This window comes from Trifolium pratense, linkage group LG3, assembly GCF_020283565.1.
Source record: "Trifolium pratense cultivar HEN17-A07 linkage group LG3, ARS_RC_1.1, whole genome shotgun sequence".
In the NCBI taxonomy this organism is placed as follows: Eukaryota; Viridiplantae; Streptophyta; class Magnoliopsida; order Fabales; family Fabaceae; genus Trifolium; species Trifolium pratense.
In genome coordinates this window covers 25,838,709-25,962,177 of record NC_060061.1, presented here as the reverse complement: position 1 = coordinate 25,962,177, position 123,469 = coordinate 25,838,709, and the positions used below count along the sequence as shown (strand labels likewise).

The following is a 123,469-nucleotide window of genomic DNA, read 5'->3' as shown; positions in this document are numbered from 1 at the left end:
TTCTTTTGATCCTAACATGTGTAGTGAACTCATGGTAGATGAGGTAAACAACTTTGGGGAGTTGAAAATGGGAATATGTAGATGTTTGATCAATGATTTGCATGTTTATGCAACTTTGCTTATTTTGCAAGAAATTGGCATGATTTTGATTATTTGAGGTATTTGGATGTTTGGAAGGGATGATTAATGTTCCTTGATACCATATATGTTTGGAATGGCTGTTTATATGAATTTATAACATGTTTGGATGAATTTTTGAGTTGATTCAATGTTAAACCGCCTTAGAAAACTCAAGAACAGATATTTCTGGTGTAGTTCGCTACGGATTCGCTCAGCGAATAAGTTCGCTACGGATTCGCTACGGATTCGCTTAGCGAATAAGTTCGCTACGGGTTCGCTATCTGTTCGCCATGTACCTGCAACCCTCTGATGTAGTTCGCTACCTGTTCGCTACAGCGAACGTGTTCGCTACGGGTTCGCTACGTGTTCGCTACGTGTTCGCTACGGGTTCGCTACGGATTCGCTCAGCGAACAGCACTGTGACAGCAACTTTTTGATAATTGTTTTAAGTACAATTAGGCACTTGTAACATGGTTTAAGGGTATCCTTACATGTTTGTTGATACATGTTGATGTTGTTAATGCTTATTGTTAATCATTATATGATTCGCACGCGTATGCAATGACTTGTAGTTCAAGTGACTATGTTTATGTTTTAGCATTAATTTGCAATGTTAAGGAAATGATGTGTGTTTTATGACATAAGTGTAAATGAAACTTATGTGTATAAAAATGGTTATGCAGATAATTATCATGTGAATAATTATGATTTGAGTGATAGGATATTGTGTTATCCTAATGTGTTAGATGTTGGAATTGTGTTTCCGCATCAGTGAATGAATAGCTTCGAGCTAGATAGCGTCATGTATTTGATGTGTTTAAAAGTAATCATGCATTCATGAATAATTGTGTTATGGGAATCATGTGAATTCCAATAATTGATGAAAATAGATTATGTTTATGAAAAGTGGCCGAAGATGGGATTATGTTATCCGAGATCTGGAGCCCATATCCAAACATGATATAAAACTGTGAGACTCCTCTTTATGAGTGAGATGGTTGATGATAACCGAGATCCGACATGATTTAAAACTGTATTGATGATGATCCTGCATGATCTAAAACTGACACCATCCAGCAACGATGTAAAACTGATGTAGAGTCCGTGCATGACTATAATCTGAACAGTCCGTGCATGACTATAATCTGAACAGTCCGTCATGACTGAAATCTGAACAACGTGGAAATGGTACCACATGCATTAGTCGTGTCTAGGGATGACATGACATTGGATAATTGGCATTAGATGCATTAGGGTAAATGCACATGTATTTGATAATTGTTATGTGACATTATCTGATCGGATTGTAATGTGTTTTCCGTATGTGTTAAGCTTTGGTATTTACTAATTGTTTAATACTGTGATTGTTGCCATGTCTTGGTATATGAGTAGAGTCCGTCATGACTATAAAATGAACAAATGTAGAGTCCGTCATGACTATAAAATGAACAAGTGTAGAGTCCGTCATGACTATAAAATGTACACTTTGGTAGTGTCCGAGAAGACGTGAAACTATATGATTGGTGTGTTTGTAAATGAATGATTAATTGGTAGTCGTATTTGACGATGTATGTGCGTGAGTTAGAAATGTATGATAGCGTGTGAAGTGTGTAGTATACTACTCACACTTATATTTATGTTTATGTTTTCTAACTCTCTGCTTTGTGTTAATTGCTGGACCTTTGGGGGTCCAGGTTGACAGGTAATGTGTTAGCCTCGTCCGAGTGCAATGGTGAAGCTCTGCTCTGATTGAGACACGGGAAAAAGGGGTTTTTATATGTATACGCATGTAGTCCTCTTAGTATACTCTGTTGGTCTTAAGCTTTCATTTGAAAAGTATCCGTTTTGTATAACTAATAACGCATCGTTCGATGCGAGGTTTTGTTTTTAGTTCATTCGAATATTTTACTAGATAAATGTATTAGTATTATCTTTGAATGAAGTTTGTGATATTCAAACCAGCGCTTTATAAATCAGATTTTCAATTTTTCCGCTGCGTATTTTCGAAAAAGATTTTATAAAGGCAGAGTTAATTAAATAACGGGTTTGGGTGTTACAAAGTGGTATCAGAGCAGTTGTCTTCGGACTGTGAGGTTGTGTGTCAATCAGAGCCGGTCTGTGCAGTCAGATCGAGTGAGCGTGTGTGCCAGTTGTGTCTGTCTTTTCTTGTTGTGTGTACTTGATGCGATTGATACTTATCATTGTTATAAGTTATCAAGTCAAGTAGTGGTTGAGTATTTTTATGCTTAAGTTTTAAAAATTTGTGTGGTTTGAACTTTTGGTTTGTAGATGCTTATTGCTAACAGTTGATGATCCAGCATGATGTAAAACTGCATGTGATGAAGATTTTGTTGAAAATATAAGATTATTTTCTTTTGAGTAAGTGAAAATGAATTTTTCACTAGAGTGAGAAAGGAGTAGGATGTAAGTAGATCCTAATGTGTGTTGTTATATGTTTGTTTATAACATGTGGTAGATTGATTACTAGTACTTAGTGTGGTTCTTTAATTGAACTATGTGAATGTATTCTCATGATGGGAACTTGTTTGAGAACATGCTATGTTTTATACATGTTTGAGTAGATGTTGTAAGTATGCGGACAAACGAAATGTAATGCATGTACTTGACTCGATGTCTTGTGTACATGGATGTTTCATTGTCTTACATATAGTTTAGTTATAAATATATGTATAGACATGTGGTAGTAATTATGTATGCTAGCTGTTACGTAGGTTGTTACGTTAGCATAGACGGGAATAGTGTGTTTATGTATTTTGCAGTGGTGTGTATGTCAAGAGGACTGCACCGGGGTTTTGAGTAGATGCTTAGATATCTTACCTTATGTTTACCCTTTGCATACGACATGCATGTGAATGCTGTCGGTATTAGATTTCTCTTGAGAGGAATATATTTGGAATCGATAGGACGGTTAGGTGCTTACACCGGATGTTCTAGTGGAAGTGTAAAGGTGGGTTTGAGATAAGTGGGGGAGAAGATTTTGTCTCTCCAAAATGTTTCGAACGCGAGAAGTAAGGACGAATAGAGATGTTCTTGAAGTGGATTGTTTAAAATTGAGTAGCATTGTTCGAAGTGGAGTTCTTATTTGGAGAATACTTTGGAGGAAGTATCAGATGATCATTTCGGAGTGAGTCGGAATGAAGTTGTTTAGCCGTAGGGAGAATGTGGCCATTGGGGGACGATGGAGCAGATTGAAATGTTAAGTGAAAACCGTTGCTGGGAAACGGGAAGACGTGTGCGTCAAGGGTAAGAAAACCTAGTGATGATCATACGACGAGTATGCGAATGGTGGATACCTTGAGGGTTAAGTTAAATGGGAGATTGATGTCAAGGATGGAAGGTGTGGTTAGGGAACCGAAAACCCGATTACAATAAGTGGGACTGGTGGTGTTTCTAGCGGAACTCGTAGCAAGAATGTTCCATTGTTTGGTTGTCTTTCACTTGATGGTTCATCCTCAAAGAGGAGGAAGAGTGATAAAGATGGAAGCTTTGTTGATGAAAAGTTTTCAGAGGAATCTGATGAGAGTTGTGTTGGAATCAACAAGACGGAGATCATGGTTGTTTGGAAATCAACTCTTGATAGTAGCTGAGATTTAAATACAGAATTACTAGGTGATCACGAAGAGCCTAGGAAGGATTTATAAAGGTTGAGTATGTTTGAACCGAGTGGTCATTTCTTGGAAAGATTTGAGAAACTAAGTGCGAAGTGTTACCTTTGGATGTTTGGGGATAAGAAAGTTAGCCTTTGGAAACGTGTCAAGCACGAGTATTAGAGAGACGTAAGAAAGTGACTTATGTCAAGTAAGAATTTGCGGAAAGGACTATCTCACACATAAGTGATTGTTGTATTTGGAAAATGTGTATTAAGAATTTGGAAGCAATGCTCAAAGTAAGTGTCAAATGATGTTTTGTAGCAATTGGAAAAAGTTAACTATGAAATGGAAAAGTCGGTGGAGATTAGAGATGTCGGACACATCGTATCTATGGGAATAGTATAGTAATACCATGTGGGAAGGAAATAAATGATTATGGATATTTTCGTCGTGAACGGTGGGATGATAGTGAGTCGACGAGTGACTTAAGGTAATATTTTGGATAAGAATATTTCGACAGGAAATGATATCGGGAAGGTCATGTTAAGGAAGTCAGAAATTGGATAAGAGATTATTTGGAAAATAAAACAGTTATGATGGGGTTCGACGCAATGATTTGGGAGTTACGAAGGAAAAGAATTTGACGGTTGGAGATAATATATTTTTGGAATGTGTTAAGAACTTTGAGAGGTCGGACAACAAATGAGCGTAGAAGTTGTGCTACCGAATGAATGGTTGGAGTGAGATTCGACGCAGTCAAGAACTTATGGAGTTTGAAAAGTTGTGAAGTATGCAACGGAAGGGTCTTTCGGAGTATTTTGGGTTAAGTGGTTTTGTTTTGGAGTGGTGCTGCGAGTACCGTAAGATGTTAAGAGAAAGCTTTAAGTAGTTTGATGAGAATGGTTTATGCCATCATCACGATTGTTGACTATCTATCGACAAATCAAGGGATTAGCTGTCCTTGATCTATTGTTGATGAGTAGACGAAATTGTGTCGATTGGGATTGACTGATTTTGTCAAACTTGGTTTGGTTTGGAGTTTGTATGTTTTGTTGGTACGAATCCGGAAGAAGTGTGAATTTGAATCGGAGTTTGTGTAAGAGACCGTATCGGTTAAGGTATTATGACTAGAAAACCCGTTGGTTAGAATGCAAGTTGGGAATTAGCAAGTCGGATGAGGGAGTTTATCCGGAGTTGTGTTTTAGTCGGGTAATTTTCGAGGGCGAAAATCTTTTAAGGGGGGTAGAGTTGTAACGACCCAAAATTTAGTATTCGTTATTTAATTATTTTATTACGCGAGGGCGTGATTTATAATTAAATTATTAAGCGGCGAATAATCATTTAGCGAGAACGTAAGTTAATGAGCGAGAAGTTATGTTGTTTGGGCCTTTGGGCGTGGAATAGGCATTGGGCCTAAGCCAAGTGGGCTTTGATCCATGAGAATAGAGAGAGAGCTATAAGTAGCCAAGTCAACCATGAATAGTCTCATAAGTTGCAATCCATGAGAAGTTGAAGAGCTTAGCTAGGGCAAGGAGCTCATGAGGGAGAGGGAGAGCTCGTGGGAGAGAAAGAGAAGAGCAAGCTTGTGGATTCGTCGAGCTAAGGTACGAGAGTTAGATTACATATTCGTGAGTGATTCGGAAGAGGGGAGGATGTCGATTCCTCCATTCCCAAACTCTTTCCACTCTATTTTCTTGTGGGTTTTGTGGGTGATTTTCTTAATGGAAAATGGATTCTTTTGATCCTAACATGTGTAGTGAACTCATGGTAGATGAGGTAAACAACTTTGGGGAGTTGAAAATGGGAATATGTAGATGTTTGATCAATGATTTGCATGTTTATGCAACTTTGCTTATTTTGCAAGAAATTGGCATGATTTTGATTATTTGAGGTATTTGGATGTTTGGAAGGGATGATTAATGTTCCTTGATACCATATATGTTTGGAATGGCTGTTTATATGAATTTATAACATGTTTGGATGAATTTTTGAGTTGATTCAATGTTAAACCGCCTTAGAAAACTCAAGAACAGATATTTCTGGTGTAGTTCGCTACGGATTCGCTCAGCGAATAAGTTCGCTACGGATTCGCTACGGATTCGCTTAGCGAATAAGTTCGCTACGGGTTCGCTATCTGTTCGCCATGTACCTGCAACCCTCTGATGTAGTTCGCTACCTGTTCGCTACAGCGAACGTGTTCGCTACGGGTTCGCTACGTGTTCGCTACGTGTTCGCTACGGGTTCGCTACGGATTCGCTCAGCGAACAGCACTGTGACAGCAACTTTTTGATAATTGTTTTAAGTACAATTAGGCACTTGTAACATGGTTTAAGGGTATCCTTACATGTTTGTTGATACATGTTGATGTTGTTAATGCTTATTGTTAATCATTATATGATTCGCACGCGTATGCAATGACTTGTAGTTCAAGTGACTATGTTTATGTTTTAGCATTAATTTGCAATGTTAAGGAAATGATGTGTGTTTTATGACATAAGTGTAAATGAAACTTATGTGTATAAAAATGGTTATGCAGATAATTATCATGTGAATAATTATGATTTGAGTGATAGGATATTGTGTTATCCTAATGTGTTAGATGTTGGAATTGTGTTTCCGCATCAGTGAATGAATAGCTTCGAGCTAGATAGCGTCATGTATTTGATGTGTTTAAAAGTAATCATGCATTCATGAATAATTGTGTTATGGGAATCATGTGAATTCCAATAATTGATGAAAATAGATTATGTTTATGAAAAGTGGCCGAAGATGGGATTATGTTATCCGAGATCTGGAGCCCATATCCAAACATGATATAAAACTGTGAGACTCCTCTTTATGAGTGAGATGGTTGATGATAACCGAGATCCGACATGATTTAAAACTGTATTGATGATGATCCTGCATGATCTAAAACTGACACCATCCAGCAACGATGTAAAACTGATGTAGAGTCCGTGCATGACTATAATCTGAACAGTCCGTGCATGACTATAATCTGAACAGTCCGTCATGACTGAAATCTGAACAACGTGGAAATGGTACCACATGCATTAGTCGTGTCTAGGGATGACATGACATTGGATAATTGGCATTAGATGCATTAGGGTAAATGCACATGTATTTGATAATTGTTATGTGACATTATCTGATCGGATTGTAATGTGTTTTCCGTATGTGTTAAGCTTTGGTATTTACTAATTGTTTAATACTGTGATTGTTGCCATGTCTTGGTATATGAGTAGAGTCCGTCATGACTATAAAATGAACAAATGTAGAGTCCGTCATGACTATAAAATGAACAAGTGTAGAGTCCGTCATGACTATAAAATGTACACTTTGGTAGTGTCCGAGAAGACGTGAAACTATATGATTGGTGTGTTTGTAAATGAATGATTAATTGGTAGTCGTATTTGACGATGTATGTGCGTGAGTTAGAAATGTATGATAGCGTGTGAAGTGTGTAGTATACTACTCACACTTATATTTATGTTTATGTTTTCTAACTCTCTGCTTTGTGTTAATTGCTGGACCTTTGGGGGTCCAGGTTGACAGGTAATGTGTTAGCCTCGTCCGAGTGCAATGGTGAAGCTCTGCTCTGATTGAGACACGGGAAAAAGGGGTTTTTATATGTATACGCATGTAGTCCTCTTAGTATACTCTGTTGGTCTTAAGCTTTCATTTGAAAAGTATCCGTTTTGTATAACTAATAACGCATCGTTCGATGCGAGGTTTTGTTTTTAGTTCATTCGAATATTTTACTAGATAAATGTATTAGTATTATCTTTGAATGAAGTTTGTGATATTCAAACCAGCGCTTTATAAATCAGATTTTCAATTTTTCCGCTGCGTATTTTCGAAAAAGATTTTATAAAGGCAGAGTTAATTAAATAACGGGTTTGGGTGTTACAGACGTTGGCTTCTCTCTACTACTAGTATTAGTAAGTTTATAAGTTTATGCAGGTGGCTAATGCTATGATGGATTAGTTTTATAAATAGTTTCCTGTGGATCAATCCTTAAAATTATTAAAAATTCTAACGATTAATATTTTTTGAAAATAAAAATTACGACTCTTCTCATTTTTACGACTAAAAAAATGATATTATTAATGTTAATTCGATACGAGTTATTTTAACCAAATATATGTCAATTAAATTATTATTTTAATTATGAAAATCAAAATAACCAATAAATCATATTGGTCCACCACCATGAGTACTTGATGGAGTGGTTATATTAAAATTTGTGTTAGAGAGGTAAACCTCACCAACCAAAACCAAATTTATTGATGAAAACTTCCTTCATAATTAAATATAAGAAAATGTTGATTATCCGATGGAAAGTAATTAGTTTCCATTGTCTAGATTTGCAAGAAATGCATGGAATATAATGAGCCCATTTCATAAAAGAAAAACTTGAGCGGAAAAACTAATGAAACAAAACAAAAACGATACAATATAATATAATTATAAACTCAGTTTGGTTGGTTGACGGGGTGTAACACCCGAACCCATTATTTAAGTAATTCTACCTTTATTAAATCTTTTTCAAAATACGCAACGGAAAATTACAATTTAATTTATAGAATATTAGTTCTAGGTATTACACTCCTCTTTACAAAATAATGCTAACATGATGATTACTTAATAAAAACTCGTTTTATACAATATAAATTCCTTTATAAAAGATACATTTTTCCAATCTAAATACATGAGTCATGAATGACTCTATATACTATATACAACCCTCTTTCCCGTGTCACAATCAGAGCAGAGCTTCACCAAAGACTCGAACAACGAAACACACATATCCTATAAAATCTGGACCCCCAACGGTGCAGCACATAACACATAAAAGAGAGTTAGAAGTCATACTCAAATAATATACAAGTGTAAGTAAACGATACTTAAGCACTTCATCACAAATCATGCATAATCTAACTCATGCATATACTTCATTAATTAATCACATCTAATTAGGAGTTATAACCTAATTGTACTCATACTTCATTTATAAGCATAAATCATTATCTTCATTTAATTATAAACTACACAAGGTTATAATCAAATATCAATCATAATTCACAAGATATTGAAGCCAATTACATTTAAAATCATCGGACAATCAACACACATAGACAATTATCACAAATTCCAAACATATGTGTCACATATCAAATATCAAATAATGTACACATATCCTAATGCAATCTAATGCCACAATCTTCATGCTATGCCCCCTAGACATATCTAATGCATGTGGTACCATCTTCTTTCTTAGAGTATCTCACCTCTAATATCCTTCTTTATCGGATAAATATAATCCGATATCCTTCTTTATTGGAATATCCAATATCACATATATTCATGAATGCATATATGTATTTCATGAATTCACTCACAATCATTTTAATTAGCATTAAGCTCTTCTTTTACTAGTGTGGAACACTATCCAACATTACTTCTTTATTAAGATAACACTATACCTTAATATCCTTCTTTATTAGAATAACATAATTCTAATATCCTTCTTTATTAAGTTGATTAACACCTTAATATACTTCTTTGACATTTAAACAAACATCATCAACACAATCAACAACAATTATATTCCAAAACAAGATACACGCACATAATCCAATTGCATACATCATCACAAAAGCATAAGATTAAGTGATATTCCCAACACATATTCATGACCATCACAATCATATTTATTCTCTAAGATTACTCAATTAATCTCATATACTATGTTCATTATCCATATTATAAGCATATATGTCTATTACAACAATTAACATACATAATATAACATGTTAGAACGCTCAAAGCCATTCAAATTTCAAAACAGCAAAGTGTTGTGCTGTCACGGTGGCTTAGCGAGTCGTAGCGAACCTGTTCACTAAGCGAAGGCCTGGCGAACCGTAGCGAACCACAGCAGTGGGACACTGGCTCCTGGCGAGCCGTAGCGAACGGTTCCTGTCAGGAATGCTCAAAACTCACGTTTTTCACTCCAAATCACCCAAAAATCCCATTTTTCATGTTAAAAACCCCAAATGAGTTTGTATTCAAGTGCAACAAACATATCTAAACACAAAAGGACGGTTTATTTCACCGATCTACAACATATACATCGAAAAAGTAAAGATTTACCACTTTTACTCAAAACTCTCAAGAACACAAAGTTCTTGAGTTCAAACATCTATAAATTCCGTTTTTACCCATTAAATTCGTTCATACATCATGATAAGAGCATATTAAACATGTTATGAACCTTAGATTCGATTTCCATTAAGAAAACTCATCTAAACTAAAAAGAAAATGGGGTGGAGAAAGTTCGGGTAAGGAGAAATCGACATTATCCCCTTTCTCGTATCACCCACAAATATGAAATCTACTCTCTTACCTGGATTCGAAGAAAAACTCGAAGATTGCTCTTGAATCCCTTCACTTTCTCTATGCCCTAGCTCCTCTTCTCTTCCTTCTCTCTAACCTCTCACAAGAACATGAAAAATGAAATGTTCCCTCTCCCTCTTAGGCCATATGGCGCCCCTCACAAGTCCACAAGGCCCATTGGGCCTCAAGCCTAATAACTTGATCCAACACGCGTTAACTCACTACTCGCTTAATAACTAAAGCATTCGATAAATAACTAAAGTTATTAACTTACTTAAAAGCCACGTCACCAAATAAATAAACACTCACATAGTGAATAATAAATTTGGGTCGTTACAACTCTCCCTCACTTAAAAGATTTTCGCCCTCGAAAATTACACGACTAAAACAACTCCGGATAACTCCTTTATCCGACTTCTCAACAAAACGCCCAAAACGCTACACATTTCTAAGTTTGACAAAAGTAGTTTATTCCATCTAACACAATTTTTGTCTATTATCAACAAGAGATCAAGGACGGCCAGTTCCTCAATTTATCGATAGATAGTCAACAATCATGATATCGGCATAAACCATTCTTAGCAAACCGCTAAAACATCCACTTCGCACGAATCATCTATAGACTCACATTCTACGGTACGCATAATGCTACCCACAACAAGTACAACTAATCGAACACACTCCGAAAGATACTCCCGTGGAATACTCCACAACTCCACAAATCCTAAAAGTCTATGATTCCCTCATGAATCACTTAACCGTGTTACATCACTTATACATGTCGGGTCTTATTCCACACATATGACTCGATAATTCAATTCCAACAATCACTTGATGACCAACATTCTCAAATCTTCCTCGACACATCCTAGAAACTATCGTTTCTAACCATCAAATTCCTTTTCTCACACATCTTCAATCATTGAGTCGAATCTCAATACGACTATTATGTTCCCAAGTAATCTCTTAACCAACATTTGCATTCCTTAACGCAAACATTTTCCAATACCACTCCTCCTTAATCCTTTAGTAATTCACTACTTCAAAATTAGGCCACTGCCTAGAATTAGTTCTCCAAACAATGATAACTTCCATCTCGTTGATTCCAAACGACATCTTCAATTCGCCCACAATCCATCTATCGATGTTCCCCATCATCTTGCATTGCAACAAACATTCTCTTCTTCATTTATTCACTCATCGACATCTTATTCACCTCCGACCACAACCAATCAGCATCTCTCTATGGACAGCTATCTTTAAACTCCTCCTTAGTACATTCGATACCAAAATCAAACTCTTGAATGAAATCTACAAAGCTCCAAATATTCGCCATACGATCTAATTCTATCCATCAAATTCTAATCGACTCTTGTCTTAGTATTCTTACTAATGACTCCTTGTCTACTCTCAACATGACATATCTAGAAAATTTCCAAAAATTCTCGTCCAAAATACATCTTAAGTTTATTCCTCGAATTACTATCGTTCCGTCGTCCACGATAAGACCATACTACACCAACTACCACAATGCATTTAACAACACTAGTCTCTACCGACTCTTCCATTCCATGAATCCAAATTTCTTAGCAAATACTTACTCACTCTTATCTTTTGGATAATACAACAAGTTCTCCAACACTTACATTAGGCATCGCCTTCAACTCCTCACTATATGTGCTCAAACACAACATCTACTCACATGTGCGGTAATCTTTTTCACAAACTCTCGCCTAGCACAAGTCACTTCCAACATGACCTCATATTACTCATTCTCAGCATGTTCTCCAACGACTAACTTTCTTATTTCAAATCATTCTAAGACGTTACTACTCACTTAGCTTCATCTCAACCTCAAAGACTCTACGTTCTCGTTCAACATGTGACACCAATTGTCTGGTCATTATCCAAATCCAATTACTCTTTCTTCGACAAGCCTCTCACAAAATCCTTCGAATCGTTATCCTACTTCCATCTTCGAATAAACTCGATTATTCATACAATCCTTACTTCCAATGATTTAACAATCATACTCATCCTATCACAATGCCTCTTAATTCCATTCTAATCTCATTTGAGAATTCACTTCTTTTTCCTTGATTAATTAACACTAAGGGTTTACTAATCTTCACGTCTATTTCTCTAAGCTTCTCAAACCTCTTCTAGAAATCACCTCGCACACTAGGCTTAAAACTCCGAATTGTTCAACCAATTCAACCTACTACCATATGCACGACTTACGTAAAACTTCTTACTCAAACATCCGCTACAACATCCGATCCACTTGGATGACAACTTACTTCAAAATCATCACCTCTCAAGAATCCTAATCACTTCCTCTTCCTCCTATTCGACTCCTTCCGATCAAACATGTACTTCAACCTTGGTCCACAAAAATGACGCCTTCATACTTTTAGTGCAACACACGATCTCCAACCGTTTTGAATACTCTTCATCTCACTTAACCAATATCACTAACGCCCCTACGACGAAACACTTGGTCTGACAATTTCCCTTATAGTAGTTTCTCACAACTTGTTGCTCCCATTCATTCCACTTCGAGCAACGTCACCACTTCCTGAATATTTCGCTTCAAGAACATCTATACTCATCACATTCTTCTCACGTTCGAAACATCTCGGAGGGATATAACCTTCTCCCCCACTTATCTCAAACCCACCTACACTCTTCCACTAGAACTTCTGGTGTTCATACCTAACGGTTCTATCGTCTCTAAACATATTCTTCCCAAAAGAAGAAACTAGTATCGACATCGTTTACACGCATGTCGTATACATGGGCAAAACCCAACCCACGATACCTAAACACTTACACAAAATCATGCAAGCATCCAAGTAACCTATACTTCCCTCACTTTTAAAAGTTAGGAAATCAAAACAACACAAGAAAAATGAACATTGCATAGCAATAATTCATATTCACATTTATTCTAGTCCTAACAAATACAAGAAGCCAAGAATCTCACATCCAATTAACTTAGGACAAGACATCAACAAAATAAAATTTTTGTCTGGCTCCCCCGCTTAGCAAAAGCTAGCGAGCTCCCGACGAGACAAGTCAAAAATTCCTCAGGATTTAGTGAGACTTAGCGAGATTCAGCGAGGTTCATCCTTCGCCTAGCGAGCACATCCAAAATATGGGTGCTCTGCTACAGTTTTGAACTTATGCTCACTAAAATCTCGTTTGCTCGACTCACCGATCCACAAAATTCAAAACTTCAAGCATATAACATCATTATAGACTTGAAAGTACAATTAAAATCATGCATCAACAATCACAACATAGAATTACGAGATCTTCATATTTTTACTCATAAAACGTATAGCATTTCAAGTTCCTAATAATCATCTAGCACATGTTATAAACAAACATATAACAACACACACTAGGATTCACTAACATCCTACTCTTCTCACTATCTTGAAAATTTAATTTTTTTTCTTCACTTATTCAAAAGAAAATAACTCTATATTTTCACCAAAATCTTCATCATCAAGAAATATCATTAGTTTTTCTTTTAAAATTATTTCAAATCATCATCACCACATGCAGTTTTATATCAAGCCGGATCGTCACATGCAGTTTTATATCATGCCGGATCGACAACAATTAACAATAAGCATCAATCAACCAAGTTTAAACTACAAAAAGGTTAAACTCTAAGCATATACAACTATTATAAACATAGAAGTATAGCACTCATACAATTACTCAACAAAATAATGGATCAATTAATCCATTTCGCACCACTCATAGTTCTTGAAGGAACAACATAAGTGATTTCACAAAACAAACACAACAAAATTGTTAGACAAACACGACTGACACACAACACTCACTTGGTCTGACTGCACAGACCTGCTCTGATCGACACATAACCCACACAGCCCGAAGACAACGGGGCTCTGATACCAATTGTAACACCCGAACCCATTATTTAAGTAATTCTACCTTTATTAAATCTTTTTCAAAATACGCAACGGAAAATTACAATTTAATTTATAGAATATTAGTTTTAGGTATTACACTCCTCTTTACAAAATAATGCTAACATGATTACCTAATAAAAACTCGTTTTATACAATATAAATTCCTTTATAAAAGATACATTTTTCCAATCTAAATACATGAGTCATGAATGACTCTATATACTATATACAACCTTCTTTCTCGTGTCACAATCAGAGCAGAGCTTCACCAAAGACTCGAACAACGAAACACACATATCCTGTAAAATCTGGACCCCCAACGGTCCAACACATAACACATAAAAGAGAGTTAGAAGTCATACTCAAATAATATACAAGTGTAAGTAAACGATACTTAAACACTTCATCACAAATCATGCATAATCTAACTCATGCATATAGTTCATTAATCACATCTAATTAGGAGTTATAACCTAATTGTACTCATACTTCATTTATAAGCATACATCATTATCTTCATTTAATTATAAACTACACAAGGTTATAATCAAATATCAATCATAATTCACAAGATATTGAAGCCAATTACATTTAAAATCATCGGACAATTATCACAAATTCCAAACATATGTGTCACATATCAAATATCAAATAATGTACACATATCCTAATGCAATCTAATGCCACAATCTTCATGCTATGTCCCCTAGACATATCTAATGCATGTGATATCATCTTCTTTGTTAGAGTATCTCACCTCTAATATCCTTCTTTATCGGATAAATATAATCCGATATCCTTCTTTATTGGAATATCCAATATCACATATATTCATGAATGCATGTATGTATTTCATGAATTCACTCACAATCATTTTAATTAGCATTAAGCTCTTCTTTTACTAATGTGGAACACTATCCAACATTACTTCTTTATTAAGATAACACTATACCTTAATATCCTTCTTTATTAGAATAACATAATTCTAATATCCTTCTTTATTAAGTTGATTAACACCTTAATATACTTCTTTGACATTTAAACAAACATCATCAACACAATCAACAACAATTATATTCCAAAACAAGATACACACACATAATCCAATTGCATACATCATCACAAAAGCATAAGATTAAGTCATATTCCCAACACATATTCATGACCATCACAATCATATTTATTCTCTAAGATTACTCAATTAATCTCATACAATATGTTCATTATCCATATTATAAGCATATATGTCTATTACAACAATTAACATACATAATAGGGTAAATGATCATTTACCCCCCCGCAAAATAAGCAAATTTTCGTTTACCCCCCTATGCAGATTTTTTTTCTGTTTACCCCCCTGCAAAAAATAGATTCACTCATTTTGCCCCCTGTGTGTACAGCAGGACATGTGATTGTGCAAATTTGCTGACGTGGCTTGTACACGTGGAAAAAAACATTTATATTTATTTTTAAATTCCATGTCAGATAATATTTTTTTCAAAAACAAAAACTTTTCCTACAAAATTAATAAAACGAATTTTTTTTCCAAAATTAAAAGAAAATCCTACAAATAAATTTTTTTTCCCTACAAAATTTTTAAAAATTCCTACAAATAGTTTTTTTTCGTACAAAATTATTATTTTTTTCCTAAAATAAAAAAACAAATTTTCATATTTTTCTCCCAAATAAAGTTTATTTTCAAAATAAAGATTTTAAAAATTTATTTTCAAATCTTTTTGGTTTAAAAAAAACAGAATCTTCGCCGGTTTGCTTCCACCGTCGTGATCATATTCGTCATCGTCTTCTTCAATCACCGGAATTGTCTTCTGCTTCTTCTATTTTTCTAGTTCTAGGGAAAATGATTTTGGTATAAGAGGAAAACTCGAATAAAACTTCTTTTTCTATTTTTTTTAATTCAAAGAGATTAACAAAAAAATAATGTTTTGTTTTTAAAAAATAAAGATCATCTTTTTTTAATTCAAAAAGATTTGAAAATAAATCTTTAAAATTTTTATTTTGAAAATAAACTTTATTTTGGAGTAAATATTTATTTTGGGAGCAAAATAAGAAAATTCATTTTTTTTGTTGGAAATTTTTTAAAATTCTTTGCAGGAAAAAAAAAATATTTTTTTTGCAGGAAATTTTTTAAAAAATTTATTTGTAGGATTTTTTTGGGAAAAAAAAAAGAAAATCCATTTTTTTTATTTTGTAGGAATGTTTTTATTAAAAAAAATATATTATCTGACGTGGAAATTAAAAAATAAATATTAATTATTTTTTCCACGTGTACAAGCCATGTCAGCAGATTTGCACATTCACATGTCATGTTGTACACACGGGGGGCAAAATGAGTGAATCTATTTTTTGTAGGGGGGGTAAACAGAAAAAAAAATCTGCATAGGGGGGTAAACGAAAATTTGCTTATTTTGCAGGGGGTAAATGATCATTTACCCTACATAATATAACATGTTAGAACCCTCAAAGCCATTCAAATTTCAAAACAGCAAAGTGTTGTGCTGTCACGGTGGCTTAGCGAGCCGTAGCGAACCTGTTCGCTGAGCGAAGGCCTGGCGAGCCGTAGCGAACCACACCAGTGGGACACTGGCTCCTGGCGAGCCGTAGCGAACGGTTCTTGTCAGGAATGCTCAAAACTCACGTTTTTCACTCCAAATCACCCAAAAATCCCATTTTTCATGTTATAAACCCCAAATGAGTTTGTATTCAAGTGCAACAAACATATCTAAACACAAAAGGACGGTTTATTTCACCGATCTACAACATATACATCGAAAAAGTAAAGATTTACCACTTTTACTCAAAACTCTCAAGAACACAAAGTTCTTGAGTTCAAACATCTATAAATTCCGTTTTTACCCATTAAATTCGTTCATACATCATGATAAGAGCATATTAAACATGTTATGAACCTTAGATTCGATTTCCATTAAGAAAACTCATCTAAACTAAAACGAAAATGGGGTGGAGAAAGTTCGGGTAAGGAGAAATCGACATTATCCCCTTTCTCGTATCACCCACAAATATGAAATATACTCTCTTACCTGGATTCGAAGAAAAACTCGAAGATTGCTCTTGAATCCCTTCACTTTCTCTATGCCCTAGCTCCTCTTCTCTTCCTTCTCTCTAACCTCTCACAAGAACATGAAAAATGAAATGTTCCCTCTCCCTCTTAGGCCATATGGCGCCCCCTCACAAGTCCACAAGGCCCATTGGGCCTCAAGCCCAATAACTTGATCCAACACGCGTTAACTCACTACTCGCTTAATAACTAAAGCATTCGATAAATAACTAAAGTTATTAACTTACTTAAAAGCCACGTCACCAAATAAATAAACATTCACATAGTGAATAATAAATTTGGGTCGTTACAGGGGGTGTTGGTTTGGACCCTTGGAGTATGCTCCTCTCAAGGTCTCAGGTTCGATTCCCACCGGTGTCAATTTCGGTGAGCTAAGTCCGTACAGAGCAAAAAAAAAAAAACTCTGGCTTTAAATGGGATCCCCGCAAGTGGGCGGTGGAATTGGTTCCCTTGAATTAGTCGCTCCTAAGGTTAGATACCAAGTTTAAAAACAAAACGACACAATATATTTGGTAAATGAAGAAATCGAAAGCATAGGCACATAATTGACCCAATAATTTTAAATATTTGAGATATTATGAAAATAACCTTTCACATGTAATAAAAGGGTCGGCCTTGACGGAATGCAAGATGTCCTACTTGGTCGGGCCTCCATTTTTTATGGGCCTAAAAAATATAATTTATATGGTATAGTAGGTCTCTTAAAAAACAAGATGATTCAAACTATTAAATAAAAAGTCCTAATATTTTTTAATCTATTTTTGTTGGTCCAATCTAAAATGGTTAGGTTCATGTTTTAGAATAAAATAAAATGAATAAAAAAAAGTTTTCCTTGTCTCAAAACACAAACAAAACACGTGTAACTTTTCTTTCTTCCTTTCATCGCTAGAAAGAAGACTTTTTTTTTTATTAATGAGTCCACCTTTAATATTTGAGGCCGAGCCTCTAAATTGTCGGGACCGCCCCTGAATAAAATCATAAATATAAACTTAAATGCGTCTTTTTATTTTGGTTACCATGATGATATTACTAAGATGACTAATCTCTATCGGGAAACTTGTGAGGATACACAAGGTGGATCGTTCTCTCATCCCAACTGAATTTTCTCAATACGCATGAGAATAAAGTCGAACCCCAGACCGCATGCTTAAAGGGACCAAGACCGTTACCACTTGAACTAATTCATTGTGAGTAACTTAAATGCGTCCTTAATTAGTTAATTTAATCTTCAAATAGTTTTTTTTTGACACACTTAAAATAATTTTTTTACTGTTTATTAATTTGGTCTATACAATTAATAGAAAAAAGACATCTGAGGTTAGTAATTTTAATAAAATCATACTATAACAAAATTAATGACAATACATTGCAAAGAGAAGTCATATATGTAAAAAAATCAAAATTGAACCAACTTGCTTGACGCAGTACTAAACTAAGCCATATTTCATTAAATCAAACACAAGATATGAAAGGTATAGATCAACATTAGTAACTCATATCCTTAAGTTCTGAAACCAAGTTCAACCAAAACGTGATTAGTATTATCAACATATATTTTACTCAATGATGTATCACACAAATTAGAAGTTAACAAACTCTTTTTCTTTAAAACTTTCTATGATCTCTTTGAGGCTCACTTCTAAGGGAATAAACTCAATTCCCAATGTCTTTGCCTTTTCTTTGGAAATCTGAAATGTTTGCATAAAAGGCTTATCGTCCGCGCACCTGATAACATAGTTCACAAATTGGATTTAAGCATATATAATCCAGCCACATTTCTAACAAAAATCTTCTTTTCAGATTTATTGAATGAATCATATATTTAGTCTATATTTTAAGTTAAATACATCAATTATTCAATAATTTAAAAATGTATTAATTTATTAACTAAATAACCAAACTTACTTGTTTGGAATTTGTAGTGTAGGGTACATATTACGCAAAATGTTACTAAGTTGAGAGAAATGCATGACTGTTTCAGCCAAACAATATCTTCCACTAGCTGAAGCATCCTCATATGCTTTAATATGGGCATTTGCAACATCCTTCACATTAATCCATCCAAAAGTAGCATTCTTAAATGTTTCTGAACCTGTATCAATGGAATGAACCAATAAAATTTAAATTCAAATCAAATATGTTTGGTTCTTTTTACTCTAAAAGTAAACCTCAGCCAAAAACATTGCAATATATATACAGGGGATCGGGTTTGAACTCCGGTCATCCCACTTATCCACTTTAAGGGTAAAATTTTTATTCACTAGGCTACTTGACAAAAGAAAAAAACAAATTTGATGAAAATTTATTTTAAATTTTTCAACTAAATGGAAAAATTAAGTTTTATCTGCAATTTGAAGTTACCATTTATTAAGTCCAAAATTAAGGAGGAACTTCCATTAAGCTCTGGTTGCAAGAGAGGCCCTATTGTCACTGCTGGATTCATAACAACGTAGTCAATGTTGTTTTCTGTTAGAAATTTTGTAGCAACTTCCTCAGCTGAAGTCTTTGCATATTGTAACCACATCTAGAATATATAACAAAATTTTAGAAAGAGTAAGCAATGAGTATGTATGATATTTATGTGACATTTTCTGTCTGTCTAGTCAACCATTGGAAACATAAAAAACGTAGGGGACTAAAACATAATAAAAAAAATATAAGGACTTTTTTAAAAACTTGCCGAAATGTAAGGATTAAAAACATATTTAACCTTTTTAGAAATACACACTCAAATAAAGTTGTGGGAAATTATAGGCAAAACATTGACTTTTTTATGTAGGTTGAACGAAAATTTGATGGATTGACAATTGATTTTGATATCAGGTTGTTTGATAAGAGATGACACTTCTTCTCGTATACTCTAATTGCTTAAAGCAGAAGTCTTAAGCCTCCCATATGTTTATCGAACAACTGAGCTTGGAACAATTAAGATGAAATTCAAGTTCGACATGTTAGATTGTAATATCATAACTAGAAGTTTAGTTTGTTAGATTGAATAAAGTTGGTTACAACTAACTAAGTGAGTTGTTTACAACCAAGTTAGTTAGTTTGTTACTTGCTTTCAAAGCAAGTGTGCTTTTAGATTGTATAAATAAGGATCATGTGTACCACTTGTAATACAACTTTTACATGGCCTAGTAGTGGAAGAATAAAAATTTTCTTTTCTCTTCATTAGCAATCTCGAGTATTCTTCTTCTTCTTCATTCGAAGTTCACTCATCTATTTTAAAGCACAGTTGCTCGAAACAGAGTTCATGCTCATAAACTTGCCTTGAGCCTATGCAAATTGTGTCGTGTGTGTGTTTGATGCTTCTTTATGCGCCAACATGACATTGTGAATGAAGAATAATTTAATCAAATGACTAATATGAATATGAATCTATTATTTTATATTTTAGAATTTCAGAAGTATTATTTTATCTTCTTATTTTTACAACTCTTGAATAGAGTTTTTTCCGAGAAAAAAACTCATGTAGTGGCTTATATTCCGGACCGAAAAAAGTATATAGAAGTCATGTGACACATCGCATAGTACCTTTTTTCCCCATAAGAAATCTTGATTTGAAAACCATGTCTCATCAACTACAACTTCAGGGGTTTTAGGTCTTCCATTATATATAGCTGATGCAATTGAAGAAGTGAAAACAACTCGTTTCACATATGGTGATTTTGCACATGACTTAACAACATTAAGAGCTCCCTTCACTGTAGGATCAATTAACTCTGTCTGAAATAAGGAAAAACAAAACATTCAAAAGTCAATAAATAGGAAAGTGCACCCTTATGATAATGTCTAATAATCACATTCTCATCAAATTGCACATGTATGTTTCTCCTTAATCATAATTTGACTTGTCATTTGACCACACAAATCATCAATAAGACATGACAATAAATTTTATACAAGGAATACCTAACTAAACTCTGAAATATCGGAGTATTCACTTTAATTTTAATTTTACAATGTGTAGTGAGAATTCAATTTTCATTCGTGAAGGATTTTAGATAAACTATATATTGTTGGATAGAGCCGCTATCAATTAATTAAGCTAATTGTCTAACAAAATTCCAATTGTCTAACATAGTGTTAAGAGTCCTGCATCTTGTGACATGGTTTTAAAACTAAAATTCGGAAAATTTATAATGACTAAAAACGTTTCTTTTTTAAGAAGTTAAATTAGTCCACTCAAATTGGCACCAGAGATATAAAGAGCCGAACTTGAGACTTTAAGGAGGAGCACACTCACAAGTCACAAAACCAATATCAGCAGACCAACCCAAGATAATGAGTAAAAACTTATTTAATACTATAAACTTTTAATGCAACAATAAATTCAATGTAATGATTTATTTTCGCTAAAATGTTGTTGAGCAGCGTAAGATATCAATGTAATGAACCAACCTGAGGATCGTCGACATCGAAAACAGCCGGTGAAGCAGTATGAAAGACACCATGACACCCTTGAATAACAGAGTCAAAGGAACCCTCTTCTAGTAAATCTGCTTTGAAGAGTTGCAAATTTTCCTTTGCACCATCAAGCTTGAGCAAGTGATCAACCTTATTGGGATTATCTATAGATATGAAAATTCAAATTAATAACAAAAACTTGAGACAAAGAGAAATTAAGACAGACATGTACTACTGACTTAGATCACGAACTGTTGCTCTAACAGTGTAACCACGTTGGAGAAGAAACTTGACAAGCCATGAAGCAATATAGCCAGAAGCACCAGTTACACAAACAACCTTTCCTTCACCACTATTCATTATTCTCTCAATTTCTTTCTTTCTTTCTTATCAATAGGATAGGATTCATTCTCATAGAAGACTTTATATTTAAATTTAAATAAACTCAAGTGCACAAAATGGGATTATGGGACCCCATATATTGACATAATAATGTAGAATGTTGAATTTTTTGAGCCATGGTAAAGAAATAAAGCGCCGGTCAAAGTAAGGAATTGGATTAGTTTTGGTCATCTTTCTTTTCTTTTTTTTTTTGGAAAAGAAAAATTTATTAAGAACTAAGAAGTGAATTGGGCATAAGGTGTGCTAAATTCGCTACACATAACAAGGGATCGTTTGGCCCAACTTTTTTTTAAAGCTTATGCAATTTTTATATACTCCCTCCATACCAAAATATATGTCATTTTGGGGAAAAAAATTGTATACAATATATGTCGCTTTATATTACCGATGAAACATTTTATATACCCTTAATTATTTATGACTCTATTGTTGGAATTAATTTAATAATCATATAAATCATGTTCAACAATAAAGATTAAATCCATAATCTTACTTTAGTGCGGAAGCCTAATGAACATGAACATGTATATAAAACAGGATCTACGACATGTTGATTTATCATTAGATGTATTAACCGTAGAGTCTCTCGGTAGTAACCTGAAACATAAAAGAGAGAGGCGGACGACGAGCATCCGTTGGCTTGTGGTTCTTCCTCAACCAGGACTCCTTATGCCTTTAGGACTCTTCAGATGGGGAGAAGAGTCGATATGCGGTGTGTCCGACATAATGGGGACCATAGCCTATATATAGTGTGATGGCCAATTAGGGTTCCCATTATTCCGAAATGGGTCATCCTGACATCAACTCATATTGAGCCCATATCCAATTAATTAATTAATTCTAAATAGAAATCTAATTAGCCTTTTACTTTATTTGATCACTTAATCAATTAAGGCTCCTAATTGATAAATAGCTAATATAATTATATATAAAGATATTTGCCCACATAATATTATTGGAATATTATAAAATATTCCAACATCTATCTTCTTTCAATTCTTCAATTTATTTTTTTCATATCATAAATAAAGGACAATTTTGTAAATCAACTCATAATCTCTCTTTTCCATACAACATTAATTGTTTTTCTTAATATGTGTAAAAGTGTCAAAGCAACATATATTGTGGTATGGAGGGAGTATTATTATTATAAGTTTGTCAAGTTAGTTTATGATAAAATAGCTTATAAAATTATAATTTTCACTAGTGTGAATTTATAAAATAGCATAAAACCTAATTTATATTGCATAAGCTGTTTGCATAAGATCTAAAAAAATCTGGGCCAAACGAGCCCCAAGTCTGATGCAGAGAAAGCACCAATAAGAGCACGGCTTTGGATCCTATCCAATTTTCCCTCATGTTTTCTTTCATTTTTCTTAATTCAAGGGTTGATTTTCCCTCTTTTTATTCTTTGTAATTTACCAACCTTTAGATTAAGAAAAATGAGAGAAAACATGAGGAAAAATTGGAGAGATCCAAATCTATAAGAGCACCGTCCTCCCTTTGAGCAATGAACTGAAACTGAACCAACACTAAGCCTATACTATGCAACTATGATACTCCCTCCGTCCCAAATTGAGTGATCCAGTTGACTGTTGGATACTATTCACACATTTTTGTTTGATCATATTTTTTTTGCTAATATATGAAAATAAACATTAACATATTAGATGTTATTAGATTTGTCTCGATAAATATTTTCAAAATATCAACTTTTTATAATTTTTATTATCATATCATTAAAGATATTAATCGTCAAAGTTATGCATCAGCATGCGTGAAGAAGTGAACTGTGTCACTCACATGGAGGGAGTACAAACAAGCATTAAACCAGGTAATAGAAATAGCAATACGCATGTTGACTGCCGTTGTAAGAGAAGCTAAGGCAAGTCAATGAAATTAGAGAAGCCCTATCAGCAGAACTTAGAACCCGATTCTACTGGAGAACTAATCTAAAAATCCACATATGATCTCAGCGCAGCAGATAACTATATTAGCAGCAAACAAAACAAATCTTCATTACGATTAACAACTTATTTTCCTAAACGAAGTATCACAAATTAGAAGTTAACAAACTTTTTTTCTTTGAAACTTTCTATGATCTCTTTGAGGCTCACTTCCAGTGGAATAAATTCAATTCCTAATTTCTTTGCCTTTTCTTTCGAAACTTGAAATGTTTGCATCAAAGGTTTATCGTCTGCACACCTGATCACATAGTTCATACCGAAAATATTAGTTATCAAATTTAGAAGTTGTAGAAGAAATCCTAAAGTAATTTTGCATATTATAAGGACTAATTTGAGGATATAATTAAACTGTAAGTGAAGAATAATTTTTAAAAAAATTGTAATTAATTGATTAATCAAACTTACTTATCTGGAATTTGTAATGTCGGGTACATGTGCCTCAAAATTTTTGAAAGATCGGAGAAATGTATCACTCTTTCACACAAACAATATCTTCCGCTAGCCGAAGCATCCTCGTATGCCTGAATATGAGCGTTTGCAACATTTTTCACATTGATCCATCCAAAAGCAGCATTCATAAATGTTTCTGAACCTGCCTCAAACATTTGAGTCAAAAAGTTTAAAGTGGAGTTAAATTATCTTTGAATTTTATATTACCATAGTTAGAAATCCCAGTTTGTAACTGTAATTGAGGTTAGAAAATTAAAGTTTTAGAGGTTTCTTCAACAACATCGCAACTACAATTGCGGCTACAAGTTGTAGATGATATATTATTGTTTGTTGAAGAAAAAAGCGTCACCAACAAATAGAAGTATACCATTTATTAAGTCAAGAAGTAAAGTGGAAGTTTCATTAATTTCAGGTTGCAAGAGAGGCCCTATCGACACTGCTGGATTCATAACAACATAGTCAATGTTGTTTTCTGTTAGAAATTTTGTGGCAGCTTCCTCAGCTGAAGTCTTTGCAAATTGATACCACATCTGAAATATATATATATATATATTAGTATAAATCAAATGTTCTACTTGCATTATCTTCAAGTTGATGGAAAATGGGCACATCACATAGTATAGTACCTTATTTTCTCTTAAGAAATCTGAATTTGAAAACCATGTCTCATCAACTACAACTTCTGGAGTTCGAGGTTTTCCATTATATAAAGACGCGGCAATGGAAGAAGTTAAAACAACTCGTTTCACGGATGGTGATTTCGCACATGACTTAAGAACATTAAGAGTTCCTTTCACGGCAGGATCAATTAATTGTGTCTGAAATAAGGAAAACACAACATTCAAAAGTCAATAAACACAAAGCAGGCCTATTTTGCATATTGACAAACATATTTTTATCATGATGCAAATAAGGATCTTATCAAATTGAACATATAAGATATTTGCTTCTCTTTAATCATAATTTGACTTGTGTAACATATATATTGTTAGAAATGTGTTGAGATATATCAAGTGTGAATTAAGAGTATCCTCTTTTGGTCCAACGATGGTATCAGAGCCCAGTTGGAGGAGCAATAAGTGAGTGGTGATGGATTATGGACGAGACTCACATGTGTGCGGAGATGTTGATAATCATATAAGTGAGATGATCCATATATAAACTCAATGCCTTAAGGTTTCGGGTAAAAGTGTGATGTTAAAAGTCACTAGTGTGGTTATTCATAGCTCAGTGAGGCCCCCCTCTTTACCCAACAAAGCATATATGTTTAATTTGATGAGATGCCTATTTGACATACTAGAATACTATCTCAAAAGCTATAACTAATTTTAACAATGTCCTTCCTAAGGAAATAAAGTTTTACATTAATAATGTCATTTTCGGTCGTTGTTACTCAAAGAAGCTCAGATGCATGAAACGATAAATTCGATACAACATATATACAAAAATTCATAAAACTCAAAATATGATACAACCAAAATTCGTTAACAAAATAATCCATGTATATATAATAATAATACTTAACGAGAAAGTGACCTGAGGGTCGTCGAAAACGAAATGAACAGGTGAAGCAGTGTGAAAGACACCATGACATCCTTGAATAACAGAGTCAAATGAACCTTCTTCTAGTAAATCTGCCTTAAAGAATTGCAATCTTTCCTTTGCACCATCAAGTTTAAGCAAGTGATCAACCTTATTAGGATTACCTATAATATAAATAAAATAAATCACTAATACTAATTAACAAAATTAAATGACAACCAAATAAACTAAAAATTTAACCAAGAAGTAATTAATTATTAAGTGGCAGTTATTACTACTAACTTGGATCACGAACAGTGGCTCTAACAGTGTAACCACGTTGAAGGAGAAATTTGACAAGCCATGAAGCAATATAACCGGAAGCACCAGTTACACACACTACTTTGCCTTCACCGTTCTTCATCCTCTAAATTTCCTTTTCTTACAAATGATTGAATAGATAGATGGTTAATACTTAAGGCACATATACATCAGGGCGGACCCAAACACAAATAATTGGTGGGGGCTAAAAAAGTTATGCCTCATTGAAAAAGAAAAAAATTAATCATGATAATTCAGCTAAACAATAAATAATATATGAGATTATTGCTAATACAATATGTATGTATATAAAAAAGAACAGCAACAAATCTAAAAATTTCTATTCAAAAAAATCAACCAACAAAATTATATTGAAAAAATCACAAAATTTCTATTAAAAAAAGAAAAGAAAGGAAAGTACTATAACTATTAATCACTGTTGTTTGATGTTTCATGAGATCCTACTTTAAACCACAGTATATAGAACCCAAAATTATCCTAATTTATAGTTTATCTATATAACTTAAAATAATATTTCCCGCATAATGTAAGACTTGAAGTCATGGATAATAAATTATGACTTGTATGCACTATGCCTCACCAACCAACCTATCTCACCAACCAACCTATCTCATTGCATTGCTTCTTATCCATTTGTTGGGACCTGGATTCCCTACAGTAAATTTTTAACACAGTTTCCTGCTGTAGTTAATTTGGACCATTCATTTATAATCGGACGGTACACATTTTAAACACAGTTTTCTAAATTAAACAATCTGAACCGTCAATTCAGATCGGATGGTGCAGATCTGTTACAGCAAGGTGCTGTTACAACATCAATTCCGTTTCCCATTTGTTGTTGTACATTTTAGATTCTGTATGTACTCATAGCGATTACTATTCCACAATAATCGTGCATTTGAAAATTTTACATAAATTAAAAAAAAAATGATAATTTGACACATAGGTTTTCCTTTAAAACCAATTTTTTTATTAAAAAATTAAATTAATATTATATTAAAAATTAAAATAAGTTGGTCATTTTAAGACAATTTTTTTATTTTACAAATAGGTTTTCATTTTAAGATAAAGAGAGTATTTAATTATTTTAAAGCAAACAAAAAAAAACCATAATTTCACTTATGAAGTATACCCAACAAAGATTGACTCTTAATAAGTTTATTTTTTATTTTTGTTAACTCTCTGATTCCTAGAAAAAAGGGTCCTAGTAATCGGAAATTTACTCTTTTTTTTGGTTAACTCTCCGATTTCTTTGGTTAAGAATATTAGTAGGTTGATTGAGCTTGAATATTGGAAAGTTATAAATTATGATATCCCATTCATATAGAGAAGAGAATAAATGTGCAGATGCTTTCGCTAATATGGGTCGCTCTTAGGTTATACTTAGAGGTGGGAACAGGCCAGGCCGGCCTACATGGCCTTAAGGCCTAGCCTACATAGGCTCAGGTCAGGCCAGCCTATTTCTTTAAATAGAGCAGGCCAATGCTTTTTTATAAGCCTATTTAAGTTAACATGAATAATATTTTTATTACAATTATTATTTATATATTAAAATTTATACTTTGATTAAATTATAAATCTATTAACTTTTTAAGTAATTTAAGTTTATTAATCTACATTAGTTTTTAACATATATAAATGTATTATTATAAACTAGAATTGAAATATGATGACATATATAGTCAAATTCTCTAAAATATCAAATGGAACATTATTTTATTAGTTCATAAGTATATTTCAAAATAAATATAATTATTTATTTAAATATGTTCATATGAAATAGGCTTTTAAACAGGCTAACAGGCCACATCAGACTTTCAAAAGGCCAGGCTCAGGCCTAGAATTTAAGCCTATGATAGGCCACATGCCAGGCTCAGACCTTCGATTTTTTGACAGGCCAGGCTCAGGCTTGGCAAAGCCTAGCTCGGCCTAGCCTATTCCCACCTCTAGTTATACTCCCTTTATCCCAATTTTTTGGTCTTTTTAGCTTTTTAGTTTTGTCCCAAAATTTTGGTCTTCTTAAGAAATCAAGGCACAATTAATGATACTTTACCATTTATACCTTACAAAAACTAAAACATTCATCAAATGAATTTTCTCTTTTTTAATAAAGTAAGGGTAAAAATGATTTAACTTATCAATCTTTATTATTTCTTAATCCAATCCACGTGCAAAACTTTAAAAGGACTAAAGTTTTGAGACGAAGTACTATTAACTTCTTTGAAAATTGTCCGAGCCAAATTCGGTTCCTTAATTAATTTTCGTTTCTCTTTAAGTCTTTTATTATGCCCCTATTAGCAATGCATGATGGCCCTTTTGGTTAATTTTAATTTGTAATCTTAACCGTATAAAGTAGATCAATATCGTAGCTGATCCATCATAGACTTCACTAATTGTTTTAATTTTAATTGATTGATTTTGTTCGTTAGAAAACGAATCATTGGATCATATTTGTCTAAATTATCTTATTGTGAACTATCACAACCTAACTTTATTCAACTTTTCTTCATCTTGCTCCTTCCATCCTTCTCCATCTTCTTCACTGTCTTTATCAACTTGATGAAGAAACCCAGAAAAAATACAAAAACATCACTATTTTAGATTTTGGATCTAAGATTGGGGTTGTTGTTATGATGTCAAATACATGGATTTTTCTTCTCTGTCAAGATTGATTCCGGTTTGCAAGATTGTTTTCATCTATGGTAGTAGGGATCAAGATCAACACAAATATTTATTTATGTAGATATAAATTGATCTTTGACTTGTCAAAAAAAAAAATTATATTTTATTGGATAAAAGGAAAAGTAGGATAAAAAAGAGGGGAGACGGGAGACCAAGCTAAAATCCTCGGCAAAAAATACAAAAAACCAAACTATTAATCATATCTGAAATAAGAAAAACATAACCTATTCTTAGTTAGATATATTGTTGCTGGAAACTAATTAACCGAAAGCGTGTAATAATTGAATTAAGGAATTATCCACAAATATTGCGCAGTTCTCCAAAATACAGCCAGTTCTTCTCAATGATATACATGTCGGGACTAATAAGGTTGGTAACTCAGACACACTAATTAAAACTTAATTGTGAAGGCTATGTGAAAAGAAACAATCATGAGCCAAGTGAGTATTCTACACATTCGATCTGTTTTTTCTCTTGCTCAATCTCAGTTAAATATATCACACACATAGGATAGCTATGTTAATATAGTGATTCTTTTGTTAAAATACCGTTACATAATAATGAGTATAAATAAATAAAGGTAATGATAACAATTAATTAATTGAGAAATTTAAGGGTGATGATGCTATAAAATTAGTGCACGTTAAGTGACTAGGTAAGCCAATTTACCACATTTTCTTTAAGTTTTAAAATTTTCTAAAATAAAATCAATTAAAAATAAGTAGAGAAATAATTGTGAAACACATTATAATCCAAACTTTTGAAATATACTCAAAAATATCCAACAAGATCTTCCCTAATTTCTATAGGAGTAGATGTCCGTGAAGTCTTGCAAGAATATTAGAAAACTTGTCTACACAATGACAATGATATCTTCTGCATATAAGGCATTAGCAAACAAAGGGGCATATAAGGCAAGAATGACCCCAAATTTTTAGCAAAACAATCAATCATCTCACCTCTACGATTTCTAAAAAGATGAGTGCTAGCAACACATTCTTTAACAAACACACTCTAACACACTCTCTTCTATTGGTTAAAATTTATACGGGTTCCATAAAAGTTATATGGGTCCATATTTTTTTATGAGACCCGTGCGAATTTCAACCAATAAAAGAGAGCGTGTTGAAGTATGTTTGTTAAAGAGTGCGTTGCTAGCATTATTCTTCTAAAAATACCAGAACATATAGCATTACCTGAGTTGCCAAGTGAAGTCCCATCAATATTACATTTATACCTACCAAACAAAGTGGATGCCACAAAACTTCAATGACCCAAGAAGCCCCTTTGATATTTTATATTTTATAATATATTTATTTTATTCTAAATTAAAATAAATTATAACGGGTAAAAATGAGTTATAGATAAAATAATGAGGGTAAAAATGCAGCACTTAACATGTGCACTTGCCTGTTTGGTTCGAGGCAGATGAATGTGAGGGGAGGAGACATGTGATCAGAGGCGTCTATGAGTTTTTGGAGGCTAGCGGCCCTTTAATAATTTTTTTTTAAATCATACTCGATCTAAATCGTAAATAACATTAAAAAAAAATCCGTTGTTATAATTAACATAAAAAAGATTTATAGTCTAATAATAACAACAAAATACATTTTAACAACTTAAAAACGTTTCATTTTTTTATTATATAAATTATGAGCATCTAGATATCCGGGGAAGAAACGACATCCCAACTATGTTGACACCTTGCAACATCCTCGTCGTCTACCCGAAGCTCATATTATTAAAATAAGAAAATAAAAACGTTTCATTCTTCTAGCATTTTTTTTAAGCAAATTTATCAATCAAGTAAGTCTTTATATTGTATGCCCTCCAATAAATGATTCTCAATTGCTATCAATATTAAGTCATTAAATCTTTCTATTTCTATTGGGTCTCACACTATTTGACCTTACAATTTGCGGTGATATAATTAATTTTTACACCCTCTAATTTACTAATACTACTACACATATTTTTTATTTTGAGGCCGTTATTTTTAAGAGGCCCATGACATGGCCCATGTAGCACAAGGTATTTGGCCGCCCCTGCATGTGATGTTAAACCATTCTTATCAGTTATCAACCTAAAATTAATTTACACTAACTATACATGTCGATTAAAATCAATCTTAATTAATCTCATTCTACTCTCATATATTTTTCTCATTCCTAACGTATATTTTCAAGATCCACGCCATCTTATTAAAAAGAAAATCCACCGACCAAAAATCCAAAATTATCTTCCTTTCAAAATAAAATCCACAACCACAAACGGGGCTCGTTTATTAAATCCAATAAATTTTGTTGGAATATTTTTTGATTGCGAAATCTTGTTGGAATATAAAAAATAAAAAACTATTACCTACTTGAGAGTATATCTTAAAATATATTTTATAAATTATAAAATATATTCCTAAGAGATAATTTCAGATGCTTGGATATAATATAAAATATTAAATATATTTTTATATTCTAATTAATATATATATATATATATATATATCAAAATTATGTATTGATATAAACAGTGACGAAACTAGGGGGTGGCTGGGGTGAGCCACGACCACCCCCAAAAAATTGAGAAATTTTGTGTACTATATATATATATATATATATGAGTCAGGATCCGTTGACACCAACTAGTTTGACACCAAATGTTACACCTCTCAATAACGTTTTAACCGATATAAATTTTATAAAATCCACCGTTGGATTGAAAGTTTACATCATATAGATCATTTGTGTAAAATTTCAGACAAATCCAAAATCATTTGATATGCTATTGAGACACATAAAGATTAACGGCATTTAAAAAAATACAAAAACCGTTAATTTTGATGTATCTCAATAACATATCAAATGATTTTGGATTTATTTGAAATTTTACACAAATGATCTATATGATGTAAACTTTCAATCCAACGGTGGATTTTATAAAATTTATATCGGTTAAAACGTTATTGAGAGGTGTAACATTTGGTGTCAAACTAGTTGGTGTCAACGGATCCTGACTCTATATATATATATATATATATATATATATATATATATATATATATATATATATATGTTCGCGCACAATTTTAGCCAAAAAGCACGCGTAGTCCGGTGGTTTTGTCTGATAATGAATCAAGTTAATATGGTGAGCAGCAAGAGTTACTCTTGCTAGCCTTTTTTTTTCTGATTTTTTGTGCTTTTTTTGTTTTAGATATATTTTCTTTTTGTTACAATTTTTTAGATATCTATAAATGTAAACAATGGACAGTTTCTATTTTTTCTTTTCAAAAAGCAACAGAACTATTTTCAAATAAAAATAATTATTTTCTTTTAAGTATATGTGTAATATGGTGAAATATATAATTTTTTAGTGATCAACTTTATTCAAGTTTCTTAAAAAAAATTATGCAAGGTCTAATTTAAAGTAAACAACGATAATTTCAAGTCACTTGACATACATAAAATATTATTTAGGCTATACAATTTATTTATCTCTTATGATCAAATTTGTGTTTTTTATTACTTAATTTTTTGTATGAAATATAATTTTTTATTTAATTTATGTATTATAAATTTTTTAGCAGGCCCCCCGGATTTTAATTCCGGGTTCCGCCGCTGAGTATAAATAAATATATCTATATTTAGCATGCGGAGAGAAAGGAGTACTTGCAGATCTTAACTTCAAGTATGTTGTTGTGGTCCAGGCCTTCATGGTACATCACAGTCCAAGGCACCATAATTCATGGTCCATCATAGTCCAAGGTACATAATGATGCTTGAGACACACACCACCACCAGTTCCAACTTTTACTAATTTGTCCTTAGTGGGGTTTGACGAGGTCTTAGTAATTGAATTAACTTAAAAAATAAAAATTTACTTAAATTATTTATAATAGAATTTTCCAATTTTGTGTATTTAATAGTAGTACTTAATAAACACAATTTCTCTAACCTGATACCTCTTAAGAAATTTTAAACATGTCTCACCAATAACTCTCCATCAATAATTCTACATCTTTATGATATTTTTTTTTTAATAGTTTTACATTTTTATAAATAAGTCACACAAAAATATGTTTTAATGAGAAGAGATGTGCTTAAATAAGAAGGTACTCAAATATGTTTTACCTCCAATAATAATACTTAATAAGTACTCCCTCCGTCCCAAAATATAAGGGAAAATTGGTCAACCAAAATTGATGTATTTAGTCCAAATTCTTAACCAAATACTCCCTCCGTCCCAAAATATAAGGGAAAATTGGTCAACTAAAGTTAATGTATCTAGTCCAAATTTTTAACCAAATACATCAACTTTCTTTGACCAATTTTCCCTTATATTTTGGGACAGAGTAGTACATCAACTTTCTTTGACCAATTTTCCCTTATAATTTGGGACGGAGGGAGTATCACTTCTTATTGAAATAGATGTTATAATTGAAAATGGTCTTGTATGTAAGATTTGAGGCAGGATTACTTATATGATGATAATAATAATAATCTCTAAAATAAAAAAAAAAATCGTGTATTATATATATTAAGAAAATGTGTGAGAAAAATATATTTGTTTGAAATATATGTTTTTTTTTTTTGAAGAAACTAAAATGAGATAAATTACCACATCAGCCTCCTCAGCACAAGATGTGCCAAGGTAGGCTACAAAAGGTTACAAAAAGTCATAGAAAAAGAATAAAAAACAATCATACAAATCTCAAACAAATCATAGGACTAGACCACCAGCTATGGTAGTTATAAGCTAACGTAACATTCGTCGACTTTAACCACCTAAAAGAGAAAAGCTTGATCTTGTCCAACAAAATATGGGGTGTATCTGCTTATCCTGTGATTAAGAAAATGTGTGAGAAAAATATATTTGTTTGAAATATATGTACTAGTATTAGTTTTATATATGTGTATATTCCTATAATTTTGTTTTGAAAAAATATGTATCCGCATAATTATTAATATCATAAGAGAAAAAATATATTATATTTACGTTTTTTAAATGGTACTTTAAATAGACTTATTTTTGTTTTATAAAATAAATAGACTTACTTTTTTTTTACAATGAAAAAAAAAATACACTTACTTTAGTAAAGATATTATAATACACATGATATATTTTGAAAAGGGTCTTAACTCTTTTTTCTTTTTTTTTGTGAAGCAGCAAGGGTCTTATCTTATATGAAGAAACATAGGAATTTTTTTTTTATGAGAGATTAAGGAAAGATGATATATTTTGTCAAAAAAAGAAAAAGGAAAGATGATATTTGAGGAAGAAAAAAAGTTGATTTAAATTTAAACTAAATATATTTTAACTTTTACTTATACTTTATACTTAATATAAGAAGGGGATATTTATTTGTCAAGGAAAAAAAAAGAAGGGAATATTTATGTTCAACCATGGCCCATGACCTAATTTCATAAACAAAAAATGGTCCATGACCTAATTTCATAAAAAAACAATAATGGTCCATGACCTAATTCCAACTTAATTTATCAATATTTTTGCTAAAATGACATTTTTAGAAAGAAAAATAAATAAATATGTATAATTTTGTTTTTGATACACGAGGCTAAAGGAGAGAACAAAAGAAAGAAAAGGAAAATAATTAAAGAAGCTACAATATTAAGAAGAAGGTTTTCGGCCGTGTTAGCTGCGCAGGAGTTTGCCGAAATCCCCGAAGGCAGAGAAACTTGCACCAAAAGATCTATCGAAAGAAACACCAAGGTTAACCATGAAAATTGCAAGATTTTGAAACTTATCATTACAAAATGTTTATAAGAAACGAAAATGTTAGGCTCTGTTTGGATTGATGGTACAAAACGGAATGGAGCGGAATGAAATATAATGGAATGGAGTGGAACGGAGCGGAATGGAACACAAACTCCGTTCCATTGTTTGGATATTAAATAGTGGAATGGAACAAAATTACAACTCCATCGTTTGGAAAGTAAACGGAATGAAATAAATTTTAACATTTTTATTTCAATTTTACCCTTATTTTAAAACATTAAATTATTGACGATAACTTCAATTCACTCAAACTAAACCAACTAAAAAGACTCAAATACTAAAAACATATTGTATAATAACTTTTGAATTTTGATAAATAGGGAACCATAACTTTTCATCATGTTAAGGGTGGACCAAAATTACGACATCACAACATAAAAAATCAGCACCCAATATATACTTCCAGAGTCAAAACAAAACTCCTAAACCAACATCGCAAAATAATAATAATACAGGCCAACCTTATATATATAATACTAAATAAAACTCTAAACTAGGGAAGCGAATTAAAAGCACAAACTGCAACGAAGAAGAAACAGTGAAGAGAAGCACACGCAATATTAATAAAAGAGTTGGGACAAAATTGTAATTGTAATATAATGTGTTCCATTCCATTGGATACACCACAAATTGGGGGGAATTGAAAATTGAAGGAATGGGTGGTATCGGATGGAATGAGTTCCATCTTACTCCATTCCATTCCATTCATTTTTTACAAAACCAAACAATGGAATCTAACACTATTTCATTCCACTCCATTTTATTCTACCAGTTTCCATTAATCCAAACATATAACCTTAGAGAGTCCTCCAAGACAATGATTAAAGAAACAAAAATGCATATAACCTTGAAAGTGCATGCATTTAATGCTTTGGAATTTTTTTTAAAAAAATTTCTACTTAAAATTTTTACTTTGATTTTCATTTTTATTTCTTTAACCTTAATCCGAGAACACTGTTAGCATAATCTTCCTTGAGAGGGTGGGGGCTTAGGGGACGATAATTGGTGTTATTTTTATTCTTTTTAAGTGATTCTTTTAGTGGAATTTATATATAAGAATTATTATGTATCAAATAAACATTGAGTCTTGAACAACTACATTAGTACTGAGTTGGACAACGGTCACATCTTAAACCCAAAATCTTAAGACATTAGGTTTATGGACCATCTTACTTATAAAATATTCAATATCTACTTTTTCATTCGATGTGAGACTAAACTCACACTTCAAATATCAGCATATTACTACAATTCATATATAATAAAGAGCTTAGTAATATCAACATATTACTAAAATTAACGGTTTGCGTTTTTTTTTATATGTCGTTAATCTTTATGTGTCGCAATAGCATATCAAATTATTTTGGATTTGTCTGAAATTTTACACAAATGATCTATATGATATAAACTTTCAATCCAACGGTAGATTTTATAAAATTTATATCGGTTAAAACATTATTGAGAGATATAACATTTGGTGTCAAACTAGTTTGTGTCATTTGATCCTGACCCTATATATAGAGTTAAATATGTTTTGTCTCCATGAGCTTAACTCAGTCATATATTATTCATGAGTCGAAGTTCGAACCCTGGACACTCCACTTATTCATCTTTAAGGTAAAATATCTAACCACTAGACTACTAGAAGGAGAAAAAAAAAGAGTTAAGTATGTTTTTGATCTCTATAAAATAGTAACATTTTAAATTTAGTCTTTATTTAATTTTAATTAAATTTTTAATCCCTAAAAAATTATTGTTCTGGTAAAACTCAAAGGGGGTTGTATTATTGATTAAATGGTGTGATTACACTTGGTTTAATCCCAACAACCCTGGGAATTTTATAAGTCAGATGATGATCCTCCTTTACAAATGAAAATGTGGAACTATTTATAGACCGCTAAGTCTTCTTCTCCAAGCTAAGGTTCCTAGAAATTCGGTCTTCAGCACCTCCTTCGGTGACTCAGCGTAAAAGTAGGGATGAAAACCTTGGTTTCCAAGCTATGGCGGTTAGAGGAAGTTGATTTCTTCCTTCTCAAGTTAGCTGTTCACGCAAGGAGAAGAGAAGATATTTAAAATAACACCAAATCCATCTTTTGGGCGTTGACACGTGACTATTGGTCACGCCTTTGGCCTCGTATCGCCTAATGGGGCATTTGGGGTTTTCTGGATTTGGGCTTAATGTTCTTTCTTATATTAATTGGGCTTGTTGTACTTGTCTCTAAGCCCACTGCCCAGTCCACAGCCCCCCAAGCACGAAATCCGTAGGAGTGAAGTGCTTGAATATGATTCAAATTTTCCCTCTAAAATTTTTTTTGGCGCGAGATAAATCTTGTCACGTCCTTACCCATTTTCTAGTGCACGTCGTTCTATTTACACACCATATCTGTTAACCGTCTCTCCACTTCCTGCAGCCACGATGGGATTTTTCCTCTATAAAATGAAGCATTCGATGATAGGATCAACTCATCACATTCTCATCTGCTTGCTTAAAAGTTTTCTTTTTGCAGTATGTCTCCTAAAAATCCTCCCTTTGAATGTGGTCAATCCCCTGCTTCCCCCGTCATTAAGCGGCTCCGGCGTATGTTGACCCTAAGTACGGAGGACTTAATGGACGATTTTGGTGAGTTCTCGGAATTCGTCAAAGAGCTGAATGATTATTGCTGGAGGTTGACCAAGGAGGAGAAGCGTTTTCTTGACAGTGTGTTGCGTCTGGAGAAAGAGTTGAAGGATAGTGCATCCTTTGTGATTGCTGTGGAAAACGTCAAGGAATGTCATACCGAAGTTACTGAAGCTGTTGATAGCCAGATAGAAATCACGAAGGAGACCATGGGTGTGCAGGAGGAAATCTTAGGAATATGCTTTAATGAGGAGCGGAGAGTGGACGACCGTTTGGCGATGCTGAACAAGGAAATGAAGCCTCTTGTGAAGAGAAAGAGGGCTCTTCAAGGCGAAATTAGGGATGATGTTGCTAAGTTAATTTCCAGGCGTCATTCTTTGGTGGACCTTTTGGACAAGCAAGGCGAGCTGAAAGAGGATTTGAAGCCTATTGAAGAAAACATGGTGAAGGCGAAGAGGGTGAAACAGGCATTGGAGGAAATGCATCGTATCGCCGTCGCTGATGCTGATGGATTAGGAAGTTCTACCATACCATGAAGTCTTTACTTGCTCGCCTTTCCATTTATGTCTTTTTTCCTATGTTTGTAATTTGCTTCTGCATTTTGGGATCTTCGTTATTTTCCTTTCGTATCTTTGTTTCCGTTGTATTTCCTTTACAAAAATTTGAATTCTAAGCAATTTCCTTTCCTTATGTGCTGTTCCTTATTTCTTTTAGTATCGCCTCCCTTTGCAGTCTTCAATAACTAAGATGGGTCAAATTTTGACTCCTTGGAAACATAAGGGTGACACTTCTCGAGACAGTCAAAATATGGTGGTTGCGACCGTCCAAGCATTAATTACTATCGTTAATGACAATGTTAAGGTTAAAAATTGACTATAAATATCACCTGCTTAGCACTCGTATTTTTACCAACTCATTTTGAATCCTTACGATGGAAAATAACAACGCGAAAATACCTGCTGCTGAGAAGGCTCAAACTCAGCGAAGGAAGAAAAGGGTAGAGGTCTCTACCTCCAATTCCACTCGCTCCCGAAGATCTAAAGAGGTTAAAGAAGTGGAGGTTATCATTCTTTCTTCGGATACCTCCGATTCTGATAGCACAGACAGGGACTATGCTTCGTTCTTGGAGACCTATATCCCTCCTGAGCTTCGTTCTTCTTCATCGAGTGAGGAAGAGGGATCCCGAGCTACTGCAGAGTCCAAGATGACTTTTCCTGAGCCTGCGCAGAAGGATTCGGAGTCTGATTGACAGGATTTAGGACTAGTCCTTTCTTTGTAACTTTGGTTTCCCATCGTTGTATTCTTATTTTTCGCCATTAATAAAGATTCCCTTTTCCTGTTTAGAACTGAATGTTTTATTTTTATGTTTTGCTTTTGCCTTGGCCTTGAATTCTTCCTTTTGGGCGCTGCCCCAGCTATTCTTGTTGCGCCTTAAGAGGTGACTCTTATTTATTCTTAAAAGGCGATTCTAATCTCGCCTCCAGGCGTTATTGTTGCTTATCTGACGATAAATCTTCTACAATTTACTCTCGAGATACGCGCTTTTTGACACGTATGTGATCCGACGACGCGTATGGTATTACTCGTTCGAACTTTACAACTTCAATTTAACTGCTGGGACTGAAGTCTTATAAATAGGACTCTTATTCCCTCCTTATCCTTTACTTCTTCTGCCCAATTTTTCTACTCCCGTTACACTCCAGTTGCGCTCTCTTCTTCATCCTTTTGATAGATCTTCTCAACGGTCTCCGTTTTAAGACGACTCCAACTCCTTGCTTCGAGGTCTTCATCCGTTTCATAAGGTATTTCATTTCATACCTTTCTTCTTTTCGTTAATTAGGTCTGTCCTGAGTAGGAACCCTAATTTTTCTAATTAGGTTTAGAAAAATGGTTATCTTGAGGGAGTTAGATGAGAATGAGGGGAGAGTTCCTATTTCTTCTCCTAGTTATCTCGAATGGGCGCAACAAGTTCGCGCCCACTATACTAGGGCTAACGGCGCTCTTAATAGCCGAGGGTTTTACTCGGAATTATGGGGTTTTGATGTTGGAAGTAGTAGTGATAGTGATAGCAGTAGTGATAGTGGTAATGACAGTGATTGCGTCATAATCTCCCCTTCCTCTTTCACAGGAAAGCGGAATAACCCTTGCCGAGATCTGGTCGTTGCTGACTATACTCCAGTCACCATGGAAGTTTCTTCAAAGTATACTAGTGTGGAAATGGTGAGGAGCTTTAGGAAAGCCGTCAAACTCTCTGACCCTCGTCATGAAGATTCTATTATAACCGAGCCTGTCAGAGAAGATGAGTTCGTATTTTCCAAGAATGATACCCCGCCAGATTATTTCTATCTTTATACTGGCGTGATCCAGCCCCTCAATATTTGGCTGCCTTTTACTTCTTTTGAGGCGGAGATGTTGAAGGTTCTTAACGTCGCCCCCACCCAACTCCATCCTAATAGTTGGGCCTTTATAAAAGCCTTTGAGGTAATGTGTTTAGGTTTTAACCTGGATCCCTCTGTTGGTGTTTTCTTCTCCTTTTATCAGATAAAAAACTTAAAGCCCCGCTCTTTAGTTTCTATTAGTAGTCAACCTAACCGTCGTCTCCTCAGTTTGTATGCTTCTAATTTTAAGAACTTTAAAGACTCCTTCCTTCGGGTTCGCTGTGGCGATCAGCTCCCGGATTTGATGTATGATGAAGTGGAAGATCCTTTATTTCCCTTCTACTGGACCGATAACCCTAGGCTTATCAAGGGAGCCGTCTTTGAGGCCTTGAGTGATTTTGAACAAGATACTGTCAACTTCCTTGATTCCTATGCTCTCATGGATACCGCTGACATTCTTAAGTGTGAGGGTAATAGTGAAGCCTTGGAAGAGTATTTGCGTAAGTAATAAATTTGTATTCTTCTTCCTTTGTTTAATGTTTATCTCGCCTTATTGCTAACTTGTGTTTCTTTATCTCCTTGTTTTTGTAGAGAGAATGAGAACTATCTCGAATGAGGAGAGACTGGCGTTTTTGGCTAAAGCTCGCCAGCAGAAAGCCAATCCCGTCGTTGCTGTGAGCGACCCGTTGAAGCAGCTACAAGTGGAGGAAGCTGCTACAAAAGAAGAGCGAAGTAAGAAGAAGCATGATGGGCGGATCCGTGTCGAGATCCCGGGGAAAACAGCTTCTGGAGCAAAGGAAACCGAGGGTGTCGCTCCTCCTCCTCCCAAAAAGCAGAGGGTTGAGAGTACCACTCAAACTGCCAAGGACGCCACCAAAGGCAAAGGCGTGGCTTCCAGTTCTTCTCAGCCTCCCTCTCAAGACGCCGATACCGGTGCTTCCCTTACTTGGAGCTCTTTTGATCCCTTTGAGTTCATTGAAAGGGGGGTGACTATGGTTGGCGATATGACTCGCTTCACTAACACTTCTACTGAGGACTTGAGGAAAAAGGCTTTGGAGTACGAGGTTAAGGGCACTCTTCTCAACTATTTGCTGACCAATCGCCAAGAACAAGAGGTCCAAGAGGCGAAGCAAAAGGTGAAGACCGTTGATGATAATCTTGCTGATATTGACAAGAGGTATACTGAGACCAAGACCAAGCTGGAGGAGGACATTAGGAAGTTGAAAGAAAACCAGGAGGGCGAAGCGGAGAGGTTGAGGAAGGATTATGAGGAGAAATTGGCGAAGGTTAAAGAAGGTTATGTCGCCTCCGAGGCCAAGCTCAAGGAGAATGCCGCTGCTCAAGATGAGAAGATTTCTAAACTCTCCAAAGAAAGGGATGCGGCGGTATTTTCTGTAGGGACCTTGGGCGAGGAAAAGGCCAGGTTGGAGAGTGATGTCACAGAGCTTCAACTCTATGCCGCCGGCCAATATGATGAAGGCTTTTCTTTTGCCATTGAGCAGGTCAAGCTTCTTTTCCCCGATCTCGATGCTAAGCGCCTAGGCGAAGCTGATGCGATGAATCAGATTGTTGATGGGAAACTCGTCCCTTATGTTCCTCCTCAGTGAATGCTTTGCTCTTTGTTGTAATGGATTTAATCTTGCCCTTCTGTGGCTTTTGTAACTATTTTGTATGCCCTTTTGTGGCCTGAACATCTTGCCCTTTATTGGGTCTTTTATTAATTTCTTCATTTGCCTGATTTTCTTTCTTCATGCTTTTGCGGATGATTTTGATATTATGTTATGAGGTAACGCCTTCTATCATTCTTGCCTTGGAAACTCTCGCCCTTACACCTGCGATGTCTTAGGCACTTTAAAATTGATTATGAATCGTTTGAGAATAACTTTATACTTGTTGCCTTTTTGGCGATTGTAGCTGGTATGGCGATATGTCGCCTTGTTTCGCTGCATGACGAGCGATTTGGTTGTGTCCTTCTTGCTTTTAGAATCTTATGACTTGACGTTATGGTGAATCGTCCTGTTTTGACTTTGTGTGGTGTTGATAATCCTGCCTTTCTTCGCTGTATATTTTCTGTTTTTGACGCCCCCTACGGGTGACGCCAGGGCCTTTCAACCTTGATTTATTTTCTGTTTTTGACGCCCCCTACGGGTGACGCCAGGGCCTTTCAACCTTGTTTTATTTTCTGTTTTTGACGTCCCCTACGGGTGACGCCAGGGCCTTTCAACCTTGTTTTATTTTCTGTTTTTGACGTCCCCTACGGGTGACGCCAGGGCCTTTCAACCTTGTTTTATTTTCTGTTTTTGACGTCCCCTACGGGTGACGCCAAGGCCTTTCAACCTTGTTTTATTTTCTGTTTTTGACGTCCCCTACGGGTGACGCCAGGGCCTTTTAACCTTGATTTAATTTCTGTTTCTGACGCCCCCTACGGGTGACGCCAAGGCCTCTCAACCCTGATTTAATTTCTGTTTCTGACGCCCCCTACGGGTGACGCCAAGGCCTCTCAACCCTGATTTAATTTCTGTTTCTGACGCCCCCTACGGGTGACGCCAAGGCCTCTCAACCCTGATTTAATTTCTGTTTCTGACGCCCCCTACGGGTGACGCCAAGGCCTCTCAACCCTGATTTTTCTTTTTTATTCAGAGCCCGTAACTTAATCAGGTTGACCTTGATTGACGTAAATATTTTGACTGTGAAAGAAAGCATGTGTAATAAAAACTACTAAAATTTTGAAATTCAATGAGCCTCGATAAAAACCCCAGTTTGCACAGGGGAAAAGAGTGTCTCACTATTTTTATTTATTAATGAAAATGGTTCTTATACATCATTAAAATAGTGCTGAAAAGGAATGAATTTACTTATTCTTCCACCCGTGGCGTGATGCTCCGTAACTAACTGTAGTAGAACTTCAAGTTTGCTATGTTCCACGTCCTGGGGAGGATCCTTCCTTCCATAGTTTCTAAACGATATGCTCCTCCTTCAAAGGCTTCTTGCACGCGAAAAGGGCCTTCCAAGTTTGCCGCAAACTTCCCTCCTTTATCCTTTCCCATGGGTCTTTTCAACACTAGATCGCCTTCTTAAAATCTTCTTTGTCTGACTTTTGTGTTATAACGCCTAGCGGCTCTTTGCTTTATGGCGAATTCTCTGAAATGTGCTCTCTCCCTTCTTTCCTCGATCATGTCTAGATTCTCTTCCAAAGCTCTATTGTTCTCTTCTTGCGTTATGGTTTCTCTGCGCCAACTGGGAGGATTTTGTTGGAGTAAGCCCTAAAAGCCAATCTATTTTCATAGTATTTGCTTTAGGAGTTTGAATATAAATATGGCATTTCTTTATTATATTTGTAAGGTTGCAAAATAATGAAGTCCCTAGAATAGAAAGTCCGTTTAATAATTAAGTGTGACTTAATCATGAGATAATATTAAACATAAGGACACTATTCTTAAAGTATCCGTAGTCGAGCTTTAAGGTAAAGGGGATAACCTTAAAGCATAAAGACTATTATGAAGATAGACTGATGATCACATCTCATGGATCATGGGATAAGGAGTTATCAAGTCTTGACGTAGGTATAAATATTAGGAGTAATATTTATACTGGATTGACCCGCTATGAGAGTACTACATGCAAAGTTATGCAAAGTGTCATAAGTTACTCTCATGGTGATAATGGTGTAAACCGCCCTTAGACCTGAAACCACTTTGTACCCTAGATGTGGAGTCAAGTACTTTGTTGCTGATCTAACGTTGTCCGTAACAGGATAACCATAAAGGCAGTTGATGGGTACTTCACAAAGCATGCTGAGGGACAGTAGTGACCTAGATGGAATTTGCCAATCCTGCATAACAGGATAAATGTCATGGGCCCAATATTGAACTGGACAAAGATGACACCAAGTATGTTTTGTGTTCAATATAGACATAAAGGGCAAAGGGGTAATTATACACACTGATATTATCACAAGAGGTTATGTTTAGATCACATGTTAATTTCTCGTAACTTGAGTAGCAGTGATGTGTTGCTAGATACCGCTCACTGTTTATTGTAATAAATAGTGATTTATTATAATTGTCAATGTTACGGAAACCTACAGGGTCACACACATAAGAACAATCTAGTGAGATTGGAACACCGTAAGGTACGGTGCACCTTGGAGAAATAAGGAAATATGATAAGGGTATTATGGTAATTAAAATGAGCATTACATCATATGGTATGATGTAGCAAGAAGGGGGTGCAAATATGTACTAGACATATTTACATGAGAATGGCGCCCACTATAGCCCATTTAGTTAAAAGGGCTTTAGTGTAATTTTGCCATGGCAAGTGGTTCTATAAATAGAACCCTTGTGGTAAAGAGAAAGAGTTACACACTTTTGTTACTCATTCTCATGAGCCTTTGTTCTCTCCTCTCTTGAGAAACCCTAATCACCTTTCTAGAGTTTTTGTGAAAAACCCTAATCCTTATTTTGTGCCTCCTTTCTCCTAACCCTTCAAACCATTGGAGCTAGCACTCCATTGAAGGTTGTTGTTCGTGTGGACTGGCTAGAGGCGTTATACCTTTAACGCTTGTGATCAAATTCGTTGGTGACTTGGTGGTGACCTTGTTCGTGACGGTTCGAGGTTCTTGTTCGTGACCTTGTTCGTGATTCGAAGTGTTCGATAGCCGTTCGTGATTTAAAGGGAGTTTTCGAACCAAAAGGTAAAACTCTAAACACAATTCATGACCATTCGTAAGGATCACAAAAGGAAAATTTTAAAATTCCGCTGCTTTTATCGTATCAATTTTCCTTCAGTGGTATCAGAGCCACTTACGAAACCATGAATTGATGTTTGTTTAAATTCATGAATTCAGTTTTAATATGATTAAAACAGTTAATAAAAGATTAAAATCGAGTAATTAAAATTTGACGGTTGTTTGTGTATAAATTGGATGATTAACATTGAAACGGCTCCGGAATCCGACACTTGTATGGTGGAGCATGCGATATGTTGATTGTCCTAAGGTTACACGAACAAGAACGGTCAATACTTACATGTGATGTAAGTTTTGTGTATGAATTGGGTAATTAACATTGAAACGGCTTCGGAGTCCGACACTTGTATGGTGAAGCATGCGATATGTTAATTGTCCTAAGGTTACACAATCAAGAACGGCCATAAACTTATATATGATATAAGTAACCGTAATGCAAAATGGTGTATGTGATATACCGTTAGTAATTTCGTTAAAATTATTATGAAAGTTATTCAATTAAAGCGAGCCGTGTTCATTTGTTTCGGAATCCGACATTTGTATGGTGAAACAATGACATGTTGATCAATTGGATTGAATTTGGTCATAAGGAATTTTGACGGCATGAAAGGGTTGCACAAATGTTGTGTCATTAAAATTAGGATTTGCAAAACGTATCAAGTGTTGATGCGAAAAGTAGATGATAAATATATTTAATTTTGAAATCGTTTCAAAATTCTAGAAATATCTTTTAAAATTGTTTTAAAAGATAATATCATCAATTTTGGAAATATTTTATTCAAAAGGGTTTTGATTAAATAATTTTCCATATTTGACAAATATATTTAATTATGAAATCGTTTCAAATCTCTAGAAATATCTTTTAAAATTGTTTTAAAAGATAATATTACCAATTTTGGAAATATTTTATTCAAAAAGGTTTTGATTAAATAATTTTCCATATTTGGAGAATTGTCAAAAGATTTAATTCTACTTTAAAATAATGTTATTTATTTTAGCAAATTTTGATTCGAAATATTTAATTGTGAATTAAATATTTGAATCAAACTTACCTGATTTGATCAATCGCCGGATTTAATTAATTATGAGACTTTAATAATAATAAAGTTTGTTTGTTATTATTATATTTGATGATCGGTTATGGCCTTAGTTTATTTATTTTATTGCATTTGGTTTTTAAATACGGCCTGCGTGTCGTGCCTTATCTCTATTCTCTATATTCTCTTCTCATCCACTCCCTCGTATGTAAAACGAGTATTCTTTTATATTATTATGTAATATTATGAAGAAGAAGAACAATGGAGGTCAACCTTGGAGATCATGCCTGGAGAAGTATAGATCGTTTTAGGTTAGATTAGGTTCTCTCATTGGCTTGGGAGAACAAATGCGCTATGGGCCATAACTGTTTCATTTTATTATATTATGTATGTTGATGCATGTTATGTATGGAGTGACGTCATTGTATGTAAGCCGTGGTAAGGTGAGATCAAATTAATTATAAAAGCCCTCAAAGGAATTAATATTAAGTTTTATTGCTTTCCAACGAATAGCGCCCTTCAAGATCAATATCGATCAATGTAGGTTTTGCCAACGCGAAGTGCATTGTCAATATTGATAAGTTGCGGTGAGGTAATTTATTTATCCGATCGCTATTTAATGGGTCTAACTTAACTAAAGAAAATATAATAAGATTATATGACTTTAGAAGCAAGTATTGGGTTATTCCATATGATGGATTAGAATAAGTGTTATTCACCCAATAGAAAGGATATGAGAGTTGTATGAGATACAATTGGGAAGGAGTTTCCTACCTAAATAACTAAGTTTTGTGTAATCAGCCCAACGCTGACTTAAAACGAAGTGAAATATGGATCTCATTCTCACTAGAAAATCTTCCAACGGGATTTTCCGAATCAAATGTCGAGGGTCATTTGTTTTGAGTAAAATAGTGAGGGAGCGTATTTAATTAAAGACCAAATTAAATATGATTTAGTCATAATATCTTACATATCTTTGTAATTAGAATTTCGAAATACAATACATATTAAGTTGTCCTTATGAAGGACAAGATTTTCAGAAAGAAGTTTCTGTATTGGTACAAATTGAGAATTGTTCTCAAATGCGAGAAAACTATAAGTCTTGAACTATAAACTGTGAACAACCTACCATAACTAGATTGAAAAAGGGATACTTGTTAGAAGCATCAAGTTGACGTCTAGATATAGAATATATAATAAATGATGTGATCATTTAATCTCAAGTAAGATCCTTTTGAAGGAACTTTAGAGTATGATAAATTTCTCAATGGATCAAAAAGTTGGTCATAGGATCAATCTAACAAATTATAATGGAATAGATATAGACAAAATTGTTTTGAATATCTACCGGAATTTGTTGAGTTGAATGAGAATTAATTTGCACTATCAAAGATTTGAGATATAATATAAATAAGATTTATATTCCTCTTATATTGAATAGTACAAAATGGTTGTCAAAGTAGAACGGCTATGGTTAGACCATTAAATAAAAATGACGTAAATAGTTCTTGGAAGAGTCAAACCAAAAGTATGAAGTGAGACTTCAATAATGCACATATTGTTATAGAAAGTCAAAATTTCTATTTCTACATCAAAAGTATATGATACAAGATGTTGAATCTCAATTTTTCGAAAATAGAGATGCTTAAAGAATTAGAACATTGGCTATAATTTTAAGTCAACCCATATCTAGAATGAAAATTGTTTCATTGATAATGAGAGCTTATGCAATGACTTAAAATCGAGTTTGAAATGGAACAAAATAATTGTTATTGAATTCCATCTAGTAATAGAAGTAGCAATTGTATATCTTGTATTGACAATATATGAATTGTAGCCTTAAATGATAAGACAAGTAATGGTCCTATCATTTAAGCAAAGTTTTCTATACTATTACTCCAAGTCAAGTAATGGACTAGGGTTCCATGGTCTTGATAGGGTTATCTATAACAATCGTGATAAGAGCCAAATATGATTTGGACCTTAAATATATCAAGAGCATTGTTGTTTAGTACAAATATTCGATGTGTCAATAAAATAACGCATGACCTATTTGAACAATATACATGAGATGTATGTCGACCACTAAACATATTTTGTATATTGAGTTTATTTTACTTCATTAACATTGATGATTAAAATCATTAGATGTTGGTAGGTGTATGACACCAATTAGAAATCTTTGAATTTGTCAAAGAAATTCAACAATGAAGAAAATAGAACTCGACAAAAGTATTTAAGTTATATGAATGAGTCATATCAGTAAATACTTAATTAAAAGACTATAATAACTATTTTATCACATCATGTTTGACATGATTTAAGGATAGTTTAATTATATATTGACTCTTTCTATAAATCTCTTTACTTATAATTAATCTTCACCCACAATTAGTTCCCTTTTAAAATGATCATAAAGACACCATATGCGATATGGAGGTAAGAGTACCAAGTTTGTCTTTATGAGAATTTTGGATTAAAATTTATTAGATAAATCTAATTCCAAATGAATGAATGATAAGTGGAAATATCCTAAAGAAAGGGATATTGGTCCTATATCACTCTTAAGGACAAAAGGTTGTTTTGTTGCTAGGTTTGAAACATTCCTCTTGTGGGAGTGTGTCTCTAAAAGAGACAGTGGGAGTGATATAGAACTTGAATAAATTCAAGTACCACAAAACATATTTATTTAAAAGGGAATGCAAACCGGTTCCTCAAGGTTGTTGAAGAACCATTGTTTTAAAGTTGCACAAATCCAAGATAAGTCTAACATATCACATATGGCAACAAGGTATGGTTTTATCATGACTCAGCAATGTGATATGATTCTCATGGAAGATGAGTCTTTGACTTTCTAAAAGGTCGTAAGACGATCTAGATTATGAGAAGTGGCTAAATGCCATGAAATCTCATACAGAATCCATATACACTAACATTATGTAGATAATGGTTATGTCTTCAAGATGAGTAAGACTCATACGATGAAAGTGAGTATTCTTTTTGAACACTGATATGGATGGTATTAAGAATACCTTATAATATTTGATTGCTTCTGCTAAATGTTGTACTACATGTTTTGGTAGATGGATAACAAAGTTGCATTCCTTAATTGGAATGACCTCATATATATGCGTTGGACATATACGTAAGGGTTTTGTTGATCCAAATGATGCTAGAAAGGTATATAACTTGTAGCTATCTAATTTTGATTAGATAGAGTTCTCAGAAAATTAAATTATTGTTTGTTCCTTTTATGAAGTTTTATGAAAACAAATTAACAAGGACAAACCTATCTAACTTTGATTAGATCGAATAAATTTGAATATTTGTTCCTTTTGAAAGTTTTGTGGAAAACAAATGAAGGACAAATATAAATCTTGTGCATACAAAGTTTTAGTGGGAGTGATAATATCTGATATCATATTAATCATCAAGACATTTTTCTTATACATGTGAGACATGACTAGGAAAATAACTCTTGATGAAACACTTAGGCAAGAATTCCTAAAGAGTTAGGAATAACCTAGGTACCAAAATTGAAATTAGTGTTTGACACTAACTTACCTTCAAGAATATCCCTAAGGACCTTAAAGGAACTAAGGCCTATTTCTTGAAATAGATAGGTATGGGAAGGATCATTATAAGGAAGTTATAATGAAGGAAGTTTCCATACCAATGTATTGTATATCATGGCTGAATACAAGCATTGAAAGCTATAAGATAAGCTTCGTAATATGTTTGTTTCAGTGAAATAAGTTGAGTATTTAAGATTGGATCGTTTGGCTCATGATTGAGCTAAAGATATGTTTCCGGTGTTACAAGTCACATTAATCACATTAGTGATGGTAATAGTTTAATCTTGCAAGAACACTTGAAAATAGATCTCACCGACGATTCATGAATATACTTAGACACTTATATATTTCGATAGAGATCGAAATAGAACGTTGGAAGATACGTAAGATACCAACATAGGAAATAGTTCCTTATCCACTAACAAAGCCTCTTGCGCAGTTGAAGCGTGATGGGCATACTAAGTCTATAGGTATTAAGAGAAACCTAGATTGGCTTTAGTGCTAGTGGGAGATTGTTGGAGTAAGCCCTAAAAGCCAATCTATTTTCATAGTATTTGCTTTAGGAGTTTGAATATAAATATGGCATTTCTTTATTATATTTGTAAGGTTGCAAAATAATGAAGTCCCTAGAATAGAAAGTCCGTTTAATAATTAAGTGTGACTTAATCATGAGATAATATTAAACATAAGGACACTATTCTTAAAGTATCCGTAGTCGAGCTTTAAGGTAAAGGGGATAACCTTAAAGCATAAAGACTATTATGAAGATAGACTGATGATCACATCTCATGGATCATGGGATAAGGAGTTATCAAGTCTTGACGTAGGTATAAATATTAGGAGTAATATTTATACTGGATTGACCCGCTATGAGAGTACTACATGCAAAGTTATGCAAAGTGTCATAAGTTACTCTCATGGTGATAATGGTGTAAACCGCCCTTAGACCTGAAACCACTTTGTACCCTAGATGTGGAGTCAAGTACTTTGTTGCTGATCTAACGTTGTCCGTAACAGGATAACCATAAAGGCAGTTGATGGGTACTTCACAAAGCATGCTGAGGGACAGTAGTGACCTAGATGGAATTTGTCAATCCTGCATAACAGGATAAATGTCATGGGCCCAATATTGAACTGGACAAAGATGACACCAAGTATGTTTTGTGTTCAATATAGACATAAAGGGCAAAGGGGTAATTATACACACTGATATTATCACAAGAGGTTATGTTTAGATCACATGTTAATTTCTCGTAACTTGAGTAGCAGTGATGTGTTGCTAGATACCGCTCACTGTTTATTGTAATAAATAGTGATTTATTATAATTGTCAATGTTACGGAAACCTACAGGGTCACACACATAAGAACAATCTAGTGAGATTGGAACACCGTAAGGTACGGTGCACCTTGGAGAAATAAGGAAATATGATAAGGGTATTATGGTAATTAAAATGAGCATTACATCATATGGTATGATGTAGCAAGAAGGGGGTGCAAATATGTACTAGACATATTTACATGAGAATGGCGCCCACTATAGCCCATTTAGTTAAAAGGGCTTTAGTGTAATTTTGCCATGGCAAGTGGTTCTATAAATAGAACCCTTGTGGTAAAGAGAAAGAGTTACACACTTTTGTTACTCATTCTCATGAGCCTTTGTTCTCTCCTCTCTTGAGAAACCCTAATCACCTTTCTAGAGTTTTTGTGAAAAACCCTAATCCTTATTTTGTGCCTCCTTTCTCCTAACCCTTCAAACCATTGGAGCTAGCACTCCATTGAAGGTTGTTGTTCGTGTGGACTGGCTAGAGGCGTTATACCTTTAACGCTTGTGATCAAATTCGTTGGTGACTTGGTGGTGACCTTGTTCGTGACGGTTCGAGGTTCTTGTTCGTGACCTTGTTCGTGATTCGAAGTGTTCGATAGCCGTTCGTGATTTAAAGGGAGTTTTCGAACCAAAAGGTAAAACTCTAAACACAATTCATGACCATTCGTAAGGATCACAAAAGGAAAATTTTAAAATTCCGCTGCTTTTATCGTATCAATTTTCCTTCAGATTTATCTCCACCGGGATCATTGCGTCTGAACCATAGACCATTGTGAATGGCGCTTCTCCTGTTGATGATTGGGGGGTAGTGTGATACGACCAAAGAATGGGCGAGATGTGGGCTACCCATGCCTCGCCTTTGCTAGCTAGCCTCCTTTTCAATGCCCTTAATATAACCTTATTCGCTGATTCCGCCTGTCCATTAGCTTGTGGGTGTTCCACCGATATGAAGGTATTTTTTATTCCCTTGCTTCGACAGAACTCCACGACTCTTTCACTGGCGAACTGAGTGCCGTTATCGGATACAATATATTTGGGCAAACCGAACCTGCAAATGATTTTCTTCCAATAAAATTTTTTGACCTGTTCCGCCGAAATGCTAGATACTGGCTCCGCTTCAATCCATTTTGTAAAATAATCGACGGCGACGATGATCCATCGCGCTTGTTTGTAGCCAACTGGAAATGGACCAACAATATCCACCCCTCACATGAAAAAAGGCCATGGGGATAATACTGACTTCAATGGCTCCCCTGGTACGTGATGCAAATTGGCGTGTCTTTGGCATTTATCACAGTTTCTTACATACATGGCGGTATCGTCATGTATATCCGGCCAGTAAAAACCTGCTCTTAATATTTTTCCTGCTAAAGCCCTTAAACCGATATGGCTGCCACACGAACCCTCATGTACTTCGGACATGATGTGTTTTGCTTCTTCATTACTAACGCATAGAAGGAGGGGGGACGCAAATCCCCTTTTGTATAGCCTATCTCCTACCATAGAATACCATGCCGCCATCTTTTTCAATTTGAACGCCTTTTCCCTTTCTTTTGGGAGTTCATCCTTTTGGAGGTATCGGATAATGGGCGATCTCCAATCTTCTTCCTCTATCACCATCATCAAATCTTCTCCGCCGATGCTGGGAGTTTTGATCGTTTCTTGGATAACGGTTCTATGGCTCCCTGGTTTTTTTGTGCTCGCCAGTTTTGATAGTAGATCTGCTCTCATGTTTTGTTCGCGGGGAACATAAACTAATTCGAACGAGTCAAAGTGTTTAGCTAGACTTTGCACTCCCTCCACGTATTTGATTAACTGTGGCTCTTTCGTTTGAAACTTTCCTGACACTTGGTTGGTTACCAGTTGGGAATCACTCATGGCTTTCAACTCCTTCACTTCCATGTCTTTTGCTAACTTCATTCCCGCTATCAAAGCTTCGTATTCAGCCTGGTTGTTGCTGGCTTTGAAGGCGAAACGTAATGATTGTTCTATCATAACGCCATCTGGTCCTTCCAACACTACTCCGGCTCCACTTCCCCGTACGTTGGAGGCTCCGTCTATTGAGAGGGTCCAAGGCGAAGCTTTCTCAGTTGTTGGCGGGGTAGACATTTCTAATACAAAGTCAGCCAGTCTTTGCGACTTGATGGCCCCTCTGGGTGAGAACGTGATATCAAATTCTGACAATTCAACGGACCATGCTACCATCCTCCCTGCTAAGTCTGGCTTTCTGAGGACGTTCTTGATAGGGTAATCAGTTCTAACCACTACCTTGTGGCTTTGAAAATATTGTCTTAATTTCCTAGCTGTGACAACCACCGCAAGAGATAACCTCTCTATCCTCTGATATCTTGTTTCCGCTCCTCTAAGGGTTCTACTTACGAAGTATATAGGCTTTTCTTCGCCCCCTATTTCCTGAACCAGAGCTGAACTTAAGGCCCTATCCGAAACTGCAAGATAAAGGTAAAGGGTATTGCCTGGTAATGGGCGCGTCAAGATGGGCGGAGACGCTAAGAATTCCTTCAGTTGTCTGAAAGCTTCTTCACATTCGGGCGTCCAGGAGAATCTTTCATTTTTCCTAAGAGATGCGAAGAAGTGGAAACCTTTTTCGCCCGCGCATGATAAGAATCTGGATAATGCCGCTATTCTGCCTGTCAATGTTTGGACCTCTTTCACGGATGTAGGGCTTCTCATGTCTATGATGGCTTGACATTTTTCCGGATTGGCTTCTATTCCTCTGCTGGTGAGCATGAAACCTAGGAATTTTCCTGCTTGCACCCCGAAGGAACATTTCGCAGGGTTTAACCTCATGTTGTACTTTCTTACTGATCCCAGGATGTCCAAAAGATCTTCGTCATGGCGATTTTCTTTGGAAGTTTTTACTACCATGTCGTCAATGTACACTTCTAGGTTCTTTCCTATTTGCTCAGAGGAGACCCTGTCCATCAACCTTTGGTATGTTGCTCCCGCATTCTTCAACCCAAAAGGCATGACGTTGTAAAAATAATTGCAGGTATTTGACATAAAGGCTGTATGGTAGGCGTCGGTGGGGTTCATCTTTATTTGATTATACCCGGAGTAGGCGTCCATGAAGCTCAACATCTTGCATCCTGAAGCGCGATCAATCAACCTGTCTATGTTGGGCAAAGGATATGGGTCTTTAGGACATGCCTTGTTTAGATCTGTGAAATCCACGCACATTCTCCACTTTCCGTTGGCTTTTTTTACCATGACGACATTTGCCAACCACGAGGGATATTTTATTTCTTCAATGAATCCAGCCTCCTTTAGTTTCTCTACTTCCTCCGCTATTGCAGCTCGCCTTTCCTCCCCAACCTTTCTTTTTCTTTGGGAGACTGGTTTTGTGCTGGGCGATATTGATAGTTTATGTGTTATTACCCCTTCATCTATCCCTGGCATGTCTGAGGGTTTCCAGGCAAATAGATCAGCGTTATCTTTCAGGATTTTGATGATTCTTCTTCTCTCCTGGTCGGGTAACGCCGTTCCTAGACTGGTTGTCTGGTGCGGGTGATCGCCGATTTGGACTTGCTCCAGGTCCTCTATAGGGCTCACCCTTCTATCTTGAAATTCTTCCCTTGGATCCATGTCTGAATTTTCAATGATGTTTATGCCACCCGGAACGGTGGCTCGTCCTCTTCCGGATACTCCGCTTGCATTGGAGGTTCGATGTCTTATCTTTAGGCTGGACTCGTAGCATTTTTTGGCGAGGATCTGGTCGCCTCTAACTGTTCCTACTTCTCCATTATCGAGAGGGTATTTAATTGCCAGGTGCAGAGTGGACATGGCTGCCCCCAATGTGTTGAAAGCAGGTCTTCCTATGATAATATTGTAGGAGGTGAACGGAGTTTTGACTACCAAATATCGCACTTTGATGGTCTTGGCGTTACTTCCCTCTCCGAAGGTAGTGAGTAATGAGGCGTAGCCCATTACGTCTACCTGTTCTCCGGAAAACCCAACTAGAGCTCCCGCATATGGCTGCAACTGCTCCTCCGCTAATTGCATGGCCTTGAAAGCTTCCCAGTACATAATATCTGCTGAACTTCCTGAGTCAATCAGTACTCTCTTTACGTCGCAGTTCAGGATTTGGACTTGTATTACTAAAGGGTCATCGTCATGGGGCGCTACCTCCAGTCCATCCCTTGCAGTGAATGCCAAATCCGGAACGTCGAGTGGTTGGGGTTGTCTCACGAGATATATCTCTGAGATGGCTCGGCGCACATATCTTTTCCTTGCTAAGCTTGACTCACCTCCTCCTGAGAATCCCCCCGCTATTGTATTCACAGAGATCCTCTCCTTTGGAGGCTCTTTACTTGGCCCCGGAGTATCTCGTGGCTCTTGTCTGGGGATTTTTGGCACGACGACCCGGCCTTGCGCTGCATCGTCGATGAACCTCCGGAGGTGTCCGCTTTTAATCAGTTCTTCGATCAAATCTCTTAGGCGGGAGCACTTTTCCGTAGAATGACCTCTGCACCTATGGTAGGCGCACCAGGCGTTGTCGTTGAGCCCCAAGGGGATATTGTTGGCTCTTTTTGGGGGGAGGTTTGCCAAACCACTGGCCAGAATTTCGTTTAACACGTACACTTTTGAAGCATTTAATGGCGTAAACTCTTCATCGGCGGGGTGATTCCTGAACTCTTTCCTTGGCGGTTGATGGTAGGGCTTACCATGGTGCCTTTGCCATGTGTTTCCTTGATGACTTCCCGTTTTTTGTCGCGGGTGTTCTGGCGCTCTAGTAGCACGGCCCACATATTCCCTCTCCTTGGCGTCTCTTTGCCTTTTCTCGGCGTTACTTTCTTCGCCCTTTATGTAACACTCCGCTCTCTTGTTTACCTCCTGCATTGATGAGGCTGGTTTTTGGGCTAAGGATTCGTTGAAATGTCCTGCTTTTAGCCCATTGTGGAAGGCCGCCACGAACATCTCCTGGTTTGGATTTGAGACCTTGATGGTGGCCTCGCTAAATCTGGCTAGAAAACTACGCAACGATTCGCCGTGGTTTTGGCGAATGGAGAAAAGGCTAGTTGATGTGACTTTCACGTGTTTCGATCCGGCGAACTGGTGAATGAATTTTTTATGAAAATCAGCATAACTTTCTATTGAATTCCTTGGAAGGTTCATGTACCAACGTAAGGCCACATCCTTGAAGGTACCGGCTAGTAATTTACATTTCAGATGCTCCGGAGCATTGATTATGGCAGTTTGTGTTCCAATTGCCATCAGATGCTCTCGAGGGTCAGTTTTTCCGTCAAAGGTAGGAAGGTGAGGAACCTTGATTGCTTCCAAGACTTGGGTATCCCATAAGTGCTGTGCCAGAGGCTGTACATCCATGACGCCCTCTCCTTCCTCCTCTTCTGAAATCATTTTCGCTTTCTCTTTCTCATGAGTTCTTTCGGCTTCGATGGCCGCAATCTGGGTCTGTAAGCGCCGTATTTCTACGACGGCGGCTTGCAAGGTATTAACGCTAGAATTATCGTTATTTCCGTGTTCTCCTGCCATGTGGAAATGTTTGATTTTTCGTCTAGTTTGGTGTGGTAGGCTGGGATCAAATGATTTTACCGCAGCCCCACGGTGGGCGCCAAAATGTTCTGGTAAAACTCAAAGGGGGTTGTATTATTGATTAAATGGTGTGATTACACTTGGTTTAATCCCAACAACCCTGGGAATTTTATAAGTCAGATGATGATCCTCCTTTACAAATGAAAATGTGGAACTATTTATAGACCGCTAAGTCTTTTTCTCCAAGCTAAGGTTCCTAGAAATTCGGTCTTCAGCACCTCCTTCGGTGACTCAGCGTAAAAGTAGGGATGAAAACCTTGGTTTCCAAGCTATGGCGGTTAGAGGAAGTTGATTTCTTCCTTCTCAAGTTAGCTGTTCACGCAAGGAGAAGAGAAGATATTTAAAATAACACCAAATCCATCTTTTGGGCGTTGACACGTGACTATTGGTCACGCCTTTGGCCTCGTATCGCCTAATGGGGCATTTGGGGTTTTCTGGATTTGGGCTTAATGTTCTTTCTTATATTAATTGGGCTTGTTGTACTTGTCTCTAAGCCCACTGCCCAGTCCAATTATCATGCAGTCAATTTTGATCTCTACCATTAAGAAAACTTGTATTTTTGAATGATTATTTCGTAGGTATGTTTTAAAAAAAGTTCTAGAAAAAAAAAGAACACAAAATATTTGATTTCTTGATCATAATTTTCATTACTTTTATTTTAAAAAGTCATATTCAAATACATATCATGTCAAAAAATGATAAATAAAAGAGAAGTACAATTATTTAGTGTTGTAAATTTCCACTTGCATAAATTTAATGTTAAATATAGTGAAGAGAATACTAAACTTTTAATATTCCCTTTTTCTCTAATTTTTTATTTTTTTTATTTTTTTTCCAAAATTTAGTTTTTTTAATAAACCAAAGTACGGTTAATGATATTTTACCCTTTGTTTCCTTGTAAAAACTAAAAACATCTATTAAATGAATTTTTTTTAATAAAAAGTAAGAGTAAAAATAACATAAGATTTCAATATTTATTATTTCTTAATCTATGTGTGAAATTTTAAAATGGCCAAAGATTTAAGACAGATAAAATGGGCAGAAAAAGGTGTCTGACCCATCTCCCACCTGTCTCGAAACACACTCTCTAAACCACCCACTCCCTGCCTCACCTCCACCATCCCGAATGCGCGCCAACTCCCTCCACCAAGTCGACCCACGCGCTCCACCCTCACACAACCTCCCTCTCTCAACCCCATATCGTCCTGCCAACACTCGGAACCACAAACCCTCTCTATCCACTAGCATCCTCCAACACCACTTGCCCAACAAGGCCAAGTTAAACTCCCTCAGCTGCCTAACCCCCAAACCCCCATACTCCTTACGCAAGCAAATAGTATTCCAATTAATCCAAGACACTTTCCTAATATCCTCACTTCCCCCCCCCCAAAAAAAATTTAATCAAAATAGATTCAATAGAAGAGATAATACCTGAGGGAGCTTTAAAGAAAGAAAGAGCGTAAACAGGCAAAGAGGTCAACACAGATTTAAGCAAAACTAAACGACCACCAATAGAGAGGAATCGACTTCTCCAACCAGATAATCGATTCTTTAAGCGATCCAGAACCGGTTCCCAAAAACATAAACAGAATTGATTTATGTTTAGATACATTAACGTAAAAATAAAGGGTATTTATAAAAAATATCAATTATTTTTCCATTTTTTTTTTTTGACAAAATTCTTTTTCCAAATTTAAAAAACTACAATTTAATAAACTGCATAATAAATAATTTAAAAAGTGATATAAGCAAGGTTACATGAGTAAAAAAATAAACAACTAATAAGTATGGTTTTATAGAAATAGGTGAAAATATTTTATACCTGGAGCACCAAGCAAGCGTCTCTGTTTGTGCAAAATGTCATCAATCAAAAGATGTGAAGTACTTGTCCAAACTATTTTTGGCCTGATCAGCTGATCTGACACCAATAATGTTGCAAACATTATCCTTAAAAAAGTCACTAAACTCTAGTGGCTTGTCTCTTTTATTGCCTCTATATAATCCTTATCATCATCCAGCAAACCCCTTGCAAAACAGGCTTCCTTAAAACTATCATATTTGAAATTATCCACTGTTTTTAATTCATCAAAAGAAGTAGGACCTTTGACGTAGTTTAACAACGTCCTCAAATAAAACCTTTCACCCGCACTAGGTGGTGCAAAGTGAACTCTTCCAATTGAAAAACCTCTTTGTCTTGGAGCCCATTGATACAAATTTTCTTTCCACACGAACTTAGTTGGGAATTGACTATATGTTAAATTTTTTGCCTCTGAAAATTTCTTCTTTGCATCCATCCATGCCAAAAATTTTGATGTGCGACTCTTTGGTTTGTTTAGAACGTCTTCAATACGCTCGTTATCTTCAAATAAAACAGTGTACTCATCTTCAAGATGATAATTAAGCTGCTCAACCGTAGGCTCTCTACAGTGTATATCAAAAGAAAATATCCTCTAAGTAGTTTCACATGCCAACATATATCTACAGTCATAATACATCTTTATTTCATCAAAACATTGTGACTTGTCGCTTCCATTACCAGATGTATAGAATTTGCTGTAACTAGGGGTGCTCAAATCCAAACCAATCCAAATAAAAACCGAAAACAGATCCAAAAAAACCGAAAACCGCAAAAAACCGAAGTTTTTTGGATGTGTTTGGATGTTCTTTTGTGAAAACCGCTGGATCGGATTTCAGATTGATTTCTTAAAACCGATCCAAACCAAACCAAACCGCATACATATATTTTAATATTTATTTATCTTTTTATTAGTATAAATATATATATTGCATTAACCTTTTTTTTTCATTTTAAATTTTGTTAATTAATTTAATCTATTTTAAATTTTGTTAATACTATATGTTAGTTAAATTTAATCTTTTTTTTTTTTACTTTTTATATGTTTCGAATATAATTGGTAATTGTCATTCCAAAATATTAATTTTCAATATATTATATGTTATATTTTACATCAAACTTAATATTTATTTTGTCAAAAATGTCAAACTATTATTTTGTAGCGTTTTTTATAATATTTATATTTATTAAAAAAAAATTACAATTTATAATTTGGATATCCAAAAACCGATCCAAATTAAACCGCATAATATTGGATCGGATTGGATCGGATTTTTTTTATTTGTCATCCAAAACCGAACCAAACCGCAAATGAATTTATTTTTGGATCGGATGAGTTTTTGCCTCAAAACCGATCCAAACCGAACCGCGAGCACCCCTAGCTGTAACACGATCAATGTGACTTGTCACTAAATGCAAAATTGTGCCGTGTGTGAAAATCCAAATATCAATACTCGGCATCATAATTTTAATAGAAATAACATATATAATATAAAATTAAATATAAATAATTAAGAATTTTGGTGTAAAAAACAATCTATTAAAAAATTTGGAACTATACTAACTTCGGTTACGTAAAACTCAACGCAGTAGGTCCGATATCTAATTTGCAATTCATTAACCAACTTCTCCCGATCAGATAAATGATTAGGATTCAAATGACCTGTTTATATATATATATATATATATATATATATATATATATATATATATATATATATATATATATATAAAGTTAGCATAAAGTTTTAAAACAATATATCGATTTCAGGAATAAAGATAAATAAATCACAAAACAGAATGAAAGTTTATACACACCTCCGAGTAAATTAAGTCGAATTGTGGTGAAGTTGTTAACATGAGACATTGAAATGTAAAAGATGTTTTTTTTTTAAATAGATTTCAATATTGATGAAGGTGTTATAGTATGAGAATATATATATAACTTTCCAAATCACACGTGATAATAACTTTCCAAATCTCACATGATAATTATTCTCTAAATTTATGATCCGGTAGAAAAAAAACCATTGATCAGGAAAGATATAAAAAAATTTCGTGATGAATAATATAGTCAACAATAATTTTGATATGATATACTTTTAAAATTGATGGTGCTTATCAATTATTGTACATAATTTTAATTACAATTGGTATACTTGTTATAGTGGTTGGAAATATTGCCTTGCACCGAAGAGTTGCGGGTTCAAATTCTAGTCAAGACAAAATTGTATTATTTTTTAATAAAAATTGCAAGATAAAATGAAGGAAAAATAAATTAGGATTTAAGGTTTGCTTGTGTATACAAGCTTATAATATAAAATATAAGAGATAAGAAATTGCATTCACGCATTATTTTCTTCATGCATCACATAAGACAAACGGCATTCCTTCTATATAATTCGTTCGTGCATTACACGTATTTTGGCATGATCCAAAATTAGCTAAAAATCAAGTGCAAGAGTTCATTTCATTCTTGGACTAAGAGTTTATTTCTTAATTGCTGGTAACTATCTTTATCACATTAAATGTTGTTATTTTTTTCACTAAAAATTTTCACTTTTTGATTTTTAACTAATAATGCAATATTATGTCATGTGACGTATTTTGGCATGATCCAAAATTAGCTAAAAATCAAGTGCAAGAGTTCATTTCAATTTTGGACTAAGAGTTTATTTCTTAATTGCTGGTAAATATCTTTACGACATTAAATGTTACTGTATTTTTTTCACCAAAATTTTCATTTTTTGATTTTTAACTAATAATGCAATATTATGTCATTACCAGAGTTCGAATCCGTCAATTAAGAAATATATAAAACAATGCTAAAGAAGAAAAATAAATATAATTACAACATAAAAATATAATGTGAAAACTTTAAAACCGAAAGAAAAAAAAAACCACAACAGTTGTCTAAGCCGACAACTAGAGAATTATCACTATATATGAAATTTTCTACAACACATAGACTTCTTTCACTCTCACATCAATGCCTCAATACAACCATACTCTCCCAAAACAAATATTTAAACTAAATCAGATATAAGCTTAAAGTGTTACTGATTGTGCATCTAAAAAATAAAGAACTTAGGTCCATTATATAACTTTGGTTTCCCCCTTGTTTTACCACTCTAAGTGATGTGAGACTTCTCCAATAACTAATTTCTTAACCTTCTTCTTTAGTTAAGAAACTAGGCGATGTGACTTGATAATCAATATATCCCAACACCGTCACCCTCCACATATAATAGTCTTATCATTTCGTCTATTTAAAAAAAAAAAAAATTAATCTCATTAACATATCTCAATTGATCGACATCATATTATAGATGTCTACATTTAAACTCCAAATTCTCTACTTATTAACCTAACTTTATGAAAAATCTATATTATATACTTTTATCATCTCTAATCTCCTTAATGGCTTAATCTCTTTTGGACCCATCTGCAAGGAGCTTTAATATATCTTTGATAATTTCTCCAGAAAATATATAGTTAATGGTTCTAGTTTCTCGCATGGCTTCAGTAGTTGCTCCGTTACTTCTTCATAACACCCCCAACCAACATTCTAGCCTCCCATATCTCTCCCATTCCCAACCTTTGTTTTCAAGATCCACTCATCATAAATCCAAACTTATCTTCCTTTCAAAAAATACTAATACTTCGCCGGTATTATTCCTCAAACGCTCTTCTTCTTCATCCAGATCGTCCACGCTGGACGATTTAGAAGAAGAAGAAGAAGAAGAAGAAGAAGAAGAAGACACTGAAGAAGATGAAGAAGGAGAATCGCAACCACCACCCTTGAGCGAAGTATGGAGGGAAATCCAAGGCAAGAACAACTGGGAAGGTCTATTAGATCCAATGGACTCCAACCTACGCAAAGAAATCATTCGATATGGTGAACTCGCTCAAGCGTGCTACGATTCATTCGACTTCGATCCACACTCGAAATATTGTGGAACATGCAAGTATCATCCTACACATTTCTTTGAGAAACTGGACATGCCAGATTGTAGTGGATACACCATAAGTAGGTACCTCTATGCAACATCAGATATCAATCTTCCTAACTTCTTTCAGAAATCAAAGATCTCAGATGTGTGGAGTACACATGCTAATTGGATGGGTTACATAGCTGTTGCCACTGATGAACAAGAGATCAAACGTTTAGGACGCCGTGACATAGGTAAATTAAAGTCCCCTATATACTCTTATTTTTATTTGACAAAAACATACTATTAATAAAATAAAAATTAAAAAGCTATTTTAGTTCATTTTTAGTTTTTTTTTTATCAAAGAAATTTGGATCCGTATAAAGTGACAAAATTAAGAGTTGTGATTTTTATTTTGAAAGATAAGGGTTGTTATCATAACAATCTATGTTTTGTTATGATGTACTTATTATATTTATTTTTTATTTATTAACTATAACAATTGATATTAATAATTTAATAAATCATTCACTTTAAAAGAGTTGGATTCATATTTAAACTTTTTTTTTTTAAATCTATCGTCACTATTTTAAGATGGCATCATAAAAGCTCCATAAATTTTTTCTTTTGCTAATTTTTTTTTTCTTCTTGCTTTTGATAAGAAGAAGAAGCTCCCTTATTTTACCACTTATATGATTTTATGATTATGATTATTACAAAAGAAAGGAAAACAGAATTCATCAAAAGCATATGTCATCATTACTTTTAAAGGACAAAAGAATTTATCAAAAGCTTATGTCATCATAACTTTTAAAGGACAGAAGAATTTATCAAAAGATTATGTCATCAAAATAGAATTTTTTTATATAATAAATATTTAAATCATAGTGAAAAATAAATAATTTTATGAAAAGTATAAAATTTAAAAGTACTTAAAATTTGTACCAAAAACTTAAAATTAATGACAACCGAAAGGAACAGAGAAAGCAACAAATTTAGTTTATATTAATTATAGGGTTTTTTTTTGGTAGGGATTATAGGTTTTTTTCAAAACAACCCTTTTATAATTTGTGAATATTTACCCATCAACCAATGAAAACAAGTTTCGTGTATATGAAATAAAACTTAGTTACAACTTAATTGTGAACGTCACATGCAAATCTACTTAAGTTGTTTGTTCTAATTGGTTGTTGGGTAATTGGAAGCAAAAAATCCTTTAAAAAAAATTACATTATTTAAAATTATTCACATTTTTCATCTTCAAAGATTAATTTTGTATTGTATTAAAATATATAAACGTACAAAAACAATATAATTTTTCACTTATTTAATTAAAATTGTTTTTGTAAAAAAAGGTTAAATATGTATTTGGTTTCTAAAAAATGATGACATTATAAGTTTAGTACTTACTTAATTTTTATTATATTTTTAGTACTGGAAAATTATTAAGCACTATGTTTTGGTCCCTATTGTTAAGTTAACTTGTATTGTTGAATGATTTTTTCGCAAGTATGTTTGGAACATCATAAAAAGTTTCAATAGAAAAATAAGCCCAAAATTTGATTTGTAGGTCATGATTTTCGTTATTTTTATATTTAACTTTTGTCATTTTGAAAATTCATATTTTAATATATATATATATATATATATATATATATATATATATATATATATATATATATATATATATATATATATATATATATATATATATATATATATATATATATCATGTTAAAAAATTCTAAATTTTAGTAAATAAACATTATATGATATTTTAAATAGCCTAAGAAAAATCATAAAAAATTTAATAGTTTAACGATCGATAATTAAACAAATTTAATTTTAATAGAAACTAAAACTATGAAAACTTAGAAGATCCACGTTTTATACGGAGAAAAACATATTTTAAAAAAAAATTAATATAAAATAATTTTGTATGTAGTTATTGCATGGAGGGGCACAGTGACATACATAGAATGGATATACGACCTAAAAGACATCCTACATGAAGCAAACTTCAAGAACGACCCAACAATCAAAGTAGAATCAGGATTCCATGAATTATACACAAAAAAAGAAGATTCATGCAATTATTGTTCCTTCTCAGCTCGTGAACAAATACTCTCCGAAATAAAACGCCTTATCGAATACTATGAAGAGGAAGAACTTAGCATCACAATCACCGGACACAGCCTCGGCGCAGCCTTAGCCATACTCAGCGCATATGACATAGCCGAATTAAAACTAAATGTCGTTAAAGATGGCGACGAAACAACTACTATCCCCATAACGGTTTACTCGTTTGCGGGGCCTAGGGTTGGGAATTTGAAATTTAAAGAAAGGTGTGAGGAGCTTGATGTTAAAGTTTTGAGAATAATAAATGTTCATGACATGGTTCCAACTGTGCCAGGGTTTATAACAAATGAGAAATTTCAATTTCAAAAGTATATCGAAGATGCATTATCTTTTCCTTGGAGTTATGCACATGTTGGAAGTGAAATTAAATTGGATCATAGAGAAAGTCCTTTTTTGAAGCAAAATGGTGACATGGGTTGTGCACATAATTTAGAGGTATTATTGCATTTAATGGATGGGTATCATGGTAAAGGGAAAAAATTTAATTTGGTATCAAAAAGAGATATTGCACTTGTGAACAAGAGCTGTAATTTGCTACGGAGTGAGTATGGTGTACCACCATATTGGAGACAAGATGAGAATAAAGGAATGATTAGATCCAATGATGGAAAGTGGGTTGTGCCTGAACGGCCAAGATTGGAAGCTCATCCACCACATACAGCACATCATCTTCAGTTAGTGCTACAAAATCACATTCTTGTTAATGGTAGCTTTAAATCAGGGACCACGTGATTTTATATATGTAGGGGAAATTAAGGAAAAAAGATATAGAAGGAAGAAAATATAATGTGTGATGATTAATTTGATAAGAATATATAAGATGACAAAAGATGAATGGATGTATGCATGTATGTGTTGTTTTTTAGGGTTGTGTATTAATTAGATTGTGAAGTTTCTTTTAGCAAAATACTAGTAGTAAAGAGGTGAATTAAGATAACTATACTATAATAATAAAATAAAACAAACATATTCCGTAAATACAGTTTAAGTCGGTAGAGATAGTAATCCGTAGAAATTTGAGTTCGAAATCAAAATTCTTTATTTGTCTCTGTATGTTATATGAGTTTAATAACTAAATTACTTAAAAGCGATAAAAATGAAACAAAGATAATATTTTAAAAATTGATTTGAGCAGTTTAATAGCTGAATTGGAAGAGAAAGTTTTAGGTGGTCACAAAGATTTGGTCACTTGAATTTTTTTTTTTTCATGCTCTGGTTCTTAGGAGGATGGGGCCTTAGTAGTCCAGAGTTCGGGGCAAGTTTTGGCATCAAATGGTTCTAGTCTCCTCCCAAATACAGTTGCGGGGATCAACCGTGGTCCTCCCTACCAAGTTCAGCGTCAATCACACCACTAAACCAACTAACATTTTGTTGATTTGGTCACTTGATTTCGTCACATGCATATACGTAGTTGATAAAAGGTAGAAAAAGAAAATACAGTAATTAATTAATACTCCCACCATTCCTTTTTATTTGCCGTCTTGGAAAAAAAATGTTTCAATTATTTATCATTTTGATAATTTAAAGTTATATTTTGTCTATTATAGCATCTTTTCTTTTTTTTGAAGATTACTAGTTTAAAGACTCGTGCATTCGCATGGGTCATTGACTTTTATTCGATATTTGAGTTTGTCTATTAATGTCGAAAATTTATTTCAAATTAAATATTTAAAATTTATTATACATTTGTCAAAAAAAAATTGTTATACAATATACTTCATCCGTTTCAAATTACTTTTGATAATTTATGTTATATTTTGTCTATTATACCCTCCTTATTTTAAATCTTTTTTTTACTAAACTTCTTTGTATAATTTGTTTATTTTTTTGTTTTGCTTTTTTAGTGTGCGCAAAAAAATAAATATTGGTGAATTAAAATAAGGGTATAATAGGAAAATAAGGTGTAAAAATACAATTTCTTAATTTCTTGTTTTTTTTCTAAAAAGTCAAGTAATTTGAAACAGATGGAGTAATATTTTTAAAATATAAGTTGAATTTGTGTTAATTATTTCTTATGAACTTATTTATTCAATTTTTAATGTTTTAGTGACAAATAATGGTCCCGTGTATATTTTTAATAAAAAATTAGAAATTTTATTAGGAATATTTAGGGTAATTTAGTAAGTTTGATACTAATTAACTTTATTATATTATTATTAATTATTGTTTTGTTTTCTTCCTATAAAAATGTATAGATTGTTATGTTTTTGTTCCTATCTATAATTTTTTTTTCCTATTTTAAAGCATATCATCTTTCTATGTTTTTTTTTTGTTTATTTTAATGAAATTACAATGAAGGATATAAAACTTTAAACGTGATTAAAAGTATTAAGGATAAATTAGGAACTTTGGTGGTAACCGATTTTAATATATTATAATAGATTATATCATCTTTTCAATAAAACTAATTAATGCTATATATTTAGAAAACTAAATATTTAAAAAAAAAATTGGTACATAACATATTAAATTTATTTTTTTTTCTACATAATATATTAAATTTATTGGGAAAAAAAGTGTGTGCAAAAAAAATGAATTTATTGGTGGATTAAAAATTAGGGTATAATAGGAAGATACGATGTAAAAATACACTTGTTTATTTTGGTCTTTTTTTCTTTATAAAACGACAAATAAAAAGGAACGGAGGGACGAGGGAGTATATATTTTTAAAACAATTAAATGAGTATATATTTTTATAGTGACTAAATTGAACAACCAAATGCAACTACGATTTAGACGGGACTGGAACCACTAACTTCGAATCAGATTAAATTGATGGTGAAAGGAAAAAAAAAAAAAAAAAAGTGACCAAATACATATAATTATATAAGTATTTTTTGGTTACAAAAAATATAAGTGTTTTTTCAATTGGGAACAAGTTCCAATATTTATTTTGCAGCAAGTTCGTAATATTATCATATTTTTTATATCACGAATCGCACAAATTGAACTAACCTAACCACATTGATTTAGTTTGTATGACTTTTTAAAAATCAATCGAATCAAACCGAACCACATATATTTTTATCTCATAATTCAAATTATTTTTATGCTCACAACCGAACCAACTCACACCACGAAGACGCTTGCTAGACTGTTATAAAAAAACCTCCCAATGAACACGTTTTATTTTAGGTACACAATTTAAAGTTATAGCATAGCTAGCACATGCTCACATGAGTCCAACAACAAAAATGAAGTCGATGCTCACGGTCACATGTGATCTTGGTTGTGCCAGTTGTATCGCGATGTACTATTTCCACGGTGTTTATTATTATAAGAAAATATTTACTATTTTTTAATTCATAAAATATTTAATATATTATTTATTTTAGGCTTAAATATGTATATGGTCCCTGCAGTTTCATTGTCTTTTGGTATTAGTCCCTATACTTTTTTTTGTTGGATTTGAGTCCCTGCAATTTCAAACAAGTTTGCTTTAGGTCCCTGGTGTTACTCAAACGTTACTAAAATGGATGGAATTAACGGAGTGCCATGTGGCCCAATCAATATACGCCACGTGGCCAATCAAAGTCTTACCTTTTCTTTTTACTGGAAAATCTCCCTTTTTTGTTTCTTAGTATTATTACTTTATTAATTTGATTTAATATTAATATTTTATTAATAAAAGTAATAATTATTAAAATAAATGAAAAGGAAACAGAAATTGCATAATATTCTTCTTCGTGAAACCACATCTATTCCTTAGCAAAACATCAATTTGTGTTCTTATTTATCTTGTTATTCCACAACACCACCCAATTTCATCTTCTCCAATCTCCATCAATCCCCACAACAGCCCGACCTTCATTGTTAGCTTCAAATGCTTCAATATAAAAGAAAGAGTTACGTTGTTGTGACTCCATTGTTCTTCATTGTTGTTACCTTAATCGCCCTTTTGGTTTTATTCTCCTCATTCAGTCAACAAGCGTTATCCATGTTTTGTGCTCATACAACTTGTTATTGCACACTAAAGACTGAGATTTATAATTGATATATGCAGTGGCAAAACTTGGTGCTTCTTGAGTTGATTGTGTTTGGTAAGTTATGGTTTCACGATGAAGATGGAAGCCCTTCTTTTATGCAATTTATCTTTCTTTTTCATTTTTTTGTCAAAAAAATGTTTCTTTTTCATGGTTATTTATTTTTATTAATAAAACATTAATATTAAATTAAATCAAATTGGCAAAAAAGTAAAAATAAAAATGAGACTTTGACCCACGTGGCTTATATTGGTTGGGCCACGTGGCACTCCTTTAATTTCAACCATTTTTGTAACGTCTGAATAACACCGGGGACTAAAAACAAACTGTTTAGAAACTACAAGGACTTAGACCCAACCAAAAACAATGCAGGGACTAATACCAAAAGACAATGAAACTGCAAGGACTAGTTACATATTTAAGCCTTTATTTTATATTATTTTTACTTCTATTGATTTTATAGGACAAATACATTTAAGGGCCCGTTTGGTGCACAGGATAAGAGACAGGATAGGATAACTGTATCATATCATGTCGCAATCCAGTGTTTGGTGATACAACAGGATATGATAAGTTAATCCTGAAGCTTATCCTATCCTGTCTCTCTAGTTATAATTCTTATCCTGAATTTGAGCTGGGTTACCAGCAGGATAGGATAAGAAGAAAAAAATAATTACTGATTTATTTTATAAAATATATTTTAAAATACATAAAATAAAATTAATAAAATATAAATAATAAAATAATTAATTTTTAAATATATATGTGATTTTCTCACATGGGTGATTTTGTAATTTATATATTCTAAAAAATCAAAATTTTACTAAAATTACAATATTTTAAAGTAAAATGATTATTAAAAAATTGACAAATAGGGATATTAATTTAAATTTTATAAAAAATTAAATATAATTCTTTTGTAATAGTAGTTTTATTATTTACGTATGAGATATATCATATATTTATTTGTCTTATCTAACATGTATATATTATTGAGTTATTTATTTGATCATGATTCATATAAAAAATTAAACTTGATTATTTTCTCGTGATTTTTATTTTAAATTATATAAAGTTATTTGATTACTTATTTATATTTTTATTTATAAAATTCAAATTATTACAAAATAATTTTAAAAAAATAACAATTGTTTTACAAGAGTAATTTTGTCAATTAAATATGTTATATATCTTATCATATTATTATGAGCAAGTATGTATTAAAAACAAAATATAATAGTTATCATGTTTGTTATCCTGTGTGCACCAAACATAGGATATGATAACTGAGTATAACTGTTATCCTGCTGTTATCATATCCTATCCTTATCCTGTTTTATATCCTATCCTGTCACTATGCTATCCTGCGCACCAAACTATTTTATAGGACAAATGCATTTAAGGGTCCGTTTGGTGCACAGGATAAGAGACAGGATAGGATAGATGTATCATATCCTGTTTCAGTCCAGTGTTTGGTGACACAACAGGATATGATAAGTTAATCATGTAGCTTATCCTATCCTGTCTCTCTAGTTAAAAATTTTATCCTGAATTTGAACTGGGTTACCAGCAGGATAGGATAATTTTTTTTTTTTACTGATTTATTCTATAAAATATATTTTAAAATAAAAAAAATGAAAATTAATAAAATATAAATAATAAAATAATTTGATAGTAAATTAATAATAAAATAATTAATTTTTAAATATACATGTGATTTTCTCACAAGGGTAATTTTGTAATTTACATAATATAAAAAAATCAAAATTATACTAAAATTACAATATTTTAAAGTAAACTAATTATTAAAAAATCGTAAAATATGGATATTAATTTAAATTTTATAAGAAATTAAATATAATTATTTTGCTTGGGCCCTTGGAGTATACTCCTCTCAAGGTCTCAGGTTCGATTCTCATTGGTGCCAATTTCGGTGGGCTAAGTCCATACAGAGCAAAAAAACTCTGGCTTTAAATGGGGCCCCCGCAAGTGGGCGGTGGGATTGGTCCCCTTGGATTAGTCGGTCCTAAGGCCGGATACCAAGTTTTCAAAAAAAAAAATAAAAAAAAACTTAAAGAATTTTTGAATGTATTTTGTCGATTTTTATTCCGGAAGAAAACGGCTCTTCTGAAGGTGTCATTATTTGCTTGGAGGTTATTATATATATAATAGGCTTCCAACAAAAAACAATTTGGTTCATCGCGAAATGGTTCGTTTGGATTCGTTATTATGTGTCGGAGGATGTGAAAACTCTAATCACCTATATTTTCGATGTGCTTTCTTTGAATTTTTGTGGTACAAAATTCTCAATTGATTAGACGTTTATGATCTGTTATCAAATTTAACTATTGATCATGCGTTACAATTTTGTAATATTTATGCTTTCAGTAAAGAAGTCCAAATAAGTCTCCAGGTTGTTTCGTTGACTTGTTTTTGGAGTATATAAAAGAAAAGAAATAATAGAATTTTTGCGCTAAAAAAAAACATCAATGGAGTTGTTGTTTGATAATGCAAAATTATTGGCGTGGTGTGGTTGAAGAGTAGGAAGAAAGATTTCATATATTTGATTTGAACTTGTAGCGATATAATCCATTGTCTTGGTTGGAGCTAAGATTTGGATAAAGAGATTTGGTATTATATTATTTTATTTTGTAACTTGTTGTACATCTTTTTAGTTAGACACTACCTTGTACGTAACTTTATTTAATAATATTTTGTTGGCTTCTTAAAAAAAAAAAATTAACTAACTCAAAATAATTTTTTTTAAGCCAGACAAAAGACACTTTTTGATACCACAATGACTAATTAAATAGACATTTACGGATTTCTTTGCAATTTCAATATTTTAAATGATTATTAAGATAATGTGACATTCAAAATTTAAAAAATTTGTTTATAATCGAGTCTGTTATCAGGTTTCTAATCGAGTCATCCACTATTTATATCTGCGCTCTGCAAGTCCAACAGTGATGAGTGTGACAGGGTGTGTTAAGAAGTCTCACATTGGTTGCGAGCTGACCTGAATATATGTTTATAAAGTATAGGCAATATTCAATCGCCTTATGTTATATGTAAATCGGTTTTATAGGGTTACGTTAGACTCAACTCTAAATTTTAATAGCATCCTCTCCAAAAAAATTTGAATGGCAATATATATTATAAATAAATAAAACTAAAATAGTTTTCAATATACAACAACTTAGCACCAGAAGTACTCTAGTGAATTACAATAAGAATACAAGAAACCTAAAACAAAAGTGTGGGGGGGAGAACATATGGACTCCTCAGCACCCAAGATCACAACTAGCAAAGACAAAACCCCCAACAAACCACCAGCTCCAGGACCATGACGGAACTAGAAGGGATAAAAACTACTGAGAACAAACCAACAAGGATCTCAAGAATTTAGACATAACACACCTACACTATTCTATCAGGACCAACACAAGACACGTTGCACCTCCTATTCATAGAAGAAGCAGGGGCTACTAGGGTTTTTACCTAGAAACTATTTTCAAGACAATAGTTTCACCCTATTCACTAGATTCTTAGTTGTCAAAGACCCTCAAACAAAGATCACATCGTTTTGGAGGTTCAATTCGGCCACACAACAACATACCAAACTAGAGTCAGACCAAGTCTTACCCGCCTCCCAACTCCTAATAAAACTCTCAAATAAACCAACAATAATTGAAGTGATTAAATTTTTCTTGATTTGTCTTGCTATCTTTCCTTTAATAGTATTATTCTTTCAGCCTAAAAACTCTTACATTAGATCTAGCCGTCTATTGTAATTTAATCTAACAACCTGAAATAGTTAAATTAAACAAATCATATTATCCTCCATTGATGCGCATAAGAACACATTGTGGATATAAAAAATTATATTACCTGCTCTAGGGTGCTCCTCCTATTATGGATGTAAATTTTAAGTGAGTAAAAAAAAATTGAATGTTAAAGGTTATGAGTCATGCTAAACAGCAATCCGGAACAATAATTAAAAAAATAAAAATGGAAATAACAGAAAATGTTTTAAGTTGAAAATAATCTTTTTTAAAAAAAATTTCAAGGTTATGAATACACTATTTTCCAGATTATTATAATTTTTTGTTTCTATAAAGCAAAATATATTTTTATATTATTTTTTATAATAATATTATTTGTTTTTATATTAATGGTGCCTATATTTTTATATTATTTTTTTAGACAAAATAAATATAGAAAATATACGACCACAAGAATAATACTCCTTCATAATGGTGTTTGTTTATAATCTATAAATATAAATCCTAGATAGTTATCCTATTCGTTCTCTAAACTCTAATCCACTTAAACCATTGAAATTTCTTCATTTAGCCATGTCATCCACTTACAATGTCACATCATTTCTTCTTACATTATTGTCATATTGATCAACTTTTCATATACCTACATTTATATGTATAATGATGCATTAATATATATAAAAAAACTGGCCAATTATATTAAAAAACAATTGCCCGATTATATGTTTATATAAGAAAAAAAAACGTATGGACTAAATGGAAGCAAATAGTCACTATAATGATTGAATATATCTAATCAAAAGGAAATAAAATAGTCATTAAATCATCATATTTTGCTAAACAATTGTTTAAACAATTGTCACTAAATCATCATATTTTGTTTAAATTCTATAATATATTGTTTTTTTTATTCTGATTGAGAATCCTATTGTCATGATGTCATACTAAATGTGAACGATAATGAAAAAAAAAGTTTTTTGTTGAAGGATCTGAGGATGTGACTTCTTGATCAATATTAGGTGATCAACTAGCTATTGGTTTATTCATTTTTCATTTGGGACGTCGAAGACGGTAAATCATTTATACACTATCTGTTAAAAACTTGAACTCTCTCTTAATTATATACACACTTTTTGTTAATTCTAATAATTATATTTACATAATTATTAGTTTGATTATTATTATTATTATTTTAATAATATTTATTGTTTTAATTTTTTCACGTTATAATATAAAATAACGCATGACATTTGTGCATCGCACGGGTAAGAGTTAGTTATTTATTTAAAGGCAAATGCTAAATAGTATCCCGAGGCACTCTTTAAGCACTTAAATAGTAAGTTTTTTTATAGAATTTTTAAACTTTGATGCCCTTGATGTGGAAAGTTGGTATAAAGCCATAAATAAATGATAAAACACGAGTGGTGTTCACTGTTCCAAGTAAGCGGAACCAATAACATGCAGCACATTTTATTCATTTTTTTATTTTTATTTTTATGATGGAGTTTTATTTTAAGTAACCTGTCTTATCAACTAAGAGTAACTTGGACCACCACTTTGAAGCACTCATCTGCTATCATCATCACTATGACACTTATTTTATGATAATTTTTTGGTTATTTGAAGAGACACTTATAATTCCAAATTCGCCCCAAATTCAATCGAAAAAATAAGTAAATTTTAGATAAAATTATTTCTCTTAAAAATTGAATTAAAATTCTTCTAAACAATTTATTTATAAGTAGAACAAATGGGTCTGCCGCATGTGTAGGATTAATTTTCACGGCAGTTATATATGAAAAATAGGGACTGTTTTGGTGTTTCATTTGGAGTTAATTGTCTTAATTATTGTTATGGAGGGTAATAGCAAGGGCTGGAAGTATCTTTGGTTGGAGAGTGATTCACTAACGGCGTTCCATATTTTCTGAAAATATTGATTTAGTACCATGGGATTTACGGAATCGTTGGTCAAATTACTTGAGCTTGGGATTATACTTACAATGGTCACACATTTATCGTGAGGGTAATGCTAGTGCGGATAAATTTTCTACTACCGAGTATGCTTATGCAAATTTGAGGTGGTGGAATTCTTTGCCTCCCATTCTCCGAGATGTTTTTTTAAGTGATAAGTTGGGACATCCTCAATATCGTACTACTAGACACTAGTGCAAAAATAAGAATATAATTTGATATATTACACTTCTTTTATTAAAAACCGGTGTAAAAGAGTTATGTCGTAATATTATACACCTTTATTTAAAGAAAATAGGTGTAATAGAAAAATACTAGTCAACATATCACATATCTTTTATTAAAAACGGGTGTAAAAAAGTTATGTTATAATATTATACACTGTTTGTAAAGAAAACCGGTGTAATAGCAAAATGTGAGAAAAACTAGATTTATTCAATATTCATAATAAAAAAACCTTACCAAGAAAAAATATCCATAAAAAAAATAATAATTTATATGCACGTCGGTGTAAAGTTATTTTGCACATGCGTCCAATAATATACCGACACGTCATGTATGGTAATTAAAAACACATGATGTGTCACATTCATTAAATGATTTGGCAACGCGTCATTTGATGTTTGTGTAAAACAAAATTACACCGACGATGCACAACAATTAAACTAAAAAAAAAAACTAGATTTATTTAATAATAACTTGTTACAAAAGAAATTTAATAATAATCATTACATTCCTTAAAAATAGAAACAAATTTCTTGTATTTTGAACATAAAAAACAAACTTCTTAATTTTCTTTGAAAAAAAAAAATAAACAAACTCAATTTAAGTGGATTACCACTTTATCTAAGATAAAAAAAAAAAACTCTAAACTTCATAAACACGCGCTCTCTCTTTACAAACTTTATTTATCTCGCACAACCCTCTCTTCCACTGTCGATTGTGTCCCTCCACCTCACCCCCATTGGCGCCGCCGACTCTCTCCATTCGTTGTCATCCATCTATGACCTCTTATCTCTTTGTTTGTTGCTCTAATATAAAGGTAAGCATCTATTTTAATCTCTTCATCTTTGTATCACACAAATAGAATAGTTTTTTTTTTTTTTTTAACGGAAGAGTTCTTCTACTTTGAACCCTAGGGTTTCTCTTTTTAGCATTATTCCTGGTCAACGATTTGGTCAATAAGGGAATCTATGAGGTGAATAAGGTAATTAATAAAACAATTGTGTTGAGTTTTTTTTTTAAAAAAAAAATTCTTTCATTGAAGGATTTTGTGTTGTCTTTAAGATTTTTTCATTCCCGATGATTTTTTTGTGATCGAGAAAACATAATCAATGAAACTTGTATCTATAGTGATTATAAACTATTTGATAAAAGTAGTGAACGAAAATTGTATCTATAATTTGCAAATTTCATGTGAAGTTTTACTTGGCTTTGACTTTATTTACAAACTAGATAACTCACAATTGATAAGAGTTCGTAGATGTTGAAAATTTTCACAGACAATATTTATTGGTTAGTTTAACTCCAATATTTTTGCTCATATTTTCAGTTATCTTAATATTAGTGTAATTTTTTTCGTAAGTTCTTTCTTTATTTAGTTCAGCATTATCTTTCAAATAGTTGTTTGAATTTATGATGTAATTAAACTCATTTTGGTTTCAGGAAAGACATTCAGTAAGTTTTAAAAGAAGATTATTAGAACTCTGCCTATTTTTTAAATCTTTAAAAGCACATGATGAATTCTAGGTAGAAAAATTCGATTCTTCTTCACTAATTCTTCAGATTGTCTTAATTTTTGTTTTGTTGTCATTGATGTAGGTTAATCAATATTTTTACTATAAAGTTGTTTAATTTATATGTGTTTGAATATGTAGATATTCAATGACAAATCACAATATAAGAGAGAGTTCATCGACAAAATTCAACAAGAGGGTCCAATATGCAAGTAGTTGAAGAGCTAAAGCAACAAGAAGACCAAGATAATGAAGAAAATACGATAAAACGAAGACAATTAAAAAAACATAAAAATATAGTTTATGTTTAATGTATGATTTTTTTTGTGCGAATTACTTGAAGAATTTGATCTTTTTTATTTTGTTTCAAATATTATTTTCTTAATGAATTTATTAAATAGTAATAATAAGAATAATATTTCCTGTTATTTTGAAATTTCATAAAAGATACACATTTTACATCTATTATACACGAAATCAGGTGTAAAAACCTTTAAAAATAATCTAAACAACAAACGATTCACACCTGTTATAATTTAAAATAGGTGTAAAATTCTTGTAATTAAGTATAAATAATACACATTTCACACCTTTTATAATTAAAAACAGGTATAATATGTCATTTTTAACACCTATTTTATAACCGGTGTAAATTTTTTGGATATATCTCACCAGTTGGGTTCACACCGGACCAAAACCATTGTGATATCTCCAAAAAAATGGGTGTAAAATCTCTTTTCTACACTAATGAGATTGTTTGTTTTGTCTTGACAAAATTACACTATAAGTTCTTTAACTTATTTATTTGTAACATTTTAGTCTTTTTTATCTTATTGTGTTTATCCCATTTAAGTCCTTTACTTTTATAAAAAGAGCACATATACATCCTTTTTATCATTTTTATTAAGAAGATGGTGAATATGATGAAGAAGATAATCAACATAATGAATGTTCATACCAATTATTTGTATTTAAAATTTTTAATAAAAAATATTTTAAAAAATCGGATTTTTCCATGTGGCCTGCCAACTCATCATTTTTTAAATTAAAAAATATAAATTAACTTATGCACATTTATAAAAGATAAATGACCTATATGGGAAAAAAGAAAGATAAAGACCAATCTATGTATCATGGGTACACCTAAAATGGTGAAGTACTCGTACCGGGTATGTATCAGTACAAGATATTCCATGGTACTCGTACGGTACGCACCGATTTCGTACCCATTTTTATTTGGTTGATTTATGATGATGAATACGGAAAAAATATATTGACTGTTGAAAAATATCTTAAAATATTATAATTTTTTTATTATATTTCAATTATCTCTCATTTTTTATGAAAATAGTTGAGACGGTGGACCAAAAAAATTAAATGTTCAAAGCATGATGATAATAATTCACTTAAAAATAATTTTTCTAATATTTTATATTAATGTACCCGTACCTTAAATTTTCTAAAAATGTCATACCGCGTACCAGTACCCGTACCGTACCTATACTTAGGCAACATAGAGACCAATGTGTTACAAATACTAAATAGGGTTTTTCTATCATGTGCAAATTTGCACATGTTAAGAAGTTTAAATTATTAAATTTGTATTGGAACTTGTGCATTTTATATTAAATGTATAATATTTTAATAAATACTGTAATTATTATTTTTTAATAAAAAGTTACTACTTTTAGTTATCTTAACATGTGCAATGATGCACATGTTAGACAAACCCTACTAAATAAGATAAATAATCTCTGGTGTAATTTTGTCTTTTATCTTGTACCATTGGGGTTAAAGTCTAGTCTCTCGTTGTAATTAGCTTATTTTCTCTTTTTTAATAATAATAATGAGATATAAATAGAGAAAAGGGAAGTTGGGGCACCGACATAGTTGGGATGTAAAGCTCTACCTTAAATTTATCCAAAAGAAAATAAAAAGTCAACCACTTCATTTTATCACTATTATTACCAAGGTTATCAAAACCGGACCGGACCGGTCGGACCGTGAACCGGTCATAAAAACGGTTCGGCTTTGAGCAAAAAACGGACAGAAAACCGACCGGCAAAAAACCGCCTGAACCGGAGTCGAACCGGGACGAACCGGTGAACCTGCCGAGCGGTTCAAGCAGTTTGGCAGATTTTTTAATTTTTTTTAAAAAATAGGGCAAAACGACGTCGTTTTAACTTTTTTTTTAAAAAAAAATGAAACAAAACAACAACGTCGTAGGAATAGGAAATATTTTTGTTTTTCATCTATTCTTCATTTGGTTTGAATTATAAATTTTATTTTATTTTGACTTGTGATATATTTTATCTTTTTAATGTGTGAAATTATGAAATATTGAGCAATTATTCATATATTTTTATTTATATATTAATTAAAATATATATTTAATTAAAAACGGTTCGACCCCGATTGAACCCGGTCCGACCAATTGAACCTTAAACCGGTGAACTCGCCGGTTCGATGACCGGTCCGATTCTGACAACCTTGATTATTACACTTTAAATACGGGTGAAATATTGTACAAAAAAAATGCGGGTGAAACAAGACACATTTTAAATTTGGGGGCTGCTAATTTAGACCCAGTTGGGTCTAAATTAGCAAGGTGCACCTTTTGAGTTGGACAAAAATACCCTTTCTTTTTTTAAAAAAAAAAAAAAAAAAACATATTGGCGCTGATCCAGTGTCGCGCGCCTACCGCAGGACCACCGTTACAGACCGTTGATTTCCATCAGACGGCCAAGAGATGATCTCATCATGGCTGTCGGATCAATCAGACAGTCCAGATCATCCATCTCCATGATAAGCCAGAGCGTGCACCACACTAGATCTGCGCCTGGAGAGAGAAAATTTCATTTTAAAAAAGCAGGACACGTGTCAACTGCTGGGTGGTTGGCGTGTTTTTTTTTTTCATTTAATACTTTAAACTCAATTATTTCATTGTAAATTAATTTTTTATTTTTTTATTTTTATACCAAAATTCATAATTTTTTTTTGTCTACAAATAGAGACTTGGTTCGTTTGATTTGGACACAAAAAAAAAAACTCAATTTTTCACTACCTTTAATTATCTTTATATAATACTGTGAAACCATTTAGCTGGTAGAATGGTTTCACAGTATAACTCTCTGAAACCATTTTACTGGTAGAATGGTTTCAGTGAGTAATTTCTTAATTGTTTGCTTCTTAAACCATTCTGAAACCATTTAGCTGGTACAATGGTTTCAGAGCGTTGTACTTTGAAACCATTTCACTGATAGAATGGTTTCAGGGGAGTTGATTTTTAATTGTTTGCTTCTGAAACCATTTTACTGCTAGAATGGTTTCACAGTATAACTCTCTGAAACCATTCTTCCAGCTAAATGGTTTCAGAAGCAAACAATAGTTTTTAATTACCGTTTTATCTCATTTAATTAACGAAAAATAGTTTCAGGTCTCAAAAAATTTCATAAAATATACCAAAAGTTCCAGAATATTATCTAATATTTTATTAGAAACAAATAAAAAAACAATTGGTTTCAGAGTACAAATCTATGAAATTATTATTATTATTTGTTAAATGGTTTTAAATAATCAGCGGAATTTGTGAAAATAATTTCATGACTTGAACTAGGGAGAGTGAGGTACACAAGAGGGTTCTAAATAATTCATAGTACTTTACATAAAATTTTGGAAATTTTTTATGGAATTATAATATTTTTAATTACCTTTTTACTCATTTAATTAACTAAAAATAGTTTCGGGTCTCCAAAAATTTCATACAATATACCAAAATTTCCAGAATAATATCTACTATGTTATTATGAAAAAATAAAAAAAAAATAGAGCCTCCCTGAGGCCGCACGCGCCCCCACGCGCCGCCGGTGAGAGTGGGCGTGGGCGACGCGCACTGTTCATCGTCCCTCCCACCCGTTTTATGCAGAAACGGGTCGTGCGACCCGGTTTTTGACCCGGTTCGATCTCCCTCAATACTCAACGAAACTCGACGTTCCTTATATGGATTTTGATCGTTTTTCAATTTTACAAAGGTTTCCGGTATTAGTTTTTGAAATCGGCGTTCGATTCGCACGTAAAATGAGGTCGAAATTTGGAAGAAATTTAAAAAATGTAATAGTTGTTCTATTGTTTCAAAAAAAAAAAAAGGTATTTTTATGATGCAAATTACATACATGCCCCAGTTGCTCTATTGTTTCAAAAAAAAAAAAATGGGTATTTTTGTCCAACTCAAAAGGTGCACCTTGCTAACTTAGACCTAACTAGGGTCTAAGTTAGAAAACCCCTTTAAATTTTTAATCCTTTGAACAATTCCTTCTCGGTGCATCATAAATACTAGTTATAAAAATTCATAACATACCGAGGCAACCATTTTTTTTTATAGACATATCGTTAAAAAATTATAAAAATTGTATATGTTGAAAATATTCACCGAGACAAATCAAATAATATCTTATGTGCTAATATTTGCATTATATATTAGGAAAAAACATATGGTCAAAGCATATTATTTGAATAGTGCGCATAATAAAACTATGTCATTTATTTTGAGACTGAGAGAGTAAATTTATTTGTAGAAAAAAAAAAATTTGCATATAGTAATTGTAATTCATAAACTTTTAGGGTTCTGTATAGAATAAACCTATAAAAAGATTAAGGCTTTGTTTGACAAAAATAGCTTATAGTTGATAAGCTAGTTGATAGCTTATGGCTGATGTCTAATGGCTAATAGCTTCTAGCTGATAAGCTGATTGAAGTGTTTGGTACAATTAGCGGTTCAACTGACTGATAAATGTAAAATGACATAAAAGGACATCTTTAATTCAATAATTTTTTTTTATCAAATTAATACTATTTAAAATACTTAGAATTTAATATTTTAAGTTTTTTTTATAATATTTTAAGTTTATTAATTCAATAAATATATCTTTCAAATATTATTATTAAACTAATTTTTATATGCTGAATTTTTTTATAAAAAAATTATTTTCATTTCAGTTGATATATTTTATGAGAAAGTAACAACTAAATATATTCACAATACTGTATAATGGTTAATTATAGTAAGGTACGTTGTTTAAAAAAAATTATAGTAAGGTACGTACCTATGAATTGATAAAAAAAAAAATACGTTTTAGCCTTCATATTTGAAAATAGATAATAAGGCAACGTTAAAACTTACTATATACATGTGATTTTAAAAGAAGCAACGTTAAAACATGTATTTACTTATTTTATTTTAAATTCTAATGATAATAAATTATAAAGGGTAAATGTGGATTTTAGTTAAAATAATAAGGGTAAAAGAGGAAGAAAAAAATGAAAACCTATAAGCTATAAGCTCATAAGCTACTTGAAATAACTTCTGAAAAAGAAGTTATAAGTCAGTAAAATAAGCTATAAGCTCTTTCTGAAAAGACTGTTACCAAACAGACCCTAATGGTCTGTTTCGTTGAGTGGAAAGAAAGAGGGGGAAAAGAAAATTACGGAAACTAATGCAAGTATTGAGACTAACTTTTGTTCAAGTTCATTCATTGGTTTCCGTAATTTTTTAAATAAAGAAATGTTGTCCGTGCATCTACTTTTTAAACTTTTCATAAATTAATTACACAAATTTTAAGAAAATGTTTTTGCTTTTAGATTATTAACATGTACTCTACGACATACTCCTTCAGTCCCATTTTATAAGATCTACTTTGACTAAATGCACTATTTATATGTCTTGTTTTGATCATATTTTTCTAAAAGTATATAAATGTAAATATTATCATATAAAATCTTGTTTGATTTGTTTCAATGAATATTTTCAAAATATCAAATTTTTATAATTTTTACTAATAGACAATTAAAAATATTTGTAATCAAAATTATGTATTGATATATGTGCAATGATCAATAAATTTTTATACTTTGGTAGTTGGTACGAAGGAGTATAAGTACATCAGTATTATAAGCAAATTTCACTTTTTGGTTGGATTGGAAATCGAAAACTGCAATGAATGGTGCTACTTCACACTACCCATTGCTATATAATTACTACTTGATTATGTTTATCTTTCTTATATATAATGATTATAATATGCAACTAGGTTAACCCTAATTTTCTTTGCGGTTTAGGCATGAAGTTTTTCACATAGCTTTATTAAAAATTAAAAATAATTAGAAATTTGTCAACCATGGGAATCGAACTCGGATCACTTACTTAGAAATAAAACCTTTCAACCTCTAAGGCATATTAATCAATTATGATTAAAATTACGTCATCAAAGTTTTAAGCATCTAGCAATATTATAATTTGGAACAATTTTTTGACTCACATCTTTGACTCAAGTTAATGGTTATAATATGGTTGCATATTTCTTGCATAATCAATATATATATATATATATATATATATATATATATATATATAAATCTGCTGGATCGTTGTAATTGATGATAATTTCGTAAAAACAAAACATAATCCATAAAATATGATGAGAGAATAATGGAAGGATATCAAGAAATAAATCTAATTCAGTAGTTAATAAAAATATAACTTGAAAAGTTAATATATGAAAGAAGAGATTATATTGCGAAAACATTTTTATTTATATTGGAAAATACTTACAAAAGATCTCTAGAATTCTTCAGATTGTTATACTCAGAGAATTTTTCGATGATCCATAATGAAAAACTAAACTTCCTTTTATAGAGGGGAAGGAAGAACCTATACTGACAACTGTCAGTTAAAACACAATAATTACATGACAATTATTTCTAATACAAACAAATAACTTTTACAAAATAGTCAAAAGTACTAATAATGATGTCTGCCATGAATCTATCTTTTTGAAAAGCAAAGATTCTCCATAATTATGTCGGCCATAATGACAATAATGCCGTTTGAACCAATAATACTTTTAATCTTGTAGATCTATAATCCCATAACAATCGTCTCCATTTATATTTATTTTTAAATTCCACGTAAGATAATATTTTTTTCAAAAAAAAAAAAATTTCCTACAAAATTAATAAACAAATTTTTTTTCCAAAATTAAAAGAAAATCCTACAAATAAATTTTTTTTCCCTACAAAATTTTAAAAAATTCCTACAAATAGTTTTTTTTCGTACAAAATTATTTTTTTTTTCCTAAAATAAAAAAATGAATTTTCATATTTTTCTCCCAAATAAAGTTTATTTTCAAAATAAAGATTTTAAAAATTTATTTTCAAATCTTTTTGATTTAAAAAAAACAAAATTTTCGCCGGTTTACTTCCACCGTCGTGATCATATTCGTCGTCGTCTTCTTCAATCACCGGAATCGTCTTCTACTTCGTTATTGTCTTCTGCTTCCATCTATTTTTCTAGTTCTAGGGCAAATGATTTTGGTATAAGAGAAAAACACGAATAAAACTTCTTTAACAAAAAAATAATGTTTTGTTTTTAAAAAATAAAGATCATGTTTTTTTTAATTCAAAAAGATTCGAAAATAAATCTTTAAAATTTTTATTTTAAAAATAAACTTTATTTTGGGAGCAAAATAAGAAAATTCATTTTTTTTTGTTGGAAATTTTTAAAAATTCTTTGTAGGAAAAAAAATTTATTTTTTTTGGAGGAAATTTTTAAAAAAATTTTGTAGGAAAAAAAATTTATTTGTAGGATTTTTTTGGGAAAAAAAAAAAATAAAATCCGTTTTTTTATTTTGTAGGAATTTTTTTTTTTAAATATATTATCTGACGTGGAATTTAAAAAATAAATATTAATTATTTTTTCCACGTGTACAAGCCATGTCAGCAGATTTGCACATTCACATGTCCTGTTGTACACACAGGGGGCAAAATGAGTGAATCTATTTTTTGCAGGGGGGTAAACAGAAAAAAAATCTGCATAGGGGGTAAACGAAAATTTGCTTATTTTGCGGGGGGGGTAAATGATCATTTACCCTTAATTAAACTACCATTGTAAAATAGAATAAAATGTTTATTTCTTTTCGTCAACCACGCCAAGAGTTGTATAGTTTTTTACTATCGATCAAATGGACTGCATAAATATGATATGATGCTATAGAAACTACTTGATAATAATGTATGAAATTCTTTTTTTTGAACAAGCCAAAATGAAATATATATATATATATATATATATATATATATATATATATATATATATATATATATATATATATATATATATATATATATATATATATATATATATATATATATACTAACGCAAATAGTCTACACAGCACAAGACTTGCCACGAGACTAAGAAATGTTACAATAGAGTCAAAACACAAGAACCAAAAGAAACTAAACAAGGCCTAAACAAGTCATAGGACTAGACCACCAACTATGGCAGTTCAAAGCTAGCGTACTACTCGTCGCTTTCAACCACCTATAAGAAAAAATCTTGATCTTGTCCAACATATGATGCACCGAACATGTTGAGCCTCTGAACAATCTGTGGTTTATTTCGGTCCACATAACCCACACACAAGCAAGCCATATGAGCTGCATAAAAGAACGTCGTGCTCGAAGACCACCTGCTGAAGCTGTAAACTGAACAAAATGATCTGCAAGAGTCTGAGCAGTCACCAAAGAAGAGCCAATCCATGAGCTGATAAGAGACCATAGAGCACCAAAAGTACTGCACGAAAGGAACAAGTGCTGAACCGTCTCAGCCTCACCACAACCAGAAACACAATGATGGGCCGCCACAGGTAAAATCCCTCGAGTAACCAGGTTTGCTTTGGTAGGTAACCTGTCCCGCAAAAGTCGTCAGGCACAGATGGAAACCTTCAAAGGAACCTGACGATGCCAAATAAGACCCGACGCATCATCCAAAGTAACTGCATCCTGTGACGTCAAAAGCTGATATGCACCACGAACCGTGTAATCGTCGTCCATGTCAGACTGCCACAACCATCTATCTGAGACATGATCCTGCAAAGAAAGGGTAAGTAGTAAAGACTGACACTCCCCCAACATCTCCTCCTCCCACGCCCTCAACTGACGCCTCCACACCCACGCCTCCCCTCCAGCCCCCCAACCTTGCATAAACATCTCAGCCACTGAAGCCGATTTGTTTTGTGCCAGGTCAAACAGCCGCCCAAACCGCTCCTGCAACGAGGTCCCATCCACCCAGGGATCAGTCCAGAAAAAAGTGTCGGACCCATCCCCCACACGTCTCGAAACATGCTCCCTGAACCACCCTCCCCCTATCTCACCTCCACCATCCCTAATACGCGCCAACTCTCTCCACCACGTAGACACACGTGCTCCACCCTCACACAACCATAATGTATGAAATTCGAAACAGATTTCTTAAAAAGATTACTATTAGATCATAGATTTGTTTGTTATATGTAACTACCTGGTAAGTTTAATGAACATTCACCATAATTATTAATGAATTACTACATTGATATCTAATAAGAGTTCTCTATCTTCTCATGTCATACCATTAATTTCAAACCTCATAGCCATCAAAGTTCATGTGATTCGGGGTGTTGTTAAAAATAAGCTAAAAGCTAATTGATAGCTGAAAAGCTAGCTAATTGAAATTAAAGTGTTTGGGAAAATTAGCTTTTAAAGTGGTTAATAAATATAAGGGTCATGCTAACCGGTGCCCCCGGGGCACTGGTTAAGGAAACCAAAAAAGGAAATTTTAAAATTGAAAATAGCACATTTTAGACTTTCGAGGCGTTGACTGCACAAACTTCAATATGATATTACTATATTTGGTTCCTTAAACAGTGCCCCGGGGGCACTGTTTAGCATTTTCCTAAATATAAAATGACATAATTGATAGTGGATAGTTTCCTTTTTAGAGTAGGTAGTTATTAAATTAAAGGGTATAAATGGAATAAAGTGTAAAAAGCTATAAGCTCGATCGCTACTTGAAATAACATCTGGAAAAAAGTTATAAGCTAGTAAAAAAAACTTGTCACCAAACACCGCTAATTTTTTGAAACAAGCTTATAAACTCATATAATAAATTATGGAAAATGCTAAACAGTGCCCCCGGGCACTGTTTAAGGAAGCAAATATAGTAATATGACTTTGAACTTTGTGCAGTCAACGCCTCGAAAGTCTAAAAAGTATTATTTTCAATGTAAATATTTCCTTTTTTGGTTTCCTTAACCAGTGCCCGGGGGCACCGATTAGCATAACCCATAAATTATAAGCTAGCTTATTTGTGTTACCAAACACACCCTTAGTAGGTGTGTTGAGATCAACCGAAATGCACTTGCTACAATAATATTTGGATAGTTTGAAAAAAGAATTCTTAGTAAAATTGACTGCTTCACTCCGACCATCATATCTCAATCGATCAATAATTCAACCGAAAACACTTACACACCCAAATAATCGACTTCAAGGTGGGTTATTTGGTTGCGACCTTGAAGCCGATTATTTGGATTATTTTACCCATTCATCTTGCCACCATAACTATATATATCATTTCTCGATCATTTATCTGCCATTGCATAAAGCTTGAGTTTTTTTTTTTTTTTTTTTTTTGAGGTAATAAAGCTTGAGTTGTGTACCACAAATGCCACCATTATTTTTTGAGTATATATAATTCTAGACGCGTCATATATTGTGGAAATAATGCAATGCAAATAGAATGTGAAATGTGTGTGTTTGACTTGGTTTGGTTTTGTGACGTATATCCGTTTTTTAACAACCATAACGTGTAACACTTAAATTAAGTCACCAATCCATTAACTCACATGACAAGACGTTTTCAAAGCATAATTGTAAGTTTACAACTAAATCGTTTTCCTTGCGTTTCTTAGATCCAATTAAACGAACTTGTCCTCATCAATCATCTAAGCTTATCAAAGGATAAGATTGACTAGTCCACAAGTTTAATTCAAGTAGTAGAAAATGTCGAAATTGTTAAATTGGATATCATGATCAAAGTTTGAATTCGAATTTTTTATTTTTGTGTGAGTTTATAATGATTTTAGGGTAAATGATCATTTACCCCCCCTGCAAAATAAGCAAATTTTCGTTTACCCCCCTATGCAGATTTTTTTTCTGTTTACCCCCTGCAAAAAATAGATTCACTCATTTTGCCCCCTGTGTGTACAACAGGACATGTGAATGTGCAAATCTGCTGACATGGCTTGTACACGTGGAAAAAATAATTAATATTTATTTTTTAAATTCCACGTCAGATAATATATTTTAAAAAAAAATTCCTACAAAATAAAAAAACGGATTTTTTTTTTCCCAAAAAAATCCTACAAATAAATTTTTTTTCCTACAAAATTTTTTAAAAAATTTCCTCCAAAAAAAATAAATTTTTTTTCCTACAAAGAATTTTTAAAAATTTCCAACAAAAAAAAATGAATTTTCTTATTTTGCTCCCAAAATAAAGTTTATTTTTAAAATAAAAATTTTAAAGATTTATTTTCGAATCTTTTTGAATTAAAAAAAACATGATCTTTATTTTTTAAAAACAAAACATTATTTTTTTGTTAAAGAAGTTTTATTCGTGTTTTTCTCTTATACCAAAATCATTTGCCCTAGAACTAGAAAAATAGAAGGAAGCAGAAGACAATAACGAAGTAGAAGACGATTCCGATGATTGAAGAAGACGACGACGAATATGATCACGACGGTGGAAGTAAACCGGCGAAGATTTTGTTTTTTTTAAATCAAAAAGATTTGAAAATAAATTTTTAAAATCTTTATTATGAAAATAAACTTTATTTGGGAGAAAAATATGAAAATTCATTTTTTTATTTTAGGAAAAAAATAATAATTTTGTACGAAAAAACTATTTGTAGGAATTTTTTAAAATTTTGTAGGGAAAAAAAAATTATTTGTAGGATTTTCTTTTAATTTTGGAAAAAAAATTTGTTTATTAATTTTGTAGGAAATTTTTTTTTTTTTGAAAAAAATATTATCTGACGTGGAATTTAAAAATAAATATAAATGTTTTTTTCCACGTGTACAAGCCACGTCAGCAAATTTGCAAAATCACATGTCCTGCTGTACACACAGGGGGCAAAATGAGTGAATCTATTTTTTGCAGGGGTGTAAACAGAAAAAAAATCTGCATAGGGAGGTAAACGAAAATTTGCTTATTTTGCAGGGGGGGTAAATGATCATTTACCCATAATAAAATAAAACAAACATATTCCGTAAATACAGTTTAAGTCGGTAGAGATAGTAATCCGTAGAAATTTGAGTTCGAAATCAAAATTCTTTATTTGTCTCTGTATGTTATATGAGTTTAATAACTAAATTACTTAAAAGCGATAAAAATGAAACAAAGATAATATTTTAAAAATTGATTTGAGCAGTTTAATAGCTGAATTGGAAGAGAAAGTTTTAGGTGGTCACAAAGATTTGGTCACTTGATTTTTTTTTTTCATGCTCTGGTTCTTAGGAGGATGGGGCCTTAGTAGTCCAGAGTTCGGGGCAAGTTTTGGCATCAAATGGTTCTAGTCTCCTCCCAAATACAGTTGCGGGGATCAACCGTGGTCCTCCCTACCAAGTTCAGCGTCAATCACACCACTAAACCAACTAACATTTTGTTGATTTGGTCACTTGATTTCGTCACATGCATATACATAGTTGATAAAAGGTAGAAAAAGAAAATACAGTAATTAATTAATACTCCCACCATTCCTTTTTATTTGCCGTCTTGGAAAAAAAATGTTTCAATTATTTATCGTTTTGATAATTTAAAGTTATATTTTGTCTATTATAGCATCTTTTCTTTTTTTTGAAGATTACTAGTTTAAAGACTCGTGCATTCGCATGGGTCATTGACTTTTATTCGATATTTGAGTTTGTCTATTAATGTCAAAAATTTATTTCAAATTAAATATTTAAAATTTATTATACATTTGTCAAAAAAAAATTGTTATACAATATACTTCATCCGTTTCAAATTACTTGACTTTTTGAAAAAAAATTTTTTTTTTCAAATTACTTGAATTTTTGATAATTTATGTTATATTTTGTCTATTATACCCTCCTTATTTTAAATCTTTTTTTTTACTAAACTTCTTTGTATAATTTGTTTATTTTTTTGTTTTGCTTTTTTAGTGTGCGCAAAAAAATAAATATTGGTGAATTAAAATAAGAGTATAATAGGAAAATAAGGTGTAAAAATACAATTTCTTAATTTCTTGTTTTTTTTCTAAAAAGTCAAGTAATTTGAAACAGATGGAGTAATATTTTTAAAATATAAGTTGAATTTGTGTTAATTATTTCTTATGAACTTATTTATTCAATTTTTAATGTTTTAGTGACAAATAATGGTCCCGTGTATATTTTTAATAAAAAATTAGAAATTTTATTAGGAATATTTAGGGTAATTTAGTAAGTTTGATACTAATTAACTTTATTATATTATTATTAATTATTGTTTTGTTTTCTTCCTATAAAAATGTATAGATTGTTATGTTTTTGTTCCTATCTATAATTTTTTTTTCCTATTTTAAAGCATATCATCTTTCTATGTTTTTTTTTTGTTTATTTTAATGAAATTACAATGAAGGATATAAAACTTTAAACGTGATTAAAAGTATTAAGGATAAATTAGGAACTTTGGTGGTAACCGATTTTAATATATTATAATAGATTATATCATCTTTTCAATAAAACTAATTAATGCTATATATTTAGAAAACTAAATATTTAAAAAAAAAATTGGTACATAACATATTAAATTTATTTTTTTTTCTACATAATATATTAAATTTATTGGGAAAAAAAGTGTGTGCAAAAAAAATGAATTTATTGGTGGATTAAAAATTAGGGTATAATAGGAAGATACGATGTAAAAATACACTTGTTTATTTTGGTCTTTTTTTTCTTTATAAAACGACAAATAAAAAGGAACGGAGGGACGAGGGAGTATATATTTTTAAAACAAGTGTACTATTTCCACGGTGTTTATTATTATAAGAAAATGTTTACTATTTTTTAATTCATAAAATATTTAATATATTATTTATTTTATATTATTTTTACTTCTATTGATTTTGTAGGACAAATGCATTTAAAGGTTTTTTAAAAACCTTTATGTTACAAGCTAAAACTTAAAGAATTTTTGAATGTATTTTGTCGATTTTTATTCCGGAAGAAAACGGCTCTTTTGAAGGTGTCATTATTTGCTTGGAGGTTATTATATATATATAATAGGCTTCCAACAAAAAACAATTTGGTTCATCGCGAAATGGTTCGTTTGGATTCGTTATTATGTGTCGGAGGATGTGAAAACTCTAATCAGCTATATTTTCGATGTGCTTTCTTTGAATTTTTGTGGTACAAAATTCTCAATTGATTAGACGTTCATGATCTGTTATCAAATTTAACTATTGATCATGTGTTACAATTTTGTAATATTTATGCTTTCAGTAAAGAAGTCCGAATAAGTGTCCAGATTGTTTCGTTGACTTGTTTTTGGAGTATATAAAAGAAAAGAAATAATAGAATTTTTGCGCTAAAAAAAAAACATCAATGGAGTTGTTGTTTAACAATGCAAAATTATTGGCGTGGTGTGGTTGAAGAGTAGGAAGAAAGATTTCATATATTTGATTTGAACTTGTAGCAATATAATCCATTGTCTTGGTTGGAGCTAAGATTTGGATAAAGAGATTTGGTATTATATTATTTTATTTTGTAACTTGTTGTACATCTTTTTAGTTAGACACTACCTTGTACGTAACTTTATTTAATAATATTTTGTTGGCTTCTTAAAAAAAAAATTAACTAACTCAAAATAATTTTTTTTAAGCCAGACAAAAGACACTTTTTGATACCACAATGACTAATTAAATAGACATTTACGGATTTCTTTGCAATTTCAATATTTTAAATGATTATTAAGATAATGTGACATTCAAAATTTAAAAAATTTGTTTATAATCGAGTCTGTTATCAGGTTTCTAATCGAGTCATCCACTATTTATATATGCGCTCTGCAAGTCCAACAGTGATGAGTGTGACAGGGTGTGTTAAGAAGTCTCACATTGGTTGCGAGATGACCTGAATATATGTTTATAAAGTATAGGCAATATTCAATCGCCTTATGTTATATGTAAATCGGTTTTATAGGGTTACGTTAGACTCAACTCTCAATTTTAATAGCATCCTCTCAAGAATTTAGACATAACACACCTACACTATTCTATCAGGACCAACACAAGACACGTTGCACCTCCTATTCATAGAAGAAGCAGGGGCTACTAGGGTTTTTACCTAGAAACTATTTTCAAGACAAGAGTTTCACCCTATCCACTAGATTTTTAGTTGTCAAAGACCCTCCAACAAAGATCACATCGTTTTGGAGGTTCAATTCGGCCACACAACAACATACCAAACTAGAGTCAGACCAAGTCTTACCCGCCTCCCAACTCCTAATAAAACTCTCAAATAAACCAACAATAATTGAAGTGATTAAATTTTTCTTGATTTGTCTTGCTATCTTTCCTTTAATAGTATTATTCTTTCAGCCTAAAAACTCTTACATTAGATCTAGCCGTCTATTGTAATTTAATCTAACAACCTGAAATAGTTAAATTAAACAAATCATATTATCCTCCATTGATGCGCATAAGAACACATTGTGGATATAAAAAATTATATTACCTGCTCTAGGGTGCTCCTCCTATTATGGATGTAAATTTTAAGTGAGTAAAAAAAAATTGAATGTTAAAGGTTATGAGTCATGCTAAACAGCAATCTGGAACAATAATTAAAAAAATAAAAATGGAAATAACAGAAAATGTTTTAAGTTGAAAATATTCTTTTTTAAAAAAAATTTCAAGGTTATGAATACACTATTTTCCAGATTATTATAATTTTTTGTTTCTATAAAGCAAAATATATTTTTATATTATTTTTTATAATAATATTATTTGTTTTTATATTAATGGTGCCTATATTTTTATATTATTTTTTTAGACAAAATAAATATAGAAAATATACGACCACAAGAATAATACTCCTTCATAATGGTGTTTGTTTATAATCTATAAATATAAATCCTAGATAGTTATCCTATTCGTTCTCTAAACTCTAATCCACTTAAACCATTGAAATTTCTTCATTTAGCCATGTCATCCACTTACAATGTCACATCATTTCTCCTTACATTATTGTCATATTGATCAACTTTTCATATACCTACATTTATATGTATAATGATGCATTAATATATATAAAAAAACTGGCCAATTATATTAAAAAACAATTGCCCGATTATATGTTTATATAAGAAAAAAAAACGTATGGACTAAATGGAAGCAAATAGTCACTATAATGATTGAATATATCTAATCAAAAGGAAATAAAATAGTCATTAAATCATCATATTTTGCTAAACAATTGTTTAAACAATTGTCACTAAATCATCATATTTTGTTTAAATTCTATAATATATTGTTTTTTTTTATTCTGATTGAGAATCCTATTGTCATGATGTCATACTAAATGTGAACGATAATGAAAAAAAAAGTTTTTTGTTGAAGGATCTGAGGATGTGACTTCTTGATCAATATTAGGTGATCAACTAGCTATTGGTTTATTCATTTTTCATTTGGGACGTCGAAGACGGTAAATCATTTATACACTATCTGTTAAAAACTTGAACTCTCTCTTAATTATATACACACTTTTTGTTAATTCTAATAATTATATTTACATAATTATTAGTTTGATTATTATTATTATTATTTTAATAATATTTATTGTTTTAATTTTTTCACGTTATAATATAAAATAACGCATGACATTTGTGCATCGCACGGGTAAGAGTTAGTTATTTATTTAAAGGCAAATGCTAAATAGTATCCCGAGGCACTCTTTAAGCACTTAAATAGTAAGTTTTTTTATAGAATTTTTAAACTTTGATGCCCTTGATGTGGAAAGTTGGTATAAAGCCATAAATAAATGATAAAACACGAGTGGTGTTCACTGTTCCAAGTAAGCGGAACCAATAACATGCAGCACATTTTATTCATTTTTTTATTTTTATTTTTATGATGGAGTTTTATTTTAAGTAACCTGTCTTATCAACTAAGAGTAACTTGGACCACCACTTTGAAGCACTCATCTGCTATCATCATCACTATGACACTTATTTTATGATAATTTTTTGGTTATTTGAAGAGACACTTATAATTCCAAATTCGCCCCAAATTCAATCGAAAAAATAAGTAAATTTTTGGTTAATTGTCTTAATTATTGTTATGGAGGGTAATAGCAAGGGCTGGAAGTATCTTTGGTTGGAGAGTGATTCACTAACGGCGTTCCATATTTTCTGAAAATATTGATTTAGTACCATGGGATTTACGGAATCGTTGGTCAAATTACTTGAGCTTGGGATTATACTTACAATGGTCACACATTTATCGTGAGGGTAATGCTAGTGCGGATAAATTTTCTACTCCCGAGTATGCTTATGCAAATTTGAGGTGGTGGAATTCTTTGCCTCCCATTCTCCGAGATGTTTTTTTAAGTGATAAGTTGGGACATCCTCAATATCGTACTACTAGACACTAGTGCAAAAATAAGAATATAATTTGATATATTACACTTCTTTTATTAAAAACGGGTGTAAAAGAGTTATGTCGTAATATTATACACCTTTATTTAAAGAAAATAGGTGTAATAGAAAAATACTAGTCAACATATCACATATCTTTTATTAAAAACGGGTGTAAAAAAGTTATGTTATAATATTATACACTGTGTGTAAAGAAAACCGGTGTAATAGCAAAATGTGAGAAAAACTAGATTTATTCAATATTCATAATAAAAAAACCTTACCAAGAAAAAATATCCATAAAAAAAATAATAATTTATATGCACGTCGGTGTAAAGTTATTTTGCACATGCGTCCAATAATATACCGACACATCATGTATGGTAATTAAAAACACATGATGTGTCACATTCATTAAATGATTTGGCAACGCGTCATTTGATGTTTGTGTAAAACAAAATTACACCGACGATGCACAACAATTAAACTAAAAAAAAAAACTAGATTTATTTAATAATAACTTGTTACAAAAGAAATTTAATAATAATCATATCATTCCTTAAAAATAGAAACAAATTTCTTGTATTTTGAACATAAAAAACAAACTTCTTAATTTTCTTTGAAAAAAAAAAATAAACAAATTCAATTTAAGTGGATTACCACTTTATCTAAGATAAAAAAAAAAAAAAACTCTAAACTTCATAAACACGCGCTCTCTCTTTACAAACTTTATTTATCTCGCACAACTCTCTCTTCCACTGTCGATTGTGTCCCTCCACCTCACCCCCATTGGCGCCGCCGACTCTCTCCATTCGTTGTCATCCATCTATGACCTCTTATCTCTTTGTTTGTTGCTCTAATATAAAGGTAAGCATCTATTTTAATCTCTTCATCTTTGTATCCACAAATAGAATAGTTTTTTTTTTAACGGAAGAGTTCTTCTACTTTGAACCCTAGGGTTTCTCTTTTTAGCATTATTCCTGGTCAACGATTTGGTCAATAAGGGAATCTATGAGGTGAATAAGGTAATTAATAAAACAATTGTGTTGAGTTTTTTTTTTTAAAAAAAAAAATCTTTCATTGAAGGATTTTGTGTTGTCTTTAAGATTTTTTCATTCCCGATGATTTTTTTGTGATCGAGAAAACATAATCAATGAAACTTGTATCTATAGTGATTATAAACTATTTGATAAAAGTAGTGAACGAAAATTGTATCTATAATTTGCAAATTTCATGTGAAGTTTTACTTGCCTTTGACTTTATTTACAAACTAGATAACTCACAATTGATAAGAGTTCGTAGATGTTGAAGATTTTCACAGACAATATTTATTGGTTAGTTTAACTCCAATATTTTTGCTCATATTTTCAGTTATCTTAATATTAGTGTAATTTCTTTCGTAAGTTCTTTCTTTATTTAGTTCAGCATTATCTTTCAAATAGTTGTTTGAATTTATGATGTAATTAAACTCATTTTGGTTTCAGGAAAGACATTCAGTAAGTTTTAAAAGAAGATTATTAGAACTCTGCCTATTTTTTAAATCTTTAAAAGCACATGATGAATTCTACGTAGAAAAATTCGATTCTTCTTCACTAATTCTTCAGATTGTCTTAATTTTTGTTTTGTTGTCATTGATGTAGGTTAATCAATATTTTTACTATAAAGTTGTTTAATTTATATGTGTTTGAATATGTAGATATTCAATGACAAATCACAATATAAGAGAGAGTTCATCGACAAAATTCAACAAGAGGGTCCAATAGGGGTGCTCGCGGTTCGGTTTGGATCGGTTTTGAGGCAAAAACTCATCCGATCCAAAAATAAATTCATTTGCGGTTTGGTTCGGTTTTGGATGACAAATAAAAAAAAATCCGATCCAATCCGATTCAATATTATGCGGTTTAATTTGGATCGGTTTTTGGATATCCAAATTATAAATTGTAATTTTTTTTAATAAATATAAATATTATAAAAACGCTACAAAATAATAGTTTGACATTTTTGACAAAATAAATATTAAGTTTGATGTAAAATATAACATATAATATATTAAAAATTAATATTTTGGAATGACAATTACCAATTATATTCGAAACATATAAAAAGTAAATAAAAAAGATTAAATTAAACTAACATATAGTATTAACAAAATTTAAAATAGATTAAATTAATTAACAAAATTTAAATTGAAAAAAAAAGGTTAATGCAATATATATATTTATACTAATAAAAAGATAAATAAATATTAAAATATATGTATGCGGTTTGGTTCGGTTTGGATCGGTTTTAAGAAATCAACCCGAAATCCGATCCGATCCAGCGGTTTTCACAAAAGAACATCCAAGAAGACCAAGATAATGAAGAAAATACGATAAAACGAAGACAATTAAAAAAACATAAAAATATAGTTTATGTTTAATGTATGATTTTTTTTGTGCGAATTACTTGAAGAATTTGATCTTTTTTATTTTGTTTCAAATATTATTTTCTTAATGAATTTATTAAATAGTAATAATAAGAATAATATTTCCTGTTATTTTGAAATTTCATAAAAGATACACATTTTACATCTATTATACACGAAATCAGGTGTAAAAACCTTTAAAAATAATCTAAACAACAAACGATTCACACCTGTTATAATTTAAAATAGGTGTAAAATTCTTGTAATTAAGTATAAATAATACACATTTCACACCTTTTATAATTAAAAACAGGTATAATATGTCATTTTTAACACCTATTTTATAACCGGTGTAAATTTTTTGGATATATCTAGATACAACGAACATAAGCATTGTGCAAATATATAGTTGTGAAGCATAAGTCAATATAAAATGTGTTACTTTGAATGTGTTAACTGAGATCCTAACTTATAGTTTCAAGTCCTAACTGAGATCCCTTCCAGTATTAGATACAATATATACAAAATATGTTAACAGTTCATATCAAGAGAAGTATTCAAAAATCAAAATGCCAAATAAAATCCTAATAAATTTGATCAAAGCTCAGAAAAAGTTGTCTCACCTCCAAAAGTGGTCTTGTCTTCCATGACAAGAGTCTCACATTTTCTTAAGCATTTGTTTTGTGTTCTCTATTTTGGTTGCTGCATGTACTGCAATCATGCCAAATTGAGAAGATATGTCTTAGATAACCATAAGGAGGAGTACAATAAGGACACCATTCACTTCATCCAATAGAAAACCAAAAGCCACTCAAACTAAAAAATAATCATGGAATTGGAAAAACAGAAGGCCACACTACCACCAGTCACATAAGGGTAAAGAAAAAGTGGAAGAGGTTACTAAGATTGATGATCAAAGAAGAAATAAAGCAACAAAAATTCATCAACTATTACAAACGTAAACAACTAGATGTGTCCTGTGATGCATCAATAATATAAATGAAATAGAAAATAAAAGAGAGAAACTAAAAAACAACTTCATGCTATGTCAACATGAAATGAAAGAAGCATCTACTATATGTCAATCATCCCTACATTTGATTATTCAATGAAAAAAAATTCTCACATAAATGATCATTCATATAATTTATCATAACTGGTTAAGTCTATATCAATTGTGGTAACAGTGAATAACCAAATCAATAACTTACAAAGGAAAGTGTAGGAACAAATGCTGACCTCTTGAGATAGCTGGTTTTCAAATGAAGCAGAAGCTTTATTCCAGCTCCAGTAAACACCAGATTTGGTTAAGCTTGGATCACTTACAACCTACATCGAAAACAAAAACAGCCATACATATGAAGATACTTCCAATGATTCATGAAATTTTTACAATCAAATTCCTCAAGTGTTATTGCTATTAGGCCATGTTTGGTTATGCATAAGCTATTTCTATATCAAAAGATAAAATAAAGTTAAACTGTTTTCATAAGCTCTCACAAATAGTTATGTCAGTAGATAGACTCAAACAAGTTAATCCAAACAGAGTCTCATTACCTGAGCAAGTCTCTTTCCTGCTTCATCTTCTCATCGAAGAACTTTTAAGCCCATTCAAGCCCCCTCAAGTCACCGAGGTTAGCTTTCGGAGGTACATTTCCAGCCAATGTGTTTATGTTACCTGTTTCATTCATACACAATCAGTAAAATGTGACAAGATAATAATACTTGATATTACAAAAAAGCACTGATTAGATGAAGTTGAATCACATTACATAGATGAAGTTGAATCACATTACATAGATTATATAAACAAATCATATTGAGAAAGGATTATTGATATTGTGAACCCTAAGATAAACATTCCAAGATGAATGCAACCAAGAATATTGAACAAAAGTCATAATCTATCCGAGACAAAATGTAGAAAAATCAATTGGAGACAAAGAAATGCGATTACATAAAATCAGAGATGCAAAAATGGATCTAAATGTAGATCAATTAGAAGCAGAGAAGCAAATTGAGATGGAGAACAAAGAAAATCGGACAAAAAATTAGATCGATCGGAGACAGAGAGAAAAGAAAATCAAACCGTAATAATGCATATCGATTTGGTGTTGGAGAAGAAGAATCAAACCTTCTTATGTGTGGCATCGCAATTAGTTAGAATATAGATGAAGGAATATCGATTTGGTGTTGAAGAAGAAGAAACATATCTCTGAGAACGATGACGAAACTCAGATGAACAATCGAACCGAGATACAGATAGAATATAGATGAAGGAATTTGATCGGAGATGAGAGCGGTTTCCAATCGAGTTTCGGAGATGAGAGCGGTTTCCAATCGAGTTTCGGAGATGAGAGCGGTTTCCGATCGAGTTTCGGAGATGAGAGAGAGAAGTTTCTAACACTATTCGGAGAGAGAGTTTCTCTTCGTTCTGATTTTTTTTCTTTATTTTTATTTTTTGGAATAAAAAAAAAGGTGATTTTTGATCAATTAGTAAATATACTATTAATAACCTTTAAAAAGTACTATTTGTAGTAAAAAGTCACTTTTGTAACTTGAACTTAACCACAACTAGATTTGGTAGGGAACTTTTCGTAGCTAATCTGATATTTTCTTGTAGTGTCTCACCAGTTGGGTTCACACCGGACCAAAACCATTGTGATATCTCCAAAAAAATGGGTGTAAAATCTCTTTTCTACACTAATGAGATTGTTTGTTTTGTCTTGACAAAATTACACTATAAGTTCTTTATCTTATTTATTTGTAACATTTTAGTCTTTTTTATCTTATTGTGTTTATCCCATTTAAGTCCTTTACTTTTATAAAAAGAGCACATATACATCCTTTTTATCATTTTTATTAAGAAGATGGTGAATATGATGAAGAAGATAATCAACATAATGAATGTTCATACCAATTATTTGTATTTAAAATTTTTAATAAAAAATATTTTAAAAAATCGGATTTTTCCATGTGGCCTGCCAACTCATCATTTTTTAAATTAAAAAATATAAATTAACTTATGCACATTTATAAAAGATAAATGACCTATATGGGAAAAAAGAAAGATAAAGACCAATCTATGTATCATGGGTACACCTAAAATGGTGAAGTACTCGTACCGAGTATGTACCAGTACAAGATATTCCATGGTACTCGTACGGTACGCACCGATTCCGTACCCATTTTTATTTGGTTGATTTATGATGATGAATACGGAAAAAATATATTGACTGTTGAAAAATATCTTAAAATATTATAATTTTTTTATTATATTTCAATTATCTCTCATTTTTTATGAAAATAGTTGAGACGGTGGACCAAAAAAATTAAATGTTCAAAGCATGATGATAATAATTCACTTAAAAATAATTTTTCTAATATTTTATATTAACATACTCGTACCTTAAATTTTCTAAAAATGTCGTACCGCGTACCAGTACCCGTACCGTACCTATACTTAGGCAACATAGAGACCAATGTGTTACAAATACTAAATAGGGTTTTTCTATCATGTGCAAATTTGCACATGTTAAGAAGTTTAAATTATTAAATTTGTATTGGAACTTGTGCATTTTATATTAAATGTATAATATTTTAATAAATACTGTAATTATTATTTTTTAATAAAAAGTTACTACTTTTAGTTATCTTAACATGTGCAATGATGCACATGTTAGACAAACCCTACTAAATAAGATAAATAATCTCTGGTGTAATTTTGTCTTTTATCTTGTACCATTGGGGTTAAAGTCTAGTCTCTCGTTGTAATTAGCTTATTTTCTCTTTTTTAAAAATAATAATGAGATATAAATAGAGAAAAGGGAAGTTGGGGCACCGACATAGTTGGGATGTAAAGTTCTACCTTAAATTTATCCAAAAGAAAATAAAAAGTCAACCACTTCATTTTATCACTATTATTACCAAGGTTATCAAAACCGGACCGGTCGGACCGTGAACCGGTCATGAAAACGGTTCGGCTTTGAGCAAAAAACGGACAGGAAACCGACCGGCAAAAAACCGCGTGAACCGGAGTCGAACCGGTGAACCGGCCGAGCGGTTCAAGCGGTTTTGTAGATTTTTTAATTTTTTTTTAAAAATAGGGCAAAACGACGTCGTTTTAACTTTTTTTTTTTTTAAAAAAATGAAACAAAACAACAACGTCGTAGGAATAGGAAATATTTTTGTTTTTCATCTATTCTTCATTTGGTTTGAATTATAAATTTTATTTTATTTTGACTTGTGATATATTTTATCTTTTTAATGTGTGAAATTATGAAATATTGAGCAATTATTCATATATTTTTATTTATATATTAATTAAAATATATATTTAATTAAAAACGGTTCGACCCCGATTGAACCCGGTCCGACCAATTGAACCTTAAACCGGTGAACTCGCCGGTTCGATGACCGGTCCGGTTCTGACAACCTTGATTATTACACTTTAAATACGGGTGAAATATTGTACAAAAAAAATGCGGGTGAAACAAGACACATTTTAAATTTTTAATCCTTTGAACAATTCCTTCTCGGTGCATCATAAATACTAGTTATAAAAATTCATAACATACCGAGGCAACCATTTTTTTTTATAGAATACAGGATTTAAGTCCAACCAATTTTTTTTGTTTTCACCAACAATATTCGGCTTATTGGATCGTTTAATTTAGTCCGAAAGTCAAATTGTTTCAGCTTCTTTTCGATCGCAGTTGTCGAAGATCGAATCGTGGTCTTTCCTACTAATTTGTTCAATGTCAATCACCACCAATTAAGTTAGGTATAATGTTTCTCTTTATTTGATTTCTTGTTGTATTAATTAAGGATACGAGTTACTCCATCTATTCCAAAATAAATGATATAGTTGGTCAGTTCATGTTTGTCAATGTACAATTTTAATTATTAATATAGTTAGTTATTTATCGTTAAAAATTATAAAAATTGTATATCTTGAAAATATTCACCGAGACAAATCAAATAACATCTTATGTGCTAATATTTGCATTATATATTAGGAAAAAACATATGGTCAGAGCATATTATTTGAATAGTGCGCATAATAAAACTATGTCATTTATTTTGAGACTGAGAGAGTAAATTTATTTGTAGAAAAAAAAAAAATTTGCATATAGTAATTGTAATTCATAAACTTTTAGGGTTCTGTATAGAATAAACCTATAAAAAGATTAAGGCTTTGTTTGGCAAAAATAGCTTATAGTTGATAAGCTAGTTGATAGCTTATGGCTGATGACTAATGGCTAATAGCTTCTAGCTGATAAGCTGATTGAAGTGTTTGGTACAATTAGCGGTTCAACTGACTGATAAATGTAAAATGACATAAAAGGACATCTTTAATTCAATAATTTTTTTTATCAAATTAATACTATTTAAAATACTTAGAATTTAATATTTTAAGTTTTTTTTATAATATTTTAAGTTTATTAATTCAATAAATATATCTTTCAAATATTATTATTAAACTAATTTTTATATGCTGAAATTTTTTTTAAAAAAATTATTTTCATTTCAGTTGATATATTTTATGAGAAAGTAACAACTAAATATATTCACAATACTGTATAATGGTTAATTATAGTAAGGTACATTGTTTAAAAAAAATTATAGTAAGGTACGTACCTATGAATTGATAAAAAAAAATAATACGTTTTAGCCTTCATATTTGAAAATAGATAATAAGGCAACGTTAAAACTTACTATATACATGTGATTTTAAAAGAAGCAACGTTAAAACATGTATTTACTTATTTTATTTTAAATTCTAATGATAATAAATTATAAAGGGTAAATGTGGATTTTAGTTAAAATAATAAGGGTAAAAGAGGAAGAAAAAAATGAAAACCTATAAGCTATAAGCTCATAAGCTACTTGAAATAACTTCTGAAAAAGAAGTTATAAGTCAGTAAAATAAGCTATAAGCTCTTTCTGAAAAGACTGTTACCAAACAGACCCTAATGGTCTGTTTCGTTGAGTGGAAAGAAAGAGGGGGAAAAGAAAATTACGGAAACTAATGCAAGTATTGAGACTAACTTTTGTTCAAGTTCATTCATTGGTTTCCGTAATTTTTTAAATAAAGAAATGTTGTCCGTGCATCTACTTTTTAAATTTTTCATAAATTAATTACACAAATTTTAAGAAAATGTTTTTGCTTTTAGATTATTAACATGTACTCTACGACATACTCCTTCAGTCCCATTTTATAAGATCTACTTTGACTAAATGCACTATTTATATGTCTTGTTTTGATCATATTTTTCTAAAAGTATATAAATGTAAATATTATTATATAAAATCTTGTTTGATTTGTTTCGATGAATATTTTCAAAATATCAAATTTTTATAATTTTTACTAATAGACAATTAAAAATATTTGTAATCAAAATTATGTATTGATATATGTGCAATGATCAATAAATTTTTATACTTTGGTAGTTGGTACGAAGGAGTATAAGTACATCAGTATTATAAGCAAATTTCACTTTTTGGTTGGATTGGAAATCGAAAACTGCAATGAATGGTGCTACTTCACACTACCCATTGCTATATAATTACTACTTGATTGTGTTTATCTTTCTTATATATAATGATGATTATAATATGCAACTAGGTTAACCCTAATTTTCTTTGCGGTTTAGGCATGAAGTTTTTCACATAGCTTTATTAAAAATTAAAAATAATTAGAAATTTGTCAACCATGGGAATCGAACTCGGATCACTTACTTAGAAATAAAACCTTTCAACCTCTAAGGCATATTAATCAATTATGATTAAAATTACGTCATCAAAGTTTTAAGCATCTAGCAATATTATAATTTGGAACAATTTTTTGACTCACATCTTTGACTCAAGTTAATGGTTATAATGTGGTTGCATATTTCTTGCATAATCAATATATATATATATATATATATATATATATATATATATATATATATATATATATATATATATATATATATATATATATATATTCTCATCCACCACCCATACAAAAAAAAGGAAAATAAAAAATTGTAGGATTGCTTATACTTTCATGTTTATGTAAGTTAGTGGAAATAAATTCGTATGAATTACTTTATATATTAGCCCGAAAAAATATAATATAATTTATCTACAATTTTTGACCCGTGCGAATCCACGGGATGATAACTAGTTGAATAAACCTTGCTTATTCAGCCTACAATAATACAACACCATTCATCATAAAAAAAAAAAAAAAAAATACAACACCATTCAAAAAATTAGATTCTACTGAATGCAATACCAAAGAATATATTCCACAAAACACAAGATATATGGATTTAGATCTTCTGCTCTTTTATTTTGGTACATATATAAGATCTTCTCAAAACCCAGATATATAAGATCTTCTGCTTTTTATGCCCAACTCTCTTTTCGTTTCTTAATTTAAAGGTGGTTAACTTAAAAAAAAAAAAAGTCTAATAGAGAGAGAGAGATGATGATGGTTGAGAATGATCACTACTAAAAAACGATTTAGCAACTGAATTAATGTCCAATTACAACAAAATTTAAAATAAACTAGTTACCTAAAATCTACTTTTTTTAACTGATTTATCAACTAAATAAATAAATAAATAAAAAATACATTAATATGGATAGTAAAATTTGAGACGTAATTTATAATTCAAATCATAAAAGACAACCTTCACTAAGATACCTAGATCCATTTTGCATTATTGCATATATACAAAAACTACAACGTATTAAGTATACGTTTGGTTGGACGTTGAAGCATGATAAACGTACGTTGCAACTTCCCAAACGTGATTTTTTACTTTTACATAATGTTTGGCAAAATGATAGAGAATTGATTTTACTCTCCAAACGCAAGTCTAGATGAAGCTGCTATTTGGAGCTTTCACGTTGGTGAAATCGATTTTGAAGCAATTGAAAGTGTGTGTGGCATTTATATCTTTCATCTTCATATGTTACCCCTCACTCCGTCAATATTTTTCTGCGGCTGGTTTTGTTTTACGTTGAAAACGTTAGGTTGAAGACAACAAATAATGGACTATTTGTTTTTGCCACCCGGCCCAAATTAAATTCCTCTGTATCTTTTTTAGTAATTAATTAATTTATATTCTTTTATTGTTGTGTTGTGGAGTTGTGTTGTGGACTGGTGGCTACTAGTTTCCTTTTAAAATTAAAAAGAAATTGTTAAAGCCTCAAACAAAACAAGTGCTGGTCTTTTATTTCTTTAAATACTTTTCATTTTTAAAATAATTATTTTATGTTGATAATTACATTTAAAAATACTTTTAAAATGGTTATTTATTTATTTATTTATTTATTTATTTATTTTATTATGAAGTTCTAAACTATATTTTTATTGAGTTTACTTTAAATATATTTAAAACCCATTTTGGTAATTACATATTCAAAAGCAATTTTAATTTAAACTATCCAAACAATATGAATTTGTGAGAATCACTTTTACCAAATGTATCCAAACATAAATCTTTTTTGTTCAACTCACTTTTAATCAAAATCAATTATATCAAACTCAATTATGTCAAACTCAATTATTTTCGTCACAAAACCAAACACACAATAAGTAAGGTTAGGCTGCCTCCAAGACACTAATAAGAGAATAAATTTACTTGAGAACGGCGGAGCTGTAAACTAAGACATTATCCAAAAAAAGGTAGATGATTGTTTGGTAAGGTAGATGTGGGACTTATGGTTTATAAGTTCATATGACCAAAAGAAACTTGTTTGGTAAACATTTTTAAAAAAGAGCTTATAAAATTTGTCAAAAAAAAACAGCTTATAATTTATTTTACTAGCTTATATATAATTTATTTTTAAATGTTATTTCAAGTAATTTATAAGCTTATAGCTTATATTTTTTCTTTTAATCTACCCTGCCATTTTATTTGGCAAAAATTAAGTATTAGTGTTTTTGATGCAAAATTAAGTATTATACTTAAAATATATCTTTTTTATGTCATTTCATCCTTATAAGCTAGTTCATATGGGGCTATTCCAAACATGCACCATATATCTGTTAACTATATATCATTTCACACCTGCTCCACTTAACGGCTCAATTCCACACAAATTCATCAAACTTATAATCAGAGTGATTAAAGTCAGCTTAGAAATTATAACCCTTGGACTGCTTCATTTTCACCATCCATATACCTCAAAAGGTTCACTTATAAAATATTAAAAAAAAATTGACAAATTATAAAATATCAATTTAGTCTGTAACTTATATATAAATATAATTTTTTCAACTATATATAAATATAATAAGTAGTTTTGAAATATATAAAAAAAATTCAATATAGTCATTGTTAATGTTTTTAAGATGTTATCGACTGAATTGGTAGATTTTCACATATATACTTTAAGGATTACATCGACCTATTTCACATATTTTATATACATACCTAATATTTGGGCACATCAAATCAAATTTTGACAACACATTATTTTTCTTAAAAAAGAAAATAAAATGTCCTTCTTCTCTCTCCATTCTTCCGTCTTCTTTCTCTGCATGTTCTTGTTGGTAGATCTACCTCATTCTTCCTTTTTTGCATCATATATGGTTTGCTATTCCACTACAATTTTATTTTCAAAACGGACTTCTAAAAATCATACTTTTTATCTATGTTCTTCTTGTTTAGTCATATTTCTATAAATTTTTATGTTTTAATTGAAAGTTCTTATAAATCCAAAATTTCTTGACCTTAAAAATTGTATATTTTTTAATAATTTCATCAAATTTTAATCATTAGTAGAACAATCATGTAGGAATTTTGTCAGACTTCCATGGCCAAAGAGTCTTGATTGAAAAGATTGAGTGGTGAATTAAATTTTACTTTCCAAAATGGTGAATGAAATCAAGTTAATCTTATTTCTTCAAAACTTTTTCCATCAAAGTGTTTTGTTGTTGTTTAAATGTTTTGTTGATTTTTTGAAATATTTGTTTTTCCAAGTGAGATAGTAGGAGAGATTGGCGATAGATCCAAGTTTGGAAGAAATGGAAATGTTGTGTTTGTCGCAGAGATTAGGGAGGAAGAAGAGAAAGAGTGGAGAGAGAAGAAAAAACACTTTTCATTTTATTTTTTTAAAAAGTAATGTGCTGTCAAAATTTAGTTGGATGTATCTAAATGTTAAGTGTTGGGTATGTGCCTAACCAAGACTTTCTCAAGATATATACTACTTATTAATTTATGAACTAAATTGAAGAGAAAATTATTGTTTAATAACTAAATTAATAATATATTCATCTTTAAACTTATAGACAGATTGACAAGTCTTTGCCTATATTAAATCATCATTCTTTTTATTGTGTTAGATATAGATATTTAAAAGTTTCAACATATATATTCTCTTAATTGTTCCTTGAGTTTTCTCACCAGCCTCCTAAAATTACCAAAATATTCTTTCCGCTATTTAAGTAGCAAATTGAGTTCGCTACTCAAATTTCTCATTTTTATAATGTTCGCTACTTAAATAGTTGACGTGTAAAATCTTAAAAAAATTATGTTAGGGGGTGTTTTTCCCCTCAAATTTCTCATTTTTATAACTCACGCTATTTAAGCAGCGGACATTTAAAATATTGAAAATTTCATGGCAAGAAGTGTTTTTTTAATTAAAATTCTTATTTTTATTACGTCTAGGATAAAAATAAAAATGGCACACTAAAAAAATACAGGAGGCGCCAAAAGAAATTCTCTTAAAACATAACGTTATTAATACAGGATATGGAGGGGTTTAACAATAGATTTTATTTGTTAAATAATAAACAATGAACTTTAAAGCTTGGGCTAAATGTTCTCATGACCCAGATATTTGGTGATTGGGCCTGATATTTTAATAGCCTCTAGCCTGAGGAGAAGGAGTTTAACAAGAATTTTCTCTTCCCACCCCATGTTTCTTTTCTACCTTTAATTTTTCATTTTTTCGTATTTAATAATAATATAAACTCAAAATATCTTAGTATCAACACCATATACATAAAAGGAGTCACACAATAAAAAAAAATTCCAAATAATGTTTCTCTATATATGAAAAAAAATAAGAAAAAATGTTATTGTTATGGATCGGCCCAAAGTCCAACTCTCTATTATTATGAAGATTGTCTCCCAACGAATTCAATCCAAAAAACCAATCCACCGAGCTTTTGATTCCTCCGATTTGAAACGTCTTTGCTATTTAAAGCCACCCAACAGCTATCCGACTTGGACAATAAGACAACATCTATAACTAGCCACCTCTTTGTTCCCCGATGGATCAATTCTAGCACGGTATAAATATACCTCCTCACCAACAATGCAAGGTAACAGTCATTTTCACTTAAAACCTTCCACTTTTTATTCTCTAACGAACTTAAACATCAGAGTGCTTGTAGGTATCATCTTTTAACATCCATCTCGACATACTCTATTCCGGTCTGGCTAATAAATTTCATCTCATAAGATAAATTACTAAATAGTTTTCCTTCTTAAAAAAAATTACTAAATGGTTTTTAACATTTGTAAATATGTTATTTAGGCTTCCTAGATGGATGGACCCCGCATGATATGTAGATATACCATCCATGAATGACAACTTGTGGATGCAATTTCGAAAGAAAATTTGTAGCTTTTAGGTTTCCTAAAATTATTTTGAAACTTTTGGTTCAATCAAGCATGCCATCAATAAACTTGAAGTTCAGAGTAGTGTGATGGACAAAGATGTATGAAGTAAAAAAATAACAAGCAATTACGGAAGCTCCTAATAAAGCAAGATTTAACTATAAACCATATTTGAATGTAAAATAAATAGATCAAAACAAAGCACATGCAGAACTTTGGTTTTTAAGGAACCATGAAATGAACCCACTCAATCAAACTTGTATAAACACAAATGCATGGAAAAGTAGCATGGCTATACTTTACGTTAGGTAAGTTTACTTTGTGCATTTTCGATGAGATAAATACCAAAATACCAAAAAGAGAATGTATAAGGATGAGATTTTGTGTGATGATATAATAATTCCCAAAAACACAAAGTGACAAATTTCAAAAAAATAATAAATCAAAATGGGGTGAGGCGTGACTCACGGCCCATGGGGGGCCGGTGAGGTAGGTAGGTAGGAATGAAAATGCTTGTATCACAATTTGTGTTCGTTGATTTAGTGAATTTTTTTTTTCTACCCCTATATTTGATCCTTTACCCCAACACATTTTCAAATATTTTCATTTTACCCTTATTTTATATTTTATTTTTATTCCTTACTTTGTCATTTTCCACGCTCTTCAAACAAACCGTTCCGGTAACCACTAAACTTTTTCGGTTTTTTAATTTACCGGAACACTCCCCTTTACCTGAACACTACCCTTTTATGTATATGCATGACTAGTTCTCAAAAAGCCTGAAACCAGACCGTCACAGCTCAATCAAGGAACCACCGCCAAATCAGAGAAAGTCGCCATCACGTTCAAAAATTGTCAACATCCTACCGCTCCTTTCTGCTAGGAACCGGCTCCGATGGTTCCGCCGTTTGTTCCGGTTTAGAAAACTAGAGAGACTTCAGGTTATGATTATGAATTGATGATGATGATGATTATCTCATAATTCGTAATAATTAATTAGTAAGAAATCCGATTAATTAGTAAGCAATCTGTTTTTCTCTCAATTGAATTTGTATGTATACAATTTTAAGCATATAAATAATAATTCGAGTTGTTCTTGATCAATAATTGGTAGTACATCTTATTACAATCATTATATATGCAGAGATGAATTCAGGATGAATATAACAATTAAGTTAGGATTAAAATTAAATTGTGGTTTGCCCCCAAATTCAGAATAGTTGAGATGAAAATTATATGTATGTATTGTGGTTTTTAGAGAAACTCTTATGAGCTGAAAATACTCAGCTTGAGAGTTGAAATTTTCATTCCATTGACATACAAAGCATGAACAACTGAGCATGTTTAATTTGAAGGTTAGCTTTGAGTACACTCTGAATATTCCTAATTCTCTGCAGAGTGAAGTCCCGTCTCATGTAATGGGAACACTTAAGTGTTCCGGTGACAACATCAACAATATTCTTGAAAATATCACAAAATCAGAACACTTATTATATAAGTGTAATTTTAACATACCAGCACACTTTTGATGCAGTTTTAACATACCAGCACACTTTAATTAACATACCAGCACACTTTTAACATACCAACACACTTTAATACAAGGGTAAAATGAAAATATTTTAAAATATGTTGGGGTAAAGAGATAAATGTTAGGGTAGAAAAAAAAATTCTGATTTAGTTTTCAGCTTATCAAATAACTTATGTAGGAATAAAACTATTATTATGTTATTGTTTTCAGCTTATCAAATAACTTATGTAGGAATAAAACTATTATTATGTTATACCATAAGTTTTCACTAATAAAAATTGTATTTTTATAAGTTTTTTTTTTCATAAACTAACTTAAAAAACTTATAATAATACATAACATGTTATTTATATGAATAAGTTGCTTCGCATAAACTTAAAAATTAGTCAATCTAAATGGACCATTTATATAAAAAGATTATTTTCTTAAGGTTTAAATAGATTTTTAATCTATGTTAATATACCATCTTTTTGTTTTAATCTTTGTAATTTTTTTTTTTTTTGCTTTTAGTCCTTATAAATATACAATTTTTGTGTTTTGGTTCTTAAAGTTTTGTTTTCGTTCCTTGCAAAAATATGTATCTTAAAATTAGTCCATCTTATTGTCAAAAAAAAAATTGTCCATCTTAAAATCAATATATTTAACATATTACAAGGAACAATTTCAATAAAAATCAATTTTGCAAAGATTAAAATTAAATTTTTTTATATTTGCAAAGAAGATTTGCATATTTAAAATTTTTAACAATTGCAATAGTGCTAAAATAAATTAAATTCTCTTAAATGAGTATTTTTCTCACGTATTCAGCTTAAGGCCCAGTGCATATATAACAGTTTATATTTCATACATTTTCAAATAAATAATTAACTTTATTATGAAATAAAATACTTTTTTTTTCGTGTTTCAAAAAAACAATTTATTTTTCCAACGACAGAGTCAATTCAACAATTAGAATTAAAAAGTGCAAACCTCTTATATCAACGGACTGAGTTTTCTTTCCAATGGTGAAGATTCTCATAAATTTGTTGTATTAGTATTACTATTAGTTTACTAATTTGTGTTTGAAGTTTAGCAAAAAAACATTGAAAATTAAGGTGGCAGAAAATAAAACCAAAATGTAACGGAGCCCACAAATCAGATTGCGTAAATAATAAGAACAAGAAGATGTCAACAACTCAACTCCTTGGAGCTTGGACCAAGGGCCAGCCATGTCTGTAACCTAGCGAAAATGTGTTTGACAGTTTTTCTATTGTTTGTAGTTTTGACAGTTATAGTTTAACATTGCAACATATGTGTTGAATAGATACCCTACAAATAGATTGAAGGACAACACACCAGAAGAATTATGGACATGTCACAAACCAAATGTGAAACTGTTGGACATAAATTTGATATTTATCAATTAAATATAATTGGTGGGTCCAATATTTATTTTTGGAGGTTATATTGTCAAAATAAAACTTTTAAAGGTGGTGTCGAGATCTAACTATGTCGAAGCAAAAGAGCGTTTCGAAGGCTGTGGAGGACACATCCAGTTTTGGTTTTGTCAGGAGGCTGTCGAAAACGCGAAATCGAATCGAAGGATAGTTGGGCCAGGCCCAAAAAAGAAACAACAAACGGCCCAAGAGGCATTGGCGCGCGCTGAAGGAATGGAAGATGAAAGTGGAGAACGTGGTCGACGTGGCAGATCGAAGAGCGTCCAGATGATCAAGAAACAGTTACCACTTCGTTGTAGTATTTATAGTAGTTTTTCATTCAGAACAAAGGTCACAAAATTTTATACAAACACTCTCTCTAAAATTCTAAGTACTCAGCGATCGAACGAAAGGAATTCAGAGGAGAAATGTATGTTTTGTGAACCATCTTTATTTGTAATTGCGTTTCATTCAATGCAATTTACTTTCTAGTAATGTTCTTTAGTTTAATTCCAAATACTTGCTCGAGAAACTGCTACTTCGAGGCGATTCGAATTAGTTTCTCTTGTATCAATTGAAAACGTTTTAATCTCTAAGTGTTTGTTTCCTTGTTAAAACGAACATTCGAACAGTTTTCTTAAATGAATAAAACACAAAATTGTCCTGAGATTTACTAGTTGGTCTCGCGAGTTTAAATACTTAAACTAGCGGTTGTTTACCAAATTTCCACGTAAACAAATTGGCACGCCCAGTGGGACTGGTTTTGTGTTTATTCAAACTGTGTTCTTTTTTATGTTGTGGAATGAGAAACTTGTTACTTGCATATAACTGATGATAAGTTAGGTTATGGTTAAAACTACTCAAAGATCTAATCCTAATAAAAATCAAAATTCTAGTGCGATGAGTAGCGAAGCAAGTTCGAGTGGTGGAGTCGATCCACCTCCACAGAGTTTGGAAACATCTGGGTTGGTAAATGTTCCAATATTCTCCAGTCCAGCCATTTCGAATGTGCATGATGTTATTCCAACTTTGCCAATACCAACTATGGCAATTCCGTCCGTGACTGCGGGTTTTGGACGTTCGAAACCACCATCAGGTCAGAATTTTATGTATGGGCCTCCCCCTACACTTGGCTTAGGGATGCCAGTTTTCGAATCTGATAGGTATACTTCGTCAAGGGTGACTCCCACACCCTTAACGACTGCGTCTGTGTTGTCTTTGAGGCAGCAAATGGATGAGAGCAACCATGAAATGGTTAATCTCTTAACACAACAAATTGGTACTGTGTTTAATCCATTAATTCAGAATACCAACGAGAGTTATCAAATGTTGGCATTTCAAATGAGTCGAATTGCTGATTTTTTTGGGACCCCCCCACCACCTCCTAGAGTAAATCCTGTTACTCCACAAGTGATATTACCTGCAATGTCTTCGACTCCAGTACAGCAAAGGCCAACTTATGTGGCCAATGAAACAGTTCCTAACCCAACACCTACACCAGTTGTACAAGAGGAAACCCATTATCCTCACGAGGTTAATCAAATGCCTCAAGTAGTAAATCAAAATCCTCCTGTTGTCAACCCAAATCCACAAGTGGTTCATCAGAACCCCCCAGTAGTAATGGTTAGGAGAAACCAGGATCCTGATGAGGTAGTGCGAGAGGTTCGGAACAATAACTTACTTGGCCAACACAATTTGGCTAACATGGTCGAAACGATTTTGGCTCAAAATGGCCTAAACACGGGTTGTCGAAGGCCAAATTTTGTCTCTGCCTTCAATGAATATGTGCTGCAAACAGAGTTACCAAGAGGTTGGAAAGTCCCAAAGTATACTAAGTTTGCTGGGGACACTAATGAGTCAACCGTAGAACATATTGCTAGGTATTTAGCTGAATCTGGGAATTTGGCAAATAATGAAAATTTGCGAATGAAGTATTTTCCTAATTCGCTTACCAAGAATGCGTTTACTTGGTTTACAACTTTGCCTCCCAATTCGATCCATAGTTGGGCCCAATTGGAAAGAACTTTCCATGAGCAATTTTATATGGGCCAAACTAAGATAATCCTGAAAGAGTTAGCCAGTGTAAAAAGAAAAAACCAAGAGTCAATTGATGACTATTTAAATAGGTTTCGTTTGCTGAAGTCCAGGTGCTTTACTCAAGTGCCTGAACACGAGCTAGTAGAAATGGCTGCTGGTGGTTTGGATTATTCGATTCGAAAGAAATTGGATACCCAGTACCTTCGAGACATGTCACAGTTGGCTGACAGGGTGAGACAAATCGAAAGGTTAAAAGCTGAAAAAGCTAGAAATTCTAAGTTTCAGAAAAAGAGAGAAATAGGTTTTGTTGACTCCTATGATAATGAAATTGATTATGAAATTAGTGATGAGTACTTAGATTTCGATGATAGTGATATTAATGTGGCTGAATTAAAGCCTGGGCCTCCTTACACTTGCAGGTTATTGAGGCCGTCGAATGGAAAAAATCCAGTCGAACAAAAAAATGATAAGTTCGTTACGAAGACTTATACCTTCGACATTACTAAATGTGATGAAATTTTTGATTTATTGGTGACTGACGGCCAAATTATTGTGCCAAAAGATATAAAAATACCACCAATAGAGCAAAGAAAGAAAAGAGGTTATTGTAAGTTTCATAATTATTTGGGACATAAAACTTATCAATGTGTTGTTTTCAGGGATTTGGTGCAGAAAGCGCTGAATGAAGGAAGGCTGAAGTATGCTGATAAGGCAAAGCCTCCAATGAAGGTAGATTCAGACCCTCTACCACCGGCTGATGCTACCTATGTCGAAGTCTATGACTGCAACATGGTTGAAGTTATAGACGCTGCTGCTCCAGTCAAGGCTGTGCCTGAAGAGGAGTATGAAAAGAGGGTGCGTGAGGTGTATCCCAATGCTGAGGAAGAACTAGTGGACTTCCTGAATAGGTGCAAGCTGAAGAATGCTGAAGTGATGCTTTGCCCTAGATGCAGTGCTGTGTGCGACAAAGAGGCCACTGCAGGCCTTCAAAATGTTGTACCTTATACTGAAAACAAGAGAAAATGGCCAAAAGCTAGGCCAAACCAAAAAGCTTGGCCTTACAAAGGGGCCAATTGGGGAAAACCCATTACCAAAGGCCTTTCGATCCAGCAAAGGCTAGGTCCCCAAAATACTTTCAAACCATCTGGGAGAGCACCCGTTAACCAATGGGTGAGTCAACAGTATGTTACTTTTAATCGAAGAATGATGGAAAATGGAAGCTCTAGCAATGTCAACGTGAACATTGTAGCTGAACCCAAGGGTTCAAAAGTGGTAGCTGGAAAGGAAACAGTGAATGCTGCCACAGAAGTCAACAAATACTCTTATAGGAATAACTATAAGGGAAAAAATCCTATGACCTGCACTCAGTGGCGAAGAGGCTGAGGCTGGGGGCAAGGTTGTTGCGACCCAGAAAACTGAAAAGGTTGAAATGGCCAAGAGGCCAGCAAAAGAGAGGCTTTCCATAGTATTGGAAGAGCCAATAGCTGAAAATGCCCAAGAAGGGGCAGAAGGTGAAAATGACATGGAGGATGATGATCTCCTGGATGAGGGGTCTGATTTCGACGTTATGGTCAATGTGGTGTCTATTTTGCCTTTAGAATATGATGTGCCTACGGAAGTCAATGAGTTGGAAGAGGACTTCGAGGCCCTTAATTTGGCTGATCATAAGCCAATGTGTTACTATGTTATGCAGAATGGTTGTGTCGAAGAGCAAAAAGCGGTCTTCGAAAAGCCAGACCTGGGAATGCAGAACCACTTGAAGGCTTTGTTCATTAGGGCAAAAGTCAATAATGTGGGAATCAATAAGGTCTTAGTGGATGGAGGAGCTGTGGTGAATATCATGCCCCACTTCATGTTGAAGAAATTAGGTCTCTATGACACAGACCTTCATTCCCACAATGTGGTGTTGGCCAACTATGAAGGAAAAACTGGCCATTCCCTGGGGCAGTGCAATTGGAAGTGTGTGTTAGTAGCACAGTTCGAAAGACCTTGTTTATGGTCATAGCTGCTAAACCTAATTACAATCTGTTATTAGGCAGAGAATGGATTCATGGTGTGGGAGCTGTTCTTTCAACCATGCACCAAAGATTAATCATCTGGAGAGAAGATGGTTTAGTCGAGAATGTGGAAGCAGATCAAAGTGCATATGTTTCAGAGACAGGCACTGTGACTTTACAGAACTTCGACAAAAACCTGGCTTCAATTGCTCCTTGTGGTGAGCAAGATGCTGCCTTCGATCCAAATGAATTGGTGTCAAAAAATGTATACCACTCAGTTAAGCTGCATCCAACCCATGGCTTTTGTTGGGAAAGGGAAGACATAGAGAAACCCTTGTTTGAGGATGCACACCCACCAGTGTCTGGATGGGTCAACCATAATGAGTATGATGATTGAGTCCTCAGCATGGGATCGAATTACGGCTTACGCAGCCGAAAACAGAATCAAAATGGCCCTTGAGGCCATTAATGTTCAAGAAGATATGGCTGTCGAAGCCAATGGTGACTTAAGAGATGAACTGGCCTTGGAGGCTAGCGAGGTAAATGATGGAAAAAAGCAAAGGTTAGATTGTATCTATGATGATGAGCCTTTGGGTTTTGAAAAAGATCCACACAGTTCGATTCAAAGAATGCAAGCCCAAGATCCTTTGCAAGAAGTTGATATTGGAGATGGCTCTGTTAAAAGGCCAACTTATATTAGTGCCAATATTGATCCAACCCTAAAAGAAAGAATGGTCGAGTTGCTTAAGAAATACAGAGACTGCTTTGCATGGGATTATAACGAAATGCCTGGGCTGAGCAGAAATCTCGTGGAGCATCATAGGCTACCCCTTCGACCAGATAAGAAACCTGTGAAGCAGCTTCCAAGGAGGTTTGCGCCGGAAATCATGACAAAGATCAAAGCAGAAATCGAAAGGTTGCTCAAATGCAAATTCATTCGAACAACCAGGTATGTGGAATGGTTAGCTAATATTGTGCCTGTTATTAAGAAAAATGGGTCACTTAGGGTTTGTATAGACTTTAGGGATTTGAATAATGCTACACCTAAAGATGAATATTCCATGCCTGTAGCCGAAATGTTAGTTGACTCAGCAGCAGGACATGAATATTTAAGTATGTTAGATGGCTATTCAGGTTATAATCAAATTTTTATTGATGAAGATGATGTGCCAAAAACCGCATTTCGTTGCCCTGGTGCTTTAGGCACCTATGAGTAGGTGGTGATGCCCTTTGGATTGAAAAATGCTGGAGCAACATACCAAAGAGCCATGAACTTGATTTTTCATGATTTTATTGAAATATTTATGCAGGTTTATATTGATGATATTGTTGTGAAATCCTCTTCCCATGATGAACATATCGAACATCTTAAAAAATCGTTCGAAAGAATGAGAAAATGTGGATTAAAGATGAATCCACTAAAATGTGCTTTTTGTGTACATGCAGGAGATTTCCTTGGCTTTGTTGTGCATAAAAAGGGCATAGAAATTAACCAAAACAAGACAAAGGCTATCATGGAGACAAAACCTCCAGGAACGAAGAAACAGCTTCAATCCTTGCTAGGAAAGATCAATTTCTTGAGAAGGTTTATATCAAACCTAAGTGGCAAAGCTCAACCTTTTTCTCCACTGCTGAGGCTCAAGAAAGGTGATGTATTTGAATGGGGAACGGAACAACAAAAGGCATTTGATGATATTAAGGCATACTTGTCGAAGCCTCCAACTTTAATGCCTCCTATTCGAAACAAAGCAATGAAGTTGTATGTTGCAGCATCAGATTCGACTATTGGAAGCATGCTCGCACAAGAGGATGAAAATGGCGTAGAAAAGGCTATTTATTATCTAAGTAGAATCTTAAATGATGCTGAAACTAGATATAGTTCAATTGAAAACTTTGTCTATGTTTGTATTTCTCTTGTACCAAACTTAAACAATATATCAAACCAGTTCATGTTTATGTTTACTCTCATTTTGATATCATTAAGCATATGTTGTTGAAACCAATCAGCATAGTCGAATTGGGAAGTGGGCTTTAGCTTTAACTGAATATTCATTGACTTACCAGCCTCTGAGGGCTGTGAAAGGTCAAATAGTGGCTGACTTCCTTGTTGACCATTCAGTGGTTGAAATTCCAATAACATATGTGGAATCTGAGCCTTGGGTGCTATACTTTGATGGCTCGAAGCACAAATGTAACACCCCGAACTAACTACCCTTAAAAACGTGATCTTAAAAACTTTTTAAAGATAAGTAGCCGGAGCGCTACTGAAAAACATTTTCTAAACGATCGTGCACATGACACGAAACGTCGCAGCGGAAAACATTAAACATAAAGGATTTTCAAAACAATGAACATAATAGTTCAAAAGATAATTCATTAACATAAAACATAAGTTAAGATGTTCGCATCGATATACGACGGAATACAAACGATCCCCGACACGATGTTACAAACTACCAGAGCACTAATATACATCTCAACCAAACTAAACTTAACAAAACTATACAAAGGTAGCCTACACTAGCTCCTCACCAAAAGTGCTCCACACCAAAACGATCTACAGCTAAAGCTCGATCGAAACCTCGACCTGAATACCTGAACCCCCAAAGGTCCAGCACATAACAAATAGGTAGAGAGTTAGTAAACATAATCACATACATACGAATATAGAAACGCACCTATATTCAACCTATCACGTATTACTAACTCACACACATGCCTCAATAAGCAATACACCAGATAACACATACTCACAAATACACAACCAGATAGTTTCACGTCGTTTCGGACAACACAAAGAACTCACATAACACATAACACATAATTGCACATTTACTCAAATGCGACTAATGCCAAACATTCAATGTCATGCCAACCTAGACACGACTAATGCATGTGGTACCATCGTCTTTATCAAAGAACCTGACCTTTGATATCCTCTTTATTGGGCAAGCCCAATATCCTCTTTATCAGACAAGTCTGAAATCCCTAAATAATGCATGAATGTATGAATGTCATGCAAATACCAAACATATGGTAAACTCACAAATGGATAACCTAATCCAACTTACTTCTTTATCAGACAAGCTGATATCCCTCTTTATTAAAGTATACAAACCTTAATATTCTTCTTTGACATTTTATATAAATGCCATTACACAACACAATTATTAAACATATAATAATTCCAAACCAAAACGAAACCAAATACATGGATACACACACTTTACAAACATTAACAAAAATTGCTGTCACAGAGCTGTTCGCTGAGCGAAGCCGTAGCGAACCCGTAGTGAACTATTCGCTGAGCGAACAGGTAGCGAACAACATCAGAGGGTTACAGGTACATGGCGAACATGTAGCGAACTCGTAGCGAACTATTCGCTGAGCGAACAGGTAGCGAACAACACCAGAAAATATCTGTTCTTGAGTTTCTAAGGCGGTTTAACACTCAAATCCACCCAAAATACATCATAACATGTTATAAATGCATAACAAGTGATCAATCATGTATATACCATACATATATACATGTATCAACAATCAAAAACACCAAAACACATCACACATACAAAATCATGTCAATTTCTTGCAAAATAAGCAAAGTTGCATAAACATGCAAAACCATCATCAAACATAAACATATTCCCTCCTAGATGTTCATTAAGCATACTAAGATGAAAAGACATGTTTATGATAAAGAAACTTCACCCAAACCCCAAAGAAATTGGATGAGAGAGTTTAGGAATGGAGGCTAGACACCTCCCCTCTCTTGGATCACCCAAGCTTATGCTTAACCACTCTCACCTTAGATTGAACGATGATTCTTGGCCTCTAAACCTCTTCTCCTTGCTCGTGATCTTCTTCTAGCTCTCCTAGGGTTCTTGCTTTGCTTCTAAGCTCACAAACTTCAAACTTCTCATGAAAAACAAGTTATGATACTATTCCTTAGTTTGACTTGCTACTTATACTACTCTCCAATGGATCATGAACCAAGCCCAATAGCCTAAGCCCATTAAGCTCTCACACGCCCCAAGCCCACTAACACGACAAAGGTTTCGCTCACAAACTTATGTTCGCGATAAATAATCATAGGTCGCGTAAATAAATATTTAACACTAACCCAAAATATATGCAAATATATAAAATATCGATTTACTAAAAATCGGGTCGTTACAACTCTACCCCCCTTAAAAGAATTTCGCCCTCGAAATTTCCTAAGAGATAAAACAGAGAACGAACCCTCAACGCGGCATCTTCGGTTTCTTGCATACCGGACTCTTGTGACCTTCCTCGCCACAATTGAAACAAACAACCTTCGTTGCACGACAAACCTCAGCCTTGTGCCCTAACTTTCCACAGTTAAAGCACTTGTCATCCTTAAGCGGACAGCCGTAAGAAATATGACCCCTCGCACCACACTTGTAGCATTGACCATTTCCTTGCTTCTTCCTACCACTACTACTACCTCTTTCCACGATGTCGTAGGGCTTACTGCGCTCCAGTCGTTTACCTTTCCTGTCCTTCATGGCCTTGTAATAACTGGACTTGGCCTTGCCATCTTCATCACCCAATGCAAACACCTTTCCGACGACCTGTTTGGGCTTCTTGCATTCAACACTCTTGTGGCCATCTTCACCACAGTCGTAACAAGTCAACTTCCCCCTGCACGCTTCCGTTTTGTGGCCCATCCTTCCACACCTGAGACACTTGTCCAGCTCCTTCGGACACTCAAAAGGCTTATGACCTCGCTCGCCACACTTATAGCAATACACATATTCTTGATTCCTTCCAGGGTCATTATCCCGTGCCACTAAAGTAGTCAACGTAGCTAAAGCTTCTGCGATCCACGCGTTGGTCCTAGCAGCAGCCATGATTCCTGAACGAACCACAACTCGACGTTAGAATGTATTAACAGTGTACCCAACACATGCTTCATACAAGAGAAAGAAAATCCTAATGGCTCACATGAACCGACCTGCTCTGATACCACTATTGTAACACCCCGAACTAACTACCCTTAAAAACGTGATCTTAAAAACTTTTTAAAGATAAGTAGCCGGAGCGCTACTGAAAAACATTTTCTAAACGATCGTGCACATGACACGAAACGTCGCAGCGGAAAACATTAAACATAAAGGATTTTCAAAACAATGAACATAATAGTTCAAAAGATAATTCATTAACATAAAACATAAGTTAAGATGTTCGCATCGATATACGACGGAATACAAACGATCCCCGACACGATGTTACAAACTACCAGAGCACTAATATACATCTCAACCAAACTAAACTTAACAAAACTATACAAAGGTAGCCTACACTAGCTCCTCACCAAAAGTGCTCCACACCAAAACGATCTACAGCTAAAGCTCGATCGAAACCTCGACCTGAATACCTGAACCCCCAAAGGTCCAGCACATAACAAATAGGTAGAGAGTTAGTAAACATAATCACATACATACGAATATAGAAACGCACCTATATTCAACCTATCACGTATTACTAACTCACACACATGCCTCAATAAGCAATACACCAGATAACACATACTCACAAATACACAACCAGATAGTTTCACGTCGTTTCGGACAACACAAAGAACTCACATAACACATAACACATAATTGCACATTTACTCAAATGCGACTAATGCCAAACATTCAATGTCATGCCAACCTAGACACGACTAATGCATGTGGTACCATCGTCTTTATCAAAGAACCTGACCTTTGATATCCTCTTTATTGGGCAAGCCCAATATCCTCTTTATCAGACAAGTCTGAAATCCCTAAATAATGCATGAATGTATGAATGTCATGCAAATACCAAACATATGGTAAACTCACAAATGGATAACCTAATCCAACTTACTTCTTTATCAGACAAGCTGATATCCCTCTTTATTAAAGTATACAAACCTTAATATTCTTCTTTGACATTTTATATAAATGCCATTACACAACACAATTATTAAACATATAATAATTCCAAACCAAAACGAAACCAAATACATGGATACACACACTTTACAAACATTAACAAAAATTGCTGTCACAGAGCTGTTCGCTGAGCGAAGCCGTAGCGAACCCGTAGTGAACTATTCGCTGAGCGAACAGGTAGCGAACAACATCAGAGGGTTACAGGTACATGGCGAACATGTAGCGAACTCGTAGCGAACTATTCGCTGAGCGAACAGGTAGCGAACAACACCAGAAAATATCTGTTCTTGAGTTTCTAAGGCGGTTTAACACTCAAATCCACCCAAAATACATCATAACATGTTATAAATGCATAACAAGTGATCAATCATGTATATACCATACATATATACATGTATCAACAATCAAAAACACCAAAACACATCACACATACAAAATCATGTCAATTTCTTGCAAAATAAGCAAAGTTGCATAAACATGCAAAACCATCATCAAACATAAACATATTCCCTCCTAGATGTTCATTAAGCATACTAAGATGAAAAGACATGTTTATGATAAAGAAACTTCACCCAAACCCCAAAGAAATTGGATGAGAGAGTTTAGGAATGGAGGCTAGACACCTCCCCTCTCTTGGATCACCCAAGCTTATGCTTAACCACTCTCACCTTAGATTGAACGATGATTCTTGGCCTCTAAACCTCTTCTCCTTGCTCGTGATCTTCTTCTAGCTCTCCTAGGGTTCTTGCTTTGCTTCTAAGCTCACAAACTTCAAACTTCTCATGAAAAACAAGTTATGATACTATTCCTTAGTTTGACTTGCTACTTATACTACTCTCCAATGGATCATGAACCAAGCCCAATAGCCTAAGCCCATTAAGCTCTCACACGCCCCAAGCCCACTAACACGACAAAGGTTTCGCTCACAAACTTATGTTCGCGATAAATAATCATAGGTCGCGTAAATAAATATTTAACACTAACCCAAAATATATGCAAATATATAAAATATCGATTTACTAAAAATCGGGTCGTTACAACAAACATGGTACAGGAATTGGAATCTTAATCATTTCTCCCTTAAAGATTCCAACAAAGTTTAAGTACAAGATTAATGGAACGTGCTCTAATAATGAAGCCGAGTACGAGGCTTTAATTGCAGGTCTAAAGATTCTTTTAGACTTGGGGGCAAAACATGTTAAAATCAGAGGAGACTCTGAGTTAGTAATAAAGCAATTGGCAAAGGAATACAAATGCATTCAAGAACATTTGATGAAGTACTTTGTTATTGCTTTCTCGTTACTAAAACGATTCGACTCATGCAACATTCAACATGTGCCTCGGATCGAGAACCAAGAAGCAAATGATTTAGCCCAAATTGCTTCTGGCTATAAGGTGACGGGGAAAAGATTAGATGAGTTAGTTGAAATTAAAGAAAAACTAATCTCATGTGAGGTAATACCCCATCAGCTGGGGGCAAATGAACAAAGTGTCGAAATGGAGTCAGAAATGGCAGATGCACACTTTGATGAAGTGATGACTGAAATCTTCGTGATTGACAATTTGGCTGGCAATGATTGGAGGCAACCCATTGTTAAATACATAGAAAATCCAACAGGTACAGCCGATAGAAAGGTTAAGTATAGAGCCTTGAGTTACACAATCATGGGAAATGAGCTATTTAAGAAAACACCTGAAGGAGTTTTATTAAAGTGCCTCAATGAAAATGAGGCGTATGTAGCAATTTCAAATGCCCATAGTGGGGCCTATGGCGCCCATCAAGCAGGCCACAAAATGAAATGGCTTCTGTTTCGACAAGGTTTGTATTGGCCTTCCATGCTTAAGGATTGCATAGAATATGCGAAGGGCTGTCAAGAGTGACAAAAACACGCAGGGATACAACATGTCCCAGCCAGCGAGTTGCATTCGATTATCAAACCTTGGCCTTTTAGAGGCTGGGCTTTAGATTTAATTGGTGAGATTAGGCCTGCGTCATCAAAGAACCAACGTTATATATTAGTTGGGATCGACTATTTTACCAAATGGATAGAGGCTGTTGCCCTAACGAACGTGGATCAGGAAACAGTGATCAATTTTATCCAAAACCATATTATTTATAGGTTTGGGCTTCCTGAGACGATCACTACAGACCAAGGAACAGTGTTTGTTGGTCGAAAGATGCAAGATTTTGCTGAACAATCAGGTTTTAAACTAATGACTTTGACGCCTTATTACGCTCAAGCAAATGGCCAAGTTGAAGCGGCCAACAAGGTCATAATTGGTTTAATTAAGAAACATGTTGCTCAGAAGCCAAAAAATTGGCATAAGACCTTGGGCCAAGTCCTATGGGCATGCAGGAATTCTCCTAAGGAATCAACAGGTTCGACACCTTTTCGACTAACGTATGGTCATGATGCTGTGTTACCTGTTGAGATAATGATGCAGTCAATTCGAGTGCAAAGGCAATGGGAACTACCTCCTGACCGTTATTGGAATTTAATGTTAGATGAATTAACAGACGTGGATGAGGAGAGGTTACAGGCGTTGGATGCTTTGATTCGACAAAAGGAACGAATTGCTAAAGCATATAATAAAAGGGTTAAATGTAAACTCTTCGACGTAGGAGATTTAGTTTGGAAAGTTATCCTTCCCATGGACAGACGAGATCGAGTCTTTGGAAAATGGTCACCCAATTGGGAAGGGCCATTTAAGATTTCCCAAGTATTGTCAAATGGAGCTTATGAGATTGAAGAGTTAACTCCTGAGAGATGGTCAGTCAACATGAATGACAAGTATTTAAAGAAATACAAGCCAATGTTGCAAGAAATATGCATAAAAAATGAATAACGCAAGAATAAAAAATTGCGAAATGGTAAAAGGAAATGCCAAGAATAAATTTTTATTCATAAAAAATCAACAATACAACCAATCATTCAAGAATATTCAAGAAAGTACAAGAACTGGTTGAATGTTGAAGGGTAACCATTTAAGGTTTACCCTGAGCTTGAGCTCCTTCATCCTTTGAATCAGAATTGGAGAGTTCTGAGATCTGAGAGTCTTCATCCTCAGAAGAAGGAGTCGGAGTTCCTGGGTATTCTTCGTCAGGCTCTAGGGTGCTGAGGAACTCAAGGTAATCCTCATCTTCATCATTTGAACTGGAGCTTGAAGAGTCAGAAGAGAGAGTGATGGTTTCTACCACCTTAGCTGTTGCCGGCCTAGGGCGAAGGATTCTAGTGCGTGGAGGTTTGGAAGCTGGAATCTTGATTCGTCCCCTTCCAAGAGGATGTGGCGTGTTTGAGTCCGGGGTGGAAGAAGAAGGATTTTTCTTGTTATCCATTCTTTGTTAAGAGATGTTGATGCGATAGTTTGTGTAAAGTGATGAGAAAAAGAGTTGCAAGGCGTGAGTATTTATAGAAGGATTTAACACGCGTTAATGCTCAGGCAGTTACAACCAACCATGGTCAGTTTGCATAGGGAAATGCCATGGCATTAATGCCCAAAGCCGTGTAGTTAATTATGTTGACTGCGTTGGAAACATGTTCGCTTCATTCCTTACAAAATGCCATTAATAAGGCTTAGGATAATGACCCAAAAGGAGGGAAGCAAACAACAACAAGAGAA

The 123,469-nt window shown here is 32.7% G+C and overlaps 4 protein-coding genes and 2 long non-coding RNA genes across 6 annotated transcripts; 2 read left to right on the top strand and 4 right to left on the bottom strand.

Moving 5' to 3' along the window:
- Positions 1 to 18,504: 18,504 nt before the first annotated feature.
- Positions 18,505 to 22,292, bottom strand: LOC123917671 (phenylacetaldehyde reductase-like). Its single transcript, XM_045969447.1, has 6 exons — positions 21,821 to 22,292; positions 21,576 to 21,745; positions 20,709 to 20,900; positions 19,536 to 19,698; positions 19,080 to 19,266; positions 18,505 to 18,899 (listed from the first exon to the last, which is right to left on the bottom strand). The coding sequence occupies exons 1-6, from the start codon at positions 21,939 to 21,941 to the stop codon at positions 18,755 to 18,757; spliced, it is 978 nt and encodes a 325-aa protein (XP_045825403.1). The 5' UTR covers positions 21,942 to 22,292; the 3' UTR covers positions 18,505 to 18,754.
- A 1,684-nt stretch (positions 22,293 to 23,976) lies between these two features.
- On the bottom strand, positions 23,977 to 26,865 carry LOC123917670 (phenylacetaldehyde reductase-like). Its single transcript, XM_045969446.1, has 6 exons — positions 26,225 to 26,865; positions 25,937 to 26,106; positions 25,027 to 25,218; positions 24,768 to 24,930; positions 24,356 to 24,542; positions 23,977 to 24,188 (listed from the first exon to the last, which is right to left on the bottom strand). Exons 1-6 carry the CDS (start codon positions 26,343 to 26,345, stop codon positions 24,044 to 24,046), a joined length of 978 nt encoding a protein of 325 aa, XP_045825402.1. The 5' UTR covers positions 26,346 to 26,865; the 3' UTR covers positions 23,977 to 24,043.
- Positions 26,866 to 61,144: 34,279 nt separating this feature from the next.
- Positions 61,145 to 64,779, top strand: LOC123917669 (phospholipase A1-Igamma3, chloroplastic). Its single transcript, XM_045969445.1, has 2 exons — positions 61,145 to 62,029; positions 63,721 to 64,779. Exons 1-2 carry the CDS (start codon positions 61,342 to 61,344, stop codon positions 64,644 to 64,646), a joined length of 1,614 nt encoding a protein of 537 aa, XP_045825401.1. The 5' UTR covers positions 61,145 to 61,341; the 3' UTR covers positions 64,647 to 64,779.
- A 9,737-nt stretch (positions 64,780 to 74,516) lies between these two features.
- Positions 74,517 to 75,751, top strand: LOC123917668. Its single transcript, XR_006812517.1, has 2 exons — positions 74,517 to 74,695; positions 75,531 to 75,751. It is a non-coding gene; the product is annotated as an uncharacterized LOC123917668 (long non-coding RNA).
- Positions 75,752 to 95,769: 20,018 nt separating this feature from the next.
- On the bottom strand, positions 95,770 to 97,522 carry LOC123917666. The gene is made up of 4 exons (XR_006812516.1): positions 97,428 to 97,522; positions 96,851 to 96,971; positions 96,533 to 96,622; positions 95,770 to 96,004 (listed from the first exon to the last, which is right to left on the bottom strand). It is a non-coding gene; the product is annotated as an uncharacterized LOC123917666 (long non-coding RNA).
- Positions 97,523 to 116,816: 19,294 nt separating this feature from the next.
- LOC123914849 (DNA-binding protein HEXBP-like) lies at positions 116,817 to 118,777 on the bottom strand. The gene is made up of 2 exons (XM_045966015.1): positions 118,238 to 118,777; positions 116,817 to 116,891 (listed from the first exon to the last, which is right to left on the bottom strand). Exons 1-2 carry the CDS (start codon positions 118,775 to 118,777, stop codon positions 116,817 to 116,819), a joined length of 615 nt encoding a protein of 204 aa, XP_045821971.1.
- Between the last annotated feature and the right edge of the window lie 4,692 nt (positions 118,778 to 123,469).

Excerpts from the sequence above, each read along its gene's own strand:
- LOC123917671 (XM_045969447.1), bottom strand. The coding sequence starts at position 21,941 with ATGAATAGTGGTGAAGGAAAGGTTGTTTGTGTAACTGGTGCTTCTGGC. Across the intron at positions 19,267-19,535 it reads AATTTTGGACTTAATAAATG|GTTCAGAAACATTTAAGAAT; the intron begins GTAACTTCAAAT and ends CCATTGATACAG. Across the intron at positions 18,900-19,079 it reads ACACTACAAATTCCAAACAA|GTGCGCGGACGATAAGCCTT; the intron begins GTAAGTTTGGTT and ends CTATGTTATCAG.
- LOC123917670 (XM_045969446.1), bottom strand. The coding sequence starts at position 26,345 with ATGAAGAACGGTGAAGGCAAAGTAGTGTGTGTAACTGGTGCTTCCGGT. Across the intron at positions 26,107-26,224 it reads AGCCACTGTTCGTGATCCAA|GTAATCCTAATAAGGTTGAT; the intron begins GTTAGTAGTAAT and ends TTTATATTATAG. Across the intron at positions 24,189-24,355 it reads ACATTACAAATTCCAGATAA|GTGTGCAGACGATAAACCTT; the intron begins GTAAGTTTGATT and ends CTATGTGATCAG.
- LOC123917669 (XM_045969445.1), top strand. The coding sequence starts at position 61,342 with ATGGTTCTAGTTTCTCGCATGGCTTCAGTAGTTGCTCCGTTACTTCTT. Across the intron at positions 62,030-63,720 it reads TTTAGGACGCCGTGACATAG|TTATTGCATGGAGGGGCACA; the intron begins GTAAATTAAAGT and ends TTTTGTATGTAG.
- LOC123914849 (XM_045966015.1), bottom strand. The coding sequence starts at position 118,777 with ATGGCTGCTGCTAGGACCAACGCGTGGATCGCAGAAGCTTTAGCTACG. Across the intron at positions 116,892-118,237 it reads AGTTAGGGCACAAGGCTGAG|GGATTTCAGACTTGTCTGAT; the intron begins GTTTGTCGTGCA and ends TGCATTATTTAG.